General features: G+C 36.6%; 1 protein-coding gene and 1 pseudogene across 1 annotated transcript; one reads left to right on the plus strand and one right to left on the minus strand.

The window, feature by feature from the left end:
• The first annotated feature begins 3,650 nt into the window (after positions 1 to 3,650).
• Positions 3,651 to 85,562, plus strand: LOC143637758 (transcription factor 12-like). The gene is made up of 5 exons (XM_077108286.1): positions 3,651 to 3,718; positions 4,598 to 4,694; positions 5,627 to 5,699; positions 75,073 to 75,146; positions 85,545 to 85,562. Exons 2-5 carry the CDS (start codon positions 4,620 to 4,622, stop codon positions 85,560 to 85,562), a joined length of 240 nt encoding a protein of 79 aa, XP_076964401.1. The 5' UTR covers positions 3,651 to 3,718; positions 4,598 to 4,619.
• On the minus strand, positions 81,276 to 81,425 carry LOC143411135 (U2 spliceosomal RNA; annotated as a pseudogene).
• Positions 85,563 to 144,179: the final 58,617 nt, after the last annotated feature.

Raw genomic sequence — 144,179 nt, forward strand, 5'->3', positions numbered from 1 at the left:
GAGAGTCACTACTCTGAGGGCCCTGTTTTCCCACTGTAGTGTGTGCCAGAATCACAGGAAGAACATATTACAAAACAGATAGCCAGTCCCACTCTCAGAGTTTCTGAGATGGATGAAGTTCCATTAACTGAGTAGTTCTAGGAGAAGTCCAAGAATTTGACTTCCTAAATAGTTGCCAGGTCATTGACATGCTACTGGTCCCACATCTGAGTTTCAGTCCTTTTTTTTGTTCTCTCTGGAAGCTTGAAGATCTTTTCTTTGTCTGCTATGCACTCAGATTTCTGGATCACGTTTTCAAGTTGATCTATTTTTATTTTGTTTTATTGTTCGGTATTGGAGATTGAACTCAGGGGCACTGGACCACTGAGCCACACCCCCAGCCCTATTGTGTATTTTATTAATAGAGAGGGTCTTACTGAGTTGGTTAGAGCCTCACTAAATTGCTGAGGCTGGCTTTGAACTTGCCATCCTCCTGCCTCAACCTCCTGAGCCGTTGGGATTACAGGCCTGTGCCACCATAACCAGCTGATCTATTTTTATACATTGTAGCAGACATTTAATGAACTTGTTCAATTTGATAATTCATGTATTTCAGTTCTGGGAATTTTTTTTAGATTATTTAATTAATGACTTTTTCCTTTTTTTTTCTCTTAATTAATGATTTTTTCCCTTTCTCTTCCTGCCTTACTCCCTCAACCCCCAATTTCTCTGTTATTATGTGGATTTTGAACCTCCTAAATTAGTTCTTTCTTTTTTGCTCTGATTTCTAGGAAATTTCCTTAACTTTCTCTCTTTCAATAGTTCATGCCTCCACCATTTATATGATTCCATTATCAATTCTTAAGGCTTTTTCTTGTATTCTGAATATTCCTTTCTTTCCGCTGAGCCACAATGTGCTCACCTAGCATGAGCAAGCCCTGTGTTCAATCCTCAGCACCACATATAAATAAATAAAATAAAGGTATTGTGTCCAACTATAACTAAAAAATAAATATTAAAAAAATATTTTTCTGCTTACTTGTCTTTCATGGTTGCAACTCTCTCCTAAAGATAATTTTTTTTTCCTTGAGTAGGAGAAAAGTGTTCTTGTCATTTGTTTTGATTTCTGTCTTCATGATAGAGGCTTTTGTTATATACCTAATAATCTTTGGTGTCTGCTCTTTTACACAAATAGGGTAACAAAATGCTGATGGGAAACTGAGGAAAGAGGTAGAGGTTTGTTAAACTGTAAACTTCTCTGCAGAGTTTGGGCTTACAGCTGGAAAACCTTCTGTATCTTCAGGACTTTTCACTTGGGTTGATCAGCTTACATGGAGAAGGATCATCTAATCTCCTGAGAAACAGAAGGCCTGGCTGCTGGATTCTGGGAACCAAATTGGTAGCCAGGAACCTCAATTTTCAACAACATTCAAATGCTGACTCAATATCCCTGTCGCCTAGAGACCTTCTGCTTCACCTTTTGCAGATAATACATTTGTATTACTTTTCTTGGTTAGGAGAGAGGCATTTACTCTACTGTATGAAGTAGGGAAGGAAATGGGTGGGAGGACTGATTGCCTTTGTGTGTGTGTGCTGGGGATTGAACCTGGGCAGTGTGCATATTAAGTACAGGCTGTACCACTGAGCTACACTTCCAGCCTCCTGACTGCTTCTTGAATAAACTTGTAATCAATCAACCTTGTGGTAGTTCTTCCTTTCCTTCTCTTCACTTCAAGAGGCACCTGGAACTGGATAGTTAAATCTTTTATTGACTCTGTGGTATGCATGGGTTTGGTTATTGATTTCCCTCATTTGTTACCTTGGGATTCTGTTTTAAACTGAGTCTCATATAACTCATAAGTGTTTAATCTTCTCAGATTTTGTTGCCATTGTCTTGTCTCTTGTCTTCCATGCTTTTAATGTTTAAAATGTCATTTTATGAGTGGGGCAGGGAAGTGAATGCCTGTATTCCTAGTTGCTTGGGAAGCTAAGACAGAAGGATCTCAAGTTTGAGGCCCACCTGTGCCAGTCAGTCAGTCCCTGCTTACAAACACAACAATAACAACAACACAAAAACAAGGGCTGGGAGTGTATCTCAGAGGTAGAAAGCTCCTGGGTTCAATTCCCAGTATGGGGTAAAAAATCTTATGAAATTATATGATGTATTTGGTTAAATTTTACTTAAGGTAGGGGATGACAATGAAAAGATAAATAAAAAAACATAATTATTAAAAATGGGCAATTAAATACATAGATGTTCTTAATACTATTCTACTTTTTTATATACTTGAAATTTTCCAAGAAAAAAAATTTTTAAAAAATAGCTTTGCTCTTGGTAGGTGGAGGCAGGAGGATAATAAGTTGGAGGCCAAACTCCTCAATGTGTGGAGATCCTGTCTCAAAATAAATAGAATAGGAATATATCTCAGTGGTAGAGCGCACCTGGGTCTAATATGTAGTGCTTAACAACACAGTCCTTTTGTTGATGTCTTAGAGTAGTTTTGAGGGAGTGTTTAACTGCTATGTTTATATAGAAGAGTGGAATCATTCACTTTTTAATAAATCTTTATCAAATATCTATTATGTGTTAGGCCCTATGCCAAAATGTGCATGGGAATATGCACATTTTACCTGATCAAGTATACTGAGTTAAAAAAGCCCAAATCTATGACTCTTTTAAGTATGATGTTTTAGAGTGTTTGACAGTGTTTTCCCTTTTCTGACCTCTGAATGTTTTGATTTAAATACGTTTTTATGAAGTATGAAAGAAGGAATCTTAAGGGGGTAAAAGGAATTGAGTGTAAGATAGACCATAAAGGGGTATCTTCTCAAATCTGAGTATCATATTCATATGAGACATCTAAATAGCTTAAATAGTGGATAAAAATCATACTAGCAAGGAGTAGATAACTATTTTTATTTACTCACATTCAGAGAGAAAAGATAAAATCTCTACCAGAACCCACAAAGGTGGGAGATTCTTGCTGGTAGAAAAGAATGGGGAGTATACTATAAGTGATTGATTAGTAGAATCTGGTTTATGATTAAGTGAAAAATCTTGGTTTTTAGTTTGTCAGTAATGAGAATACCATGAACTGAAGTTATTAAATTAATTGTTACACAAACTTGTTCCTGTTAGTCTCCCCTCCCCTCCCCACCCCTCCCCTCCCCTCCCCTCCCCACCCCTCCCCTCCCCTCCCCACCCCTCCCCTCCCCACCCCTCCCCTCCCCTCCCCACCCCTCCCCTCCCCTCCCCTCCCCTCCCCTCCCCACCCCTCCCCTCCCCTCCCCACCCCTCCCCACCCCTCCCCTCCCGCGGGCTTTGTCCAGCGTCCGCACAGCGGCCCCTCCCCGTTTTCGCCGGCTCCGCCTCCCTGACCCCCCCAGTCAGCTCCACTTCCTCGGTGCAGGAGGCGGCAGCGGGCAGGGGACGAAGGGGTTAACCACAGGCTCTTCCCGGCGCGGAGGGATCCGGAGGGATCCGAAAGCGGTGCTGAGGGAGCCTCAGCGAAAAAAATGTCCGCCTGAGGAGACCCACAAGTTCTATTCAGGGACCGCCAGCCCGCCCCAGGAGGAAGGGGCGGCCAGGCCAGAGAGCCGCCTCCCCCGCCCAGACCCGAGAGCTCGCACGCGCCACAGTGAGCCGTGCCGCCGGGCGGTGCAAGGGGAAGCCTGAGTCCGCTCTCCTGGGCAAAGTGAACTTTAATCCGGGTGGTTGGATGCAGAGACGGGGCGGCAGGTAATTGCGGGTTGGCGAGCTGGAGGGAGACGGCGTGGCGGGGCTGGAAGCCCCTGCCAGAGCTGGGGCGTCGGCCCGCTCCCCAACTCCGCGCCCCATTGTACACAGCCAAACCCGAGGTCCCCTCCAAGTTGAGGAGCAGAGTCGGGTGGAGGCGCGAGTCGGGTGGAGGCGCGAGTCGGGTGGAGGCGCGAGTCGGGTGGAGGCGCGAGTCGGGTGGAGGCGCGAGTCGGGTGGAGGCGCGAGTCGGGTGGAGGCGCGAGTCGGGTGGAGGCGCGGCCCGCTGGGCGGCGAGGCCCGCGCGCCCTGCTCGCTGCTCGGTTGGGGCCGGCACCCGGTTCTGGGGCGCGCGGGAGAGCAGAAGGCTTCGGCCGCTGAGCCAGGCTCATTGTTCGGCAGGTCCGGGGCAGGGCAGCAAAAGTGGGAGGAGGCCAAGCCCTGGGAGAAGGACGCCCAGCAAGACCGAGACTAGTTGTTGGCGTTCCTGCTTTCTTTTTTAAAACGCCCCTTGGGCGCGCGGGGCGTGCTTGCCGACCCCCTGGACCCGCCGGGGACGTCCCTTCGCCGCTGCTTCACTCTCTGGCCGCCGAATTGCCCCCACCCCTCCCCACCAGACCCCCGCCCCGGGCCGCCCCGCGCGCCAAGCCACCACGTCGCTCTCGGGCTGCGTGATTCAGGGACGCGTAAATTCAGGGACCCGGCGCGGGTGCTGAGCTCTCCCGCCCCCTGCTGGCGCCGTGGTGGGAAGGAGTGGGGGAATTGGAAGTCAGCTGGGCGCCCCCCGCCAGTGCTTTTCCTCCTCCCTTAGGCCTCTTTCCATCCCCTCACACACTTTGGACCTTGGTGCTCTCTCGCTCAGCCCGTTTTCCCCTGCCTTAGGACCTGCTAGAAGTGGCCGAAGATGAATTCCCAGCAGCAGCGCATGGCCGCTATAGGGACCAACAAGAAACTGAGCGACCTGCTGGACTTCAGTGCGGTAGGAAAGCGTTCCACGGCATCTTGGGGTTCTACTGAGGTTTACAAGAAAAAAATCAAGCAGAAAAGAGGGGAGAAAGACCTAGACACTAGGTGGGGTGAACTCCATCTGTTTTGAGCAGTAGTTCTCAGGGCTGGAGTCCAGCTCCCCCAAGTTGGACACCTGAACTTTGATGTAATGTCTAGACTTGCAGATTTCAAACTTTAATGCCAGAGGGGTCGTTTGATTTAACCAGTTAAAAGAAGAACAATATAATCATGAGCTTTGGTTGAGTCATTCTTTGACCCTGATGATTATTAGTGATTTTAAACTGTATATAAAGACAAATTATTTTTTCTTCAACTCTCCTCACCATTTTCCTCCCTAAAATATGTTTATGGTACCTGAAAGATGTCAGCTGCAAGAAAGTGAATCCAGGGCTAAAATTTTCAGCTATTTGAGCCAGTACTTTTATTTTAAGGTGCACATATGGTATACATGTACGCACTCTATCTGTAGTCTCAACCGGAAAATATCTTAAAAATATATGGTGAAACCAGAGGGCTGGCTTGAATTTCTTTATCAGCTGCTATTAGAAGACAGGACTAATACCTGCTTTGTAGGACTGTGTTATCCTTACTGTACATAGTAATTTCATTGGACATGATTCTGACTGTAAGTGCATATTAAGTAATGTTAATATAATGTTAATATAATGAGATTCACTTAGGTCCAAAGTGAAGATCATGGGTAGAAACTTACTATTTAAACTTAATTAAACCGGAATCTTTATGTAAATGACTGGGTTTTCAGAAAAGACTGTAGTCAGTTTTTTCCAAATAGTATTAGTAAACAGTATCAGTGTTTCCATTCTGAGTCTGAATGTATCTCCAATTTTATTTCAACTTCCCTATGAATTCAGGATTAATAGAAACATTTGGGATATTTTGCAGATGTTTTCCCCACCTGTTAATAGTGGGAAAACCAGACCAACAACACTGGGAAGCAGTCAGTTCAGTGGATCAGGTAAGATGTCTAAAACTAGAAACTCATATTTTGGTGGTGTGACACATTTTAGTAAAAAAGTATGAAGCATTTTAGTATCTCTTTTCATACCATTTTCTAGTGTGTCGAGTAAAAATTATAAATAAAAACAAAAAAGCATCAAACATGGACAGTTTGCTAAAGATTCATTGATTCAGTTACAAGAATTTTAATACAGATTTAAAGTTGTTCATTTTCCTATGAATTTAAAATTGAAAATCATCTTGAGTTCAAAGGATTGTTTCCAACCTTTATATTTAGAAACATGTCACAAAAAAATAGTCCATGAGTGGTCTTTAAAACAAATTTTTTCATATATATATATATATATATATATATATATATATATATATGTAATTTGCTAAATTTTAACTCACTGTTACTAAACCTGGATTCTAAAAAAATGGTAAAATACTATTATTGATTATGTGTATACAATGATTGAGTCCTGCTATAATTAGTAAGATGTATTTATTTTAAAAGTTGGCTACTGGAAATTTATAAGTAACTAATTTCATGGGCAGTTATTTAAAATATTAATGGATGAAATGTTAGAAATGAATATAAACTTATGTTTTTTTAAATTACGTGTCTTAGATGAATAAGTTCTGTCTGTTCTATATTCACATTACATTAGGGTAATGTTTATTAAATTCCTATTTCTATACCAATGCTGTTATCTTTGAATTTATTTTTGGTGTATTTATAACTATTCTGTTCCATTATTAGACATTCCATTTTTTTTCTAACTTTTTTTAAAACTCATCAGTTTAAAATTAATATTCCAGAAGTAAAGTCGAAGCCGAAATGAAAATCACATAGAAAAGATAATTCAGCATTTCAATACTGTAGCTTTTATTTTCTAGGTCTAAAATGAGGTTATTTTTAGAACTTTAGCAGGTCATTGCTTTTATTGCTCTTTTATAGTACTTGATTTTTGGATTTTATTTTCATGGTATTTGCTGTTAACTTGAGTAATACTTAAGTGTATAGAAAACCAGCTTTATTGGTTTGGGAATGTGGGAAGTATAAGTTGAAAAGAGATTAAAAAGCAGTTTCTTTGGGTTAGAAGTAATTTACATCTGAAAATATATCCTTGAAGTCTGGTTGTAGTTTTTCTGTTATTTGCAAATACATTTGTGATGAAATTTTGATAGTATATCCTATAGAAATGATTTCAGAGCCTCTGTTTTCTTTCTAGAAAAGCTGTAATTGTAAGCATAATTTGGCCATGTTGGTTTTGAGTAGGGTGTTAAATCTTGCAGGTGAAAACAAAAAAGGGTAGGGATTATTCTTAACCAAGATACCATGCTTGTATGATTTTTAATCTTTATTTTTTAAAAAGAGTGCTTTGAGATATTAGAAAAGGAAGAAATCTTTGATCAAATTTGAGTTGTTCTCAGTGTTTTATTTTGGCCTTCATACTTGAGAATATCAGTTTTATAATATGAAAAAGGAGGTTCCCACCCACAACCTTCCCTCACCCTTTCTGCACACAGCTATTTATTTTAAAATGATCCTACTTCTTTATGAACTGTCAAATATGGCCTGATTCTTTATATTATAGCAAATAAAAATTGGTACGGATGTGGCAGGATGTGACCTGTGCCTCAAGGAGGAATCAGACAGAGTTTGGACAGCGTTCATGTATGTATCATAGGGTGCTGCTGACTTGGTTCCCAGGAGAACATGAGATTGCCATGGCAACATAGGCTCTTTGAAGGCAGATATCTTGGCAGAGTGGTTGGGTCTTTTGAAGTGCTGGGTGTGTTGATAGGAAAAGATCCACTCAGCAATAAGCAGACAACTGTAGTCCAGCAGTCAAGGAAAATAAGAATTTAGTTTTAACTTTAACTTGAGGACAGATATCTTTTGAATTTTCCACTCAATCCCAATCTTCCTTTAAAAAAATATTTATATAAGATTTTCTCTTTACATTGTATACTGTTTCAAGGACAAGTTTCTAAGCATGTGCTCTGTAATGTTTTTGCTAAATAAAATTGTCTGAATTTTTAGTGAAATTAATATGGTGTAATGCATTCTGATATTATTGGTAGCTTCTGATATTGAAAGAGTTGGTGAAGGTTATTATAAACTATTCAGTTTAGAATTTGGTAGTGTTTAAAAACTTGTAGCAAAAAAAATATATCCCGACTCCTTGATCTGCCTACTGTTTTCAAGATCCTTTTCTTTAGGTAACAACTTTCTCTCTCACATTTCTTCACTCTGAATGTCAGCCTGCTTTTTCGGTTTTGTTCTGTGGAGGCTCATGTCTGCCTCTGGGCCTTTACTCAAGTTTGCCTCCTGCCTAGTATGGGTTCTCATCTTTATGCCTCTCCAAATACTACTTGGAATTCACCTTTATTAGTAAAACTTTCCCTGACTCCTACAACTCCAAGGACCTTTCTTTCCAAATGCTTGATTAAAAATTGCATATTAAATTGTTTAGAACCTAATAGGATTTTTGTACATATCTTTTATTAAGTGCTGGGTGTTGTATTTAATTCCTGAGTAATAAGCCTTTTATGATCAGGAGTTGTGTCCTTTAGTTTTGTGCCTTATAATAAGGACCAGACACATAGTAAAACTAGTTGATTATTGGTTTTAACTATGTTAATAGTAAAAGTCATATTCAAATAGGGGATTATTTATTTAGTTTTTTTTCAAAGTTATATAGGCAATCTCCTTAGCGTACTAAATTGAAGATCTTACTTTTAATTGTCCCAGAACCAATAATAATTTGCATGGAACTTTAATTCTACATCTAAACCATAATTAATCATCTAAACTGAAGAAACCAGAAAATAATTTATATTTGGGTCTTCTTTTTTTGTTTTTAAGTTGAACTTTTTTTAAAAAAAAATATGTTTGTTTAGTTGTAGTTGGACACAATACATTTATTTTATTTGTTTATTTTTATGTGGTGCTGAGGAGTGAACCCAGGGCTTCACATGTGCTAGGTGAGGGCTCTATTGCTGAGTCACAACTCTAGCCCATATATTTGAGTTTTCTTAATTCTCCCAAGAGTGATACATAACTAATACTATTCTAGATGCTTAGGAGAGAAGACCATTTAGTGTACACCGTGACACCATGACAACTCAGGGCACTCGTGCTTATTAATTCTTGTGGAACCACTATTGAGAACTGGACATATAGTGTAATTTCTTTATTATATTTAGTTTCCTCATATTTCAGTGGCTCATTTGAACCTTTCTGTATGTGAAATTTATTCTGTTCTAATACTTCTTTTTATAAGAAATATTGGTAAAACTTTTAAAGAAAGCCATGTCAGGGACCTAGTAGAAGTTTTGCTATTGTGATTTATTAGAAATGATTGAAATGATTACCTAGTTTTCAACACTACTGTCTGCAGATGCAAAATATAGTTCCCACATTATAAAATCAATTCATTGTAAAGTTGGGAAATTTTTGGTTCTACAAAAACTTTGAGATTTTTCTCCTTCCAATCTTGGAATGAAGAAGATAAAACCAGTTGCTGAATCCAATATTTTAGAATTTTTTATGATGTTTGTAAAGAAATCTGTTAGTTATTTGCATATGTTTTACATCTGAAAGTGTTAAGCTCCCCGCCATACTTTATTTTTAAAAGCAATCACTCCTTAGAGAAATATTTAAAATACATAGTTGTTCAGAATCACTATTACCTCTTTGCTTTTGTTTATTTAGCATAGGGGAAATGCCTAGAGCCAAGGGGAGTACCAGGATCTTGTGGGTCTGATAAAACATTAGGGTTATTCCCATTCACAGGATAGTTATTATTCCCTTAATGCAAGTGTACTAAAAAAGCTCCTGCAATTATCCTAATAGGGGATGGTTTGATGGTTAATGATTTATATGTACTTCTTCACTGGTACTGAAGAAGCAGCAATTTTTATTAGTTTTTGATTAAAATCTTTATACAATACATTATGAATTTTATTGTTTTCTGAAAGTTTACCTCAAATATTTGGCTTCATCAGGCTTATAGTCATGAATATTTGTTGTATTTAGCATCATAAGACAATACAGTGATAGTATATGTTTTTTTTTTAATGAGGCTATGAAGAGGCTTGGAGAGGTGATTCTTAACTCTATTATGAAGAAGAGATCATGGGTTTATTGAAGCTCTTTTTCTAGCTATTTACCCATCTCTGGGTGTAATACATTGATTTTAATTACTTGATTCTGACTACCAGATATATGGCTGTTGGTAATTCTTATTCAGGTGACTTTCATATTAAACATTTTTTTAAACACTTATTTCTTCTGCCTCATGTATGTGCAAAGTTTGAAGATATAGAAATGGTTTATGCATTTAGGTGTGTTTGAACATGAACTTTAATGTCAATAATTAGAGGTATTTCAAATGATAAACAATAGAATATTTTTAGCATTAAGATTGGTTTATATTTAAAATTATTGGTAGTGAATATAATTTTTTAAATTTTTTAATTGTAGTTGGACATAATACCTTTATTTTATTTATTTATTCTTATGTGGTGCTGAGGATCAAACTTGGGGCCTCTCACATGCTAGGTGAGCACACTACCACTGAGCCACAACCCCAGCCCCGAGTATAAATATTTCAATAGGCTGAATTAAATTAAAATATGTTCTGATAATGCATATTTAATTTTACTTGTTCTTTTTAGATGTACATGGTAGTAGAGTATATTTTGATATATTTAACAAACATATAAAGTATATCTTGTTCTAATTAGGATTGCATATTCTTTTGAATACTTTATACCTAGACTGGTGTGAAGTCTTTCTGTAGACATAATGGGGGAAAAAAAGGACAACTTAAAACATCTTTTGGTTACTGCTAGTAGTGACTGGATTGGTCAGTGAAGAAATATGCATCAAGTCCATTGTTTGATACTGGATAGAACATAAGAAGCTTCCTATGATAAGTTCTATATAGCTCCTGAAATTTTGGCTTTTACTTGAGACTTTCTTTAATGAACTGCTTCTCCTTCTTCTATGTTTATAAATCTGTCTAGTTTATTGAGTGGGATGGACAGGTAGAGCTGTGTTTGCCAAGGACCAGATGTGCCGCTCTACTTGCTATGGCACTCTTGGTTTGGATTTCACATATAAAGGATTGGTCCAGACCCAAAGGAGGAGATGTAGGGAGTCAGCTGATTAGAACTTGCTCTGGATTTAAGGAGTAGACAGAAGATGTGTATTGCTGAGAATGGAGCGTAGGGTACTGCCCCAGGTTTTTAAATTTATTCTTCATTAGAGTGAAAATTGGAGATCAAGCCTCAGGGCAGATACTGTATCTGTTAGAACCTCTCTTATCTGAGGGAACTTGAAAATAGCAACCTTAGTGGAATTGCCAGAAAAGTGTAAGTGTTGTTTTATTATAATCTAGTTAAGTGGAGAAATTTCTTTTTTAGCTAGATAAAGATATAAATCACATTAGTAATTCAGTGGTTACTAAATGAGAATATAATTTTGATACCTGTGTTTTGGTTTGGTTTTAATTAGAAATAGTAGGAAAAACTGGCTCCCATTATTTTGTATTTATTCATATTAAATTTTATAGTACTAGTGTAAGAACAATAAGAGTGCTTTTCAGCCAATTTGAAATAAATAGGGGCTATCTGTAAGTACAAGACTATTGTTTGGCTTTCACTGAGTTACATTTTACCAGGATCATGTTGTCTTCTGAGTGGAGAGTAAGGCAGAAAGAATAGATCATTTAGGAGGCTGTAGAAGATATGGCTAAATTTTAGATATATACTGAAGGTAGAACTGATGGATATTGGGTCTGTGTAACAAAATAATGGAGTTACAGTTATTTGAGAATGGGGAAAACCGAAGAAGGAGCATAGTTTTGTTTTTTAGAAATAAGATGGAGAATTCACTTTTAGACACATTAGACATTTAGTTGGAGAGATTAGTAGGTTATTAGCTACTCTTGTCTGTGGCTTTGGGTAGGGATGTGAGCTGAAGATAGTAATTTGGATGTCATCTAAGAATATATGGGATTGGAAAATAATGAGGTTGGAGTGAATGTAGATGAAGAGGAGATCAAAAGACTATGTATATACTTCAACATTTAGATGTTGGAGTGATGAGCAAAAGAGACTTGAAGACATATTCAGAAATACAAGTGACTTAATCGGAGTTGACTGTGACTATGGTTTAAATTTCTTTTTAAGAGTTAAATATAGCTTGGTATTCCTTCCATTCTATATCTATCTCATTTTGCAGATTAGATTTTTTTCAATGTCTTATAAACAGACCAGTGGAATAGAATAGAAAAGTGGAGATATACACCCAAGAGTATACAGAAGTATGTGACAAACCTGACATTTCAGAGCACTGGGATAAAGGTGAATTTTAGTTTTTAATTTTTAAAATATTTTAAGTGGTAGATGGATACCATACCTTTATTATAAAGGTATGGTATCCATACCTTTATTTATACCTTTATTATAAGACTTTTGCATGGCAAGAAATCCACTAAATATAAAGTCAAAAGGCGCATTCAGAACTGGGAGAAACATTTACTGCAAATAAAGGGCTAATATTCCTCATATGTAAAGAACTTTTTAAAATTGAGAGTAAAGAAAGACGAATAGAAAGGGACCCAGACAATTCTCACAAAAAAACTATAAAAATTGCCCTTATACATATGAAACATATTCACTGTCACTAATAGGAAAAATCAAGATCAAAACTGCACTGAGTTATCTGTTTTTTACCTATCAAATTGGCAGCATTTAAAAGTATAATCAAATACATTGTTGTGAGGAGAAAAGTATTTTAACATGTTGTTGATTGAATGGAAACTGGTAGTTTGGTGTAACTGTACCCAGGGTTTGCACAGTACATACTGACAAGTGGCCTTTGAGAACAAGATGGAACTAGAGAAGGGTTCATTTTCTAATGCCCTTTATGGTATATATCTGACCACTTGTTCTTTTTTTCAAAATTCCTGGGACCAGAAAAAGGTGGGGATTTTCCCTCTTGCTACTTATTTTGGTTCTATGTTACTTAATAGTAATGTCTCTCCCTTCAAAACTGGCTTTTGAGATGCTACAGGACAGTATAGGGGAAAACAAACAAATAAATAATCCTTTCTCTAGAGAGTAACTGAACTACAATGTTGAAAATTGTTTTTGATGGTTATGAACATATTTACTAGCTCTATTATCTTAGATTCCTTTAGTAGCAAATCATAATTTCTCTGGAGATAAATGGATTCATTAGGCAGGTGCAAGCAAATGACAAGTGATTCGAAATTCCAAAATTATTTTAATAATTAAAATAATCCACACTATTACTTGCAGAATGGATGCATTACATATGTATAAGTGGAGAGATGTGTTGGGCCTTTATTCTGTGGAATCTATTTAAAAATGTACTGAGAATAAATGGAAACTATCATGTACTATGTAAATGCAAAGCTCCTGCCTTAGCTCACAGCAATTATTATATTTCACACTCTTATATACAGTAACTGATGATTGATATTTAGATTAATGATAGTACAAGGAATCTCAGTAATACCTTGGTTACATATCACCATACTTGAGTTATTTGTTTATACCAGTCATCAGAACTGTAGAAGAAGGTAATGTTAACTAATAGATGTAGAAAGAATGATTTAAAAAATCATCAGTGTGCAACAACTTGATAGTAATTGGTTCAGATAACGATCATTAAAGAATGCTAAAAACTAGTGAAGTGAGCTGAGTGTGGTGGTAGTACACACCTGTTATCCCAGCTACTTGGGAGACAGGTGGGAGGATGGCAAGTTTGAGGCCAGCCTGTGCAACTTAGTAAAACCTTGCCTCAAAATAAAATCAAAAGGGCTGTGGACTTAGCTCAGTAGTAGAGTGCTTGCCTAGCATTTGTGATCCCTGGGTTCAGTTGCCAGGACTGAAAAACAGAACACAGCTAGTGAGTTGAAAGTTTGATGATTAACGAGATACTTATATACATTCCAATTATCCTCCTGCAAGATACTTATTAATTTCAGAGGGAAAATTATAAGTTTACAGTGGAGAAACCTTGCTGACAGTACATTAAACATATGGTTAAAGTTAGATCACCAGTTAAAGGACAAGTTTACAAGTGCCTCCTGACATAAAGCACTGAAAACATACCATCACTTCTGTGTTACACCTGCCAAAAGTATAAAATCTGAATCTAATCATAAGAAGAAAATTCAGACAAACTCACTTAAGGAACATTCTACTAAACAGCAGAGCAGCAGTACTCTTCAAATGTATCAGTATTGTGACAGATGAAAATTAAGGAACTATTCAGATTAAAGGTGCCACAAAGAAGTGCATGTTCTGGAATTTTCTTTTTCTACAAAGAGCATTATTGGAACAATTGGTAAAATCCAAATAAGGCCTGTATATTAGATAGTAGTGTTGTATGAGTGTTAGTTTTCTGATTTTGATAATTGTATTTTGACTTTAAGAGAATATTCTTCCTTTTAGAACAAGTATTTAGAATAATGGAGAGAAGACAGTGTTTGATAGTTACTCCCACATGGTTCAGAAAACCTTTGCAGGTAAACGTATATAGAATAAGAGAAGAAAAGAGGATATAGCAATTGTGTCTTTGAAAAGAATGAGATAAAGTATTTATGAAGTGTTAGCATATCTGGGATTTGGGTGAAGAATGTGGGAATTCTTTTCATGATCCCCCATTTACTCTCCTGTTTTTCCTCCCCTTTTCCCTTCTCCATCCTCTACTTTATTGGACTTCCTTTCGCTCATCTGTTAATTAGTATTTGATTGTTTCTTTATGTAATCTTAACTTTCCCTCTCCCTTTCCTTTATTTTACTCTAGCTTCCTCATAAGTGAGACAGCAGAGTATGTAGCGCAGGTGGTAGAGTGCTTTCCTAGAATGTATAAAGCCCTTGGTTCAAGCCCTAGCACCCTCTGCAACCCCCCAAAAAAAATAATCTAAGAGAATTAGAGAGAAAACATTTGACCTTTGAATTTCTAAGTTTTAAATGGAGCATGATATTCTTCATTTCCATTCCTTTTCTAGCCAATGCCATAATTTCATTCCTTTTTATGACTGAGTAGAACTCCATTTTGTGTGTGTGTGTGTGTGTGTGTATACATACATACATACATATACACCACAGTTTCTTAATCCATTGATTTATTAACAGATCTGGATGGATTCCATAATTTAGCTAATGAGAAGTGTGCTGCTATAAACACTGATTTGATTCTGTTGTAGTATAAGGCCGATTTTAGATCTTTTGAGAAAATTCTCTTATTTTGAAGTATTCAATTAATTGTTGTCAACAACAGTTATCCTGACATGTTATAGCACATTAGAAGTTATTTCTCCTATCTAGTTGCACCTCTGTACTCATTAATCATCCTCTTTCTCCATCCATTCCCACCATTACACCCTTCTCAGGCTCTGGTAACCACTCTTCTATTCTCTCCTTCTTTGAGATCAACTTTTTCTAGCTTACATATGTAAGCATGTCATATTTGTCTTTTTGTACCTGACATTTCACTTAACATAGTACCCTCCATTTTCATCCGAGTTTCTGCAAATGGTAGAATTTCATTCCTTTTATGGCCAAATTATATTTCAATGTGTATATAGGCCACATTTTTTTTATCCAATTATTCATTAATGGGCACATAAGTTGATGACATATCTTGGCTATTGTGAATAGTGCTATAGCAAACATTTTAAACGTATGTACAAATAGAAAACAACATGTTTGTAGCTCTCTTTTATGGTTAATACCTTAAATTCATTTTGATATTTAAAGGACTTATGTACCAGCATCTTGCTTATGGCTATGATCTATAATCAGGATATGGTAACAGGTCATTTAAAACATTAGTACTCTATATGTTTTATCTATAATTGACAAAATGTACTCCACAGTAAGAATTAAAGGGAGTGAATGTGTTTTTAAACCCTGCATTAAAAATATTTAGCAATAAACTTTATATATCATTATATTCCTATACTTTGGGAAAGAAAACCATGTATGAATCATCATTACCTTAGATTGTTAAAAACTAGGTATATTATATTGCATTCTCTTTTGGTGATTTCATATTTTTAGAGTGAGTTGTCTTATGGAAATTGGAGATGCAGATATAGCTCAGTGATTGAATGCTAGCATGAGTGAGATTCTGGATTTTAATTTCTAGTACCCACCTGCCCCTGACACAAGTGTTTAGGGCTGGGTATGTAGCTCAGGGGTAGAGTACTTGCTGAGTATCCACAACGTCCTACGGTTAATCCCTAGAACCACAAAAGAAAAATTAATTTACCTAAAAGTCTGCCTACCTTTACTATTTCTATGAATATGTTAACAAACAAAATATGCTCACAACCAAAAGCTAGTATTTTATTTTTACTATTTAATATGAGGCAGATAACTGACAAATAGCTAATTACAACTTATAATTTTAACACAGCTTTAAAGTTTCTTTGAATATAAGTTGAGGTATTTACATTATTTTTCACTAAAAGTAATCAGAGGTATTTGGAAATGGATTTGTTTTGTATCTCATGCAAGGAACATACAAAATAAGATTGGAACATTTTGTGATACCTGTAATAAGAAAGCTTTAAAGACTACTGGGGTTAGAGAACTTAGGGTGCATTGAAGAATTTACTGCTGAATTAAAAATGGCACAATTTGAGCATTAATAATGATAATATCTACAGTGATTTGAGTTATATATGTTAAATGTATGAGTTCATAGTGACTCTTAAAATTACTGATTAAAAAAGTGGAGGAAGCTAATAAAACAATCATTATTTTAAAAAGTGAAAATGTATGAAAGAATTGCACTTATCCAGTCTTTTCTATTGGAAATGTACTGTTGGGCAACTAAATAGTAGATGAGGGGATGTTTCCTTATATAGAATTGTTCAAGTTAACAAATAAGGTTGTAAAATTAGACTATTATCATTTTGTATTTAAGACCTTATAAATTAACATATGTAGGTATTGAGCATTATACAATTTGTATTACAAGAAGAAAGAGATCCAGACACATTTGCTTCCTGAATAAGACAGTGTCACATTCAAAGTAGTCTTTTCTCCCCAGAAAATAATCTAACTTCAGTATTAGACCATTCCAAGTACTAATTTATGGTGAATACAACATATAAAGAAAATGTTAATTAACAGGAAATAACAGAAAAATCCAGATTGTGGGAAACACTGTAAATTTGGGAAAGCATTTGTAATATATGACAGGGGATTGAGAGCCTTTATACATAAGAAGCCTCTATTGTTGTCGTTGTGTGCCTCCTTCCCTCCCCTCGCAATTCTTATTAGGAAAACTGGAAAAGGACAGTGAACCTTGCCATCTAGAAAAAGTGTTAGAAGAATTACCACAGTTAGAAAATGGTTAATTAAAAAATTAAACATTCTTAGAATAGACATGTAGTTAAGTTTGTAGTGCTTTTTGTTACCAAGAATTGAACCCAGGGGCACTTAACCACTGAGGAAATCCCAGCCCTTTTTATTTTGAGACAGGACCTTGCTAAATTGCTTAGGGCCTTGCTAAGTTTCTGGGACTGGGTTTGAACTTGCAATGTTTCTGCCTCACCCTTGGGAACTACTGGGATTACAGGTGTGCACCATCATGCAATTTTTTTTTTTTTGTTGTTGTTGTATTTTGATCAGTATTGTTTTGAATTCAGTATTTTTAGTAATTTAAACCAAAATTTTTAAAAAAAATCAACAAAGAGAGTAATTGAGTTTACTGGTTAAATGATAGAAATTTCTGTGTCTACATGTGTTTATTAAACTGTTATGTATATTATTAGGGTACTTCTTGAGAAGGTCACAAATTTCAAATTTCAGCACTTGTGAGAATCACCTGTAGTGACTTTTTTTTTAGTACCAGGAATTGCTTTACTACAGAGATATATCCCCAGTCCTTTTTTATTTTTTTATTTTGAGATGAAGTCTCCTTAAGTTACTGAGACTGACCTTGAACTTGTGATCTTCCTGCCTCAACCTCCCCAGTTTCTGAGATTACAAGTTTGTTCTACTGCTTCCAGTTTATTTGGAGGGCTTTTGGAGGAGATACAGACTATTGAACCCCATCACCAGGAGTTTGTATTCATTGGGTTTGGGATGGTGCAGGTACTTAGAATTTGTGCTTCTGACAACTTCCCCTGAGATTTGAAACTGCTTGTTGAAGCACTACACATTGATGATCAGTGTTCAATAATTAAATAAAAATAAAAACAAAGGATACATATGTATGTGTAACCATGAAATATTTGATGCACAAAAAAGCTCTTCCTATTTTGGTTTATGATCAGTTAAATGTATATTTAAAAGGTTGCATTTGCTTTATAGAGAATGATTGGAGCCTTAAGTTTTTAACTTGAACATCTTTGACTCATAAATGATAAATTTATCTAAATAAAACTTGTTTCTTTGTGTTATACTATTAATTATATGGATGAGAATAAACTTCAGAGTGAGACTGAAAAGAGTAAGTAAAGAAAAACTGATTCTAAATATAGAACAATACATTTTTACAGAAACATTTGCTAAAATTATTTTAAAAATCAAGTAAATTCACAACATTGTGATTTACTCTCCAGTGGAGAATTTCTATTATTTGTCTATACCTCTAATAATAATTTCTTTTTTTTAATTCAGTAAGAAAAATTAAAAACTAAAGTAAAATACTGTTTCCTTCCTGGAAAATAATAAATTACAAAGAATAAAGTTCTCCTAGGCCTTTTAGTTGGGCTAACTGAATACATAGGCCAGTATTGTCTGATAGAACTTCTACAGCGGTGAAAATTTTTTATTTATTTTTTTACATCTATGCTGTCAAATAAATGTGACCATTGAGCACATGAAATGTGACTAGTGTGTATTGAGCAACTGAATTTTAATTTTAAGTATCTAAAATTTGTATTTAAATAAACACATGCACCTGGAGGCCATCTCATTGGACAGCACAATTCCAGGCAGTTTGGAATGAGACTAATCTCTTGCTATAAATATATTAATAATTTTAAAGTATTTTTTTACATTGTAGATGAACACAATATCTTTTATTTATTTATTTATTTTTTATATGGTGCTGAGGATTGAACCCAGTGCCTCACATGTTCTAGGCAAGCATTCTGCCACAGCCACAACCCCAGCCCTATATTAATAAATTTTAAAAAGCATATTCAGCGTTTGGTTTGCTGATGTTTTGCTTTGTCACTCATTTTGTTATTGTCTTTTTTCTTCGACTACCACTTCTGCTTCTTTTGTGTAATGGTAGCAGTTTGGCTTACTTTCATGTACTAAATATTCCTAAAATTAAATCTTTAGGATTTGAAGGTTCTGGTTTAGAGTTTGTTGGCAACATAATAATATTTCTTTTATAATATTATTTGTAAATTTTATAGAATCATGTTTTTTTATGAGTTTTAATTGTTTATATTAACTTTATTAAAAATCTCTCCCATTGACTCTTTTGATTCTTAAAACAAAATTCTTTTTATTTTTATTTTGTTTAGCTTAAACCTGGAGTTATTCAATGAATATTATTTGCTTATTTTGAAGCATGCATTATTGAGAGATAGGGAATGGTAGAGGAAATAGACCCTGTCATATGATGTGCTTATAACCAGGAGAGGCAAACATCCTGTTGTGACCATATTTGGAAGTGTTTTTAGGAAGCAAAATGTGTGTGAGGGAAATGCATTGAATAATCATATAAAAACTGGAAGAATTGGAATAGACAAATACATGAATGGCAAGGGGCCAATCAAGAATCTTTTATAGATTTCTACTTTCTATATTCTTTGTTCTGTGACTTGACGGTAATGGAGATTGAGCCTCACAGTTCTTAGCAGTGTTGTGTACCTGCTACCATTTCAATGTTTTGAGGTTTTTCTTTGGTATGGTGTAAGGGATCAAACCCAGGGCCTCTTGCTTGTTGGCAAGCATTACCAGCTGAAATCTTATAAACTTTTTTATTTTTTCAATTTTATTTTTTTAATAACTTTATTTGTTAATTTTTTTATGTAGTGCTGAGGATCATACCCAGTGCCTCACACATGCTAGGCAAGTACTCTACCACTGAACCACAACTTCAGCTCAAATCTTGTAAATTCTTAATGCCTACTTTACAATTTACTTCTACCCTGAAAATATTTATTACTTTTGTTTAGTTGAAGAAGCTTTAGTGAACAGTTTTAACAAACATTCTGTGAAATGTAACTGAAATTTTCCTGTTAATCATAGCAGTGGATTTGTGTCTGTATTATGTTTCCTTAGTGTTCCTCAGTTTGAAGGCTAGGTCATTAATAAAAGTAGAATGCTTGAAACTATTAGATTTCTATAGTCATAATTTGTATACATATCAACTGTTGTTTATGTCAAGACTTTATTTCATCATGAACCCTGTTATATGGTGGACACCAACTTTCCTAAAATCATTTTGCTATGTAAAATACTTTTTGCCATTTATGGAATCTATTATGTTTTCATTTATGTTTCTATTTTACCTACAACTCATATTTTCCTAAAAACTGTTATGACTAGTCAAAATTTCTCTCTCTTAATGATTCTTATATCCTTTCTGCTACCTACATGGTAGTTACTGAGTTTACTAATTTAATATTAATATATGAATTTGTGACGCTATAGCCTTGTTCATCATCCTAGGTTGAGAGCTTATTATATTGTGTTTTCCAAATGTCTCACACCTGCCATTTAGTGCTCAGAAGAGCATTTTTTAGCATGTAGTTTTTAGTTGAGACCTTAAGAGTATCCTGAATGTGTAGAATGAAAATGGTTGAGGGACTTTTTTTTTAATTTTAATATTTATTTTTTACTTTTCGGCAGACACAACATCTTTGTATGTGGTGCTGAGGATCGAACCCGGGCTGCACGCATGCCAGGCGAGTGCACCACTGCTTGAGTCACATCCCCAGCCCTGGTTGCAATCATGAGCTTTTACTAACTATTGTTATAGTAAAAGCTCATGATTGAAAAAAAAAATAGAAACAATTTTAGTGTTGAAATAGAGATATAAGCTCTCAGGGAATTCTACATTAAAAAAAATAACATTTAGGTCTTATAGGAACAGAGTTTATTTTTATTTCCTTCGGGGTCCTATAGTTTCTTGATTCAGGTTCCAAGGTGGGTGTGTTTGCCTTTTACTCTGTTCTTTTTGCAGACTAATTTCTTCACTTATTTATTAGTTTGACAAAATTTATAACATCTCCAGCTTACCCACTATCTCTGTGTTAACTTCCTGATTCTAGTTCTCAAGATAGAGCATTTAGTGATTAATAAGCCACTGAATTAACTAGTCTTGATTTGGCTATGTGTGCATATCTGATCCACTTAGCTTGTGGTAGGATCATCGTTGTTGTTCACTGATATAGACATGGCTGCCCTGATCTCATTCAATAGGGACTGTAAGTGATTTTATGCATATGTGTATTTCAAAAGTAATTAAACAGATTCTCCATGCCATCAGTTCCTTTAATTATTTTTATGCATATTCATTAACAGACTTTTTTTAAGCACATATTATAAAAATATACAGTGTTGGGTGGTGATGTTACAGACATAATTAGAAGCCAGTGTAAACCTTGCCTCCAAGCAGCTCATAGTTTTAGCAGTAGGGGTGACACATAAACACTAATGTCATAGTGATAATAGGTAATTATAATACAAGTGGACTACTCAATAGTCACATTAAATGAGAGCTCAGAGTTGGATTTCTATCCCTAAGAAAAACTGTGTGACCTAGGGGTGGGCACAATGGCACATTCCAGTAATCCCAGTGGCTCCGGAGGTTGAAAGAGGAGGACCGAGAGTTCAAAGCCAGCCTCAGCAATGGCAAGGTGCAAAGTAACTCAGTGAGACCCTGTCTCTAATAAAATATAAACAAGGGCTGGGGATGTGGCTTAGTGTTTTGAGTGCCCCTGAGTTCAATCCCTGGGACTAAAACAAACAAAAAACCGTACATGACCTTGAGTAAGTTTTTAAAAATACCATTATACCAATTTATTATTATTAGTTGTTCAAGACATTACATAGCTCTTGACATATCATATTTTATACATTTGATTCAAGCGGGTTATGAGCTCCCATTTTTTCCCTGTATACAGATTGCAGAATCACATTGGTTACACATCTATGTTTTTACATACTGCCATACTAGTGTCTGTTGTATTCTACTGCCTTTCCTATCCTCTACTATCCATTATACCAATTTTTAAAAGGAGAGTGGTATGTGTTTTTATTGTGGAACTTCAGATAATATACATGAAAGTAAAAGTATGAATGAAGTATGACAAAAATATTAAGAGTTTTAGTCTATTGACTGATTTCATTGCCTTTCAGTTCTAGTGAAGTCTTTTTTTCTTTTTTAAACACAAAGATTGTTTTCCCTTTCTATTATGTGATGATACATTGAGAAGGTGGCTGTATGCAAGCCAGGAAGTTTTCCCTTACCAGAGCGTGACCATGGTGTGCCCTTGATCTTGGACATCTGGCTTCCAGAATTTTGAGAAATAGATATCTATTTAAACCACCTAGTCTGGGCCAGAGCAGTGACTCGGTGACAGAGTGCTTACCTAGCATGCGTGAGGCACTGGGTTCGATCCCTGGCACCACATTAAAAATAAAAACAAAATAAAGATATTGTGTCCATCTATTACTTAAAAAAAATACCTAGTGTGTGGACTTAGTTATGGCAGCCTGAGACTTCTACAGGATGTGAGAAGGAGTTGGACCAATGTTACTGTCTTTGAAAATAAGGAAGAGAACCATGGAAAGTAGTCAGCATCTAGAAACTGGATAGGGAAAAGAAATAGATAGTCACCTAGATCTACATGACAGGAACACAGTTTTGCCAATACCTTAATTTTAGCTTTGTTAGATATTTGTGACCTAGACAACTGTAGGATAATACATTTTTGTTGTTTGAAGCCACCACACGGTGGGGGAGATTGTTTTCCTGTTCTTACCAGGAGAATATATTATCTTCTTAAGACTTGACCTTTGTATTCTTTTCATGTAAGACATAAATTTTGTTTCTTTGGGACTGGGGTTGTGACTCAGTGGCAGTGCACTTGCCTAGCATGTATGAGGCACTGGGTTCCCTCTGCACCACATAATAAATAAATAAACAAATAAATAATTTTGTTTCTTTGACAATATTGTACTTTTTATATTACTTATGTTCTTTTGGTTTGGGTAGGTTCTTTGACATTTTTCTGATTCTTTCCTTCTAGGTTCTTTTGCCTTTTTGTATTTATTTGTACTTTCTCATCGAATTTAATTAAAAACTTGAACTTTGTTTTACATATTTGAAACTGTAATTTTATCCATAAGCATTCTTTTTTAAATTTTTTTCTTAGTTGTTGATAGATCTTTATTTTATTTATTTACACGTGGTACTGAGAATCGAACCCAGTGCCTCACACATGCCAGACAAGTGCGCTATGCAGAGCCACAGTCCCAGCCCACATAAGCATTCTTAAATGTGTATATGTATATTATTTCTAAGTTGCTTTATTTTAAAATCTATTTTCTTGAAAATCTATCTTGCTATTGTTTATATTGATATTATTGTTTTAATGATTTATCTGAAGTAAAATTACCTGCCTCTTCTGTAATCATGAATAAATACATATTTTTTCCCAACTCAACTACAGATTTTATTGTTTAGAAGCTTTAAAGTTACTTTGACCTTTTTTTTTCTTTTTTGTGCTATGAGAAATTGAACCTAGAGTCTTATGTATGCTAGGTAAGCACTTTACTATGTCCTTAGCCCTCCTTTGCTATCTTGAAATTTATTTTGTTGGAAAATCTGAAAATGATAATTATTTTGTTTCAGTCAAGACAAGAACATGCCTTTGACCCTAAGTCACGTATTGTTAAATATTCTGACACATTTGAATGACTTGAATTAATGAGTATGCCACTTAATTTTTCTACTTGGGCTACTTCTCCTGGAGGTCCATGGTATAGTTGTATTTCTCTGATGTGAATTTGGTACTTTACATAGTCTTCTTTCTTTATTCTTTTCTGGTTTGGGACTCAGTAGTAATTGAAGTTTGCTCCTTATGAATTCAGAGACAAACTTAGATGGGAGAAAGAAACATGCATTGGATTATCTGCACTAATTCAGTAATAGTTTTTTGATACTTTGTTTTGCTTTTCAGAATCTAAGCTGAGCTTGCCAATTTTGATCAGATGACCCTTCTTTTCAAATCAGAATTCCCTGCTCTATTGAACATAAGGATTCTATATTTAAGGCCTGGTTTTAATTTCCTTTCCTAAACTTGAATTAAAAACAAACAAACAAAAAAAAAAAAAAAACAACTTTTCATGCTAGGTCATCTCCTTTGTTTCATTTTTTAAAAAAAAACTATGTTTACATTCCTCGTTTTCTCATATGCTCACTTAAGCTTTAGAAAATAATCATTAATGGCCCTTAGTACATTTTTATCTGCAATTCTATAATGCAAGCAACATGAAAATGTTTACCTGTTTTCAGATGTTTCTTTTGCTTCACTGGTCCCTTCTTTTGATTCTCTTCAAGGATCACTCCCACACTGTAAATTTTCATAGTGTTAATTTAAAAAAAAAAGAAGAAGAAGAAGAAAGAAAAAGTCCAAGTTCAAGTTTAAAGGAATATGGGAATAGAAGGCAAAAGCCAGATTATAAGCCCTATGTTTTTACAATAGAGTAATTTTTGTATCTGGTTAGTAAATTATCTGTGATGCCAGTTTCTAAAATATAGTTCCAAAATAGTTTAAAAAGTAGAAGCATAAGTTAAGTATTAAGCTTTTCAAGGAGTCAGTTTTGAAGAACAGAATTGTTTTGGTATAAGTGTTGACATGCTTATTTTAAAAAGAATTAACTTTACTGAAGATCTTGTTGAATAATTTTAAGTTATTGTTGTAACCAAAAATTGGTAGTTGTAACCAAAGATTCTATGGTTTTTTGGCCCCATTAGGAAAATTTTCCAGTTTGACTTTTCAGGATCAAATTGAGTTTTCTGTGCCTTTGATTTTGGTTACCATTTAAGACAACACATGGGACTTACTGAGGTCTTAAAAGTAACAATGTAAAGATATCAGAGGATGACAAGTTTGGTGAAGATAAATGCTGGTTCATGATACGTAGAGGCAGAGGCAGGTATTGTACATCAAGAGTGTCTAAAAGAAAATTGAAACTTGTAGTACTCCTGAGATAACACCTCAAAACAAAAGCTTTTCTTCTTCTGAGATATTAATTATACAATAATACTCTGTCAAGAAGTGAAGAGGGAAAAAAATGATAATTGAATAGATGCAGGTCCGTTTTATTTATCTGAAAGATATACTTTTTATAGATCATGGTACAAATTGATTATAAACTTGTGGGGACACAAACATAGCTTTATCTTTAGAACCTCGTGTTTCTATTATTAGGTAATTACAAAATCCTTCTTCAAAGTATTTTTTTTAACCCAGACAATGGTAGGCCCTCTTTCTTTATAAAGAATTTTCCAAAAGTAAAGGACAAAGCAGACCACACCTCAATGACAGCTAGCTATAGGCAAGGCTGTTATGTTGAAAAAACACTGCTCAGAAAACAAATCTAGATTTCCCCCCCACTTTTTCTTTTAAAGAAGGGCTTGGGTTGGGGTTGGGGCTATAGCTCAGTAGTAGAGGCTTTCCTAGCATGCGTGAGGCACTGGGTTCAATCCTCAGTACCACATAAAGATAAACAATAAACAAATAAAATAAAGGCATGCGGTCCATCTACAACTACAATAAAAGTGTGTGTGTGTGTGGGGGGGGGGGGTTGGGTTGGAGCCTATCAGTGAAATGAAGGGATTAGTATAAAATTCTCTTAACAACACCAAGATTAAAAAAATCTAATCAACAGACAGCTTGTAGTTTCTGTGACAGTAATTTCTGTGTAGTTCATTAAGTGAAATAAACCAGTCACAGAAAGATAAATAACAGTATGACTGATAGAACTTTCTCCGAAGCTCAGAGGTTGTAGTCAAACTCAATTCGGGGTATGATGGCAAGGTGCAAACTAAAAATTTTTAAGAGAATAATTTCTACCTATTTCTTAGTTTTCTTATCAAGTGTGATCAGCTATAAAGAAAAGCTACAAGGCTGTCTACCTCTTTGACATATTTTAAAGTACTCTGTGTTATAAAAAAGTAAGTGCCTTCATCTCAGTAGATAGTAAGTATTCAGTTGACTACTGTATTTCTAGATCTATGTAGGGGAACCCTCAGACACTCTTTAAGGTATGATTTTTGTCCTAAAGGAAATTATGTTTCACTTTGGATACATAAGATTAATAGCTATGAAAAAATTAAAATCCAGGAGTTTAGAGTGACTGATGTGAAGGTCATAAAAGTGCTGAAAATGAAAAGGATTTGAAGCCATCACTGATGTGATTTTAGACGTAAAAGGAAATGATATAAGATTTGTTCTACTTATTAAAGATAACAACAGGTTGTTATTTTTCTAGGACTATTTATAAATTTTATCCTATAATTTTAGATTCCTAAGAGAATAACATTTGATTTAGATTATTTTGTTGAAGGGTGTTGTAAGAAAAGAATGCTTTATGATAATGAGATCCATCTCAAAAATGTTTTAATTTTAATTAAACTGAAATGGTTTACTTTTAAAATACAGGTTTTTATTTCTTTTTTTCCTGGGGATGTATCTTACTGGCAGGGTGCTTCCATAGCATTGTGAAAGCCATGGGTTCAATCCCCAGCATCAGCAAAACCAAAACACTGTGTTTGTGTGTGTATTCTTTACTTTTCTCTCTCTCTCTGTGTGTGTGTGTGTGTGTGTGTGTGTGTGTATTCTTTACTTTTCTACCTTTGTGGTATTGTTTAATGTTTGTCCCCTTCAAAATTCATGTTGAAATTTAATTTCCATTTTAACAAGATTAATATGAGACTTTTAAGAGATAATTAAGCCACAGAAGGGATTAACGTCATTATAAATGGGTAAGTTTGGCCTCCTTTGGCCCATTGCCTTCTGTTTTCTGGTACATGAGGATCCAGACAACAGTCTGTAAAATGCTATCTTGGAAGAATTGAATGGTTTCACTAGTCACCAAACCTGTGTCATCTTGACCTCATACTTCCCAGCCTCCAGAACTATGAGTTAATAAATTAATAGTTTTAGAAGTGACCTAGTGTACAGTATTCTGTTAGAGCAGCACAGGATAGAATGAGACACTTTTTTATGCTGGTATGCTGTTCTTAATATCTTTTTTTGATACCTTGGATTGAGCATTCCCTCAGTTTTCACATATTGCGCTCATTACTGTGGCAGTCAGATAAGTTGCCACCTCATCTGTGAACCACTTTCAGTTATTTTCTGTAAGATTTGTTAACTCTGCCAGTCATGTTTGATTATTTACTCATCTGGCTTTCCTCTTACATTTATGTTTATATTGTTTATATATTTATTTGGAATATCTGGCATAATGCTAAGCACATAGTAGATAGATTGTAGATAAATAAGTTACTTAAATTCCCATACTAAGGAGTAGAGTTTTTTTTTTTCACATTTGTGGAAAATTAGGTCTTTCATTTTCAAAGATTAGATCTTAGGCTATAAATCCTTAACTTTCTGTATTTTCAGTAATAAATTAAGCACCGATGGTGACTTAGAACATGAATTTATAAAAGTTGCTTGTTAAAACAGTTTATTGAAATAATAAGCTTGGAATAAGAGAGACTTAACAGAAAAATTATGTTTCAGTAGTCCATTTTATGCTGCTATAACAGAATACCTGAGTCTTGAAAATTATAAAGAACAGAAATTTATTCTCCCAACTGTTGTTTGCTGGTTCCAAGATGGTGCCTTGCTGAGACAAGGAGGAATGGTTATAACCTCATGTGACATAAGAATAAGAGTGAACCTATCCACTCTAAGCCCTTTTCATAGCAACTTCAATTCATTCATGAAGGTAGGCCTCACCTCCTAACACTGTTGTATTGGGAATTAAGTTTCAAGATGAGTTTTGGAGGGGGGAAAAACATTCAAATCATAGCACTTTATATATTTTTACTGATTCTAAATTTAGATGTGATTTATTAATAAATTCATTTAATAAGTATTTATTGAATATCTGCTAAACTCCAGGGACTGGGGTGGACTTTGGTGGTATATTGGTGAGCAAGATATCTAACAAGGTCTTAAAAAAGGCAACAAATGAATACGCTGAGTTTCAGGTTTATTCAGTTGATATAATTGAATTAATTTTAGACAATCCTATTTTATATCTAATTAATATAGTTTAATAATGTTAAAAACAAGTTTTAGAATCCATGTGCTCTTTTTTTGGGGGGGGGGATACTGGGGATGAACCCAGGGGTGCTTAATCCTTGAGCCACATCCCAGCCTTTTTTTTTTTTTTTTTAAGTTTCGAGACAAGGTCTCACTAAGTTATTTAGGGCCTCACTGAATTGCTAAGTTCAACTTAGACTTAGTATCCTCCTGGGCTGGGGCTGGGGCTCAGTGGTACCGCACTTGCCTGGCATGTGTGAATCACTGGGTTTGATTCTCAGCACCATGTATAAATAAAGGTCTATCAACAACTATAAAAAAAAATTAAAAAAGAAAAAAACTTGCTATCCTCCTGTGTCAACCTTCTGAGCAGATGGAATTACAGGCATCTACCACCGTGCTTAGTTTACTTTTTAAAAGTAATAAATTCAAAATTCTCTTGGTTTTGATGGTATTACATGTAATACTGAAGTTTTTCATAAAATCCAATTAGCCTGGGGCTGGGATTGTGGCTCAGCAGTAGAGCACTCGCCTAGCATGGGCGGGACCCGGTTCCATTCTCAGCACCACATAAAAAAAAAAAATAATAAAGGCATTGTGTTGTGTCCATGTACAAAAAAAAAAAAGATATTCTCTCCCCCCCCTCTCTCTCTCCTTTAAAAAAATCTAATTAGCTTATTGGATTGGAGCTGATTCACCATGCAATGACTTAATAATTATCTGTTTCATTTACCATTGTAAATTCAATAGCTAGGTTATTCAGTTGTCAGACAAATTTGCAAAATTAACTTCAGTAAGTATTAACTATAGTACTGACTTAAAGTTTTAATATATATGGAGAGAGAGAGAGATAGATATTTCATTTCTGTCAAAATCTGTTAGTGATTTTTTCTGTTAGCTTTTTTTGGGTTTTAGGTGGACACAATATCTTTATTTTTATTTTTATGTGGTGCTGAGAATTGAACCCAGTGTGTCACACATAACAGGTGAGTGCGCTACCACTTGAGCCACATCCCCAGCCCCTAAAGTTATATATTTTTTTAAAGAAAAGAGCTATATCTGCAGGTGATTGTATAGAGCATGCTTTATAATGTTTTAAAGAAGATTGTATTCTCTGTAGAAGATAGATTAAATGGAATCTTCTTGACTAGTGATGATTTAAATTGGTTTAATTCAAAACAAATTTTATATCTTCAGTGAAAATAGTTGCTCATCAAATTTAAAAAATAAATGCTAATTGAAAAGTAGATATGTATGTGAATTACTTTTGAGGTAGCTGTTGAAATAGTTGTATGTGGTATGTGTTAGTGTGGGATTAAAAAGTGCAACAATTCTGCAAATGGTAGGGTGTAGAAAAGTGACATGACTATATGGTAGCTTGGAAGAAATAAAACATTGTTATATAAATGTTGTTATTAGAAAATAGTAGTAGTCTTTATAATACAAGGAATTCTTAAGATTAAAGATTCCTGGCTTGAATCTTTTCTGTGAATCTTGCTATGCTTTAGCCATGTCCTGTTGTCTCTCTTATAGTCAAATAAAGAAATAAAGAATATCATCGAGGTTAAGTCTTTCTTGGCAAAAGAGATTAATAAACATTAAAGAGAGGAATTAAGACATATGGATCTTATTCTGACTACTTTGTCTTTGAGATTAGAACTGATAGAAGGTTACAATGAAGGAAAGTTGTAGAGGGAAAGAAATTACATATACATTAAGAAAATGAAAACAATGAAGATATTATTCCATAGTTCCTTGATTCAAAACCTTGATAATGTATTTGTTTTAGAATTCACAATTTTCTTTTAATTTTAAAAACCTGAATTAATATTATGTACTACATATTATGTAACATTCCCTAGATAACACTATAGCAGGATCCTATAACCAAATACATCAATATTTCTGAATTGAAACACCAAAATATACACAGAGCAGAATAAAATAGGAGTATGATCACTCTTACTTCCATTCAAGTGAGGTTTTACCACCAAATAACTTATTTAAAACTTTGTTTTTTAAGAACTTTTTGAATTTTAGTTAAGGAGTTATGGACCTCTTTCTGTTTTACTCTTGAGTGTCTGTACAGGCTACTCTTGTGAAGAAAAGAAGATACACTGCTCTGTTTTGATTTTTATGAAATACATGTTTCTGGTGAAGTAATGTGTATGTATATGAACACAGTTTTACATAATGCATCTATACAGACAGATGTATATATATCTATATACAAATTTAGGAAAACTTTGTGCATGTTTTATTTGTGAGTGGGAGAGAGATAGTGAGATAGTCGGGAGTAAATGGATTGTAGGGAGAGAAGTGGTGAACTGGGTCATTAACACTGTTTCCTCCTTGTGCTAGTAGGTCAGGTTTGGTTACTAATGTGTGAAATAAAACCTTGATTGTAGTTTCACAGCTGTGTTAGCACTTAAGCTGATCACTGACAGATTTTCTTGACAGAAATAAAACCTAGACATTCCAGGACTATGTAAAATCACCAGTAAGCAGAATATTCCATATGCCACACAAAACAATGGTAAAAAAATTGAAACAGTCACAACAGAATGATTTGAAATACTGCTTTATTAATCTTAAGGAATTGGAAGTGTTTAGTGCAGTATGTAGGTACCCAAAAGCTATTTCAATTTGCCTCTTTAATAACTAGTACAAGCCTTGAGCTTTAAGACAAAGAAATAAAGAATAACTGAACCAATTGAATAGATAGTAGGATTTAGGTAAGCAGAATCTAATGATTCAAACTGGAAAAAGGCCTGGGCACAGGGGATTAACACCCCAACCATTATGAAAAGTCACACAGGATCCTCAAGAGGGTTGCACTTTTGTTTATTAAGAACTTTTGTAAGATTGTGCTAAGATACTATGAAGAATACTTGGACTCTAGTATTAACTATTTAAGTGCCAATACATGTCAATAGAAATTACCATTATTTTTACTCAATTATAGCAACTAAAGGTCAGGCCCTGGATCAAATGAAATGAGTTCATGGGTTGGAATGCATGTATGTATTTCTTTTTAAATATTAAATATTTTTACAATTTAATTTAATGTTCCAGATCCATATAAACATTAAAGTAGGATTATGATCACCCTTATTTCAATTCAAGTGAGGTTTTACCACCAAATGCACAAGAAATGTTTTCATTCCCTTCCATTGCTTTTACAATGCTTTTTCTGCAGCCTTCTGTTCTTTGCTGACAACAGCAAGTGTACGTACTTTGTTAGATCAGTTAATGCTGATTCCTGCAAGAAGAAAACTCAGGAAGTGAGCTTAGACATTGTGAAGAGGAAGCACAAAGAATGAGGCAATTGAATGAGGAATATTGGAAGGATTATTTAAAAGTGTGAGTCATGAGCTGTATTAATATTAATTTCCCAGGTTACCAGTCTTCATATATGTATCATGGTTTATTTTACTTGGTTCATTTATCCACATATATAGATGGTAGCAAGTGAGTACAAAATGGTGAATACAAAGAAAATTATCAAATTTTCTTTCAGACCAAAAAGCTTAATAAGTATGCCTGTAACCACAGTTCTTGTCCCATAATCATGTACTAATAAACTTGAGCCATGCAATATAAGATTATAAAACAGAAGACATTTAGTGAAGCTAAAGCAGCTTTTACATAAATCTTTATTTACCACATGATGCATACTTGATGAAATATATTTTTAAAGATTCCCTTTAGGACACTAACACTTATTCTGTTATGTTATAATAACCTGTTTAATTCTGAATAATTGGTTTTTTTCTATTTAAATGAAGAGCTCAATGATGGAAAAAAAACATTTCCTGCAGTTTTTATTCCATGCTAGAATTTGGAAATTATATGTGGTAAAGCCAACAGGAACAGCTGTGAGACTGATGGAATTTCAATTATGAGGTTTTTATTTTATTAATTTAAACTGTGTTTTGGGGAGTGGACAGAAAGGGAAGAGGAAGATTTTTAAATCATGCCCAATAGTTTTTGGTTTTCTGTCTTTTCTTTATTAATGGTATAGATGGCTATAACTTCAAATTTATAATATGGGAGATTTGTGTATTATTAGATAATTCACATCTTGTTGGATTTTCTAAATATCTTCAATCCTTTTTAGAAACAGGTTAAAAAATATATAACATGAAAATAAGATCATATTTATTCTGCAGGATTGTAAAACCAGCAGTCTGTATTCCAAAGATGAAAATATGGTTTTGTTCAGCACTATAAATAAATAGACTTTATATTGCTGCTTACATTTCTGTTTTCTTTTGATAAATTATCAATATTAACTAAAATGAACTGAGTGTGTTGACAGACCAGGAAAAAAATAAAAAAGCTTGTGTTGCTTAAAAAAAAAGCAGCTTTTAAAAATAAAACTTTACTCCTATAGACTGTTATATATGATCTGTGTTTCCACAAGGAAATGTTGATTAAGTAGTTTCCATTTTGGTATTACAGTATGTCCTGTTGTAAGTTGCTGACTGTATGAAAATCTTTTAAGTCAAAAAAGCAGCTTGGCTTAAACCCCTACTATTCATTATGGCAGAAACCAGAAATAGAAATCCACCAGTTTTATAATCTTTTGAGTTCCTGCATATCTTTTAGAGTAAATTAGTTTTTTTATAAAGTTTTAAGAAAGGCTATTAGCTATAGAACTAAGTCACATTATGTGTTCTTATACAAAAGGTCTTTTAAAATGTGATTTACTAAATGCATATCTAGTGGTGGTGGTGGTGTTTTTTTAAAGGAAACCTTAGCCTAGAATTAGTGCCCAAATTGTCTGTTAGTGGAACTGTAAAATATATTGTTAAACTATAAAATAGGATAATTAAGCATAACTGACAAAACTTGTTTATATGTAATACTTGTCAGGGTAGACTTATTTTGGATGTAATAAAAAGTCCAGATATCTTTTCTGTTAAATAAGTAACTCATCCCTGGATATATTGAGGATATTTGACTAAGTTTTTGCCAGTAAGGTCAATACTGAATTGTGAATATGTCTGCTTGCAAAAGTGTAGTAGTAATTCAGTATAAAGTGAGATTAAGTTTTTGTCTTTAAATGTTACAAGTTCTGAGGAGTGTGACTTGTGTTTTCTGAATAAATGATTCAGTTTCTATCAGTACCTGGAAGAGGAAGGGAAGGAAACATCCTTATATCTGCTATTTTATAAAAAATTTAAGACTAGTCAGTGTTAAGTTGCTAAGTTATTACTTTGCAGTAGTTTTGATACATGCCATGATCAGTAATTTTTACTTAAAAATTATTTTTATGTTTAATGAGATTTAATTGTTTACAGGTTAATATTATACTATAAAGGAGACAGAAACTTGAGTGGCACTTGGAAAGAAAAACTGTCATTTGTAGTCTGATGTGGCGTTCAAATTTAAATTTGTGATTTGGGAGAATTAAATTAAGATTTTAATATCATTTAGAAGTAAAACTTTTATGCCATTTCAAGATAAACTAAGGAAATAAACCATAAAGCAAAGACTTTCTTTTTTTTGTTCAGATACAGTAAAGATGGGACTTTAAAAATGCTTTCTAATGTTTATAATACACCTTTCATTTGTCAAGTTAGAGTTCAATTTGTCATATAGTATTTTATATATCATTTATATTAGTATGTTGTCTTATACTTTGAAAGTTAATGTTCTCAAAATAATAGCTAAATTTTATAGTTAAAGATTATTAAATAAGAAAAATTACTATTCATGAGAACAATCAAAATTGTTTAATTGTACTTTAGTTTATTGGAATGCATTTTAAAAAATAAGTTATTATTATTATTTTTAAAGAGAGAGAGAGAGAGAATTTTTTAATATTTATTTTTTAGTTCTCAGCAGACACAACATCTTTGTTTGTATGTGGTACTGAGGATCGAACCCGGGCCGCACGCATGCCAGGTGAGCCTGCTACCACTTGAGCCACTTCCCCAGCCCCAGTTATTATTATTTTTGAGATGTGTCTTGCTATGTTGTCCAGGCTGGCCTCAAACAGTTGAGCTCAAGCGATCTTCCTGCCTTGTCCTCCTGTGTAGCAGGAACTGGACTATAGGCTCAACCCAGTTATGCTGGGCTAAAATAGTAATCTTTTCTATCTGTAAAGATGTTTTTGTTTGAGTTGTTTAGTGACTGTCAACAAGAAATTTTTTGTTCAATATAACTTTAAATGTTAATTGGTATAGTAGTTATAAAGAGTACATGAAATATACATAGAATGTATTTATTATTTTGTTCATAGCGTATTTTGAAAGAAACATTGAAGCTAATGTGAATATAGTAAACAATATTGGAAATGAACTTCAAATTGTATTAAGTATCTTAAGATATGTCTAAACTGTTAATTTCAAGGAGGTAACCCTGAAAAGTTAGATCAACAACTCTGAGTAAAGGTTTTCAAAATAGAGGGCCTTCTCTTTTTTATGAATGGCAAACAATGTACAAAACAGTTTTATTTTGAGGTAATGGTGAATACAAAATGTAACTGAAGCTATGTAAAGTAACCATGGAACTAAATTCAAGACATTGGTATTTTTGATCTATATAAGTACCCTATAGTTTGTTTACTGATTTTAACAGTGGTTGCTCACTTTAAGATTTGGAAAGTACAGAAAAAATAAAAAGTGATAATAGCATTTGCTAAGATAAGTACTTAGGAACATTTTGGTGTTGATTTCCTTCCTTTTTTTTTCTCTGTATATTCTACATATTACACATGCATGTTTATACCAGTGTTTAAATTGGGATCATCCTGTTTCTGTAATAGCATTAGATTTTAACATAAAAAAAATTGATTGTTTATATGATCACATTCAGATGTTACAATTTGTAGGAACATAGTTTTTGCTTTTGAAGAGAATTCAACAAATTGTCTGAAAAGGCCAGACAGTAAAATATTTGAGCCTTTGCAGTCCAAGAGTCAAAAATGAAGATATAATATAGGGTTTTATAACCACTTAAAATGTGAAAAACATTATCAGCTTATGCGCCCCCCCTCCAAAAAAAAAAAAAAAAAGCAGCTGGTTGGGTATGACCCATGGCTTTAGTTTACTAACCTCTGCTTTGGAAGATTATTTGTTTATATCTTATTTGTATTTCACTCTGTGTGTATGTGTGCATGCACATCTGTCTGACTATCCATCTAAATCTTTTAACACTTCTTGATAGGACTCAAAGGCACTAAGCTAGGCTGTGTGTTTTTAAAAACTAGGGAGTTTGGGCTGTGGCTCAGTGATAGAGTGCTTGCCTAGCATGTGCAAAGTGCTGGGTTCAATCCTCATAAAATAAAAATAAATAAAATACAGCTATTGTGTCCAACTACAACTAAAAAGTAAGTGTTTAAAAACAAAAACAAAAACCAAGAAAACCGAAGAGCTTGTTCGCAATCCCAGTCTTATCATTGCCAGAATCAGTTTGCTGGCTCCTGGAGAGAGGGCTGATCGTGACTTAGTGAATTCTGCTGCTTATAGTCTCCCAAGTAGATGTACTTGCTGAACTTAGAAGTGAACTTGATTTAGCCTTTATGGGAAACAGGAAACAGATATACTTGGGTCTAATGCTAGGAAATGAGGATACTGTATAGAAGATATTAGACCTAGCTGAATTTGGCCTTGAAATATCATGGGCTTCTTTCCCAAATCTAGTTTTTCTTGACCTCTTGTTATTTTAGTGTCTTTTTTTTTACTTTAGAGATGATCTTAAACTATTAATAAATAATTTTATATGTTAATGTAAAAGAGTAAAGCCTAAAATGAGAGCAATAAGTTAGCTTTAAAAAAAGTCTCTTTTTCTTGGGATATGAAGTGTGTCCTACAGTGTATTCAATTGGGAACAACTGCTGTAATTTTGATATTGCCGTGGTACTGTTTTTAAATATGTTTTTTTAGTTGCACATGGACATAATACCTTAATTTTATTTATTTATTTTTATGTGGTGCTGTGGATTGAACCCAATGCCTCATATGTGCAAGGCAAGTGCTCTGCCACGGAGCCACAGTCCCAGCCCTGCTACTGTTTATTTTTAAAAATAGTTTTTATTTTCTTTTTTTGGGAGGTCTATATGTAAATACTATAACTCTCATTTTTAACTTATGTGTGCAAAGCTTTTCTAATTAACCTTTAACCCAATGAGTCTCAAGTTTTCAATTCTGCAAGTACTTCAGTAAAATTACCAGGTACATTAAAGTAGGTTGGAAATTTTAATCTGGAGCTTATATATATTACCATAATTAATATTATAATCTATTATTATATATTATATATTGTGTACTATATTTATGTTTTTATAGGTGTTCCACGTCTGGAATGATGGAACAAAATGAATTAAACAAAATGTATTTGGAACAATATTAGTAAATAAAATTACAAGATGTTACTTTAAGCTGTTATCTTAATAATATGTACAAAAATTACATGGTTTAACTCCCTTTTGGGGGACAATTTACAAGCTTACAGATTTGTAGTTATAGCACAAATTTATACTGAATCTTTGTTCCAAAAAAGTTTTATTTTAAGATGGCTTTCCTTCTTGGCATGTTTATTTCATAGGAACATGAAGAGGAACACAGTCGTTTGTATTTTTCTTTGCCCTTCTAGTGAGCAGTTAAAAAAACTAGTAAGCAGTTAAAAAATAGGTGTGAATGGTAAACTAGGATTGCATTTCATAGCTTGGTGTTGCCTTTAGTACCAGAAATACTTATTTAGATAAGGAGTGACAATAAGTTTTTAACTTGAACAGATTTGCTGTTAACACTACTCTGCATGTCTGTTGGCCTGTAGGTTCTTTCCTGCAGAACTTGGAACAGAGGATAATATGTGTTTTAATGGCTAATGTTTTGTTCTTATGGTTTGGTTCTGACATGTTGCTGAACTTTTAAAAACTTCTTAATAATTTTCACCATAACATCTAACTCAAAATTTCCTTTTAATAAAGCTCTTCAGTTTGTTACCTTTTTTTTTTTTTTTTTAGTTTTCGGCGGACACAACATCTTTGTTTGTATGTGGTGTTGAGGATCGAACCCGGGCCACGCTCAAGCCGGGTGAGCGCACTACCGCTTGAGCCACATCCCCAGCCCTTCAGTTCGTTAACTTATTCTCAGATGTTTGCTTTAATTTCACAATTTCCTTATATAGGACTATGTTTTAGATTGAAAGATGATTTTCCTGACTTACTACTTCACTTACTGTGTTGTTTTCCACTGATGGTGAAGGATTTGCACTGTTGTATGTTTACATTCTTTGCTGATTTCATTCGCATTTTTTCCTGTCACCAACCCTCATTTTCCATCCAATGCCAGTGTGCCACATTTAACAAGAAAAAATGGTCAACCAAATCTACAGGCATAGAAGAAAGGTTTGAACTTGTGATGTTTTATTATTATATTATGTTATAATGTCTTAATTGATTTATTCAATTCAGACATTTAACTGGTTAACAAGTATGGACTTATTAAATAAAAATTTGGAGGAAATAAGATCTCATCAGTATTCACTACAGAAAATGCGGGTTGTTTTTTTCATTGTGTGGTTGTACAGATATGCCCACTGCCTGAATGAAGATGGTCTAAAGATTTAAAAGGTTTTTAGAATTAATACTTTTTTATGGCAAAGCATTTAAAATTTTTTGAAGAAATGACAATCAGGGCTTAGGATGTAGCTCAGTAGTTGGCGCTTGCCTAGCATGCATGATTCCCTGGGTTCCATGCCCAGTACAACAACAACAACAACAACAACAAAAGAAATAAAAACCAGTTACTCATTTTTGAGTATTTGTTGCTTTTTTGTTGGAACTACAAGATTAAATCTCCAATAAACAACTACAGTATAGTACTTTTTTTTTTAACTTAGGGAAACATTTGTCTTTGACCAGTTGTACAATGTATTGCAAACTGTCTTTTAGTAATCAGAATGTAGAAAAAGTATTGATTAAAACACATTAGTAATGTTTTTAGTTTGTAGAGACAAATGCTTCTGTATGTTTTCCTAAATTTTCTTAAAAACTGACCCAAAATTTAAAGGTTTGCCCAAAATCAAGTTTTCTTATTCCAAGATTTGTTGCCATACTCTTTCTGCTTTTTTGTTTGTTTGTTTAATCTAAATTTTGAAAACTTATTATTTCCCAGATAGGAGCTAGAGTTTTTTTTTTTTTAGTGAGAGAGGGAGAGAGAGAGAGAATTTTAATATTTATTTTTTAGTTTTCGGTGGACACAACATCTTTGTTTGTATGTGGTGCTGAGGATGGAACCCGGGCCGCACACATGCCAGGTGAATGTGCTACCGCTTGAGCCACATCCCCAGCCCGGGAGCTAGAGTTTGAAAGAGATTAGGGATCACTCTTTGGAAATAAAAGATGTTCTTAATGATTTTAATTTGGGTCCACAACTGAAAATCATTTTAGTATTGTGTTGAATAAGAATTCTTACCTAGTTACCTATAAAAGGATCATCCACATAGATTCCCATTGCTGTGCCATCATTATGTCATTGCAATTTTCATAGAGTCTAAGGAGTGAGGAAGCATAATTTTTTCTGATAGTGCACTATACAATTCTGAGAACCTTGCTGTTGCAACCTGAAATCATAAAAACTCTTTACTTAAAACATGATTGGATTTTTCTGGCAGTGTGATGGCTGTCTTTCCATGACTTAGTTTTTGTGTAAACTAGGACTCTTGGTGAATGGAAGAACTCATTAGACTTTTCTTATTTGAGATTATTAATATCTTTTGATAAGAATTTTGAGTAGTTAGTGAGAGTTGACTGAGAAGTTAGAAGCTAGTTCCATATCTGTGTATAATGTATTAAAAAACACATACACCTAGTCTCTTCCTCTGAAAATGCATCTATAAAACCAGGCTAAAATGGATGGAAGAGCTATTTGACGACTCTGCAGAATAAATAATACCAGGTGGATTGAAAAAGAAGAATAGAATTCAGAGTATCATCAAAATGGCTGTTACTTTACAGTTTTTTTCTTCCAGTGACCCTAGGACCTGAATTCAACAGTCTGAAACCTAGATAGTGGAGAGAGAGAGAGAGAGACAGAAAAAGAGAGAGGGGTAAAGATGGAGATAATCTGCAAAAGAAGCCTGATAGCTGTGACTCAGGATCAAAATCCTTTCCCCTTTTCCCCTTCTCCTTTCTCTCTGTAACTCTGTGATAATGTCATCAGAAGCTGTAGTGGAAGCCTACAGCTGCAACTCTGAGGGATAGGAAAGTTACTGTCCAATTGACAAATCCTATTGCTTCCACCTTCTTTTCTCTGACTTTCTACAGCTTGGTCTCAAAGCAGATACAGTATCAGAAGTGTGTGACTAAGCAGGATGCTGAAAACTCTAGCATTCTGGTAGGAGAAATGAGAAAGGGTGCCCCTTGAGATTGGAAAGTGGTAATTGTGAATGCTCTAGAAATGAAGAGAAAAGTCTTGGCAGACAGAAGATAAAAAGAAGACATGTAAATGTTAGAACTAAAAAATACAGTAGGTGGAAAAAACTCCACTGGATGGCTGACTAGTAGAGTGTGATGACACAGGGAAATATCAATGTATTTGAAGATAAAGTAGAAAAAAAATTTATCTGAATGACAGTTTTAAGATTGAATCGAATCTCAGTGAAGTGTGGAAAAAAAAACATTAGGCATTTTGAGAAAGAATCGGTGCTAAGGAAATACAGAAATAAGTGACTTGAAAACCTCACAGATTTTGTGAAAGCCTAAACACAAATTCAAAAAATCTAACATGGAATAAACCCAAAGAAGCCGATCCACAGAAATGTCATAATCAATCAGGAAAGTAAAAAGAAAGAAAAACGGTCAAAAGCAAGCAGAGAAAAACCATATGTTATTTTTGATAACTGAATTCCTCATCAGAAATTATGTAAATGAGAAGAAAAAGGCAAAATATTTCATAAAATACTGAAAGATAAGCATTGTTTATAAACAGCAAAAATACCCTTTACAAACAAAGGTGACATAAGGGTATTTCCAGGGAAAGGAAAACCTGACAGCATTTGTTTCCAGCAGGCCTGAACTGAAAGAATTCCAAAGGCAGTTCTTAAGACAGAGGGAAATGGTATCAGAATGGAATATGGATATTAGGAATGAAAGATGATAAATGGAAATGCTAGCTATCATAGAAACTTTTCTCTCCATGTCAGTCCTAAAAAAATAAATGGGCTATTGAAAATATAATGTCAATTTATTCAGCAATTTTATAGTTGAAAGCAAAAATTATGACATGAACTGATGTGGTTTTTAATGGAGGTAGTAATATATATAAAATCTACAATCGATTTGAAATAGTAATATGCTGATTTTACGTGGATTCTGAAAAGTTAAACATGTTTTATAATGCCTAGAGCTTGTACTTATAAAATAGATGTTAGAATCACAATGGATAAATTAAGATGGAATGTTAAAAAAGTGCTCCAGTAACCTAAAAAAGGGAAGGAAAGGGGAAACAGAAAACAAGCATAAAACAAGTAATAGAATCATAGATGTAATCCTGACACATCAATAATTACATAAAAATTTTAAATGCTATAAACACAGTAATTAAGACTTTGTCAGAGTACAGTAAAAAATGACCCCACTTTATGTTGTCTCACATCAAATGCAGTAGTGTAAGTAAATTGAAAAGGAAAAGATGAAAATAGATATAACCTGCAAACAGTAATGAAAGGAAAAATATTTGCTATATTAATGACAAAATAAACTTAAAATACCCAGCATTCAGAGTATAAAAGGATTGATAAAAGGATTAGTTTACCAATCATAAGTGTGTGATTACATAACAATAAAATCAAAAGTACATGAAGCAAAACTTTACAGATCCTTAGGGAGAAATAGAGAATGCAGTGTTTATAGTTGAAGATTTTAACATTCTTTCCTTAGGAATAGATAGAACTAGTAGACAGAAATTACCAAGAATATAGAATATTTGGATGACACTGCCAACCAACCAGCTAGATGTAATTGACATTTGTAGGATATTTTATCCAACAAGAACAGAATATTCATTTTTTTACAAGTATACCTGGAATAGTCACCAAAATACACCACATATTACTCTTAATACAAATCTTAACAAATTTAAGACAGTTGAATGCATACAAAATATTTTTCTCAGATTATAATGGAAATCTACAAGAAATAAGGAACAGGAAAATTTTCGAGTATTTAAATAATTGATAGGGGATGTCTAAGTAATGTTTTAGTTGGGTAAAAGAGGAAGGGGTCATGGAAAATTAAAAATCATTTTCAGCTGACAGTAAATGAAAATATAATGTCAATTTATTCAGCCTAAGCAGTTCTTAGAAAAACAAAACCAGTTCTAGAAAAACAAAAAGACCTCAGATCAATAATCCATGGTTCCGTCTCAACACTAGAAGATAAAAATGAAACCAAAATGAGAAATTAACAAATTCAAAAGAAAAGAGTAACAACCAAAGTCAGTGAAATTAAAAGCTGTGTTTCTTTTTCATAGATCAGTAGAAATTGATTATCTTTAACATTATGATAGAAAAGATAAGACAGGAAGAACCAGTGTTATCAGTGAAAGAAGGAATGTAGTTAGTCTACTGGAATCCAGAGGACAATGAGGAAATGTAGAAAGCCTCTCTGGACATAAATTTAACATTTTAGGTGAAACGGACCAGTTCCTTCCAGCAAACTTCCAAACTTTACCTAAGATGAAACAAATAAGCTTAATTAATTCCTTATTAAAGAAGTTGAATTCAGCTGGCCTTGGTGGTGCATACTTGTAATCCCAGCCACCCAGGAGGCTGAGGCAGGAGGATCTCAAGTTTGAGGCCAGCCTCAACAACATAATGGGACCCCAAGAAACTTAGAGAGGTCCTGTCTCAAAATAAAAAGGATTGAAGATGTGGCTCAGAGGTTAAGTACCCCTGGGTTCAATCCCTGATTTAAAGAAAAAATAGTTGAATTAATAGTTAAAACCTTCCAAAAATATTCAAACCCTGAATAGTTAAAATGGTCAAGCCTATGAAATATTTAATGAAAAAATAATATTATTTCACTGATGATGTTTTCCAGAACATGAGAAGTGGAAACACTTCCCAACTTTATATGAAGCAGAATAAACTGATAAAAACCAAAACCAGACAAAGACAGTAAACAACAAAGGAAGAAGGAGGAAAGAAGGAAAAAAACATTGTGGACTAGAATACCTCATAAGTATAGTTGTGTAAATTAAAAAAAGGAAAGTGGATCCTACTATTCAAAAACAGAATAATATACCATTACCCACAAAATCTATAGTTAATGCCATAGTTAACGATGAAAGCATGAAGATTATTTTCCTCCATGAATGAGAATAAGACATGGATTTTATTAAATATTTTTCTAGACATCCTGATCAGTGTTAATATGGTAACAGAAGGACATAAAGGCATACAGATAAGAGGCAATGTAGAGAATCCCTCAAAAAACCTGAAGTTTAACAAGGTTCCAGAATGCATTGCATTTACCCTTCCCTGCAGTTTTTTTTTTAAACTTTTTTTAATATTTATTTTTTGGTTGTAACTGGACACAATATCTTTATTTTATTTATTTATTTTTATGTGGTGCTGAGTATCTAACCCAGGGCCTTCCATGTGCTAGGCGAGCGCTGTACTACTCAGCCACAAACCCAGCGCCCCCTGCAGTTCTATTTCTATGTACTGTTGCCCTTCTGTGTTTGCAGGTTCTGCCTCTACAGGTTTAACCATTTGTGGATGGAAAGTATTTGAAAAAAAAATTCTGTCTGCACTAAACACATAGAGTCTTTTTTCTTGTTCTCTAAACAATATAGTATAACAACTGATTATGTAGCATTTATAGTGTATTAGGTATGATGAGTAATTCAGTGATGATTTAAAGTATATGGGGGCTGGGGATGTGGCTCAAGCGGTAGTGCACTCGCCTGGCATGCGTGCGGCCCGGGTTCGATCCTCAGCATCACATACAAAGCAAAGATGTTGTGCCCGCCGATAACTAAAAAATAAATATTAAAATTCTCTCTCTCTCTCTCCCTCTCTCACTCTCTCTTTATTTTATTTTATTTTTTTAAAGTATATGGGAGGTTGTATATCGGTTATATATAAACACTATGCCATTTTGTATGAGGGACTAGGGCAACTATGGATTTGTTATCTGTGGGTGGTTCTGGAACCAAATTGCTCTGAATTGTGAGATAGCTTACTAGCAATGTACAATTAAAAAAAGTAACAAACCCAGTTCACAGTAGATCCAAGGGAATAATATACTTTATACATATAACATACTAAACAATGATGAAGCAAATTAAGAAAGACCTAAATAAATGTAGAAGCACACTGTGTCTAGGGATTGGAAGATTAAAAAAATTTTAAACTGTCAGTATTTCCCAATTTGATTTACAGATTTTTGAAGAATTCCATTTGCAACTCTAGCAGTATATTTTGTAGACACAGGGAATTAGACATCAGAATTTATGTGGAAAGGTAAAGAAATAAACTATTGAACCTTCAATATAAAACATAGACAACCTTCCTGATCTGGGGTTAGGTAGAGTCCATGACATAAAACAGCATGATTCATTAAAGAAAAAGTTAATAAACCAGAATTCATTAAAACTAAAAATTTTGTAGTATAAAATCCAAAGTTAAGAGAATGAAAAGGTATGTCATGGAGCTAACTATGAAATCAATATAATATTTGGAAATCACCAAAGAACTTGTCTCAAGAATACATAAGTAACTAGGGCTGGGGCTGTAGCTTAGTGGCAGAGCACTTGCCTATCATGTGTGAGGCACTGGGTTCGGTCCTTAGCACCACATAAACGTAAATAAATAATTTGAAAAATATATATGTAACTCAAAAAGCAATAGGGAGAAAAGTAGAAAAGTAATAGCTCAATTGAAAAATAGGCAAGCTTGAACAGATAGTTCACCAAAGAGGATTTAAGGATCTTGAGTAAACATCTGAAGAAAATATTCAACTTCATTAACCTCTGGGAATTTGCAAATTAAAATGATAATGAAACATACACATTGTAACAGCTAAAATTAAAAACAAAGAATTGTACAGTACTGAGCTCATGAGATATGGATCAATGGAACCGTCATATGGTGATGATGGGAATGCAAAATGATAAAACCACTTTGGAAAATAATTTGACAGTTTCTTATAGAGTCAATCAACAATTCACTGCTTGATATTTATGACAGAGAAATTAAAATATATGGTTACACAAAAACCTGGCAACAAGTATTTTAAATGTTGTATTCATAATTGAAAAAAAACTGGAAACAGCTGTTGACAGGTGAATACAATATAATGCATTAACACAATGAAATAACATTAGTAACTTAAAAGACAAAATATTCATGTATGTAGCAAATTAGTTGAATCTTGAATGCATTATACAGAATCAAGGAAGCCACTTTTAAAGATTCAGTGATCAATGTGATTCTGTTTACTTAGCATAAATTAATATGAAAAGATGAAACTGGTTATAGAGAACATACTAGTCTTTGCCAGATGTTAGCTTTGAAGGGAGTATATGATTTTAAAGGCAAAAGGGAGGATTGTTGTTGATGCCGTGTAACTGGTTTGCTTCCTTATTGGTACCGGCTCAAGAATCTATACTTGTGTTATAATTTATAGACTGGAATACCAAAAATAAAAAAAAAACAATTTTATTGTATGATAATTTACCAAGTTTTTATTTTTTAATCTCATGCTAACGTGTCTCATTTCCTTTTGTTTAAAGCAAGCAATGAGTTCTGTAGTAAAATTTGAAAGACAAAATGTATTCCTTATATATAAAATGTCTGGCCAATATTCTTTCTGACATTTTATAAATTATTTTAGTTCTTAAAATTTTTTTTAAAACTTACAAAGTAAGGAATGATAGCATATTTCTAAAAAATAATGGCTTAAAGAGGAAGTTGCAAGAGAAATTAAGATGTTTGGACAAAATAAAAATAAAAGCAGCTCATCATAATTTGTAGAATGCAGTGAAAACAGGGCCGAGGGGAAATTTGTAGCATTAAATGTATTTATAAGAAAAGAAGAAAAATCCAAAATCATTATTCTAAGCTGCTACTTTAGATTAGAAAAAGAAATGCAACTTAAATCTAAAATAAGCAAAAGAGAAAACACAAAGAGCAGAAATGAATGAAATTAAAAATAAGAAATCAATAAGGAAAATCTGTGAAACCAAAAGTGGGATCTTTTGAAAGATAAGAGAAGATGCTTTTCAAGTGTCATTTTCAGAGTCTGGTTTTGTTTTTATTATCTGTGTCTAATAACGAACAAAGTTCTGTATGCCATGCCCTGTTATTCTCCCCTGAGGTATTGTCTAATCATACCTAACATGACTAGGGCTTGGCTTTTATTTCTCCATTATAGTCTTTTACCACTAAATTCTACCTCAGTGCTTTAGTTTGTTATGTCTCTACAGCCATATATTTTCTTTTAGCCACAAATTTTACTTTATTTTTCTACTGCTTTTATTTATATTTTATTGTTCAGAATTAGCATATCTTCTATTGGGTTTTATTGGTTTTATAGTTTAGAGTATCAGTGTGCAATATTTCAGTAAGCATTTCCACCAAAAAGAATTTCCCACTGAAACTCATCTTCCAGTGTCAAGGAAAAGTAACATTATTTGTTTACATTTTTTGAATTGTCCTCCAAATCTTCTATGGATTAAGAAATATCTATTGCATTTTTAGTTTTTTAAAATTTGAAATAGTTACCTTTACAATTGACATTTTAACTAAAGCAGAGCACCTGTCTACTACAACTGTCTCACATTTTGAATTTGAAGTGTCATTTATTTCAGTGTCTCTGATATGCTAAATTATTATTATTTTTTGGTTGGTAAAACTTTGTAATTGATGCTTGTATCTGGAGGGACATGCTATTGAAGGACTGGTTCTTATTTTAACCTTTGGCTCCTGAAGGTTTTTTTTTTTTTTTTTTTTTTTTGGTGAGAGTTCAAGGTAGAGGAACAGTAGAAGAATTGCCCACTGTCCCTAGAAAGACTTAGGAGTAAAAGAGTGAGTCCAGGTTTGGTAGTTTTAACAAACCTAGCAAAACTGTTTGGATTGAAGGAGATACTAAACTTTTTAGGAAGACAAAACCTGTGTCTCCATTTGGGATTATGGGTATTTTGAAGTTGTGCATTTTTCTTTCCTTAGTTCTTCTGTGCAGAGTTTTTATTGTCCATGTTTAGAAGTCATTCCAGGAGCACAGATGATCTGCACTTAATTGCTCTAGAGAGAGATTTGGAGCTGGCTCTGCAGGCAAAGAGCAGTGATCAAAGTTTTCCAAGGCTAACCTGGGCAACAGCCTAGGCTCAAGCATGGGCTACAGGCACAGTTGTTTTTGCTTTATTTATTTATTTCTTTTTTTAAAAAAACAAACTTTTGTTGTTGCTATTGTGCTAGGGATAGAACCCAGGGTCTGCTCTAAAACTGAGCTACATCCCTAGTTCTTTTTGTTCTATTTTCTAAAGAGTGAAAGGAGAAGTATGGTCTGGGGTTGTGGCTCTTCAAAGAAATAACATCATTATCTTTTTTTTCTCCCCTCGATAACCGCCTTTAAATCATATTCAGTTACAGTTGAAGTTTGGATTATTTAACTTGTGATATCCCTTAAGACAGAAGCATGATCCCCTAACATTCTCATTTTCATAAACCAAAAACCCGAGATTTCTTCCTGTGTAGAGACCTCTATACATGTTGATTGATTATAGTTAAATGACTTTTTCATGTATTTTTGGGTAGAGTACTCCATCAGCAGAAGATAATTGCCAGTTAAGCATGACATTTCTAGAGAGTCATACATAGATATACCCAACCCACAAAGAAAACTGATTTTAAAAAAGTTGCTAAAAGTGTTCCTTTTGATTTACAACCTGTTTCCATTATATCTGTGTAAAGCTTGAAGCTTAAATGGGTAAAATAAAGCAGAAATGGTCTGTGGTGCTTCTCATATTATACTACTTTTGTATAATACTGTAGCACTTTGTGAGTAATAATTAGTTCAAGTTAATCCTTTGCCATATTTATACCTAGAAAACCAGCAGATTACATGAATTCTGCATCTAAGAAAAGTTAAAAAAGCAATGAATTCAATTTGTGGGTGAGATGAGAGAGTTCACCATTAGAATTGTGTTTCCAGAGTGCTTTGCTACTTCATTAATAGCAAATGTAGAATAAGTCATTCTTCTACATGAGGAATGTAATTATTTCCTAAAGTCTCTTATCAGAGAACTATTGACTAACCTTTATTCATTTCTGAAAACTTTTTCAGCAAATCCCTGTTTTCTGTGGGTTGAAGGAACCCGTAGGCGATGTTGTGTAGGGCACTGGTTAACTAAAATGGATCTCTTTCTCACTAGTTATGTTCAATACAGTCATCATGAACTTAATTGGCACATACTGAACTACTGCTCTGAAGGGAAATACAAGATTAAATCCCTTCCTGCAGCCATTCAATATACAACCTTGCTTTATGTATATTTATGTATGGTTTTGTTTAAAGATACCTTATTTAATAAATCTTATTGATTCATTAATAATAAGAAGTCCACAGCCAGCAACACAGTATCTGATGCCTGAATAAAGCTTATCTAACATGTTTTGTCTATAATGCATTTTATTTTTTCGAGCTCAGGAACACTAGACAGTGTTTAAGATGGCTTGGGGGCCATTTTTAAACAGCAGAATTACTAAACAAAAACACAAAAAATTAAATAGTGTGGCACTAAATACACTGCAAAAGAGGACACTTGTTTATAATACCAGCACTGAAACAAGAAGGCCTTGTTCCATCTTGGCTGAGAACATGCCTGGTTGGTGACTCAAATTTTTGCTGTATTGCACATGTCGACAAATGACTGAAAGCCCAGTGACTGTGCAAATAAATTTTAGTACATAAAAATTTTTAAAGACAGATTTGCAAGTGTGGAATCCATGAATAATGAGAACCCATTAATTCCTTGAGTACCTGTACAGACTGAGGACAGAATTTATATAGTCCTTTTATTTCTCTTTTGTGCTTTTCACTTCTTCCTCTCTTTTCTGCTTGGTAGGTCCAACAGACATACTTGGAACCAGATGGAGCATTTTGCTGAAGCTCTATTTGGTAAAGATTTATTGGCTCAAGCTTCTCAGGGTAATGCCTCAGTCTCCCTTCATTTTGAAGTATAGATGGATTATTTTGATTTTTCCTAAGTGATGCAATTCATGACTTTTACTTCAAGTAGTAATAAGTTAAACTTCTTACATTTTTCATATGAACAGTTAATATAGCTAGATAATTTTCTCTCTTCCTGTCAGAATATTGGTAATTAAGAATCCAACTAATCTAAATAGAGGACTTAACATTTTTTCTTTCTTTTTACTTCATTTCGTGAGTTTACCCTATGTTCTCTAACTTAGGAAAATTTAGAAATTCATTGTGTTCCTTAAAGTGATATCTGTACTATTAATTTTACAATCAGTAATTTGTACCTAGGAATGAAATCTCAACTAAATCATCTACTGTTGTATGTATTTTCGGGAAGTCTTTCTTTCTTTTTTTTTTTTTTTAAAGAGAGAGTGAGTGAGAGAGAGAGAGTGAGAGAGAATTTTTTTTAATATTTATTTATTTTTTTAGTTTTCCGCGGACACAACGTCTTTGTTTGTATGTGGTGCTGAGTATCGAACCCAGGCTGCACCCATGCCAGGCGAGCACGCTACCGCTTGAGCCACATCCCCAGCCCGAAGTCTTTTTTCTGAGATGTATGATCAGTGCATCATCATTAGAAAAACATTATTGATACTTCACAGTATTTCTAGCTATTTTTGAGTATTAATTAAATAAACAAAGTAGTATAGCAACCATAAAAACTAGTGGTGAAATATTTGGAGAACACCTGATTAAACAAAGTTTAAAGAGGTTTCCTTAGTATAGGACCTTAATGTCATGTACCTTTTTTAATCTTCCAGAGAAATTCTAGTGTCAGATATACTAAATAAGCACTGTTTGTTTCTTGGATTTATATGAATGTGGAATTCTTTGAAGCACTTGAGGAATTACATGCTCTATGGAATAAACCTGGGGAGATGCTGGTTTTTAGTAGCCTCTCTGCAGTTCCTTCCTTTAGATCTCATTTCTACTGTTGAAATAAATGAGTATTTTTCTTCTCTACAGTAGTTCACTGAGTATTTTACTAAATTGGCACTAAGTTTTTCTTCCCAGATAGACTGCCCTTTGTTGGATTACCAAATGTATTTTATTGGACATATATAGGTAGCACCCTTATTAGGCTGTCAGGCCAATTATGGCAAAAGATGTCTTTATATTTTCTGCCTGTAGTGTCTGTCATAGAGCAGTGTAGTACTGTATGCTTAGATAATAATTAGTAAATAAACACAAAACCTTTACTTTTCATTTCAATTCTATTATTTCCTCAAAAAGTACAAGGAACCAGTGATATGTTAGATGTTTGGAATTTTATAATGAAATCATATAAGGTCTTTTTTTTGAAAGAGAGAGAGAGAGAGAGAGAGAGAGAGAGAGGGAGGGAGGGAGAGAATTTTAATATTTATTTTTTAGTTTTCGGCAGACACAACATATTTGTTTGTATGTGGTGCTGAGGATCAAACCCAGACCACACACATGCCAGGCGAGTGCGCTACCGCTTGAGCCACATCCCCAGCCCCATATAAGGTTTTTATTGTCACAGAATGTACTCATTTTGTGCCAGAAATTATGACTTTGTCAATGCTAGAATTGTTTTAAGATTGCTGTTAGTTTAAAATATCTTTCCTTTTAAAAAGAAGAAACAAAAAGAGATATGGAAATTCACAAGTTGGTTAAAGCATATGTGGCATTGTGGTCATTAAAATTTTTTCAGGTAAAAAATTTTAGTAATTAATGCATAGTGGTTGTATTCTTATAAGGTTAATGAAGTGTTTAAAAGATTTTAGTTTTTTTAGCCTCTCTATTTTCTACAAGGTATCAGTAGTTATATAAGTATATAACATCACCATCTGAATTTCTAAAGAAAATTTAGTATCCTAATGTATAATTAATTTTTTTTCTTGCAAAAACAATACAACCTGTAGGTTAATGGGCTATTTTATAATCTGCTCAGAAAGGTAAGCATAGGTTAATATTTTCTTTCTTCACCATTATGTTTAGGAAGCCATTCCTAGCAAACATAATCTGTGTTGTCTCAAGAAAAAGGTGTATGTTTCAATTGATGTGAGTTACTGGTTTCCTGTCATCTTCTGTTCATATGAAGGAAATAATCAGTGTGAAAGATGAAATGAAGGATTTGTTTGGTAGAATTTTCTAAAGTGCATTCAACAGTCTTCACTTTGTTATAAAAGAATGCTTTCTTTATTAAGATCCCTTGCTCTGCCATTAACGATTAATATCAAACACGTCACTTTAACTTTCTGGGCCTAAGTTTTTTCCTTGAAAGATGAGGAAGCAGTATTAGATCATTCCTAAGTTCTTTTCTAGCTTTAAAATAGTTTGGCTGTGTGTGTGTGTGTGTGTGTGTGTGTGTTGCTGGGGATTGAATCCAAGGTTTCATATATGATAGACAAGTGTGGTACCACTGAGATATATCTTCAATACTAAATCTTGTAGTTTAATGTGTAATGCTAATTTCCTAACATAATATATCCAAGCTACTGACAAACTGAGAAATATTTTCTGAAAAATTAGAGAAAATGATATAGTTGAAATATTCTTTTGGATATATTTTATTATGTTTTAATTTTTTTAAATTTTATGGTATATGTGATAACTCTCACATGAACTATTTTTTTCTCAACAATTTTTTCTTCAACCAGTGTTGATTAATAAAAGTTCATTTAAAAAATTTCTGAAGTCCCTTAGAATCCCTTAAATCAGTTTTGTATCAAAATCCTTACTATATAAATATTCATAATCATAAGGCTCCACAGAGAGATTGCACAGGGGAGCAAGAGTTAGGTGAATCTACTCAGTGTTGGATCAAAATCTTTATTGATTGCTCTCTGGAGACAGTATAGTATAAACTGAACGTAAAGTAAAATAGAAAATGCAAAACTTGAGTTATTTCATGATGTTCACGAATGAGTCATGAGAAAACAGTTCTAGTCACAGGCAAAACCATGGATAGGAGAGAGACTGACAGAATAGTTAAATTGCTGAGGCTGGCCTGGAACTTGTGATGTGCCACCATGCCCGGCTTCTTTAACTTAAAGTCCATTTTATTTTTTATTGGTTGTTTTTGGTGTCATATCTCAGATTTCTAAATGGAGCTAAGGAAAGAGAGAAATAGTTTCTATGTTGTTTCCTTTTGTGTAGAAGAATTTTTTGAGGTTTTCCTTATAGTGTGTCATAGGTTTGGGTCAGTTGCACATAACTAGCATTTTGGAATTATGTGGTTAGTTCAAATAAGGGGAGAGATCAGTTTTTCCCTGGACAAAGAAGTTAAAAACAACAACGACGACAACAAACTGATCATTTTCTTAAATTAATGGTTGCAAGGTGATAAAATGTAAAGTAATAAACCCAGAGTAATTTGGAAGATGATTTCCTGTACAGATTTAAAAAGGAGTATACGCTGCCTAACTGTAGCATGATGTGGGAGGTAATGGGAAAATTGAGACCCAGTGCAAATGTGTAGAGGCAGAGATAGATAGGCAAGTCCAGGCTGTCATTTCCTTACGGTCATTTTGGGTCTTGTTAACAATTTTTGGTAGCCTTGGAAAATTGTTCCATTTCTTATGTACATATGCTCCATTTTTATTCTATGATGCTGTAAAAAGTTGCCCTTGTCTTTCAATGGGCAAATTAGTTGAAAGGTAGTATCCATTTTATTACTGAAATTTGTTTTCTTGCTCTATTCTTATGAATATGTAGTTGACATTCTTATGAATATGTAGTTGATCTCTCCCTCTCTCCCACCTCCTTCCCCCCCACCCCATACACACACTTGATTTAGACATAGTAGAAACCAGTATTCTCTTTTTAAAATATTTATTTAATTTAGTTGTAGATGGACACAATGTCTTTATTTTTATGTGGTGCTAAGGATCCAACCAGTGCCTCACATGTGCGAGGGGGTGCTCACCACTGAACTATAGCCCCAACCCGAATAACCAGTATTTTTTATCAAAGAAGAATTTTATCTCTCATGCTAAATGTGTGTATTAAACTAAATCATGTGGTCTATTGAGAGTCATCACTATAATGTGAAATAAATAATGTTTAAAACTGCTTGATGGGTTTCTAGAAGAAAGGAGTTTAAAGTACAAAATGAAATAGTCTTTAAAATAAACATGTATTAAGAATTTAAGGAAAAACTAAAGTGAAAATTGTTCTGTTGTAACTTTATTTAGAAAGGGTTAATAACTACAGACTCACAACATCTGATTAAGAAGCTGGTGCAATGGAAGTCATCATCAATAAAAGAAATAATTTGGGTACTATTTTTTTATTGTCACAGATTGAGTTTTTAGGATCTTCTGCTTCAGATTTTTAGAGATGAATCACCTTAAAGTCTGCTATATTCATCTGAACATTCTTGCCAAAGCATGTCCTACATTTAATTCAGAGAGGACAATGAAATATAACTGGTATACAAAAAAGGAAAAAGATACAAAGAAGCCATAGACTTTACATAAATTATTTTGTTGTTCTTTCAGAAATATTTTAGTTATCTTTACTGGTAAACTTCTACTTTGTGAACAAAGACAAGGAAGGTTAAGGAGATCTGTATTTTTCTTTAGCTCTTTTTTACTGTAAAGAAATAAAGGTAGAGATAAAGGTAAAACAGAGTTGTGTTAAAGTATAGTGGTTTCCTAGGTATTTGCAAGTATGTTCATGTCATGTGTATTATAGTTGGCTAATAACAATTAAGCCTTTCTAGTGTGTTTTTCCTTGAGTGAAAGAGGGAAAGGGAAAAGGTAATTGAGATGCTTTGATTTTTATAGTGGGGTGCCTTGCCTAACTCTTAATTTTCAAATGATCCCCTCTCTAAGTATCCTACATTTCTGACACACAGACCCAGCTTCAGTGTTGGGGCAGTTCTTCCTGACATGCTCTTATCTTCATTCTGTACCATTCGTTCACAAAAGTATACTTAAAAATTTTCTTGTACTTGCATATTTTTTTGTTTTAATTTGTTAAAGGTATATTGAGGACTCTTCTTGTAGAGCATTAGGTTTGAACAAACACATCCATATTCACATCTCTTTGTATAATTGATTATTTAATCATGGCTCATTATTTGCTGATATCTTGTAAACTGAGCTTGGATAACTTTTTTGTTTTATATTTGACCATATTGAAACTCATTTGATACTTTACCCCATCTCCAAGGCCCTGTGAAATATTCCAACAGTATTTTAAGCATTCTGTTAGCCAGTTACTTCATTGTCATTTGTATACCCAGCTACTTAACTTGGTTTTCTGATATTTTCTGATCAGTTGTGGATATGTTTGCATTTCATTTACTTCAGTACATATTTTCCTGTCCTCATCATACCTTTACCCATGACTAAAATGGTCCTTAATTCCATCATAACTTAGCTTTTCTATTTGTTGTTGCTTTGAATAGTCCATATTGTAGAATATTTTTTATGTCTTTAAAAAGAAAATAAATTATGCCTTTGGGTTACTCTTTGACATTATCTTTACATACCCTCTCATGGAATTCTAATGGAGACCAGGTTTTGCTCTCCTTTCATGACTTTCTCTTTCAAATAGACTACATTCTCAGAGGTTATGCTTGCTTACTGAATCAGTGGAACTTTCTCCTTGTTCCAGGCCAGATTTTCGGGTATCATGAGACAAGTGGATCTGTAAGTTTAGGGTTTCCTCTGCACCTTCTCAAGGACAAATAGTTACTGATCTTTTTGCCCTCTGACACAGTAACTACTAATCACTCAGGTGCCAGGGATCTTTGAGATTTTTCAGAAGTCATAGTTGGCTAGCTTTCTGACCTGGTTCTATCAATAATACTTTATTACTTTTTGATCTAATATTTTAAACATATGCTTCAAAAATTTTTTTCAAACCACTCTTGATTAGTTTTTCCAGTAAATGCTGAAGCTCAGAATCCACATTATGTCTTTTATCTTTCTTCTCTCAATGAGAATATTTATTATTATTTAAGTTACTTGGAAAACGATTTCAAATGCCTTTTTCAGGATTCTTATTTCTTCTAAGGAAAACTGTCTTCTGTCTGTGAAAGTGACTGTGGATTCTTATTTATCTTCTATTATAGAATGAATTTCTAATGCAACCTCTTAGAAAGGAATTCTGAACCAGTAATTTTTTATTCAGTCTGGATTACTGATTTTTTGTTTATAATGTAGGCTGTAGATTTGATTGTGCAACCTATTTTGACATTATGCATGATGTCTTTTTATACTTTATTGATGTTTGGTTTAAAAAATAAAAGTAAATTGATTTTATTCCATTTGTCTTCACCAGTGGATTCAGAATCCAGTGAAAGCTCTTTGGCAAGTGCATACCTGACTAAAATGTCAGAGAACAGATGGAAAGGAGTTCCGTAAGAATTGGCTGAACAGGAGTTTGACTTTCCAAAAATAGCTCTACTGCCTTTTCTCTTCCCTGAAAGTGATCTGAGGAAGAGCTTAGCCTTCAAATGAAGAAATAGCTGTTTTTAGGCTGATATTCAATAGAGGCTAAAAGCTCTTTCAAGTAAGATCTTAACCCTATGATTTCTTTCTTTTTGAAGAGCCATGAGTCTCAGAACATTAAGAATATCTCATGATCAGATATCAATATAAAAAATAGTTCTTAGCCAATATGAACAGTTCTTTTGAATTTTCTTGATGATTTGCTGCCTTGATTGGGCTAAAAATGAATTTAGGGTAATTAACTTATAGTATGAATATTAAAGCAGCTGTGTCTATTCCTGATTATAACTTGGAGTTGGGAAGGTTCTTACAGTCAACATCTCTGTTTATGCTATTCATATACATTTTAACATTTCACTATAGAATGCTAAAGATCCAATTTATTATATAAATCTCTTTATCATTATTGATACAACTATATGATCTATTTATGTGAATCTGTAATGAGTCTCTGACATTAACTTTTGTAAATTTATCATTTTCACAATTATATGAAGAACTTGAGCCAGGACAGCGGCGTATCTGAAATCATGTACTACTATATTAGATTAAAACCAAAATAACACTGGAAAACAGATACAGTACATTGGAAGATGAAATAGAAAAGTACAATACAGAATAAAAGAAGGATGGGCACTTTGGCAGCCAAACACATTTAACTTTGCTGAAGTCTCGGTTTTCTACTCAGTTTTTAATGCAATAAAATCAGATATAATCTTCATGATGAATCTTTTGTTTATATAAAAAATCAAATAGTTTTTTCCCCCCTTACTTGTTTTTTATGTCATCTTCAGGTGAAAAAATTAGATGATGGTATTTCTCTTTGTTTTTCCTTTTGGATCCACCTAAGCATATTTATAAGCTGTTGCCATAGTGGAAATTAATTGTGGAAATGAAAGCTAAAAGTGTTGTTTCATGCTAATTTTATAATGTGTATATACTGCAGAAGTTAGACAAAGGAACTAAGTTAAACAAAGATCTAGAGCTATTGCCAAACCTAAAAACAACAATGGCACCAAGAAGAGAACAGAATGCAGGGTCCAAAGCCAGCAAAATCCAAATGTAAATTTGCTAGTTGACAGGCATCACATGTAAATGGGCTTATTTTGGCAACTCTGAGAGTTAAAAATACAAAAGAAATCACTTATACAAAAGCAAAAGTAATTGAAGGTTGTTTTTTTGGGGGGAGTGGGTGGGTGGTGGGTGGTTGGGATGATGATGGTGGTTTTAAAAAGAAAATGGTCTTTGGAAATTTATGGTAGTCATTTAGTTTGTATGAAGAATGCTGCCTTTTACTTTTGTTAAAACCCATTTATTGTTTACTTAATCCCATTACTAGTGTACTGTCTTTCTTCATATTCATAAAAGTTATTTTGGGTGACATAGAAGAAGACATGACCATTATGCCAAAAGCTTACTGAACACATTTTTTCCCCCAACCTTTGGATTGGGGCCCATAGTTAGAATCTTTTCTTGGTATGTTTGCAGCTTATTTTATATTGTGAATATAAATTGCTATTTTCCAGTTCTTGCTTGTGTGGCCATTTACTTGATATAATTAGAAAAATAATCTTTTGCTTTATTTTAAGGGAAATAATAAGATAAAGTAACTCCTTAGGTACTTCTGGGTCTGGCTTATTTGTGGCTCATCAGGTGACTGTAGGTGAAAGGAAACAAAAATAGACATACTCCTTGGAAAAAAGGGAATTAAAACAGCACTAGTGCAAAAAAAAAGATAAAATAGGATTCTTAACTATATATGTGGTATTATATAGCAGAACTCTAAAAGTCTGTCATCTTGTTCCCCATTTTATTCTCCCCCATTTGCCCTGGCAAATGCCATTATATTTTCTGCCTGTGTGAAAAAATAGAGTCATGCAGTATTTGTCCTTCAGTGATTGTCTTATTTCAGTTAGTATTTTGTCTGTCAGGTTCATCCATGTTCTTGTAGATGACAGGATTTCCTTTCTTTTTTCCCCCTAAATAATATTTCATTATATGTATATATCACATTTTCTTTGTCTATTTCCACAAAAATATTGTGAGGATGCTGCAGTGAACAAGGGAGTGCAGACACATCTGTGATATCCTGACTTCAGCTGTTTTGGGCAGATGTCCAGAAGTGAGATTGTGGAATTATATGGTAGTTCTATTTTTAATTGTTCAAGAAACTTTTGTGCTGTTTTCCATAAAGGCTGTACCATTTTTACTTCCTGTTTCTTTACAATTTGCTAACATGTGCTGTTTTCTGGTGTTTTGATACTAGCCTTCCCAACAGGTCAAGATTATACTTCATTGTGGTTTTGATTTTCATTTCACTGTTTATTATTGATGTTTGACATCTTTTCATAAGCTTGTTGGCCATTTGTATGCTTTCTTTGGAGAAATTAGATGTTCTTAGTTCATTTAAAGTAGTAATCTAAATCAGTGAAATAGTAGTGCAGAAAAAGACTGAATTTCTTGAAAATTTTCTGATGCATTTGAATCATACATAAATATTTAGACGATATAGTGTATGAAGTGTTAAGCTAGCATTAATCCTACATTTGTCCAATAATAGCTTTTTTTATAAGTAATTTTTTTTGGTGGTGGGGGGTGGCAGGGTCTCATGTGTTGCCCAGGGTAGTCTCATACTTCTGGGCTTAAGTGTTCTTCCCACCTCAGTCTCCCAAGGTGACTCTAGATGTGTACCATTGTGTCCAGTTGTTGATTTAAAAGGAAGAAAAATCCAGCTTTTAAGAAATTATAGCAAGTAATATAAATTTATTTCAGGAATTATGAAAAAGATAAAGATAGAACTTTGCATTAAAACTAAAACTAGTTTTTGTAGTTCTCATAACTGTTTTGCCTCATACATTTAAAAAAACAGTTTTCATACTAAGCATCCATTTAATATCTTGCTGTTTTATTTAACAATATGATGAAAGGAAAGTTTTTATTTAAAGAAGCTTTATAGATAAAAGAGGAGAAAAGGTAGAATGAGTTTCTATATTCAGATTGAATACTTTTTAATTGGAAACAAAAAGAAAAGCATTTGGAATTTAATTGAAAATGAAAAAAAAACAGGGATGATGGATGCTATGCATATTTGATTTATATGATCTTGGAAACATGGAAATGAATTAGTACAACTTAAATCTATATCACAATATGCACATGATTCTACTATCCACTCTACTGTTGTTCTATTGTTTAAGAATTTACTTGTGGATTATTTAAATGAAATTTAAAATTCCACACTATTGTTTAGTTATTATTAAAATGCAGTTTTTGTTCATTAGAACATCTTCCAGGGCATTAACTGTATTGTTGGATGAGTCATCATGCTCTGAGAGTGTTTCACATTTGTGACTGATTCATCTTAATATTTTTTCTTTGCTAGTAATTATTGCTATTTTTTTCAGCCTTTTATACATTTTTTTCTGATTTAAATTCTTTGCATTTGTCCTTTGAACTGAAACTTCTGACTTCTAGTCAGTGTGATTTTTAGGTTAGTTTATTAGAGGACTATTTTAGGATGACATCATCATCTTGGAAACAATTCAGTATTTTCGAAAAGTTTTTGAAATTAATGTGTTTGGGAACTGGAGTGTTTGATATAATGGATTTTTTTTTAATTGTGGAATATTTGCACAGACTGAACTGGTTGAGCATCCCTCACCTGAATATCTAAAATATGCTCATATTCTTAAAGTGTCAGATTTTGTATGTTCAAATTAGGAATGCTTAACCTGTATATATCTTGAGGTTGGACAAAATATGGAAGTGGGAATATTGGGATAAAACTTGGTTTGTTTTATTGACTTTAACTTGCTTAACCATTTGTGCTGCTGATGAATACTATACAAAAGAGATTTACAAAAGAGAAATTTGGTGGAGGAGTAAATGACAAATTATTTTGTCTCAATAGGTGTTTGCTAGATACTTATTGAATAGAAATTGTTAAATTATAGAAAACAGATTTAATTAGATCATTGTGCAAAACAGTGACATAATATTATTTTCTATCATGTGTTACCTTAATCTTTTAAAATGACTCAGTGAAATAGTGCAGTGAAATAGTTTTGCCAGGATAGATGATCATAAGTATTTAGAAACTACTACTTGCAAGATGCTTTCCAGTCACATTATATGTTGTTATCTGGTTCTCACAGATGAGGAAACTGAGGCACAAAAGATGTGACATTCAAGACACACAACTTGAACTATGGATTGCTACCTCAGTTTTTTTTATTTCTCATGTTATGAATACCATTTCTTTTTCATATTCTAGCTTTTTATTCTCATAAAAGCAGGGGTGGTGGGAAGGTTGGTTTGGGAAAAATATGTGTGTCTTTGTAGATTATGGGTTCCTTTGAAGAACATGGGTCCAGGATTGTGTCAGTGTTAAGCTCTATGGTCAGACATCGAGGTACGTCATTTTATGTAGCATTTGTTACAAATAAATAAACAAGTTATCATTATTGGGGAATTTGAAACACAGAGGGTACCAATCAATGTAAACAGCAGGCTACTAATAAATATAGTTAGAGAAGAACAATAATTTGAAGAGTCAGTACCACAAATCGAAAATCCAACTTACACTTGGCCACTTCATTAAGCAACAGATGGCCACCTCCCACAAATTTCTTCAGTGGCATAATTTTCCGAAAAGTTCTGTAACCATGGGATTGAAAAGGCCTTCCATACAGTTTCAGGTAGTTTACACTTACTGGCATGTACTAAGTGCCTTACAAATTCAATTCTCAACTCACTCTGTAAATTGTGTACTATTATGAAACCCCATTTTGTAGACAAAGAAATACACTTAGGATAGTCATCACATAGCTAGTAAATGTCAACACCAGGCATAAATGGACTGTAAAACTTATTTTCCTGAGCCCTCCTTCCAAATGTTGGTAATTATAGAGTTTATTATATTTTGCTTGCTGTGTTGACAAGGAAGAAATCAGAAACTTTGGTGTGAAAGTCAGATTCTTGGTATGGAAGAAAATCATTCAGATCCATTTTTCTGGTAGTCTTTATTGTACTAAATATATTGAACTTCAGAATGTGTCAAATTTTCTTCAAATTATCAACAGATAAGTATCTTTCTCTAACTACAAGTACACCAAAGGAGATATGGAGAGGATTTTCTGGGACACCAAGAAATCTGAAAGTCTATCTGATGAAAGAGAGGAATGCTATTTTGAAGAAAGTCTGGAAGAAAATGTAGACCAGGGGTTCACATATAGAGGGCAGGTGGAAAGAGATCCAAATGACTAAGGTATTTGTTACTGCCTGCACGTATAGAATTGGATAAACTAATGACTGAAGCCATTCCATATTGATTCTAACAAGGAGTCGGAGGTGGGAAGCAGTACCTCTTTAAATGGAGATGTACACTTAGAATACAAGTGTGTATTCACTTGCTGAGTTGGTGAAAGATGCATACTTTTCTTTTACTATGGTATAAAGGAACATCATCGATTTTCCCTTCTTCCTCTCAAAGGAACTCTGAACAGCTTGTTAACTTTATGTATCACTATCTTTTTCCTAGTCTTAGGATTGACATAAATTTGAGGAAATCTGTAAGCCACATCAAGATCCTTGATCTTAAGCAGAAATGCTTGTAAACCATGTCTTTAATCTATACAAGTTCTTTGGGTTGAAGATTTTATGGAGAGGATCATGGCCAACTCAGCCAAAGGCTATGGAACAAACTTAAAATGAATGGGTTCTACTTGTGATAATATGTTAGCTAAATGTAAATTGCCAGCATTTTGTCATAACCATTTCTTTTTCCAAAGGATTTTTAAAAACTTGAAAATATTCTGTGTGATACTTAGAAAAATTTAAAATGATACTCAGAAATACAAACAGGTCATTTTATCATTGTGATTAGAGAATAAAATTGTGAGATTCTAGCCCTTTTCATGTATTTGAGGGTTAACAAAGAAGTAGGTCTATAAACAGTTCTAGTAAGTAGACTTTCTTCTGTTTTGTCTTGGTTACTATCTTCATTTCAGAGAGAGTACAAGATAATGTTTTTATGTACTTAAATCTACTCATGTAATTTAAGTAATTTAATAAAGATTCTTATATAAGAGACTATAATGCAGGTAAATGAGCAAGAAATTGGTTGACTGAAGATCTCAATCTTGAGCAGTAGTTAAAGGCCAACTTGTAGATATTAGACAGTAGAGTGGTATTGCAATATCTCAAAAATATCAGAAAGTAATTCTTGGATTGTGAGGAAAACAGGTATTTCTGAAGATTTTATTAACAAAATAGTAGCTTCAGCTGAAAAAAAAACCTTTTTTCCCTCTTGAATAGTGAGTGTAAATCACAATGTTTCAACATGAATTTTATACTTTTTACTTGCATTATGGTTTCAAAAATAACATTGCATTTATCTCTTTTTAAATTCAGTTAATCTTCTAGTTATAATTGGATGGACTTAGTAACCTTAAGCTAGTGCTTATGTTTCTCCACTGCAGTTTTTTAACCATAGTGGAAGACCGAGTTGTCTTTTCTATCTTGAAAAAAAAGCATATATTGTCCACTATTTAGTTTTTTTTTTCAAAGTATATCAGTTTACATTGGTAGTAAGAATGACTTGTTGCTATTGGCTTAAATGTGCATTTCTTCTTCTCTGAGAACTTAATGTGGATGAAACAGAATATGAAGTAAAATTTACATACAGTGAGATAGATGAACCTTTAGTGTATAATTCATTAAACTTCATACAGGTATGCACCCATAACCAATACTCCAATCAAGATATAAAGTTGATGGGCTAGGATTGTGGCTCAGTGCTTGCCTATTATGTGTTAGGCACTGGGTTTGATTTTCAGCACCACCTTAAACCAAAAAAAAAAAAAAGATATAAAGCTGTTCACTCATGACATGTGGTGGCTTCAGTGCAATGCTTCTCCAGCCTTGAGCACTTATTTCTCAAGCTGCTGGGAGTGTGGTAGATAACTCTCCCCAGTGTTGTTCTTCAAGAATTATCTTCTGCTGAAGACAGTCATCTCGATCATGGTCTTGTCTACATTCTGGGGGTAACGTATAATCTTTGGGGTATATGTGTGTATTTCTAAGATGAGAGATTCAAAGTTCTTGGTCTGCTTGCTGCAATTTATGGTAATTTCCAAAGGCTCTCAGCCCCAAAACTCCCCTGTTAGGAAGCTGAGGCATTTGTTGATATTGTATCACAATTCAACTTTTCTCTCTATCTCTTTGTACTTCCTTTAGCTCATCAGAGGTATTCAATAACAGCATTTTCCAATGGAATTCTTTCTCATTGGTATCCACCTCAAAATCTACTTCACAGGAGATCCAAATTGCAGCACTCTAGAAAAATCTTTTGGGCTGGGTTTGCAGCTCAGTAGTAGAGCCCTTGCCTAGCATGTATGAGGCCCTCGGTTTGATTCTGAGCATCACATATAAATAAATATAGGTCTATCAACAACTGAAAAATATTAAAAAAGAAAAATCTTTCATGTCCCTTTCCAGCCAGTTCCTACCCATCCCAAGCAACCACTGATTTGATGGTTTTGCTATCTAAATCATATTTAGATTGGTTTTGCCACTTCTACAATGTTATAAAAGTAGAATGATACAGGATATCTTTTGTGTCTGGTTTCTTTTATTGAAAAGACCCACTAAGTTGTGTTTGTTAGTATTTTTTTCTTTTTGTAGCTAAATGGTAGTATTGCATTGTGCTGATAAACCATTTATTTATCCATTTAGGTGTGTCTAGGCATTAAGATTATTTTATGGATTTGACTATTTTGAATAAAGCTCTATAAATAGTTCTGTGTAATTCTGTTTGTGTTCATTTCTTCTGGGTAAATACTGTGAGTAGAATTTCTAGGTCATATTTTAGAAGTATGTTTAACTTCCTGAAAAATCACCAAAGAATTTTCCAAATATATGAGAGTTCTAGTTGCTCTACAGTCTAACATTTTGTACTCATTGGTGTGTTATATTTAGTTCCATCATAGTAATATTTTGGTACCTCTGTTCTTTTTGATTAATCAAATAGTTTTTGTATTCAGTTTTAATCCTTCTAATGGATTTTTAGCTATACTTTCTTTATTTTCAGGGATTTTGATAGGGATTATAATATATACTCTTATCACAGTGTACTCGGTGTTTATATTATGTCATTATTATAAAATTAAGAATCTAAACAGGTATTGTTCCATTAACTCTTTTACGTTCTTTGTCCTAAAAATACCATAAAGGTTTCAAAAGGATTTTATGATTTTCAATTTAAACAATCACATGCATTTTAAAGATGAAAGGAAATAGTCTTTTATCCTTACTCACATATTTGCTGTTTGTATTTTTCTTTTCTTTGTGTGAATCCAAATTTCATCTCATATCATTTTCCTTCAGTCTAAAATCTTCAGTTGGTATATGTTGCAGTTTACATTTATGGTCTGTGATTCTGAGATGACTTTTGTTTTTCCTCCTCTCCCTTTAAGGGTGTCTGTCATTCTATTACCTTCTAGCCTTTGTTATTTCTGATGAGAAGTAGTGTTTCTTGGTATCATTTTCTCCTTAATGTAAATTGTCTTTTTTCTTTCTGATGAAATTTAGGATTTCTTTCTTTACACAAGTAGTTTAGCATTTTGACAATTGTGCAAATTGGTGAGATTTGCTTTATGGTTCCGCTTAGAGATTGCTCAGCAAATTAGATCTGCAAGTTGATGTTTTTCACTGATTTTGGAGAAAGTTTTGCCAGTTTATTCACTCCCATCTACTTCTGATACTCCATGTTTTGGACCTTTTAGCTGATGGTCTATTCATGTTTTACAGTGTTTTCTACTTTCCTACTGAAAACTTTTTATTGATCTGTGTTCAGTTTCACTTATCATACTTTCTGTTCTAGTCCATTGTTAAGCTTATTCAGTGAAATTTTCAAGTATTGTATTTTTTTATTCTAGAATCCCATTTTTAAATAGTTTGCTGTTCAGTGAGTTTCTGTTCATTTATTTTTTAACCATATTTTGCTTATAGTATTTGAATATTTATAACTCTTTTAAAATTCTTTTCTTCTTATGTCAACATTGGTGTCATCTCTGTATGTTTGCTCTGTATGTTTGTATGGCATGCTTTATTCCTAATAGTTATATTTTTATTTCTCCATGTATCTAGTAATTTTTAATTTCATGTTGTAAATGTAGAAAATCTGTTGTAAAGTTTTGCTTTCTGTTAATTTCTGCGGAGTTTACCAAACTATTAATCAAAGCAGAAACTAAATTTATTATTGAGGCTTTATTTACATAGATAATGGCCAAATTTTCCAACTAATTTTAACTTATTCTAAAATAAAATGAATTTTGGGATAGCTTATTGATAAATTATAGACTTCTAAACTGTGAACATTCTTAAAATACTTTACTTTTTTTTAAGGTTTAGACTAAGTTCAAAATTTAGAAATCTGTTCACAGCAGCAATTTTTGCTTACTAGTTACAGTAATACATATGCATGAGTGCTTTAATTTATTCCATAGAACACTGTGCTAATGTCAGGGGTTCAGCTGAATGCCTTTTGGTTTCTTTACTTTTGTTCTGATTCTTGGTCATCAGTTGTTTCCTTTATAAAGGCTGCCTTGCAAAATCATGCTGTTTATCAGGACTGGAATGAATGTAAGTAGGTTAAGTAAAAGTTTAAATCTGCTACTAGGAAACAAGTTTTTATATTGAGTAGCAGTGTCATTGTGTACATCAAAACTTTTTTATTGCTGCTTTTATGCATTCAGTATTATAGGTGATAACAGTTTAAGAGCTGAAAGTGTGGTCTTTATTCTTAATTTGAGGCGACATATTATTTGGTGTTGATTTAAGAAACAATGTAACTTCCATTCTGTATGACACAGATTTATAAATACGATACTAGAATTAAGGTGATGTTAGTAAGGTTAGGGAAGCTGAGCAAGTTGTACAAAAAATATGGAATTGAAGGTGAGCATTGTATTAGTGAGATTTGATTAAATGGACAAAAGGTAGAAACACTAAAGAACCATAAAATATTTATGACTGAAACCATGTAGGAGTATTAATCTGCCTTGTGATTACCAAGAGTGTTTGAATGGTAAGGCACCAGAGTTCACTCCTTGAATGCAAGGTCTGCGATTCTTGTGCATCTCTGACCCTAGTGCCTATAATCCTCCCTAGATGATGACACTAACATGTGCCATTGTAAGAAAATTAATATATTTTTTTAGGGTTAGAAACACTGTTTACAATAAACACTTGTGGAACAGATTAGAATAAACATTCCTTTTCAGATTGAAGAATTTGAGAGTCTGTTGACAGTGAAGTACTGAAAATGCTCATTTACCTCTTAAATCTGGGAGTAATGGGTTTTTGGAGAAGTATTTTAGGAAGATTACATTATAAGCAGGTGATGTATTATGAAAGTGTGTTTTAGGATGATTAAGAGTGACTCTTGCTCAGGAGTTAAATAGATATGTCACAAAAGCCCAATGTAAAAAGTAACTCGGGAGATATAAGAAAAAAAAATAATTATAAGGATGGTGGAGAAAGAAATAATGGGGAATCAAAGATGCTGCTAGTTTACAAATCTGGTTGACTTGGATGATTATAGTACTACTTGTGGTGTTAGAAATATTAATAAGGATTGATATTGTCCATAGGCATAGGAGGAATAAATGAAAGTTATTTGATGAATTTGGCTTTAGATATTGTGGATTTTAAGTGATGGCAAATTACTAAAAATGAATGCTTTCAGTAGAAATTTGGAGGCTCAGGATCCAAAATGCAGAACTGAATTTAAAACTGGGAATGTGCATTTGGAAATTTATTATCCATAGAGGACAAAATCACAAAACTAAACGAGCCATTCAGGGGTTACAACATAAAATCAGAGCACATAATGAAAGGCAGGTGCTTTCAGTTTTTAGGGTTTTTTTGGAAACAGAAGTGAAAGTATATAAAAGAGACCCAAAGTTTAAATCTGAGTGAGGCCAAGTGATTCATAAGGTTTGATGCCTTAGTGCAGGGATGGGGGAAATATAGCCCATGGTTCATTGTCTATTTTCATAAATAAAACTTATTGAACACTGCCACTCCTACTTGTTTACATATTGTCTATGGTTGCTTTTGTGGTATAGTAGTAGAATTGAGGAGTTGATATGGAGAGCAATTGGATTCTGATTGCCTAAAATATTTGCTGTCTGGTCCTTTACAGCAAAAGTTTGCTGACCTCTGCTATAGAAACGTAAGAAATGAAGAACAAGAGTATAGCCATATATATATATATGATGCTTTTGGTAACCGGAAATATTTCAGTTTTATCCTATGGACAAATATCCACTGAGAACCTGCTTTGTGTCTGACACTGGGTTTTGCTGGTATAATCTAGGAAGAGGCTGGGTAGCAGGAAATTAATTAACCAGTATGTAAATGGTCAAAAATGGAAATGGTGAATGTAGAATTTTATTTTATGAATCCAGAAATAAATGATTAGTAATTCAAAGTGTATATAAGGAAGAAATTTTTTAAATACAGGAAAAATATGAAAGGAATATTTTTAAAGAGTTCCTCTGGAGAGGCAGAGTGTGTTGCCATTAGAGGAATTAATGGTCTAAAACTGGAACACAGGGAGTACATGGGCCTCATTACGGGAAATGAATAGAATTGTTTGTGGAATTAAGTTAAGAATAGTAATTGCTCACACAGCTGTTTTTAAATAGCAAATTGTGTTAGGTAATCAGCAAAAATTCACTAAAATGTACTTGATAGTTATACAGAAACTGCTTTATTGGTACTGACTTATGGTCGTAATGGGTATTATAAAAACAACCAAACAAATAAAAACCCTTTGTATGCAGTTTTCACACTGGTATAGCATTGTATCTTTTTTTGTTTAATGTGTAAGTGCAATTGTAATATTTTCACCTTTTTTTCTAACCACCAAACCCAAATATAATTGCCTTGTTCAAGAAGAGCAGCAGCAAGAACTTTATGAGCTCACAGAGCAATGAGGTGTACTCTTACTGAAAGGAGGAATATGTTTGATTGCTTTTCTGTCTTCCTTCTAGATAAAAATGGAATATTTTATTTGTGTGACTGGATTTAGGTCTTTCTAATTTATTTGTTTTTTGTTTGTTTCATGTAAGTGTATTTTGTTTGACTATATTTCCATCCTTTTTCTGACATTTGGATTTTCTTTGGACTCCATTTTAGGTTTTTTACTGACTTTTTAACAATGCCTCTGTCTTTTGTTTTGGTTAGCTTCTCTAGATTTTAAAATACATCATTAACTTTTCACAGACTATTGAGAGTTAATATTGTACAACCTCACATAAAATGCAGAAATCTTTTGACCTACGTGTCTGTTTACTTTATGGGTCCAGTTGCTCATCTCTATGCTGTTATTGCCTTGTGTATTATATTTAAAAGCATTGTGACTCCTATGAGATAATGTTATTTTCCCTTTAAACAGCTGTGTTTTAAAGACATTAAAAGGAGAAAGTCTTTTTACTTATAATATTGATGCTTTTTTTTTTTTTTTCCTTACTCAAGATCCAGGTTTCCCTCCGATAACATTTTCTTCACCCTGAAGAACTTCTTTTAGTGTTTTTTGTACTGAAGTTAGTTGGGAATGAATTCTTAAATATTCTTTTACTTGAAATTGTCATTATTTCACCTTTATTCTTGAAGGATACTTTTGCTCTCCCTGTTCTTCTGTCCATGCCCAACTCGATCTCCAAGCACTTTAAGGATGGTTTTGCAACATCTGTTAGCATCCATAGTTTCTGAAGACAAGTCTACAGTAATTTGAATTGTTCCTCTCTATGAAATATATCCCTTCCTAGTAATTTTTGAGGTTTTCTCTTTAATTTTGGTTGTCAGCAATTTGATTATGATATGCCTGTGTTTGGTTTTCTTTGTATTTGACTTGTATGAGTTGAACTGAGTAGAGTCTTTAATGGTCAAGTTTGTCACATTTGTAAATTTTCTGGGGGGTCATTATGAAAATATTTTTCCTACTCTGTTTTCTCTGTTCTGTAATTATTATCTATGGCTAGCTTTTTATATCCTCCCCTTAGGTCTCTGAAGCCCTGGTTATTTTAATCTTTTCTTCAGTTGAATAATTTCTGTTCATCTGTCATCAAATTTACTTATTCTTTTCCCTGTTGTGTCTCTTCTAGGAAATTTTATTTTAGATATTTAATTTGCTGTTTAAAAAATGTTTTTGTTTTCTTTTAGATTACTGTTCTTTTCATTCATTACCTTCATGTGTCCTTTCCTCATTGAGCACATTTATAGTATCTATTTTTATGTCCTTGTTTAAAAATCTTAACCTATCATTTTAAACTTACCCTCTGTTGACTATCTTTTCCCTTGAGATTGAATCACATTTTTTACCAAGGAATTTTAAATATTATCAATGTTATTTGTGGAAATTTTGGTTTCTTTCAAAGGTTTTTTTCAAGGTTTTTTTTATTTCTTTGTTTTAGTGAGCCTTTAATTTTGTTAAACTCAAATTCTAACTTGGCTGAGGATAGCAGCTGCTCAGATCTCTGTTTGTCTGTCCTCAGCTGCAAACTGGCTTGGGCCTGTCCTTTAATGTGGGCTTAAAGACTGGGGCAAATATATACCAGAAATTTGGCTTTTTTTTGGTGGGGGGTGTCTTTTTCCTTTTGGAATTCTCTCCTGACTTTTTGGTGATTGTGACTGTCCTGGCTGGGTCCTCTTTTTCTTCAGGCCAGGATGATAATGGGTTTTCTGTTGTAATTGTAATAGTTTGAGGTTATGGTTGCTTGCCTGCAGGACAAAGTTTTTGGAATGGGAAACTCACCTGTTCTGGTCTCTAAGACCTATTAAAAAGAGCAACTCATTCATCCTGGTACCCCATATATACTGAGGATTAACTGTGTTCCTCCCTCCCTCCTTCCCTCCCTCTCCCCCCTCCCTGCCCTCCAGGATTTATTGAAGCTATTTGTAGGAGCTTTCTGTACCATATTGAAAGCAGAGTTCTTCTCGTCACTTTTAGGATTTCCCCTACATCTTTGTAGTCTGCCCTTAAAGATAATACTCCTTTTAAAAATAATAATTATTATTCCACTCATTCTTAAAAATTTACTTAGATTGCTTGACATCATTGTTTTATTTTAGATTTTTTGGGGGGGTGGGTAACAGGGATTGAATTTAGGGGCACCACTGAGCCACATCCCCTGACCGATTTTGTATTTTATTTAAAGACAGGGTCTCACTAAGTTGCTTAGCGCCTTTCTGTTGCTGAGGCTGGCTTTGAACTCCCAATCCTTTTGTCTTCGCTGCCCCAGCCTTTGGGATTACAGGTGTGCGCCACTGTGCCTGGCTGATTTCTTTTTTTTAAGCTTCCTTTTTTGTTTCTAAATTTTTATGACAGATTGTCATGTGAATGCACTAATTTTACATTTTCTTTATTATGCAGTAGTCATCTGAATGCAGAGTAGCATATTTCTACTAGGTACCAGAAGAATGTAGAGATGAATAAGTATGTTACATGCTATAAAGTTTTGCTGATGTGATATACATGAAAAGAGTCATTTGTGTTTAAGACAAAATAAATGCAAATTAATTTCTGATTTAGAATTAATTAATATAGAACGCTTTAGGGGAAGGGTATTTAATTTTAGCTTGAATTACAGAAATTCAATAGGTAGGAGAAAGATTAGGGTGGATTTTCTAGGGCAAGGAATTAGTGGAGAATATAAATATATGATCAGTCTTCACATGTTTAGGGAATATTCGGTTAATGTCTTGAGGATGGAGCATTGAGTTTGTGAAGGGGTATAATAAGTACTAAAGCTGAAAAGGTATATTGAGACCATGCTCTGGAGTGTGGATATCATTCCTGGAGTAGCAAAGGATCACAAATGAGGAATGAATGGATTTGACCCAGTGTTCTACTTGCTTCTCAGGTGCAGTGGGAAAGCCCTTTGTTTTTACCAGAAACTCGATTGCTATTTCAAGAAGAGATTCAGAGATAGTTCAGTAATTTTATGTCTCTTTGGATGGAGCAAATCTCTACCAGATCACTAGATGGTTTTCATTAAAAAGTCCCCAAATTGGGGGATGGGGTTGTGACTCAGTGGTAGAGTGCTCCCCAAAGCATGAAGCACTGGGTTTGATCCTCAACACCACATCGATGTAAAAATATATTGTGTCCATTTAAAAACAACTAAAAAATAAATATTAAAAAAATCCTCAAGTTGTCTTGTAGGAACTTGTTAATTTCAATTGTTGTTCATCAGATGGTTTCTATTTTTTCTTAGAGACTCAACATTTTCTTACTGCCCTGCATCTTATCTCTTTTTTTATTATTAATTAAATCACTAGATTTTCATGTTTAGTTAAATCTTTATATGTGGCCTTTATGTCAGAATAATGTGGTTATTAACAATAGCATATCTTTGGAGATTATTTTCAAATTTGGCCATGATGTTGATGAGACATTTGGTATGATATTCCACTGTATATTGTCACTAAAGACTTTACGATGAATCTGTATTTGTAAATCTTTGTTTTCAACAATGCCAAACAAAAAATGTGCTTGAATTTTAAAAGGTGACCTGAAAGGATGATTCCTTCTAATCTTTTTACATACTTAATTTCTCACATGTGTTTTGTTTTTAAATTAGATTGTTTTATTTGACAGGCTATTGCACAGAATCTCTTGTAAATAAAAACAAAAACTTTATAACCCATTTTATACCTTAGATGAGGCAGCATATCTTTAAATTCCTCTATGACATTAGTATTTCCCTAGCCTTCCCCCCCCCTTTTTTTTAATAATTGTAGCATAATAACAAAGAACCTGCTATTCTAATTTATCCTGTGTTGCAGTGAAATTCAGGAAGAACAAATTGATAGATTATTTCAAGTGTATTTAAAATCTGAAAACTACAATGAAAAATGTTGGTGGTAGGTTTTTAAATGCATATTACATAAGTTGATTGCAACCTTTAAATCTTATGTAAAGGAATATCTTACTAAGTGAACAATTGAATAAAGAATCTGTCAAAGACAGACACTTTCATAGCTTTGGTTATCAGATACAGTTATCTCCAATCAGTTTTCTTTCATCAAATCATTTATTGAATCTCCCTATAGCAGATGATAATCCTGCAACGTATATTACTTTTCACTTATTTGTGACAGTGCTGGAGTTTGCAATTTTTCAAATATGTTTTACTTGCTAGAGTAAAAAAACTCAATTTTATTGCTGGAAAAGACAGTGTTTGAGGGGATTGAGTTGTATAGGCACCCCTATGCTCTTCCTTCCAACTCCATGTGTATCTCTTCCACAGGGCTGGAGTCTAATGCATGGTGCCTAAGCATTGTGGCCATATTGGCTTGCTATTCTCACTGCCTTTGCTGTAGGGATGTACCACTTTCCTTTCTTTGTTTTTTTTTTTTATCTCCCTCTTTCTTCCTTTCATTGTTCATCAGCTTGGTAAACTCTCCCAATTCCAGTCTTCCTTCTCTGTTTACCCTAGTGTTTGGTTTTCTAGGGAAAAGTAGTAGAAGAAAATGGGTTGTTGTGTCAACAGCTTTGCACCTTTTTTCAAACCTTTTTACCTCTAGGTGGGTCTTGTCTGAACCTGTTTGCATCTTGAGTGATGTCTCCCTGAAGTGCTTTAAATTCTGTAGTGTTGATAATCTTTGTTTGTAGGGCCTCTGGGGAAAAAGCAGTTGTTTAGGGCATACAAAAATCATTTCCCTTAAAAGGAATCTGTTTCCAGTTTTTGGTGATGGATGTAAACCTAGAAAAGCCTTTAGGAAGGACTCTGCTTTAGCACCATGAGGGGGAAAAATGGTTTTGAAGCTGAGAGATGATTTTATGATTGACTATAGATAGTGTCCTCATTCAAAAACAAATGGTGGTAGTGGTGGTGGTGGCAGTGAAAGAGAAGCAGGTAGACTGTATCTGAGTTTTTTTAATTGAAAAGGGAGTAATTTAATGCTACATAAAGACTATCTGGTCCTCAAAGAATATTACTTTCTGATATCTTTTTAATATTTTTAGTTATAGGTGGGCAAATACCTTTATTTTGTTTATTTATTTATATGTGGTGCTGAAGATTGAATCCAGTGCCTCACACATGATAGGCTAGCACTCTACTGTTGAGCTAGAGTTCTAGCCAACTTTCTGACATCTAGAAAATGCAGTTTCAACTTTTTGTTCCTTCTCCCAACCTCTGAGAGAAATATTGGTATGTTTATAGTTTCTGGATTGCTTTTAATTACTAAAGGAGGCAGATTGCTTTCATTAAATTCACAAATCATTGTTTTAAAAAATGAAGCCTCAAATCCCATGTTTGTTCTTTATGGAAAATACAAAATAAAAGTAAGCATGGTTTTTTAAAAATGAAGCATGTGAAATAAAACATATTAGATTTTGTTTAAATTGGTTTTATTCAGAAAGGCAGGTACTAAGAGATTCTGTATATAAAAGATTTTAAAAGGAAAGGAATATTTAAATTTGTATATTAATTCTTGATTATCCTTTAGAAAAGAAACAGGACAGATTAACTTACCAGAAAGTTCTAACAATACTCTAATTATGTCTATCATTCAGTTATTTCTAAGCCTTAGCCTTCTCTTAAATCTGTTATTTAAGTCTGTAAAGGAGCTAACTTCTCCAAAATTATTTAATTTACATGTCTGTACTAGACATGACAATGAAATAAAATACATGGGAATGATATATTTTCAGATATATCTTAACAGAAATGTTGCCCCTCCTCATCACTCTTTTGTAATTGTGGTGTATTTACTTGTTTATTAGATTTTGACTGATTTGTATAATATCTGTGTTAAGAAGTTCATTTTCTATGTTCAGTTTCTTTCTTCTACTTACCTTGGTCTTAGGCTAAAGCTTTCAATGCTTTATTATTCCTGTCATATTTCTGTGTTTATAAATCTATTGTCTTCAGTAAAAAAGAGTCATTGATACAAAAAGATGACTCGCGTCTTTGTCAGTGCCAGCCACGACCATTTACTTGGAGTCTGAATGTTAACAATAAAAGTACAGAGTTCTGACTTTAAAACCTAGCCACATCTTTGTTATTTTATAGCATCCTTTAAGTCCTTTGCCACATCCAAGAGCAGTGATATGTAGTGTTCTTTAGCTGTTGGCTCAATTACCTAATTAATAACTATTTTATTTAATTAATGTTCATGTTTATCTGTGGAAGGAATTAGCGCCACTTAATAAACATGCTTTCATAAAATATGCTTTCAGAGAATTTCATATCTTTTAAATTTGCCTGAGATTTAAAGTTTTCATTATACAATCAATGAAAGTGTGGTATTTTTCCATATAATTTTTATAAAATTAGTTGCAGTTTCATGTACCATTATAATGTAGGTGAATAGTTTTGTAGGTAAACAGAAGCTTTTGTTTTTTGATTGGGTCTTATAGGAATTCTGTCTGCCACTCTGTAGTGTTGTTTGCACAGAAAATGTTTGGTACATAGTTCATATGTAATCAGTGATACTGGAAAGATGACCACAAAGTGTTTTTTACATGACACTTTCCAAGTTAGTAGATGCTTTCTTAAAATTTGAAACTTTAATAACAAAGTTTCTCCCAGAATGAACAGAACATTCTAAATTTTTATACATAATTTCTGTTTTCAACTATTCTGGTTCTCTTGAAATTGTACCAGGAATATTATCTATACACAAATCACCTTTATCTACAGAGGATACATTATTCCAAGGCCAAATTCTGTACACACTTATTTTCCATATACATAAAACCTGTGAGAGGGTTGAATTTTTAAGTTGCGCACAGTGAGAGATTACAGTAAACAATAATAAAATAGAGCAATTATAATAGATATACTTGTAATAAAAGTTATTAAAAGTTAATTAATTGTTTATTGTAGAATTTTCCATTTACTATTTTGAAATTGTAGTTTGCCAGGGTAAGTGAAACCTTGGACATAGAGAACTACTGTATGCAACACTATGTTTTCTCTTTAACTCTTTAACATGTTTTAACAGTTTTTGGGTTTTTTTTTTAATCACTTGCTACAAGAAGTATAGACATAAAAAAACAGAATTCTAAGAACTGAATTCTTATTAATTAGGATGCTCTTCTTTGGAAACTCTCACCCCCTTTCCCTGTTATTTTTATTTTATTTCATTTTTTAATGTTGTAGTTGGATGCAATATCTTTATTTCTATTCATTCATTTATTCATTTATTTATTTTTATGTGGTACTGAGGATTGAACCCAGTGCCTCACATGTGTTAGGCGCGCGCTCTACCACAGAGCCACAACTTTGTTACCCATCCCTTCATTTGATAATTCTGTCCTATAAAAGAACTTTGGGAACGATGGCAAGTTACCAGAGAGATTGTGGCATTTTATTTACCATACACCACAATTTCACCTAAATTGCAGAGACTTTCCAGGAATGTTCTGAAAGAGAAAGAGGGCCTAAATAAATTTACTAAAGTATTGTCATTGTAACACCTTGATTTTCACATGCACAAATGAAGCAAAGCCAGTGTTTTATGTTTATCTTAGTAAAAAGCTCAATTTGGGATTAGGGAATATACCCTCCTAGAAATCAAAGATATGAAAGACTGGATATGAAAGACTAGAATTATCAAAAAAGAAAAGGCAGAAGTGTCAAGTTAGGAGATCTTCAATTCCTCCAACTTCATCTGGGGACTGATGGGGAGGTAAAATAATGGAACCCAAGCTTCAGAAGGTGCATTTAGAAACAAAGAATTGTTTTTTTAGTGATGGTCACTGATCCTTTCTCACAAAGTGGTTCTGCTTATTTGGAATTAGATTGTGTGTAATTTTAGAGAACATTAAAGTGTTACCAACAAAATTACTAGGGTATGTTGTCATGTTTTGATTAGTTTTGATATAACTAATGTTGATTTGATATGGTTTGATATAGTTTGCCTTAATTTGATATCTCTAGTAAGGAATATCTGATCACTGATCTGATAGAAATCAATTTTATAAAATTGATCTTTGTTTGACTTGCTTCGTTCATATTTTGTGGTTTAGGAGATAAAGTTTCATATTTTCATGTAGGCAGTACTAAGCTAGAAGAAGTTTAGAATCTACTCATAGGAGTATGAGTGGATGGGAACGGAAATGGAGAAGTCTAGAATGTTAAAATATCCAAAGAAATATTTTAGTTCTGAAATTCCATAATTACATAGGGTGTTGCTTAGAGAATACTGGAATAGTGATGAAGGAACTCTGAAGTAGCATCTTCTTCAGATTCCTAGGGCAAGAATTGATATTCAGCTAGTTCCATAAAAATGCAAGTATACTTACTGAATGTGAATTATTCTCTGCTATACCATACAAAAAACATCCACCAAAATATTTTTTTTGGATTTATATATTTTACTTTTTTCTTTCCTTAGGTATGGATGAACGTGGAGGTACAACATCTTGGGGAACAGGTGGTCAACCAGGCCCCTCCTATGACTCATCTAGAGTAAGTTTTCTTATTGACTCTTTTTTGGGGGCATTACTGGGGTTTGAACACCCAGAGGCTTGTAGGTGCTTAGGCAAGCACTAGTTCACTGAACTGTATCCCTAGTTTTTTTGTTTGTTTGTTTGTTTGTTTTTTGTTTTTTAATTTTGAGACGTGGTTTCAGTAAATTGCTGAGGATGACCTTGATCTTGTGGTTCTCCTGCCTCAGCCTCCTTATTAGCTGGGATTACAGGCATGCACTACCAGGCTGGCTCTTATTAATTCTTGAATAGAAGGGTAAAGATAATTTGAATAAGTAATTTCTTTGTTATGTGAACTCTTAGATAAATGAAGATAATTTATTTTCATGAAGATAGACTACTCAGTCACTTCACTATAGACTTAATTCTTATTAAAAACTGTCATACTTTGGGGATTTATTGTATTTTGTGTTATTTCTGTATTTGAACTTGCCTGCAGTACTCCTCATGAAATCTAGAGGAGCTCAGAGTGCCTCATTATATTTATATAGTCATGTTTCTTTGTCCTTATTTGATTTGAGAAATGACATTAACTTTCAGAGCACAGGCTTTCAGCCTCTCCTCTTTTAGTCTTATTCTACTTGCCACCAGCTATTTCTGTGAGGAACTATACAGCCCCATTTCTTAGAAAGATATCAAAACAGAGACAACATTTTTTGGTTGACAATTAAGAGAAAATAAGACCAAGCTAATACTGTCCTACATACAGAAAGTTCAAAGATTAGAACCTTTTTTACAGAAACAAACAGAAATCTCAAAAAAAAGGAAGATGAAAAATTAGATCAAAGAATTGCAATGAAATTATGCACTATGTTCCCAGACTAACTTGTAAACTGGTGAGTTTAAGAGATAATTTCCCAAAAGGCCATATTTAAATGAATAATGAACTATTTCTTATTTCTCTCAGAATTAACCAAGAGAAGATAAACAGGCATAAAATTTATCAGTTCTTAGCCCTTGAAGTGAATTGGTTAAATAGAAGTAAAACTGAATGTGTGATTTTAGTTCATAGTCTCAGAATGGATTATAGCCTTTTGCATTGAAAATTCTCTGTTAAAGTACTTCTTAAAATAATGAGGTTTTGCTGTTGTATTTGGTCATAGTATGTTTATTTAAATACTTTGTGAAGAACTGGATTAGTTATGTGGAATCTTAGAGACTGCAAAACATAGGATTTTAAGTTTTTTCTTTGGGAATCAGTGGCTGAGAAATCTACACTGCAGTGTAAAGAGTCCTGTGCTGCCTATCTGAAGACTTGGATTTTACTGTTGACATCACTATTAACTAACCAAAATTTAATCTTGGACACATTATTATTATTGGGGATTGTTAACCAGATGGATATACACATTTCTTTCCACCTTTAAAAGTTTATGATACTTTGAATAATATTGTGAATAATATTATTATATTTAGATTTTGGAAATAACAGCTTTATTTGGTGGGGAATTGACAATATGCTATTTATTAATATTAGAATAGTTTCTTTTAAAGGCTTGAGTTACTATGTAATAATAGGTTATTTCTTAGAGTGCTTTAAATGGTGCATTTGTATTTGATATTCATTTCCTTCTCAAAGTTTTTTGTTTTCCTACTGAGTACTATATAGGATTTTAAAAGAACATAATAATGTATCTAAACATTTATGTAACTTGTGATCCTGGAATTAAATTTGGCATCAGAGATGGGATCCAGAGAAAACTCTGCCTTTCTTCTTGCTATTTGATTTATAGGTTAGATGTGTAATGCTGTCTTTTATTCCTACTTTATTTTTTTGAGTATAGGTTATTTGCAGTGCAATGTTAGAATTGATTATATAGTGAAGTAGTTTTCTATAAAAAAAAAAAAAAAGATTAGTCTCTAGGTATTCCCAGCCTACTGTACAACCTTATTTGTATTTCACCTTATTTATTTGAGTGATCAAATAGGATGATGATCCAGTGCTATCCTTCTTTATTTTTGTTCCTACTGAAATCCACTTTTCCACCAATTTCCCTCCTTTTATTGTGGTCATAGTCTGACCCTAAAATGATTTAGTGAGCTAATGAAAAAGCCACGTTGTTTGTTTGCCTGTTTTATTTCTCTCAGAATTAACCAAGAGAAGATAAACAGGCATAAAATTTATCAGTTCTTAGCCCTTGAAGTGAATTGGTTTAAATAGAAGTAAAACTGAATGTGTGATTTAGTGAGCTAATGAAAAAGCCATGTTGTTTCTTTGCATGTTTTTGTTTTCTGAATCCAATTTTAAACTTTCTTCCCCCTTTAACTCTTCTCCCTCAGAGAGATACTCACGGTTACTTTTGAAGCTTCCCTCAGGACTAATTTTTATAGGAAGATTATCAACTTTTAGTGTTTCATCATTAGATACTGTTTACTGTCTTCACCATGTTTTTCATAATTTTAAGAATAAATGGTTATAATCGTGTTAATAAAACTCTAATTTGTACAAAGTGATTCATTCTTCTGCCAATTTTATCATGTTGAGGTTTTTAAATTCCTGTTTTATATTTTAGTACATTGGGGTTTTTAAATTCAGAAATAAATATTAGATGTTGGCTAAAAACAAATTTTGATATGCTCCTAGTAAAATAGTTAACTCAATGTAAACTTTAACAAAATTACAAATACTTTTGTAAAAATCATGTGAAAAAATTAATTTATTTATTTTTTTTTAGCTAGAATTTTTCTTTTTTTTTTCTTTTCTTTTATTTTATTTTATTTTTTTATTGGTTGTTCAAAACCCTACAAAGCTCTTGACATATCATATTTCATACATTAGCATACATTAGCTTCAAGTGAGTTATGAACTCCCTTTTTTACCCCAAGTACAGATTGCAGAATCACATGGGTTACACATCCACATTTTTACATAATACCATAATAGTAACTGTTGTATTCTGCTACCTTTCCTATCCTCTACTATCCCCCCTCCCCTCTCCTCCCATCTTCTCTCTCTACCCCTTCTACTGTAATTCATTTCTCACCTTGTTTATTTTCCCATTCCACTTACAACCTCTTATATGTAATTTAGTATAACAATGAGGGTCTCCCTCCGTTTCCATGCAATTCCCCTTTTCTCTCCCTTTCCCTCCCACCTCATGTCTCTGTTTAATGTTAATCTTTTCTTCCTGCTCTTCCTCCCTGCTTTATTCTTAGTTGCTCTCATTATATCAAAGATGACATTTGGTATTTGTTTTTTAGGGATTGGCTAGCTTCACTAAGCATAATCTGCTCTAGTGCCATCCATTTCCCTGCAAATTCCAAGATTTTGTCATTTTTTAGTGCTGCGTAATACTCCATGGTGTATACATGCCACATTTTTTTAATCCATTCATCCATTGAAGGGCATCTGGGTTGGTTCCACAATCTAGCTATTGTAAATTGTGCTGCTATGAACATCGATGTGGCAGTATCCCTGTAATACGCTCTTTTAAGGTCTTCAGGGAATAGTCCAAGAAGGGCAATAGCTGGGTCAAATGGTGGTTCCATTCCCAGCTTTCCCAGGAATCTCCATACTGCTTTCCAAATTGGCCGCACCAATTTGCAGCCCCACCAGAAATGTACAAGAGAACCCTTTTCCCCACATCCTCGCCAGCACTTGTTGTTGTTTGATTTCATAATGGCTGCCAATCTTACTGGAGTGAGATGGTATCTTAGGGTGGTTTTGATTTGCATTTCTCTGACTGCTAGAGATGATGAGCATTTTTTCATGTACTTGTTGATTGATTGTATGTCCTCCTCTGAGAATAGACGCAGAAAAAGCATTCGACAAAATACAGCATCCCTTTATGTTCAAAACATTAGAAAAACTAGGGATAACAGGAAATTACCTTGACATTGTAAAAGCTATCTATGCTAAGCCTCAGGCTAGCATCATTCTGAATGGAGAAAAATTGAAGGCATTCCCTCTAAAATCTGGAACAAGTCAGGGATGCCCTCTATCACCACTTCTATTCAATATAGTTCTCGAAACACTGGCCAGAGCAATTAGACAGACAAAAGAAATTAAAGGCATAAAAATTGGAAAAGAAGAACTTAAATTATCATTATTTGCGGATGACATGATTTTATACCTAGAAGACCCAAAAGGGTCTACAAAAAAACTACTAGAACTAATAAATGAATTCAGCAAAGTAGCAGGATATAAAATCAACACGCATAAATCAAAGGCATTCCTGTATATCAGCAACAAAACTTCTGAAATGGAAATGAGGAAAACCACTCCATTCACAATATCCTCAAAAAAAATAAAATACTTGGGAATCAACCTAACAAAAGAGGTGAAAGATTTATACAATGAAAACTACAGAACCCTAAAGAGAGAAGTAGAAGAAGATCTTAGAAGATGGAAAAATATACCCTGTTCATGGATAGGCAGAACTAACATCATCAAAATGGCGATATTACCAAAAGTTCTATATAGGTTTAATGCAATGCCAATCAAAATCCCAAAGGCATTGCTTGTAGAAATAGATAAAGCAATCATGGAATTCATATGGAAAAATAAAAGACCCAGAATAGCAAAAGCAATTCTAAGCAGGAAGTGCGAATCAGGCGGTATAGCGATACCAGATTTCAAACTATATTACAGAGCAATAGTAACAAAGACAGCATGGTACTGGTACCAAAACAGGCGGGTGGACCAATGGTACAGAATAGAGGACACAGAGACCAATCCACAAAGTTACAACTATCTTATATTTGATAAAGGGGCTAAAAACATGCAATGGAGGAAGGATAGCATCTTCAACAAATGGTGTTGGGAAAACTGGAAATCCATATGCAACAAAATGAAACTGAACCCCCTCCTCTCACCATGCACAAAAGTTAACTCAAAATGGATCAAAGACCTTGATATCAAATCAGAGACTCTGCGTCTGATAGAAGAAAAAGTTGGCGACGATCTACATATAGTGGGGTCGGGCTCCAAATTCCTTAATAGGACACCCATAGCACAAGAGTTAATAGCAAGAATCAACAAATGGGATTTACTCAAACTAAAAAGTTTTTTCACAGCAAGAGAAACAATAAGAGAAGTAAATAGGGAGCCTACATCATGGGAACAAATATTTACTCCTCACACATCAGATAGAGCCCTAATATCCAGAATATACAAAGAACTCAAAAAATTAGACAATAAGATAACAAATAACCCAATCAACAAATGGGCCAAGGACCTGAACAGAAAAAATTAATTTAGATTTCATTATATTGTATTGACTGTACATTCCATTACAGAAAGTTCAAAATTGATTCGATTTTCATTAACATCACTAAATAGAAAATTTTGTTATTTTAGTTTTCATAAAATTTGAAGGGCCTGGTATACAAAAATAATACTGAAAAAACTACAGAGTACTTGGATGGAGTTATGAAACACACGCTTTTGATTTACATGGGTTAAACTATATAAGCTGCTGTTTTCCCCCCTTTTTGGCCCAATTCAATGCTATAAGAGAAAAAGAATGATTTTTTTTTTGCAGTAATGTAAAACTGTATTTGGCACCTGAGCCCTATTAATACTGTATGCCATATACATAGTTGTATAGAAGGGGCTATACAAAATCATGTAGGTTGAATTTAATATTTATTTAACAACTTTTCAAAGGAAATCTTTGTGTGCACCATACATGGGTCCTAAATTTACCATATAGATACTAAATTTAAGTCTGATTCTAAGGTATTTTTCTAGAATAGTAGACTTGTGCACATGAGCTCCAGAAAAGTCAAGTAGTGAAGAGGCACAGATTTTTATCTAGTATATTAGTCTTACATCCCTTCTCTGAGCATGGAAAAGTCACTTAAGCAGCTCTCCAGTTAGCTGTGGCTATCCCTCTTTTTACCAAATGCACCAGAAATAGCCTCACGGTGTAGATGTAGAGGTAGTTAAATTTCTGGCCATTAGAAATATCGACACAGAACCATTTAGTGAAGAGATTTTATGAGGTAGACAAGAAATATAAAGTATTTTTAGAAGAAATAATAGACATATTCAGCTTTCTTGGGGAATATGGATTTGAAATAGGACATGTTTGAGGCAGTCAGAGGAAAAGAGCACTGCATTTTACCCTTAGATCTTTCTACCCTTGAGTCTTGGTTTCTGAATTTTTAAATGCCTGCTTACTTGTGCAGAATAAAAATACACACATAAAAAGAAGAAAAAAGCATCATAATGTGAAAGATACTTTCAATTTTTAGAAATTTTATAAAAGTCATGATCAAGGTACACTTGATCTTAGCCAAAAGGCCGAGAAGCAATCATGATCAAGGTAAAGCATCAGAGAAAATGAAGGATTTAAGTCTAAGGTAGTATAGACAGGGCAAAAAGAAGTTTATTTGATGAATTTGTCCCCTCCCTTTCTTTTCCTTTAGTGCAAAGAAATGCTTTCTATATTTGCTATTGTACCAGGTATAAAAGCCAAATATAGCATAATTTTTCTTTCTTTCTTTCTTTCTTTCTTTCTTTCTTTCTTTCTTTCTTTTTTTTTTTTTTTTTACTACAAAGAAATGATGATTTATTCTAGATTCAGATTTTTCTCCCTCTTGATACCAGGGTGATTCTGACAAGTTATTTAAGTCCACTGTACCTTAGTATATTTATCTGTGAAATGACATAATGATACCTACTTCATAAGGTTGTTTTGAGTATTAAATGAAACAATATACATAAAGTGCTTAGATCAGTGTCTGGTACATAGTGCTATGTGAGTGTTGGTTTTAAAACTGTTTCTCAAAATTTGTTAGATCTATATATAACAATTACATAAATGTAAATGAAATGAGTACATTTGCAGATATACTATATTTTAAGTGTAATGACTGAGAATTATTTGCTCAATTAGTCTTACTTAATATACTTTAATTTCTTTATATCAAAAAAGGACATAAATAAAATCAATTTTTCTTCCCATACAATTGCTCACTTCTTTTTGGGGGGGAAGCAAAAACTTCTTGCTATTCAACTTTGATATAAAAGTTTTTGTATCTGCCTGATATGATGTTTTATACGTAATGTGAGCTGTATATGTGTTTGCTGAATATAATCAAATTGGGGAATAATGATTATATTTTATTTACTAGGGTAATTGGATTTGGAGATTAAGGAAGGAAAACTTTAAAATTGACTTAAGATGATGAAGTTTGATGTAGATGATAGTAATATTGATGGTAGTAAGACATTTGTCCGAGTTTATGCATTGTTGTCCCTATGGTGATTCTACTTAGAAAAGAATTTCATTTAAGATCAAAGGTAATGGATACTTTTATGTGATCTTAGAGAAGTTACTTTACCTCTCTGGGTTTCAATTTTTTATCTCTAAAATTATGATAATTTTACACATATCTTGTACAGTTTTAGTGAAGGTGAAATATAATAATAGCTATTAAATATTTCACTTATTGATACTAAATGGAAGCTGCTTATTATTAATATTACCACTGTTATCAACAAATATTTAATAATTTAATGTACATTTTTATGGCTATATTTCCTGATATGTTTGATCTTTTAAGTCAATGGACATTTCAAGGGACTGTGTTGTCTTAGTTTCTCTGCCCTCTTAGCAATGTTACCATTAATCTAGATCAAGCTCTAAAGAAAGAGGAGTTTTCTGTTGTTATTCTTTTCTAAAATATCAAGTTTTTCATTCCTTCATTTAAAAGGTAACCTTCAGTTTGCTGGTAGTAAAGTACTCAGTGATTATACTTATAGGTGCCATCAGGGATCAGGAATTGGCATTCATTTTCTTTTTGTGATAAGGTTTGCAGATTAAAAGTCATTTATATTTTTGCTCTTTCTTCCCTGTGCATTTTGCAGTATTATAGAGTTTTCAAAGATGAAAGGATGTTAGTTATCTGTTTATACTCAGTCCCTTTATATCATAGATGAGGAAACCAAGACTTGGAGAGTTTGAGATTTGTGCTAGTTCCACAGAATACATGAGATCTGGATAGCTGTATGACTATTTAATGACAGCCTCTGACTTAGAAGTCAGACACTGAATATTATGCTAGTGTATTTTAATCTTTTTACCTTAGTAGCTCCCAAGTCAAAGAACTGGCCTAAATATTCTGCCATATTCTGAAGGAGTGGGAGAGGAGAAAGGTGAAAAAAAGAAGAGGATCTGCTGCTGGTGAAAGAGGATATGGGGAATGATATGATAGAAAAATTTTCCTAACAAGTATAGTGTATTGTGAGGTAAAATAAAATTTAAAGACTAAGCGTTAAAATTGACCCAGCTGATTGATGGAGAATCAATGTCTATTTCTGGTATTCCTAATTCTTCCCTTTTTGGCTCTGACCAAGTTATTTCTGTTTAGCCGAATGCCCCACCCCATGCCTATCCATTGATAGAAATGTCATGGATACTAATTATTTCACTACAATTCTGGACTTATGCCTGTTAGCGAAGAAGGAGAAACTGCCAGTGACATGGTAATGAATTGGCTTTAAAATACTTCATTTAGCTGATGTATATGACTCAGCACAAAAGGATTTTAAATAAGTAGATATATTTTGAGGCCTTTCATTTTAATACTTGCTGTGACTTCTGCTACCTTCAGCAATGAAAGGATGCCAGGGTTCAGCTTATTTAGACAGCACCAGCCACGTTCGCTTCACAGAACATTTATCAGGAACACACATGGACGGCAACCTGATAGACCAGATCAGGTAGAAAATGAAAATGTGAGGTTAGAAAGACTTTGGAGTTGATCCAGTATTCTAAATTTTGTATATAAAGCCATGCATTGGGAACTTGGGATGAAGAAAACTATATTCTTACTTTAGTTTTTATTTTTTGTTTTCAGATTCTGTGGAAACTAAAATTAAGTGTGTAAGGTTATCTGGATGAGATGAATGTTGTTTGTCTTGCAGTTCCTGGACATTTCTGCCACATGTGGCTAAAGGGAACTTTAATTTTGCTTAGTGCTCCTTCCTTTCTTAGCAGTTATTCAATATCTTTTCATCATGTGCAAGAGCTTTGCCAAGAGCCACTCCATAGTTTGTAGATAGAGAGTTAGATATGGGATAATAGAGCCTTGGCTTCCTTCATATGCTATCTATAAAACATACAGAGGTCATTCTGACCTCAGAAGGATTATACTGGCTGGAATTTTGGATTGACCAGTTGAGTAGTTCATTTACATTTGACAGCAGAGGCCATCAGAATTTCTAGGGCAGAAGGAATATGTTTTCATCTCCCATTGGAGCACAGTAGTATGAGAATCTCCCTTACAAATAAGGATATTAATAAGTGTCTGCTTTTAAGAAATTTTTGCTTCCCCAATTTTAAGATTCTGAGATTATTAAATGTATTCAGTTTTTGAAATATTAAAGGTAAAGAAATACATACATATTTTGGAATTCAGGAAATATGCTTAGAAAAAAAGTCATATTTACCTAAGGAGTTACACTTTAAAGCTTAAATTCTTCTAAGACAGCAATGGAAGAGCTATTATATGTAGAGAATAATGAATTACCAAAATAATGTCATTGGTATTTGAGGCGGGGGAGAGAGTACTTTGAGTTGTCAGAAAAGAGTTACTAGATAAGACAGTGGACATTTGGGTGAATAGAGGGGAAAGAAAGACAACTTTCTGAAAAGGTATAATAAGAGGGACTCAAGGACAAAGGCCTCCAGTGACTAACCTCAGTATAGAGTAAGTCAACTCATTCTGTCCATCAATGTTATGAGATTGGTAGCCTTTCTCTAAAAGAAATTGGCCTATCCTTCAGGGAGTAGGTAGCTAATTAAAAATAGATTTTATTCAGGGAATGAATGAATGAAGCATGGATGCAAAATAAAAGAATGACAAATTATAGGACAATGCAGAAAGGTTAATTACATAAATCCATTTGTGTTGAACTAAACTTAGATTAGGATGATAGGAGCCAGATTATAAAGGAATAGAAAGCAGAAAAATTTCACAAAGTAGGAAAATGAAAGTTGCCCCCCCCACACACACATACTAGGTGACTGGGAAAGATATAAAATTATTTAGGTTCACTACTCCCACAGAAAGAGGATACCTGAATTAAACTTCCATTTTTTTTTAAGACTGTGGCAAGTTAGTTATGGTTATTTAAACAAATATCAGATTATTTGATTTTGATAAATAAAATTTATTTACAAGTGGGAAAATCTAATCATATGAATAAAAATTGCTTTTATTGTCCCTTATTTGTCAGTATTCATGGGTAATTAAGCTTAGGATACCTTTAATATAGCATAGGTATTTTCTCCAGATTGTTTATTTGCTAATGTTTTATTTTTGAAGGGGAATAAGGTATAGTTTTTGTAGCTACTAGGAGTTCAAATGGAATAATTAGAAACGACACACAAATTTTGAAATAGTATTTTATGCCTCTTGATCTCAGGTACAAAACACGAGATGAAGCAGTTAAATAGCAAAGCAAGTCAGAAGGGACAGAGACTTAAAGTAAGTGTTTTCTATATATTGCATCTATGTTCCCATTAATCTCTGTTTTGTTACGTAACTGCTCCTTCAGAATGTTCTGAATGTGAAGAAAACTATGGGTAATAAAAGGGTGTATTTTAAAGTTAGGTTTAAATAAACCCATGAGAGTACGTATTTGTTACTCTTGGTGGTATTCAAAACAGCACCAACCTGTAAACTGTAATCTCTGTAATCTGTATGTTAGCATTTCCATCTCCTTGAATATTACCTTATCTATGTGTTGAGAACCTTCAAACTTTTCTCCTCTAGTTATCTTGAGATATGTTAATTGACTATACTTGTCTTATTATTCTACAGACCATTATTTTGGTACCAGTTGCCACAATCTCATGTTTAACACAGTTCTCTTTTGAGGCCAGGGCCTTCTATATGTCATTTTCTTCTCAACCTCTTTCCAACAAAGTATTAAGACTTGTAGTTTCAACTAGTTTAAAATATGAGAGAATTATAAAATTCTGAGGTATCTTTCAGTATGTAGAAACCAAATAAAAAATGTTTTAAAAATTCTTGTCATTGGCAAGTACATGCATAGGGCTTTACCCCTCAAATTAAGCAAATTATACAAGTTTTGGGCAAATTTAATTAATTATACAGATCAATGTGCCAAGCAAAGCGATTAAAGGAAAATGGATAAATGACTGAATACATCTTATTCAAATGACTAAAAATTAAAGATAAAAGGATAGTTTTAAAGACTGCCAGTTGTAAAAAGACATGTTATATACAACAATAAAAATTAGACTATTCGTCAGAAATTATCCAAGCTAGAAACAATAGAATGAAATATTTAAAGTGCTGAAAGAAAAAAAAAACTTTGTCAGACCAGAATTTTATATTTCATGGAACTATATGAAGAAGAAATAAAGGCTTTCAGATGAAATTAAACAAAGATAATTCATTATCTCCAGATCTGACATTTCTTCAAAAAGAAGGAACCAGTGTCAAAAATCTGGATCCACACAAAGAAATGAAACATAAAAGAAAATTTCCCCTTATTTTAATTCTTCTAAAAGATCATTGGTTGTTTAAAAAAAAAATGTTTTGGGTTTACAATACATGTAATGGTGAAATATATAAAAAATAGAACAACAGATTGGAGGAAAGAATTGGGAGGATACAGTTATAAAGTTCTAATATTGCATCTACTGGGAAGGCTAAGGTAGGAGCCTAAAAGTTTAAGGCCTGTGTGGGCAACACAGTGAGATTCTTTCTAAAAAACAAACAAAAAACCCCTTGGCTGTTGTGATACAGGTATGCAATGCATACATAATTTAAAGGAAAGGGGAAAAACTGAAGGAAAAATCATTTAAGTTATTTCAAACTGTCTAAACAGTTAGTGGGAAAACTTTTATTCATCATTAGATGTGAGGCTGGTATATGCATACATCACTCATTAAGATAAGAAAATTTCTCTGTAATTCTGTTGAACTAAAATGGTTTGCTTTCTACTTAAAAATGCTAGTGTCACCACAGGTGGTGGTAAGTGCCTTTAATCCCGGGAACTCTGCAGGCTGAGGCAAGAAGATCAAGTTTGAGGCCAGCGTGGGCAACTTAGCAAGTCACACCTCAAGTTTTTAAAAAATAAAAATAAAAAGGGCTGTTGTTTACTGGTACAGTACCCCTGGATTTTCCCCAGTGCTGTAAAAATAAAACAAAACTAATATTATATAACTTAAAAATACGAGGGTCCAATTGCATCAAATATTTTTTGCTCTCCTTAAGATAATTATACTTTCTTTAATTTGAATATAATGATTTACATTTATATATGCTGAATTTCAAATCAGCCTTGGATATCTGAGATAAATCCTACTTATATTTTAAGAATGTATTCTGAGAAGTCAAAAGTCTAATGTTTTCTCTAATATGCAGAAGTTATGGGAAAACAAGAGAATTTAGAAAAGGGGGGACACCAGAAAATGGAAGGGATATCATTGTAATAGAGAAGAGACATTTAGGGGAAGTGTAGAGAGATGGGAAAGGGGAAGAACAGAAGAATGAGGTTGACCAAATTATGCTGAATGCATGTTTATTTTTCTGCTTAATGAACTCAAGAGCAATTTCATTTGGAATTGAATATATCTAGATATTATTTGATGGTACCTTTTGCTCTTCTGTGAATTCAGAATTGTTGTGTTGAGCTTGGGCCTCTTTTTTTAGATGTCTTGCTAATCTGTAAAAAGAAAACTTTTTTTTTAGAACTGAAAGCAAACTATCTCAACTGCAACAAAGTAAAACAAATTAACTCTCTTAAAAACAATAAAGTGCATAATACTTTGCTATGTTTTTGAAATAATTCCACATTTTCAAGGCAAATCTACATTACCCTGAGATTCAAACTTTTTACAAAAAAAAAGTTTGTACAAAATAGTGATGAAATAAGATACTTTTTATACCATTTCACTGGGACAAATTTCAGAATCTTAGAGCTGCAAAGAATCTCAAAAAGCACATAATTCAACTTTCTTTACTATGCACTAATTTCTTCTATAAACAACCAACAAATAGTTGTCCAGATTCTACTTTAACACTTCCAGTGAGCACCAATAATAGTATCAACCATAGATACATTATCATTCTATCATAATTAACTTCCCAATAAGATTTGCCCAAATCCAAATTACAGCCACGACAATAACTCCATCAAAATATGCTTTTGAAACATTTTTTAATGGAAAATAAAGAAAAGCTGTCTACCAATCAAAAACAGAAAATACTGCTTGCCCAGTTATCATCATATCTAAAAATGGCAGGTAGGCCTTGAGTGAGTTTTCCAGGATGAATTTATGATGCTAGTCCAAGCTCAATGGTGAAGATCCAAAGCTATTTCTGAGACAGCAAAAGGCAAAGACTTACTCTTATGAAGAAAGAGAGGGGAAAAAAAGACCAATTTTAGACACAGTATTTGATTAGACATGTTTCTAAACAAGTTATAAAAATGGTCAATAAACACATGAAAAGATATTTAGTATCATTAGACATCAGGGAAATGCATATCAGAATCATAAAATAATTACTTAGCACCCATGCAGATGGATATAATTTAAAGAGATGAAGAAAATAATAGGCGTAGGGAGAGTACGGAAAAAAACTGGAACCCCCATGCATTGCTAATAGGAATGTAAATTGGTGCCAGCCATTGTGGAAAAGTTTAATATAGTTAAATACAGAGGAACTGTATGCTCCATCAAACTCCTAGATGGATATATCCAAAAGAACTAAAAATAAATGTTCACACAAAGCACATGTACACAAATGTTTACAGCAGCATTATTTGTAATAATCAATAAGTCATAAAACCAAAATGTCCATCAACAAAACGTGGTACATATATTCAGTAGAATATTATTCAGTCATAAAGAGGAATGAAACTCAGATAATATGCTAGCTACAGTTATGAATGAACTTCAAAAGATTATGCTATATAAAAAGAAGTCAGATGTAAATGGTCATGTTATATGATTCTATTTACATGAAATGTCCAGGAAAGGTAAATTCATAGAGAAAGAAAGCAGATGAGTGGTTTCCAGGATATGGAGAAATTTAGAATGACTGATAACAGGTATGAAGTTTCTTCTTGGAGTGGGAGAAATTTTTAGGAATTAAAATAGTGATGGTTATAACACATTGTGAATACATTAAATACCACTTCACTGTACACGTTAAAATAGTGAGTTTTATGGTATGTGCTAAAAAATGCAAAAAAAAAAAAAGCTAGCAAAAGATTTTGAAAATAAGATTGCTATTCTGGTTGAGGTCTGGGAGTAGGAATGACAGCAAGTGCTAGGTAGAAAAGGCAATTAAAGAAGAAGTTCATCACAGTTCCAAAAAAACAAGTACTAGATAAGAGTTCTATTCTATGCAATCATATCCTTAAAGATCAAGTAGTATTCTCAATGGCCTCTATCCTCTTTATGAAAAGTCTGCATCCTTTATCATTAAGCAAGAGATTCTTACAAGAAATCTTAACATTTGCTAAGATAGCTCCACCATGTTACTCAGTAAATTTTCATCCATTTACTTACTTGCTTCCAAAGCTGGAAACCACACAATATATTTTCCTAAAATGTCATTCATTGACTCATAGTCTCACATTTTTATGAATTCTTATGCAGGAGAAGGTACAAATAAATATGGCCCATTGTCCTTTTTCTGTATTTGCTTTCTTTTTTTTAACTCTTGCTGACCTATGTGGACTCTTACAGGAATTCATGGTCTATACACCCTTAGCAATGTCAACTATATATCCCTGAGTTCAGGGAAGTTATAGTGTAATAGTTTCTTTATTTGAATATTTCTACATATAATTTGCTAAGAGTGGCTATCAACCTAAGCAGGATTCTTTTTTTTTCTTTTAATAGTTTTTGTTTTGTTATTTTTTTAGTTGTAGTTGGAACCAATACCTTTTGTTTTATGTATTTATTTTATGTGGTGCTGAGGATGGAACCCAGTGCCTTGCATGTGCTAGGCAGGCACTCTACCAATAAGCCCAAGCTCCAGCCCCAGCCCCTAAGCAGGATTCTTGTCAGGAAAAAAAAAGTATAGCTTTCAACTCCGGTTTAAATACTAATAATCAGGGCTGGAGTTGTGGCTCAGTGGTAGAGTGCTCGCCTAGCATGCACAAGGCACTGGGTTCGATCCTCAGCACCACATAAATGTAAAATAAAGATATTGTGTTCATCTAAAACTTAAGAATAAATATTTTAAAATAAATAAATAAATACTAATAATCAGAATAAAGGAGACTAAATTAAAATAATCCTGTTTTCAAAAATTAGGCAACAGATTGGGAGGAAATATTGTAAAAATAAAGAACTTTTATCTGTAGTACATAAAGAACACCTACAACTCAATAGGTAAGAGATGATTCAATTTAAAAATAGGTAAAAGATTTGAACAGACATTTCACAAACAAGATTTACAGAGGGAAAAATAAGCATATGAAAAGACATTCAACATTATTAGTCATTAGAAAAATGTAAATTAAACCTATAGTTAAGTATAGTGATAATGGCTACAATCAAAAAGACAATAATAAATGCTGCTATACAGAGAAACAGAAAACCCCTTCATACTGCTGGTGGAGATATAAAATGGTACACCCAATTTGGAAAATTTGACAGCTACTGTAAAAAGTTACCTACTTAACATATGACACAGCAATTCTACTTATAGGTATCTATTCAAGAGAAATGAAGAATATGTCCACATAAAATATCACACATGATTGTTCAGTGCAGTTTTATTAATAATAGCCAAAATTCAAATGTCAACCAACTAATGAGTGAATAGGCACATAAAACATGAGACAGCCATACAATGTAATACTGTAAATTCACCAATAAAAAGGAATAAAATCATAATACATGCTATGACATGGAAATATTCTAACTGAAAGAAACTATATGCACAAGATCACTTATTAGATGCTTCAAATCATATGAAATGTCTAGAAAAAACAAATCTATAGAGAGAAAATATAGATAGTGGGAGTGGTTGCAAATGGGCACAAGGAATCTTTTGAATGTGATGAAAATGTTCTAAAATTTGATTGTGGTGATGACTGCATGACTTTTACTTTTAAAAATCAACAAATTATACATGTAAAACTAATGAACTTCATGGTATATAAAGCATACCTGAGTTGTTTAAAGAAAAAAACTTTTTAAAGCCTCAGCAAAACGCTCCCCCAACCTTCAAAATCTAAATCCACAAAAGATTGTATCATTTTAAGACAAAGTGAGACCTGATTTTGTCTACTGTGAGAAAATCTACATGTTCTGGATTTTAGATGAGCAAATATAAGAGTCAACATTCTACTGGTAAAGGTGGGAAATCTATCAAACATTCTTCTCTAGAGACTCCTCTCACAAGTAAAAGAGTATTATTCTCAAGGGGGAGTTTTAAATATACTTTAAATACATAAACCAGTGACTGATGGAAATTTCACATGATTCCAGACACAGAAATTAGAGCTTTTCAACCTACAGCAAAGGATAGTTTTTCCTCTCAATTTGTCCCAAGCTAATATTTTTGTAAAACACAAAAATATGGTCAAGATGTCAAGTTGCTTTAAAGTTCCTAAATGTTTACTCTTTATTTCTTTCTTTATTTTGATGCAGACCAGCAGGTTTGTGGTCCGGCCCCAATGCATGGACCACACTGTAAGCAGCAGAGACAAAGCTTTCTAATGATGATGAAAACCAGGTATTAAATTCTAATTTTAGATGACTAAAACCAGGTATTAAACCAGGTCTTTAAATTCATCTACTCATTTAACAGATATTTATTGAGCATCCATGTGTTAGAAAAATATCTCAGGAGTAATTCTGTGGAACCTCTTATTCTGGACAAGCTTCTATTCCACTACACACAAGTTAAGAGTCATGTATGCCCAGGTAGCTGAAAGAGGTAGCCTGATGAATGGAGATATTGTTTTTAACTGGCCATGTGTATTCTGAATAACAATTTTAATTTGACATTATTTCTTTAAATCTTCTAATAGTATTTTGGCATCAGCTCATTAATGCTACAGTGTACTCCTGAATCCATACATTCAATAGAATGTGATAATTATATAATATATAAATTAAGAATTATGTCTTAGTAGTACTCTGGAACACTAAGTTTACAGAAGAGAACAAAACAGATACTGCCCCCAACCCTCAAAGAATTTATAGTCCCTTGGGTAAACAATAAGCAAAACAAATACATAAAATATATTTTAGATGAAGTTTAGATTGTAATAAGTCCTGTAGGAAAAGATTAAGCAGGAGGGAGGGAGGAATGGTAGGAAAGGGAAGGGTCAGTGGAAAGAAACAGACTAAATCAGAAGAAAGGGGGAAAAAAAAGCAGCAGTGGGGAGAGGTGCCAGAGGGGATGTGCCAGAGGATGGAGTGGGGATGGACAGGAGGCTTTGCACTTTTAGAAAGGGTGGCCAGAAAGGACCTTGCTGAAAGAACAATATTTGAACATAGACCTGAAGAGGAAAAGCCCTAAGGCAGAAGTGTGCTTCAGGAAACAGGAAAAGTATGGGAACATTCACTTTTGTTTTTCACTGACTGAAGTACCTTATTGGTCTAAAATGTTCCTGTAAACTCAGTGCTTTGGGGTCAGATACCAAATTTTATTCATCTTTCTCCTCCCAATCCTCACTGTTCAATGATGAAATTGTTTAAGTTATAGTATTCTCACATTATGGCAGTAAAAACATTCTCTTCCCACCCCTAAATCATGTTGACTATAAAGACATCACTGCCTACTTAATTAGGAGTCACATTTATCCTGGACTTTTCCTCCTTCACTCTAGATATCCAGTGACTAAATCCTGTCAATGATCATTCACATCATCATTGCAGTCCTCATTTGTCTCTTTTGCTGTAGCCTTTCTATCCAAATAGTTCTTTCAAATGCAAAATATAATTTGCCTTTATTTCTGAATATATTCAAAAATTTAAACAAACACATTTTACACGTGGCCTGTATGTCTACAAAACTGAAGTCAATCATGACATATTTCTATTGAAATTTTCAATAGAAAATTTTATAAATGGAAGACTACTCCAAATCCTGGAGTTCAAAGGACAGGGCTGAGATCCAACAATAGCTTTGTATGTGCCTATTACCTTCATTCAGAAGTTTCTAGAAATTCCAACTAAACAGCTTGCATATTCGATTTTCCTTTGTAATTTCAATTAGACATGGTATTCTTCACTTTCCATTGGGAGGTCTGCTGCTCAGTGCCCACAGCTGCTAAGTCCCACAGTATCACAAGTAAGAGGCAGCTTTACATTTCAGGCTATGCAATTTTCATTATCATATAGGATAAGTATACATAGATGCTAACTGGTTAGCATATTGAAGGGTATGTTCACCAATGAAAGAAATCCTGAAATTTGTCCAATTCACTTACAGAATAACTCTATCAATGCTTTATCAAACAAGCACCTTAAGCATTTATATATTAAAGAATACCAGATTTGGAGTGAAAAAAAACTTCCAGACTTCAGTGATATCATTTTGCGATTGTGAGTAATCTGTTAGCTTGAATTTCAGTTTCATTATTTTGTAAAATGAAAAATAATTATATTCACTGGACAGTTGTAAAAGCAAATGAAATAAAGTGGAAGTGAAAAATAAATGCCAAAAGTTGTTAGGCACAACCAGATAGCCCAGAGCATAGTTGTTTCCAGGTACTTTTTGAAACTACAGGCAATTCAAAGTCAGAAAGATGGGGTAGAAAACATATACACATCGAAATTATGTGGTGGTCAGATAAAAACAACTATTGTTCAGGAGAACAGAAGTTTGGATTTTCCAAGTACCAATTTTGTATTCTTTCCAAAAGGTGTGTGTGGGGCGGGTGGTGGTGGTGAATTTTACTCGTGCATGATTTCATATTCCATGAAACCTCAAACAATAATTTGTTTTAAACCAATAAGCAAGTAATGGCAAGTTTGGAAACAATAGCATTTTAGTAGGCAGTTCTTAAGTTCAGTAATATGTTCAAGAAATTAAACAAGGTTTTTATACATACATAAATCTTGTCTTTTCATTTTAAAACCATCTTTATGTCAGGGCGCGCGCTACCGCTTGAGCCACATCCCCAGCCCAAGGTTTTATTTATTAATACCTGGGATTAAATACAAGGACTTTTTATCCATGGGGCCTTTTTTTGTATTTTCTTTAGAGAGAAGACCTCACTGAAATGCTTAGGGCCTTGTTAAGTTCTTGAAGCTGTCTTTCTACTTATAATCCTTCTGCAAGTCACTGTGATTATTAGCTCCACTTAGGTATTCAGAAATGAAATATCACTGAAAGCCAAATACACTGATATTTTAATGTGACTACTGTGAGATGTTTTCAGCAGACAGACCTAAAAATATATCTTTTCATCTTATTTTATTCATATATAACCCTTGAAATCTTTATTATTTTATGCCAGGATTGACCCATTTTGGATCCATGTTAGTGGGCTAAAATCAGTTTTTCATGATTGGTAGCCTCCAAGATGCAAGTCTTTTGCTTTGGAAAACAATAGCTACATATAAAAAAAGTTTTCCTTCAGAGGGGGATTGTTTACATTGTCTGAGAATGGAAGAAGTAATTTTTTTTTTCTTTGAGAACATTCTTTCTAACTCGGGCAATAGAGGTATTTTCAGACTTGAGATGGAACACCAAGATTACCAGTCTACTGAGAGATAAGCAAAAGCTGTCTCTCTCATATAACCTCATTTTGGAAGCCCCAGCTCCGAATCTGAGTTAAAGTGGAGACAGAGGAGTTTCTTCATAGGCCCTAAGAAGAACTTTGAAATCTGACCTTACTCCCTCATAACCAGCAAATAGGTATGCTTTGAATTGTTACATATCTGAATTTTTAAAATATTTATTTTGTTGCAGTTGGACACAATATTTATTTTTGTGTGGTGCTGAGGATTAAACCGAGCTCTTTGCACATGCTAGGCAAGCACTGCCACTTAGCAACAAATTTTATAGAATTACTTTTGAAATTTTATAGAATTACTTTTATCTTATATTATTAGTATAATTTATAATATTAAAATTAGTATTGTAAATGGAAAAAAAATTTCAATATAAATATCCACAAGGAATAAGAATTTATGCACAAGAAAAAAGAATTAAATACTGACAATTCTAGCTTTAAACTACTTTGTAGTACTTAACATATTTTCTCTCTTCTTACAGCAGTTCATAAACTCAGGGACACACATACTAAAAATCCTAGCTAACATATTATCAGCAGTAGTAGTCATCTCAAATAAAATGTGTAGTTTGTGTTTACAAAAATTAATAAAACTTTGTTCATTGAAATGTTTACAGTTTTATTACATGTAATGACTAAATTATGCTTTTCACTACCACATAGATATTATACTAAATTTGAACAATCTCAATGCCTTTTGAAACTATCATTACAAAAGGAGAGGAAAATCAATCAAAACTGAGAAAAAGACCAGAAGAGTAGATGAAATGTATTGAAGGGAAAGGAGAGACAGGAAAAGAGAATAACACTTGAATGAATCTGCCCAAATTTTATATATGTTAATATACCACAATGAATCAAAACATCAAGTGTATTCACCATGCAATAAATTTCAAATAAAATTACTCCATATATATTGGGACAGTGCATGAAATACTGCATACATGGAATATATTAAGAGCATCTGAATGGCAGGCCACTCCCCTCATGCAGGGCGTGTGAGTGGCAGATGTTTTACTCCATAGGCACATCCCTGGGCGTGAGGCCATGTGTTTCAGACACTACAGTTTCTTTATTGTCTACTTCTTAATTAGTCACAGCAAGGACAATTAGCCAGAAATTGTATTGGTGGCTGCCTATAATCTGCTTGGCTACTGCCTGATTACATATACATCATATCTGTGCAGTAAAATCAGACCTACTTCTAGATTGGTCTCTGGAGTACTTGATTATTGACTCTGCAGCCACACTCTGTTCCATGGACCACCTCACTGGAGAAGATAGCCCACGCAGCTGGCACATGAGCAGGGAACTGGTAAGCTTATAAGACAGGGTGTGGTCCCTCAGAGATTGGTGAGGAAGGGGAAATGGGAAACCTACCAAGTTCCACCAAAGACTCACAGCTACAAGTGTTTATACTCTCATAGATACCAGAGGTATGTTCCTGAATAATAGAGAAATCCAAAAGTTCTGGGATTTAATAACCCGTGCATGAATGCTGCTGATATTTTTGATCCTATGTTATAGGACAAAATATTGGTGAATGGAAGCTGTAGTGAGACAGGGGTATACTTTACCAATGTATATTTTTTGTATTGTGACCTTAGAGTTTTAGATAATACTACCTATAGCCATAGACTATTGACAAAAAACAGTAGATTAAAGAAATGGGAAGATGGAGGGAGGAGGAAAGTGCTGGGGAATAATATTTGTCAAATTATATTGTTATACTGTGGGCATATAAGAATATATAACAACAAATTCCACCATTATATACAACTATATGTACCAAACAACAACAGCAAAAATAGAAAAAAAAAAGGACTCTATTGCAATAAAGAGTTATTGTCTGGTTTGATCAGTTTTATAGTTGAGGAATACAAACACAAGAGGGGGGAAGTGGATATCTGGGAACTTATTTACAGTTCAAAATAAATTTTTAAAAACTGCATTTTTACAGGGATATTAACAAAACGTTATATGAGGAAGGCATGGTGGTTCCTGCCTGTAATCTAGCTGTTTGAGAGGTTTGGACAGGAGGATGGTGAGTTCAAAGTCAGTCACAGCAAAAGTGAAGTGCTAAGCAACTCAGTGAGACCCTCTGTCTAAACAAAATACAAAGCAGGGATGCAGATGTGGCTCAGTCGTTGAGTGCTCCTGAGTTCAATCTCCTGTACCAACTTATAGAACCTATAAGTTCTAGGTTCTCCTATGATGAGGCAGTATCTTCAATGTGGACTTGGAACTCATGTTGTGAACCATGCAGCTTATGTGACATGATTTTAGATTTCCTGGATATTTCTCCTATTAAGCAGGGACATACACATCTCTGAGTCCTACTATTGTATGCAGTGATATGTAGTGATTAGCTGGCATATGACAAAGGTATCAACGCATTGTTTACTATCACTTGTTCATTACCATAGTAGAGCAGAGTATAGTAATTAGGACATTTGTACTAGAAATGGATTATCGTGGATCTGATTCTATTTCTGTCATTTAGTACTGTAAAACCTTGAGTGAATTATATTACCTGCCTGGATCTCAAATGTTTTGTTCATAAAATTATGATCATAATTCTACCACTTAATAAGGATAAATGGAGAAAATGAGAATTAAATTAGTTACCAAAAAAATGTCTGGCTTATAAACAGTTAATAAGTATTAGCTGCTATAATAAACATCACTACAAGCAATACAAAAGGAAAAGGAAAAAAGAAGGAAGGCGTATATACAGACAACAAGTAAACACAGGAATAGATGCTTTACATTATATGTCATTGAATGTGAAGCTGCACAGTTCAAACCATGAGGACCAAGGCCACATTGAAGATCCTACTACATCATGGGGAACCTAGGACTCAGATAATGCTTTTTCTTTGTACAGGAGATTGAACTCAGGAGCCCTTCATCACCAGGCCATATCCTCATCTGTGTTTTGTATTTTGTTTAGAGACATGGTCTCACTGAGTTGCTTAGCACCTCACTTTTTCTGGGACTGGCTTTGAACTTGCTATCCTCTTGTCTCACCATCTTGAGCAGCTGGATTACTAGATCTAGAAATTACATCTATAAGCATGGATAAATCCAAAAATCTGACAATATCAACTGCTTTTTGTAAGTGGAGGTTTAACAGAAACTTTCATTCATTGCTAGTAGGATAACAAAATTGTACAGCCACTTTGGAGGAGTTGGACTTTTTCTTACAAAACTAAATCAAGTCTTAACCACAATTGTAGCAAACCACATTTATGTTAACTATCTAATGGAGTTGAGATCTAATGCCTACATGAAAACCTGCATGCACATTTATATAAGGTCTTAAATTGTGGATACACCTAGGTGGTACTGCACTTGCCTGGTGTGCATGAGTTCCTGAGTTCCATTCAATGATTACACAAAAATAAAAGTATTCATACTTTATTTATTCATAGCTTCCCAGAACAGGAAGCAAACAAGATATCCTTCAGTAAGCACCCATCACAACTCTGTCTTTATTTCCCTGTATTTCCATGTGAGGTTTTGGTTATCGTTGTGTGAAAAATAGAAAGTCTACTGATCCATTTTCAAAATACAGTAGTTTAGTTTTAATTGTGAACTCAATGAAGATACACAAATATCACAAAAGAGGAAACAGAACAAAGGGTCACCAGCAGGTAACACCTGAGTGGAAGTGAGTGGAAATGGTCTTGCCTGACCAACACTGATCACCAGTGAAGACTTTCCATCCACAGCACAATAAGGGAGGGAGGACAACTAAGAAGACATTTATTTAAACAATTCAATAGAGACAGTTAAAGTTAGGCAATGTTCAGAAAGACTGTACATCCCACATACTCACTAATGAGGAAAAAGGGGAATGACCTTGTGAACTAGAGAATGAAATTCTGATTGTTTCTGCTCAGGGTGCACCTGTTTACCTACACACTGGATATTACAATATTATCAGTAAAAGCCTCATTTAATGGTATACATTTTGTCTCTTATGAGTACTTGAGCTTGTTTCTCACACTCTCCTACCAAAAACACTGTCAAAAATTTCAATCTCTTTATAGATAATGGAAAACAAAAGACCTTATAGGGGAAACCAGTATCATTCCTACTCAAAAAAAAATTATTCAACTTTAACTCAAACATGAGTGACAAGTTATCTTCCTGTATAATAGCCAGTACTTCCATAAAGACTTGGAACTTTTGTTCCAATGTAATTTTACTACATTCATACTGAACAGAAAATGATCTGAAATTGCTTTTTTAGAAAGTCCATACCAAAGTCAGGCACAGTGAAGCATGTCTGTAATTCTGGTGTCTTGAGAGGCTGAGACTGGAGAATCATGATATTAAAGCCAGTTAGCAAATTAGTCAAACATTCTGTCTATATTAAAACTGGATGACGATGTTACTTAGTGGTTAATACCTCTGGGTCCAATTGCTGAAACCCCCCTAAAATTCCACCATGTAGCTTATAAAATGATAATGCTGGGCTGGGGTTGTAGCGCAGTGGTAGAGTGTCATATCTTATGAATAAACACTCAAAATCACTCCAAAAAAACTGGACTGCATGAAATAACCACACAGAGACAGATAAATACCTTCTTCGGGGGGGGGGGGGGTCCTATGTTGACTCTTCAGACCTAAGGTTATCTGTGGAAATAAAGAAAGGAGCATGTAGTGAACCCTTTTATTGGGGAGAAATCTTTCTAATGAGGAAAGGGTAGGATTACCAAGGAACAGGTGAGTGTAACTCAAACTGTTATGTCTACACATGTAGACCTTACTTGCTATCTGAGCTGGGAGAACTCCCAAGTTACCAAGAGATGTAGTGACTAGTCAGAGCCTTGTGGTTCAGAAATGGAAAGTGTGGTCATTCAGAGCGGCTTCTCACTTACTCCCCCTTTCTTAATATAAATTCAAAAGTCAACTAAGCAATTATATATTTCAGTCACTGGATTCTTGATCCAAGGTCATCATGATCTACTATTGAAACAGAAAATGAATTAGTAGCAAACATATAATTTCAAGACCACAATCAACTTGGAAGATCCAGGTTATTATTATCACTCTGCCAAACATATATCAGAAGATTTTAAATATTTTCCCAATTTTATTGTGAAGGATGGTATTTGACTATAGTAAAAGGGACATTTTTATTTAGCATGCAATTTAATGCTTTCCACAAGCCATGAAGCACAGAGCTCATTCAGATTATTTATCACAGTGGCTTCAAGAGCATTAACTTAATTTCAATGCTTCCATCAGCACTATCTGACTATGAAGAATCTTGGAAGTAATTTGAATCAAATATTAAGAAAATTCGCTTTTTCTAATTTTTAAAACATAGCCACAAAAGCTGTGTTGTAGTGGCAAGGAATAGTACTTATAAATGGTCACTTCAAGGATTATGAGATCATATTCAGAGTTTGCCTACATCTTGTTTATTGGCATGCACCTCTTTCAAAGCCTGAACATTAATTTCAGCACATTATAGCTCTGAAATATTGGCTGGCAATAACTAGTAGTAAAATAAGAAAAGTTGTATTCTTACATGCTACAGGATATCCATTCTCCTTTCTCTTAATTCTCACAGGAATTTATTTGGTCTGTCAGTAATGTAAATGTTCTGATGGTAAAAGTCAAACAATAAAACATCTTTTTGGTGTCTTCTTGCTGAGGGTTAGGGTATTACCAATAAACCTCTGGCATCATGGCATCCTTGTACAGTCATCTTTTTCAATTCTACAAGACCAGTGTAAAATATACTCAGTATTTCTAGATACCTTATGTCAAACTGGCAAGACATTTGCAAAATCTATTCACTTAGGAATGGTGCCAATTTCTATTGTAGAATGATTCACACAACAATACATTGATGGATAATTTATGAAAATAATTGGTCTGTATAAGAAAGTTCTATTTCAATAATCTTTCTATTTGACAATTTTTTTTCAGATTCTTAGTCTTAATTTCTAAGAACCAGCATAATTGGCTATCTCAGATTTCTTATATGTTGTCTTTATCTCAAAAGATACTCCTAGACATCCTGTTTACCATAGGATCAATATATAAAAATAACTGATCATTATAGTCAGTACAATTAATCTAGTTATGTGAGTGAGCTTTTGAGTCAACTCTGCAATGCACATTAAAGGTGAACCTTAGAAATAAGTCCTTAGAACTTGTTCATAATTTTTACATTCCTGACCAGCCCATGAAGCTGCATATCTATAAACTCTGTATTTGGGAGACTCAATTTTCTGTGTCAGGTTTTTCAATAATTTTCATAATTACTGGGTCAAACTGTACCTTTTGAAATCTGATTAATTTACTGATTCATGTTCAGTACAGTAAGACTCTCCATATCACAATTAAGAATTTTTTTTTAATATTTGTAAAGTTTAGTATGTACTTATGGGGTTCTGTTTTCTCCCTTTTGCTCACTTAATAAAATTGAGTAAAGGCCTAGTGTCAGCACAGTATCATTAGTTTAAGTTGTAGATAATAGTACACATATTTGAATAATAAGAAATAAATTACTATCTGTAATTATCCTGGATTTTGACAAAAGTTATTTAAAGGGACCATGACAAATAGATATTTAGGTTTCACTAAATGTATAACTTGATTTTGACTTTAACAGAATTATCAAAAGTAAAGAATACAATAAATTGTATATAAAGTGTGTATTTTGAAATTAGCTCTAGATTAACTTAAATAATTATCTTAAAATGGAATGTTGATTGTAACACAGTTTTTAACTTAGAAGCAGTGGTCTTTATTAGGGGCATGAGGAATTATATAAACATCTATCCAAAATAGGAAGTACATATGTTAAATAATACTAGAGAAGATGTGTGTGTGTGTGTGTGTGTGTGTGTGTATGATATGTACATGTATATAAGATATATATATATATTTACTATTATATATAAATAATATATATTATTATAATAAATTAATACAATAATTTAAAAAATTATTTAGAAAAATGAATAATCTTTTGTCTAATAGTCCATAAAAACTGTCATTATTATTATGAAACATAGTAAATAGGGGGGTGTTAGTATCTAAAATATCAATGGGTAAAAATAAGGCAATAGTATTGTTTTAGACAGTAATTTAATTAGAATTTAATGGCATTAAATATAGCAATTACCTTGAGGGATCCTTGTTAAAGCAATTTTGGTTATAAATAAACAGTTATATAAGCATGTTATATAAGTATACTTAATATAGCAAAATTAGCTTCAATTATTGTGTATAATTTGTGGCCTTATCAATTTTAAAAATATCAAGTATTCAGCATATTATATCATACTATTAAGATTGAGAAAATATTCACCATGTTAGATTTCTTATTGAGATAAGCTATTGGCTGTTAAGCTGGTTTATTATTGTCTGTCTCTTTAATATTTTAGAGTAACCATTTTTAGACTTTTTTTTTCCAGTAAAAAACTTTTGGCAAGGTTTTGAAATAAGGCTCTGTTTTAATGTTCAGAGGTCTCTAAAAAGTTTTTTCTACCTTAGAAGAGGAGTAAAATTTTTAACTAGGAAATCTGTTTTCTTTGCATAAGACTAGCATTTTAATTCTTTTGTCTTTAAGTTTGCCTTGCTTTTTCTTTGTTTAGACTTCATTTAATTATAGTGTAATATTGAAATTTGACTAGAATTGTGTTAACCTGTGTAAATGTCTTGAAGTATCTAGGGCTAACTGGGTGGTAAATTCATTTTTTGAAAATGGGTGGCCACTTGTAAGTTAAAGGTGCTGTATTGTCTCTTTAGTTCTGTGAAAACAGTAATATTTTTCTAAAGGGTTAATAAATTATTTTTCTTAGGCATTTTCTTTTTCTATTTAATACCAATATTTCCCAGGGAACTGTCTGTTCACCAGACCATCTGACTTGTCCCTATTGTGTGTTACTGGAACATAGTTGAGATAAATGTTTTTTTAACTGTTTTTTTTTTAGATAACCATATATTTTAATGTTTAGCTAAGTAATATTTTAATGTTTAGCTAATGTTAGACGTCTGACATAAATTTTGAAAGATCCAATATATGAGTTTGCATTTTTGAAAGTCTCTTTTAATTTCTTTTGGTTTATGTTAAGTTTGAGAGGTTTCCTTCAATTTTAATTTCAAGTAGGCAATTTTCTAAGGCCATCTCTGTTAATAGTAGTTGAGGCTAGTTATGAAAATTAGACATCTTTTATTAATCACTATAATTTTTAGTATATAAAATAGTTAATTTATTTTGATATTATTTGTAATTTGACAATCTTAAACAAACCCTCGATCTCTTTTTGAAAGAAGGTTTCAAAATATCTTTATCTCTTAGAATATTATCCTTTGAAAAGGCGTCTCTTGTCTCCTAGAATATATGATTACGGTTACTCTCCAGTGTAGGAAGTAGTATATACATATTACCATACTTTTATGGATAATAGGTCTTGTTAGAGAACTTATATAATATTAATATATTTCCAACAAAGTTTGTAATTTTTATTGATTAAAACTAACATAGGACTTTAATTTGGAGAGCATCAGTCCTAATAAAATGTTCTCCCATATCTTACAATATCCAACAAACAGAGGTAATTTGCAAGAAACAGCAGTGACTTTGAATTAATCGAATTTATTCTTCAAGGAGAATTGTCAAAGTTGGATTTAAGTCAGTCATTTACTATATTTAGTGTTTAATCAAGAACATGAAATTATTTATTAAAATTAACCCCAGTTTTAGAAAGTAAAAATCATTAGGCAATAAAGACCTTTCTTAAATAAAATAAACTTAACATTTTAATTGGTCTTTGTCATATCAAAATATGGAAAAAATCTTAGCTAATACCATCATAATAAAATCAGGGAAATAACCTGAAATATCCTTGAATTAATCAGTTTATATTTTTATAATCAGTCCAGTTACATGCAAATCTATTTCTCAATTGTTTTAATTTTCCATATAATCTGTAGAAATAATGATATAGATTTTTCTAATTAGGAAAGTAATTTTATTATTAAAATTTAGAATATGAAGATCTTGTTTTAATCAAAGATGATATCTTTCTTCTTCTTAAGACCTCCAATGTTTTTCTCATCTCTGTGGAAGTATCTTATTATTCTTTTAGAATTCTTACTGGTCATACTCTGGAATGATTTCTCAAAATCTTAGAATCTAAACAAATTATAGTACACTGATTAAAACAAATAAAATATAGTTAAATTTTAATTAAAATATAGTTAAAGCCCTTAGACATTTTTGTAGGCATAAATATATTTTTTTCATCTTATAAAGTTTGTACAATAATTTGAGTATTAAAAATCACTTGATTATCTCTTAAAAGTAAGTTTATAGTAAAATATGTTTATCTTAAATATTTCTAGTTATAGAAAGACAACATTATATATATATATATATATAATATCAGATATATACATAGTATATATACATATCTGTATATTTATATATGTCTATATATGCATATATAAATATATTTATATATTTATATGTTCTCTATTGAGAAAAAATGATTAGATACATATATATTAACTGAATAATTAGGCATGTATGCAAATTATTTTGTGGATTAGCAACTATGGGTTTTCCAAATACCTAGAAAAATTTGCATTGAGAATAAGGGCATAATTTATAATTGTATTAACTTTTCTTAACCATGCATTTCTTGAGATATTTGAGTCCATTTTAATTTTACTTGGATTAGTTGTGCACTTTTTATATTTGTGAGGTCACATAATAAGATCTTTGTGTATACATTTACGTATTTCTTGTAATTATATAGTCAGTGATGAGAACAGAATTTTTTGCTCATCACAGGGCCATTGCTGTCTTTGTTTCTTGTGGTGAACAAATGCATTCTTTTAACCTCAAAAATTGAAAGTAAAATACAAAGAAGCATATGTTTGATACCTTTCATCAATATAAAATTATTAAGTAATACAAACATGGAGAGGAAAAATATCCTAAAGGAAGCTTTTGAGGAATAATAAAAAATCAAGTTATTTAGTCTTGAGTGCATGTCAGGCTTAGGGCTGCAATGTAGAAACCTGTGGAATTAGATTTTTGCCTAAAAAATCTTTTGTTCCCACTTACAGGTGGGAATTCATAAAAATGTAGGCTCTATGTAGTTTCAGTAGCAGGTCTGTGTAAATCTGAATGTACAGGTTAGTGACTATAGGCAAGGTCAGATGTCCTCATTGAGTGACAAGGGAAGGACCAATGGGAAGCCCCCAAAAATATGGAAGGAGGGATCAGGAAGATTAATTGGCTAGCCATGCTTCCTGCTGTTGCCCTGGGGATGGAAACAGCTTGGAGCTGGTTGTCTGTTGTCTGGGAAAAAGGCTCCATGTGCTGGTTTCATTCCATTTGATTTGTTTGTATTTATCTGCCAAGTGTGCAGTGGCTTGCTTTGTCTTTACTACCTGTGCTTGAAGTGTGTGTTCTCTTGATCTTTGTATTTTTGCTTGCAGCACATGGGCACTTTAAAAGTGAGTTTTAATGGCAGATGCCAGGGTTACTATCAGATTTAGGGCAGTTTTCATTTGGAATCTACACCAGGTTTTTTAATGGTTAAAAGCACTGCTGGTGTTGGGTCTAGTTACAGACCCCATAAGAAAAGCAGCTAAAGTCTTGTACACAGAGGCTGAGTTATAGCCATTCTTATAGGGTAGGACAAGAATGTGGTAAAAAAGTTTTAATATAAATTGTTAGAGCACGTTTATAAAATAGCAAAAAATAACTAAAAAAACAAAAATTTCCTCTCTAGAAGTAGAAAATATTTCTTATCAAGTCTCACCATAAATAATAATGACAATAATAAAAATATTATATTTTTCTTTTACATTCTCCAAGCATAAATTTCTAGCATATACACCCCACAAAAACTTTACCTATTTTTTAAGTATATATATTCACAAAAACAATCAAAAAAAAATCCGTAAAAGTGATTTTCTAATGGGAGAGGACTGAACTTAAAAACATATCCCATTAATAATCTTAAGAATTCTTTAAATTTATTTAGAGTCTCTAAAATTGCAATTTTTTATCTTTCAAAAGATAAAATATTCCCAGATATTTGAAAAAGTTTAACATTACAGATTTTTCATCTAATTCACTTACTTTCTTACAATTCTGTCCAAAATACTTTGAAATCTTAAGTGCACTTAACTTCTGAAGAGATTCCAAATTCAATAAATTTCTAAAATTTACCCTGAAGACCCAGTATGAGCCAACAATTGTCAGATCTAAGGATTAAACACTCAAGGTGACTCCAAGAGAACTGGGCTGCATGAAATAACCACACAGAGCCAGAGAAATACATTTTTCTTTGTGTCCTGTTTTAGCTCCTCTGACCTATGTGGGTCCAAAGATAGAGAGAGAGGAGTATGTGCTGAATCCTTTTATTGGGAAGAGCCATTCAAATGAGGGAAGGGGTAGGTTACAAAGGAATAGGTGATGCCCTTGGTTATGACTACACCTGAATACCAGTCTTGCTATCAGAGCTAGGAGAATGCCCAAGTCAACAAGAAATGTACTGACAAGTCAGCCTTTTGCTTCAGTAATGAAAGGCGTGGTCATTCAGAGAACTTTCTCACAGTAGAATGCTTGTGTCACCTGTGTGGGAAACTGGGTTTGATCCTCAGCACCACAAAAACATAAATAAACAAAATAAAAGTATTGTGCATTTACAGATAAAAAATATTTACTTTTTTCTTCTAGATACCTGATAAGGCTTGATGGGTATTCAGCAGGATAATTCGTGCAAGTAAGAATGCTGGAACACATTCAGTACAGCTGTGTCTGATAATATAAACAGAGCTTTTGATGAAAAGAATAATTGATATTTGGCATTGGGGCATCCCCACATATTTTTCTCCATTTTTTAAATAACATAACCCTTCCACCTGCGGGTGATCAATTTCTGGACTTTAGTACTAACTGACACTATCAAAAAGAAGCATGGACCAGGGCCAGTGAATCAATTCTGGCCAGCTCAGTTCCTCTGTATTCTCCCTAAGGTGGACACAACCACAACTAGTTATGAGCTTCCCCTACATTAGTTAGCCAAAGTTAACATAAAGATGTTTCCTTTAACAGAGACTAAAGTGAGAAGGAGAGAGCACTCTTGGACTGAAATCCAAGGTTCTCACATTACCTGCTCTTGGCTAAGCTACAATCTATAGAAGCTACAGAACAGAAATTACCTCCAAGAAAATCAATGACATATGTAGATTTTGTGATGGATTTGTGTACAATAAAGAGGACAAATCTGAGAATTCAAGCCTTACTTGAATGACAGAAGTGAAGAAATGGACTAAAATGGGAGAGTAACTGAGGACACACAGTTATTGACGAAGGTTACAATCACCTCAATGCAGAGAAACCTGGCTCCCTCACACGCAGGAAGACTTTACCCTGTCTTCATGCCCAAGTATCAAAATCCCATTGGTCATAAATTTCTTCCTTTCTTCTTAGTTTTTTTTTTTCTCTGTCTTGTCTCCTATCTATTAACTCCCTTCATTTCATTCTAGAAGTAGTTGTCCCAATTCAGTCTCCATGTTTGTTTGTTTGTTTGTTTTGCCAACCAAAACATTTGGAATTTAAACCTCACTGTGAGGTATATAATGGGTGTCTTACACTAAGTTGTTTTCAGGAGATACATGAGATGTCATCAATTAGTTTGTTATAATTAGTACCCACATAAAAACCTGGGGTCACTTACCTTGGAAAAAGAGAAGTACAATCAAAATTTTTATCCAGATGGTGCTTGTTTATAATTGAGAATGAAAAAAAGGAGTTTTCTTTTTTCCATTGGGGACTCCCTCTCTGTCTACAGTAAGACAGGTACTCTTAAACTTCAACTGTAACACCAAGATTACCAGTTTACAGAAATGAGCTAAAGCTATTGGTCCCATATAACCTCATCCTGGAAGCCTCAGCTCCAAATCTGGGCAGAGAGGAAGCAGAGAAGGCTCCTGGGTAGGTGTTGGAGGAAGGCATTTTCAAGTTTATTGCTACATCATATCCAGGACACAGGTATTTATTCCCAACATGCAACAAAATGTATTTGAATTAAAACTTATTCAAAGTTTTATAATATTACTTTTGCTATTATATGATTTATAATATGAACATATTATCTTACACAATTAAATTATTTTACAGAATTGTTTCATCCTAACGACTCACAAGCGATAGTAATTCAAATGGTCAGTATATCTAGACTTACATAATTGTCTAGAACTTGAGAAGTTCAGGGCTGTGGTTGTAGCTCAGTGGCAGAGTGCTTGCCTAGCAACTGTGAGCCACAGGGTTTTATCCTCAGCACCACATTAAAAAATAAACAAAATAAAGGTATGCTGTCCATCAAAAAATGTTCAAAGTACTTATTCATATTGAAATAATAAATTCAATAAGAAAACGTATAAGGGCAAATTTAGAAAATGTTTTTATTTTAAAAACTGAATTGTACAGAAATTCTTTGTAGAAAAATAGTGTGGTCCATATGAAGTGTGTTGTGTATAGAAAAGAAAATTACATACATCCACTAAAGATTCAGGGAACTAGCAGCACATTGTACCATCAAATCAAGACAAAATCCAGTATGTACTATGTTTTAGCAAATAAAATACTTCTGTTATTTTGTTTTGAAGTGCTGATATTTGACCTCAGGCTTTATATATGCTGGGCAAGTATTCTACCAATAGGTTACACTCCTTTCCCCTGAAAAATATAGTTTTATTGGAATACCATCATAAATTAAGTTAGTATATATTGCAGATTTTAGGCTGTGACCACAGCAAAATTCTGGTCCACAAAGCTGAAAGTCTTCATGATGTGGTCCTCTGAAGAAATACTTTGGAAAATCCATTGATATACTTTTAATACCACCAAGTACATTGACAGGTTTTTGGAACATGGATTCCTATGTGCAATCTCCCAGCAGTATTCTGGTTAATTTGAGGATCAAATGTTTGAGCATTTATCTATTGGTAATAAAAATAAAAATCTAATTATGAGTAAAATTGAGGTAACCAGGTAGAATGTGAGTGTGGCAGGCAGCTTCTTTCATTAGAACAAAATAAACTTAAGATGTGTTATCACACTAAGTGTTTTAAATATGCTTTATATTTGAAATAGTACATACTCTATAAATTTCTCTTCATTTAAAAATTGATTGCATACTACATTATTTTACAGATATAAAAACAGAATTCTTAAAGAGTATTTGGACTATTTTTAATTCACAAGAAAATTCTATAATATGTATATGTAAAATATCAGTATAAATATGTATATGTAATATATCAGTATAAATAATTTTATATATGAATATATACATGCAAAATATGATGTATACAAAAGATTCTTCGTGCATGTTTTCTATATAAAATATGCACATTTGGGACTGGGGTCGTGGCTCAGTGGAAGAGTACTTACCTAGCATGTGTGAAGCACTGGGTTTGAATCTCAGTACTATACATCAATAAAGAAAACAAAGGGCCATTGGCAACTAAAAAAGTATTAAAAAGAAAAAAAATATACACATTTTTGTTATATATATGATAATTTTTCTTACGATATAAACCTCAAATGCAATAATGACAACCATCACAAATACTGGACAGACATTTCTCCTGTAACAGAGAACAGAGCTTCTAGGATACATGGCTAATTAAAGGTCTGGAACAAGAAAGTAAATGATGTGCTTGAAACATCTTGTTTTGTGAGAAAGTGAAAAGTATTCCAGGATGAATCAGAACATATCAAAAAGATGTGTAATTGGCTTTAAATGGCAGCTGCTGTTTACATTGGGGCATGTGAGTAATAAAATGATAAACTTCATCTTTTTGCCCACTTATGGTTGGTTTTGCTATATTTGTTTTTGTAGAATCAATAAAAAAGTCATTTCGCCAGAACAGTAATAATTTGACACAAGGAGAAATCATCTATAATATATTAATTCCAGTGAGTGAAAATTTAAGGACCAACTAGATATTTATAAAGTCACAAAGTATCACCACCCCAAATATTTATGAAATCCAAAGGGTAAATAAGGACAAGGATTATCATGGACCAAGCTGGCAGACACTTCTTAACCAAATAATTATCCAACACTAACCTATGATGGAACAAAGTGACACTACATACTGTCAGTTTCTTGTGCTTGTGTTATTCAAGCTCCAGATATTTGCTTACTCATAAGTAGAGGCTAAATCTAGATTCTAGAAATTGTCCACCATCACCAGAGGATGACCATAGTGTGTGACCATGTTTGTCAGTGCTGCCAGAATATGCTCTAGTGTAAGAACTAGGCATCATATGCATGATGGTCTTTCTCTAATGGCATAACCTAAATCCACTCATGAGAACACATCATGTGATTCTAAACTGAAAGAAAATTTACAAAACCATTACTGATATACACCATTCAAAATCATAGATATCATAAATAGCCCAGAAAAACTCAGGAATTGTCCCAGATTAAAAGGGAGACAAAAAAAAAAAAAAACAAGACCACTGGACACAGTGAATAATTGATATTAAAATTTCCCAAAATTGGATTTATTTTGATTCAAAAACAATTGTTGAAATAACGGGCAAATTTTGAATAAGGTTTGTAGAGTAGATATTCATAATTTAATTTTTTTATTATGTGACTTTTTTTTGAAATGGAGAAAAAGAGATAAAACAAGTTAACAAAATAATAACATTTGAGAAATATATCCTAAGGATTCTTTGCACTACTATTGAAAAATCTTCTATAAATCTGAAACTGTCAAAAGAGAATATTTCTGAAAGAAAAATATTTCTTAAAAATATTAACAAGTAACAGCATACTCAATTAAATAAACCATGGATCTGTATAGGTATAATTAAATAAAAAATTCAGAGGTGGATGACTACAAAGATATTTACAGTCTCAAACTTTCTCCCTACAAAAAAATTAATTGCAAAGTAAAATACTGTGAATACCACCTTAATAGTCAATATTAACATCAGCAGTAATGAGGATATTATAAGTCACATAATGTGACTCAAAGAGAAAATCAGGGAATTGATTCTGTGATACTCTTGCCAAAAAACATGTAATCTAGTTCCAATCATAAAGAAACCAGAAAATCCATCTTAAGCACATTCTACCTGCTTTCTCCCTGAAAAGATTCAAGGTCATGAAGGTAAAGAAGAGACTGAGGAATATTTGAATCTGAAAGCATCAATAAAATACAATGCTTTATTTAATTTCATGGATCTGAATGAAATATTTTCCTATAAAGAAAAATATGAGGCTACTAGCAAAAAATGAGAATAATTTGAGCATTAAGTGGTTGAAGGCACTATGATACAATGTATTAGTATTGATTTGAGATAAAGCAATTGCTTAAAGTTTTTCTTGCCTTTTCTCTTCATACAATCTTGAAAAATAATAGTAAAGTTTCAGGTTCTAATATAAAGTACTTTTGTATACTGAAGCATTTTAAAGTGAATTGCTGACATATGCCATCATTCATGATACATTTAGTTTTTACTATAAGTCAGAACATATATAAGAATATAGCCTTTAAAATAAAACTGATATGATTAACAAATATTCTGTTACTTTTTCAAATATTTTGATATTTGAAAAACTCATTCATGATGAATGAAGGTTGTATTTTAGTTATGTAGCCTGTTCTGACCTGTAGAAAATACTAAAACTATCATGAATGACAGTGTATGTCAGCAATTCACTTTAAAATTTTTCAGTGAAATAAAGTACCTTATATTAGAACTTGAAACTTCACTTTTATTTTCCAAGCTTGTATAAACAAAGAGAAAAGGCAAAAATAAAACCCAAAAAACAAAACAAAAAAACAAAAAAACAACCTATTAAGCAAATTCTGTTTTCTATTAGAAAGAAGTCTTAAGGCAATGCTTCAAATTAAAATTATAAAAATTTAAATGTTGTATGTTTGATGGAAGTATAAAAATTAAAATACATTAACCCATTAGTCAATATAATAACTTGCATACCAAAAAATGTTGCCTAAATCTCTGGGTCCATATTCAGGGATACATTTTTATAATACAAATAATTCATCATTAATGTGATATTTAGATTCACCAAATTAGTGTTGACCATTTGCTTGTTGAATGAAGTTTAAATGTTAGCATTATATGGTTTAAAAACATCTCAATAAGAACTGGTTTGCACTTGCACTTCAAATTTTCTTAAAGATGTAAATGAATCTTTATATTTTGAGATTTTCATCATATATATGATACACACTTCCATTTCAATAAAGTTTTTATATCATACATTTCAGCAAACAATACAAATATTATAACAATAGTCTGAAAAAAACACAATATTATTTTTCATATGATTTTTCTTAATATCTCTGTATATCTTTAAGGTTTTTTCAAAAGTCGACCTTGTCTTGGCTTATTAGTAATTGTTCAGGCAGAAGCTCACATAGTCATGATTCAAATTCTGTAGCAAGTGGAGAGAAAAAAATATAGTTTGTTTCAAAGATTTTGTAAGCATGAATGAGTAAAAAAGTTGAGAACTTTTCATTGCTCATAAGAATGCAAAATAGATATAAATGTCTACAATTCAAAATTACTATAAAATGCAATGTGCCTATATTTTCATACACAGTTATCATTATGACTGTTTCAGAGCTTTTGATATTCCACCCCTTATGCTTAAATTTGACAACCATGAACTAGGGTATTCTGGCAAGCACTGGAATGACAACATGAAGATGATAATGGACACCCATCAACAGCCATATTTCAGAGCTTGAAAAGCAGGCAAACAGACAATTTCAATACAGATTCATTGGCATTATGACAGGGATAAAAGAGGATACTACTGGAAAACTTCTAAGGCACATCTTTCACAAATTTCTTTCAGTGTTTGAGGTCCTCCGTGAAGAAGATATGTAGAAATTGTGATGGAGAAAGAAGAGGTGCATGAAGACAGTGAGATAAGAAAAACACTTGTGGAATCACCTTGGGTTCAATGTCACTAGAATCTAGAGCAAAGTGAAAGTGAAGCAAGTGAGGGGAGAGAAAGGTGAATAACCTTAAAACAACCCAGCTGATTTGGTGTTTCAACTTTTTCCTAAAAAAAATTATACTTTTCTTGAGGGCAAAATGTAAACTAATGACAGAGTCATTTAAATGCTTGACTGTTACTAGGTCAGTCTAGGCTTTTGGCCATAAACCACAGAAAATGGGTGATGCTGTTTTTTTTTTTTTTTCCACAGAAGTCTTCCAGCATACAGGCTGAGAGTTTTATAGTGGGGCAGAAGCCATAAAAGAGGCAGTTTCAAACTTAAGATTTTTTATAAGTAGACTTGGAAGAAATTTACAGCTCTTTAATTGTAATTGATTTCTTCTCAGTAGTTATGACGAAAATTTTTGAAGCATTGGGCTCATTATTGTTGTGAACTTGATGAGAAATGTGTGAAAATACAACTAACTTTTTGTACATGGTCATCCAATTTCACGACTCTCAACACTTCAAATCTGATTCTCTCATTTTTTTCTGAAAGATATTTATGTAAGCTAAGAACCTGAAATACATATATGTATGTATGTTATTAAATTACATTGTAATTTATGTATTAAAACCTATTTCTTTGTGTCAAAATTATTTAACTGCACCATTGTTTTTAAATCTTAGATTTGTTCCCCTGTGATATTTTTAGGTCAAAATTCCAAATAAAAGATTAAGTTTGAGGCAAATTTAAATTAAACATGCACAGCTTTACTGTTTTTTAAGAAGATCATTAAAAGTTCATGGAAGCAGGGCGTGCTGTTGCACACCTGAAATCCTAGTGGCACAAGAGGCTGATACAGGAGGATCTGGAGTTCAAGCCAGCATTAGGAGCTGTGAGGCTCTAAGTAACTCAGAGAGACTCTGTCTCTAAATAAAATACAAAATAAGTCTGGGCATGTGGCTTAGAGGTTGAGTGTCCCGTAATTCCTGGTTAAAAAAAAAAAAACAAACATGGAAACTGTAAACCAAATGCCATAAAATGGGTATTCTAACAATAATAACACACAATGAAAGCAAGAGGCTATATATTATTGTTTTCATTTTCAAACAGATATTTCATTGTTGTAATATTTGTCCTGATTAAAAAAATGATTAGATAATATAGAAGTATCTTCAAATAGGTTCAACATAATTGAATGTTGTTTTTCTTGTCATATCTTAAAAAATATAGCCTATCATTGTTGGAATAAGATTTGAAATTCCCAAATGAAGTCGTAATATGGAGTAAATCACATAGATATACTGAAACTGCAACCCTAACCCTAACCCTAACCTTTACCCCAAACCAACCCAGGGAGTTAGGGAAAGCACTCAATGTGGAATAGTGAAACGAATCTGATCAAATTTTTATCTGTATGCATATAAACGTACAACACTGAATTTCATCTTCATGTATACTCATAATCCACTAAAAAATACAAATAACTATAAGATCAGAAGAAGAAAGAGATAGATAAAGAAGAAGAAAGATAAAACAAAGAGAAAGCAGGGGAGATAATGTGGAAGAACTGGTAACTAAATTAGAACACTTTTTATTTCATTCTTTTTCAATTATGTTGAAATTAACCTCAACATTATGTATATCTAAGTGCACTATATTTTTTATCAAATAAAAAAATAATTTACAAGTTGCCATAATAGTTAGTGGAGGGATTGTGGTGAAGTGGTAGGGTACTTGCCTACACATGTGAGGAACTGGATTCAATTCTAGCACCACATAAAATAAGTGATGATTCTAGGATCTGGTGGTGATTCTAGGATCTGGTAAGATAAATTTAAAAATAAGCCTTAACATATGAAGGAGGAAGAGAATGAAGCATAGAAGGAGACTCACCCAAGGTGTCCCACATGTGGGACATAAGAACTAAAGTAAAAGATCCTGAAAGAGTGAAAGCTGAGCAATAAAAAAAAAACCTTTACAGTAAATTATAAGTGTAAGCAATAAATGAATATCTATTTACTGATAAAACATAAATTACTTCATTGATAAAAAGTGATGGGAACAGACAAATCTTTCATATAGAAGAGTTCAAAACAATGAAGGAGAATAGCATCCCCTCCTGCATGTGGAGGTTAGTATCCTTGTCATTTTATGGGTGGGCAGATTCAGTGACTTGATTGCAATAAATAGTGAATGAATAAGGCAAAAGTATTACATTACCAAAGGATGAACCTGATACAAACTACCTTGAAAATAAATGGACTGTAGTACTTTAAATATTTCAGTGACCATCAGATAACCTCATCATGCTCTGACAACAAGGCATTTGAGATACATACTATTCCTTCCAAAATTATTTAATCAGTTCTTTTTATAGGTGACTAACAATGACCATTTTCACAAACAGGAAACAAACCATAAGGATACTCTTTCCCTCAGTGTTGAGTGAATACCTTTCAGTGATCAAATAGAATATTAGTTTCAATTTGTTTTTAATTAACACAGTGATCATATCTAATCATCTGTCTTCTATCTTCATCCCTTGCCCTGCCCCAGCACCCTTCCTACTCTCCATAAATTACTATTATGCTCCTTTATTACTTCTAAAAAATCAACTCTAGTGTGTACATGGCAAATATAGTAATAGAAAAGAAGATTTCTGCAGCCACAGAAAAACATTTGCAGAAATGAACTCTCCCCACATCTCAGAGATCATAAATGTTAACACCTGGCTGTCTCCCTTTATCTCATTGTATACAATCATAAAAACAATCTCCAGCTATTGCCTTCACTATGCTGACCTTAATTTTTCCATAAATCTTCCATTTGGCTTCTGTTCCCACCACCTGAGGACAGGGGTTCCACTGAGATCATCAGAAAGCACTATGGCACCAAATATCAAGGTCTCTCCTTTGCCACCCTGTAGTTGACTTTTTGTGGTGTTTAGAACAGGAAGTTCTGCCTTTTTAAAAAAAATCATCTCTTCCAGAAATCATGTCATTATATTTCCTTGGTTTTCTGTCTCCTTAACTGGGTGCCCTCATTCTCTGTCTCCTTCATATAATTTCCTTCTCCATTGCTAAATATAGGTGTGTCTCCATCTCAGAAAAATGCTCCCTGCACTTCTATATCTTCAACCACACCCAGTATCATTCTGTGTCTCATTGCAATATTTTCCACATTACCTGCCTTTCAAATATTAATTATCTTCCCAGTTCTCTCCACTCACCTTCAGACATGTTCATGTGGATATCAAGGAGAAATCACAAACATCAACACAGAAGTGTTCTTCAAGACTAGCAGCCTTTTCCCTGCCTCATGTGTTTTTTCTGCTCCATACAGGATTGGGTATCAACAACTATCCTAGTGTTCTCAAGTGAAAAATTCAGCAATTTTCCTTGATCTTTTCACCATTACACTTACACCAATCCATTCCCAAACCTGCTTATCCTAAAGACAATATTATAAACATATATGTGTGAAAGAGAGACACAGAGAGATACACGTATTCAAAATAATTGTTTTATAAGTATATAATTATATGTACATTAAATGTCTATAAAATATATGATTTTAAATAAATAAATCAGGTTAAAGCACTTTTATTTCTGTTACCAAGTCATGCCATCATGTTATATAATACATATTCTATTGATAATCATATCATGGGGACAAGTTCTGCTAAATAGCCACAAATCTTCCTCATATTGAGGGACTTAAAAGATGCTTTTGCCAAAAAAGCACTGAATTTTTACTTAGGCCTACAGATGCCCCATGGACAACTACAAGTGAGATAACACTTGGCATCTCTGAGATATATTTATTCTATTTAATGGCTTATAATTATTGCAGCATAGAAAAGAGAAAGAAATACCTGCAATATTCGTAAGGACTCCTGAAGCATCCCAGGAACAACAGATGTAGAAAGAGGCCATGACTGAATTGAAACCCTTATCTCACTTCTGAATAAATTTAGAAAAAAAAATATATATATATATGTTTATACACACACACACACACACACACACACACACACATACACTGGATAGTTAGTGTAATACACCCTTTCATAGATGTAGCATTAATTTCATACATACAATTAATGAATATTTCTATGGAAAAAAAATTTAAAAGCTGCTTGTAAAACAAATACTGAAGGGCTTTCTAAAATGTTTCTTAACCATGCCAGCCAATACGTAGGCAGATATTCTGGTGGACGCTAGAAAAAAGTCAAAAGTACAGTTCTGGCGCCATCTAGTGTCTAATTAGGAGTTAGCACTTCTAACAATGGGAAAGTACCCACATTAAGCTGAGCAGTAAGTACAAGTAGGGATGAGACAAGAATTCTTGAAACCTCAGAGAGAGGTGGGGAGATGCAACTGGAGAAGCCAGAAAAGGAGGGATTCTTAAAAAAGGCCTTTATCTCACAGGTAGCAAAGGATTAGGGCAGCTAAGTGACATGGTGAGGGGTGTGTTTTAGAATAATTGAGAAGCTAAAACATTGCCATGGATGGTAACATTAGATAAGATGCCTAAAGGGGTTCAGTACTCCATGTACCTTTAGTGCCTGAATTCTTGCTCCAGACCAGGGGAATGGTAGCCCCCACGAGAATGAGAGCAGAGATTCCTTGGTGTTTTGTACATGTCTCTGTCCTCTTTGCCTAGAACAGAGCCTGGTACTATAGTTTTATTATAAAATTCAAGGGGTTATGTTTCCATATATAAAACTAAATGAAGGCTGTGGTTTTTCATAGATGTAGAGTGTTGCCCTATTACCCATGAGACATTGGGTTCAAGACTCACCATCACATAAAAATAAAATAAATGTATTGTGTCCACCTACAACTAAAAATAAATGTTTAAAAGAAAAAAAACCTAAATGATAATACTGTCAAAATAGATCCCCTGCCCCATGCATGCCAAACTGCCTTTCAGGGAATCATGAAGCTGGATCATCCTTAGAGACAGGCATCACATTATGTTCTACTTAACAGATTTAGAAAGTTTCCCAAAGTCGCCCCTGAAAAGGGGTAAGGACTCCTCCCCATCTATGTCTTTTTCACTGCCTAGGTGCTAGAAAACACTTCCTAGCATGAGTGAGTGAGTGAAGTGGGCCGTGCTATCCAAACTAGACTGCAGTAAATTATGGCTGCATCACAGGGTTACCCTCTCTGGACCTCCAAGTCTCAGTATGTACACAGCAGGCACCAAGAGAAGTCTCTCTGAACATGCCAGAAAAATTTTGTTCCCTAAAAACAAAGTGTCTCACGAGATATCCCCAGGACCTCTTCCAGAAACCCCATGGAACCCAATTAACCTGAAAATATGGAAAGAGCACAGCATCCCATGGGAGGGAGAAACAAGAATGGCTGTGCTGTGACATCTTCAGCCTCCTTCCATTGCCTCAGTGTGTAAGAGGGGAAAGTGAGATCCCCAGTGGAGCAGACCCTGAGGTCACATTTCTATCTCAGAGCCCAAAGATCCTATTTCCCCACTGGGTCCACAGTGTCTCCTGACAGAATTTTCAGATGCCTCACTTGACTCCATTTGCCTCCTGTTGACACGCCCATCATGCCCTCTACTCCTGCACCACTCCGCCTCCTGGTTCCTAGGCTGTGCTTACCTAAGGATTCCTGGATGGGGTGCTTCCTCCCACATGCTTCCCCTGTCTCCTCCCCACCCACTGATCTTATGTCTTGGGCTCCACTCACTCAGCCTGACTCTGCCTCACCAGCTCTGCCCAACATTCAAGCCCCATTAGGTCCTCTCCACTTTCATTCAATGGGTTCCATCCAATATCTTCCCTTTTACCTTCTCTCTTATGCAGAGCCATGTCCACTCCATCCACTTGATCCTCTGCATTCTGTCCACATGGCTCATCCTCCACTGACATATTTAACACTCGGGGATTGCAGGTCTTTCCCTCTAGCTCTGGAACATTTGCAGTCTGGCTTGGCCCAATTCCACCAACATCCACTAACATACCAAATGGCTCTGCTCTTCTTCATTAGCCATGCTTTCCCATCAAGTTCACTCCTACGCCAGTCTCCCTGTGTCACCTAGCTGCTCCACTGCTCCTTGAAAACTTTACCTGAAAAGAAAAAAAGGCATCTCTCAGAGATGCCCATGGTTGTTACATCACTGAGTCAAAGGGACAATTACCTTTGGGCTCTGGTCACGGTTGCACCCCACATCTTTAATGTTAGACCTTGAACAACTCTGCTAACTTAAGTCAGAGTATCTCCATTTACAAAATTTTCTGATGATAATACTTTATTTGCATAAAGGTGAGCATGTTCTCAGCACTATGTGTGTATTATGGATGCAGAAGAGGTACTGGCAAGCAACTATCAAGGTCCATGCCCTATATGTAAAAGAGCCCAGCCAGAATTTAAAAAGCATGTTTGCAAAGAACATGGCCTTCTGCTTTTTTTTTAATCTATGTGGCCTTCAGCACCTTTTTTTACCCTTTCAGCAAAGGATGGGCACAGCTACTTGGCAAAAAAGAGTCATTGTGATCTCTTCTCCAGCCAGCCTGGGGCATCGCAGAATGAGGGAGCATATGTGCCTGATCATGGCCATCTTTCTCAAGGTTCAGTCTCAGAAGAAAAGCCTCTTTATAATGACTTATGTATAACTATAGTTTATTCTGACAGCCTGACTCAATGCTGTAGAGATACAGCAGCAGTTGGGGACTTGGGTTTCAAGCTGCAGAAACTGAACTGGGTGCTTTTGAAAAAATGCTCTAGATGACACTGGAGAGGTCAAGGGAACCTGATGGCAAAATTCAATAAAACCAGTGCCGCAGTCTGGCTGGGCACAAAATAACCGAGCCACCACAAAAACCTTGTAGATTCAAACAAATATTCCCGAACTCTCACTGACACTCTACACACACTACCTGGGAAATACTGCCTCTACCCGGCTCTGCACACCAATTCTCTCATAACCCCATGAGAACTCAATGGGAACTCCAAAGGAGTGGGCCCCTGAGGCAAGAGAATACACCCTAATCCCAGCAGGATCCGCCCTAATCTTGGAGCCGCCCTATTCCCAGCAGGATCCACCCTAAGCCTGGAGCCGCCCTATTCCCAGCAGGATCCACCCTAAACCCGAAGTCACCCTAATCCCTGAGCAGGGTCACCTTTCAACCCAAAATGCCATGTGTCATTCCTACTTGGCTATGGCTCTCAGCATCTCCCCCCTTCTGATTAATTAAACAACAAGCAATGTGGCTTAGGGACTGTGCCTGTTAGGATGTCCAATTCAACATATGGTTCTTACCCATCATCGGATGAGCTGACCTCTAGGCGTCAGCCTCCTGTCTTAGGTTGGTACCACTGCAATTGTAGTTAATGCTATAGTATCTCTTGAAGATGCTGGTAGAATTTCCCCCTTCTTCTACTGTTTTTTCTTTGTTTTCCACTATACAAAGTCTAATCTGGGACAGAAAAGATCCATTCTTTATAGGACATATTAGGGCACATACAGGATTGCCTGGAGCCCTTAGTTTGGGCAATGATTTAGCAGATAAAACTACACATGACATACATATTTTCTCTACACTAGAAGAAGCTATGAATTTTCATAAAAGATTCCATGTTAATGCTAATACTTTACAAAAGCATTTAAAAATAACTAAGGAACAAGCCAGACATATCATAAAACAATGTCAAAATTGTGTGACCTTTTTACCACAAGTTAATCTTGGAGTCAATCCTAGAGGACTGATACCTAACCATATTTGGCAGATGGACATCACACACTTGCCAGAATTTGGAAAATTAAAATATTTACATGTTACAGTTGATACCTCTTCCAGATTTTGATGGGCTCCCTTCATGCCGGAGAAAAAACTAAAGATGTTATAGCTCATTGCTTACAAAATTTTGCCACTGTGGGCGTTCCTAAACAGTTAAAACCCGACAATGGTCCTGGTTATACTTCTACCTCTTATAAACAATTTTGCTCATCATTTGGTATTACTCATATAACAGGAATCCCATACAATCCACAGAGACAAGGCATAGTTGAAAGAGCTCATCAAACTATGAAAACGTACTTATTAAAGCAAAAAGAGGGAATTGGAAGGGGGTATATATCCCCAAAAAATAAACTTTAAAAAATGCTTTTTACTCTAAACTTATTAAATTTGGATTCATCAGGACTTAGTGCTGCGGAAAGGCATATGTATCCAAAAAATGTTCATAAGCCTAAAGTTCTTTGGAAAGATATTCTAACAGGACAATGGAAAGGTCCTGACCCAGTGATTGTCTGGAGTAGGGGCTTCGTTTGTGTGTTTCCACAGGGAGAACAGCAGCTGATTTGGATTCCAGAAAGACTAACTAAAACGATTTCTACAGATCGAAAAGAAGATGATTTGACTCAAATCCATAACAGCTGATATCCAGAACTCCAGCTTGGCCATTCTTACATCTGCGACAGTGATTAACCAGGATGCTTTTTTTCAATATCTATTTTATTATTGCATTTTTCCACATCATAAGGTTCTATTTTTATTTTTGAGCTCATACAAACCTAGGTTAATGTTTTTCTGATCAGTTTTATTTTTTGAGTGTGGAGTTTTTAAACATTGCAATGGAGATTTCACCTAGGTAAAGCTACAAGGCCTTTATTATTGTCTTATGTGTTGTACTCTTGTGTTTTGTGTTGTATGTCTGTGTGTGCGTATGTCCATATTTCATATATGAGGAGCGCTCATGAAAAAATGGATCCGAATTATTTAATTTTTATTCACGTGATTTAAATGGCTTAATTTAAATTAGGTAAACAGCTGTTAAGGATTGTTTTTAAAGGTGGTTAACAGATCTGTTTGTTTACTAATTTAAATCAGGTAAACAGCTGTTAAGGATTGTTTTTAAAGGAAGTTAACAGATCTGTTTGTTTACTTTCACCTTTCCTTTTCATTATATTTAATAATTCTTTTCAGGATAATGACTTTTTAACAACATTGCCAGAATTTCTGTCTTTATCCCAGTGCCAGTGAAGACAAAGATAAAACCAAACTACAGCTTCTATGATAGCTATCACAGTAAACTGTATAAACTGATGCATCAATGAATATAACTCAACAAGTAATGCTCAATCAAGGAGTCAACTTACTTTGGGAGGAAACGGACTTTGGGAGGAGACGGACATATTGATAGATTCCTCCACTTTGAACTGCTTGCAGAACTTGCCTGGGCTATGTAACTATCGTTTGGTGCAGCGAATTGTGGTAACGCTGGCATATCTTTGCTGATGGTGTCACCAGTGATGCAATTTTTATTTCCTTGCCAGCACACCCCATGTTAATTGTGGTATTGCTGGCATATCTTTGCTGATGGTTTCACCAGTGATGCAATTTTTCCAAAGGAGCCGTCAATTGGCTTGGTGTCATGGCATTTCTGTATCCTCCTCCCTTCTGCTAGTAATGGTCTAAAATTTGGGGGCCAATGGCTATATGGTGGACTGGTAGTCAGTGACGGGTATGATCCAATTGCAGTTGTATCAACCTAAGACAGGAGGCCGATGCCTAAAGTTCAGTTTTCCAATGACGGGTAAGAACCGTATGTTGAATTGGACAACCTACCAGGCATGGTCCTTAAGCCACATTAACCTCACTCCCCCACTGGCACCAAGGCCAAATTTGGGGGCCAACAGAGGTGAGGCAAAGAACCTCACCTCCCTACTGGTGCATAGACCTATCCACAAGTATGGCTGTATGCTGGACTGGTAGTCAGTGACAGGTATGATCCAGTTGCAGTGGTATCAACCTAAGACAGGAGGCTGACGCCTAAAGGTCAGTTTTCCGATGACGGGTAAGAACTATATGTTGAACTGGACAACCTACCAGGCATGGTCCTTAAGCCACATTACTTGTTGTTTAATTAATCAGAAGGGGGGAGATGCTGGGAGCCATTAGCCAAGTAGGTATGACAATTTCCTTGCCAGTGTACACCATGTTGCTTAGTGGAAGGACTCCTGTAAGGTGACCTTGCTCAAGGACCAGGGCGGATCCGTGTTTAGGGCGTTCCCGGTTTAGGACAACCTGGGTTTAGGGCATTCCCGGTTTAGGAAGGTTATTCCTGCTGGGAATAGGGTGTATCCTGCTGCCTGAGTTCCCCTTGAGTTCTCACGGGATTCAGACAGTATTTTTGGGAGACAGTGGAGGTGTGGATTTGGGCAGAGAACGTGGATTTCCCCAGAATGTGTTTGTAGATGGCTGGTGTGATATCGGGAATAAAGAATTGCTGTTTGAATCTACAAAGCTGTGAGTGGCTCGTGATTTGTGCCCACCCAGACTGCGGCAAACCAGGAGCTGGGTTTTGCCAAGTGATCCCAGTGCCCAAAACCCCTTTATAGTCTTTCCTGGCTGGAAGCCTTTCTGCTCTTGCTTTGTTGCTGTTCAGAGAAAGGGTCTGGTTGGCTGGGTATAGGTATTGGCTGTGAGTACTAATTCGTCACATTAAACTAGGTATTGAAGGATGAATTGAAGTATGCTAAAGGACATAGGGAAGAACATTACAGGTAAGAAAACCATTTGTGACCTAACAATGAAATTTGTGTCTTCTCAGAATCACACAACCACACTATGCCAGGTGCTTTTCTAATCATGTCATTCAATGTCCACAAAACTTTCAAAAATAGTGGCATATTTTGGGCAACTGTTTGCATTATTCTACAAAAATGCTAAAGGCTCCTATAAAGAATTCAAAATAAGAATTCAAACTATAGTATACCACAGAATACTGCAAAATGGGTGAAAGGGTGGGAATCTTGCCAAAACCCAGTGCCCCAAACACCAGAATTAACATTAGGTAGTATCATTTCTCAGGCCTTTTTAGTCACATAGATTGGAGGGTGAATAAAAAAGCAAGGGTGGGTAGAAAAAATGAAAAAAAAATTGATTAAAATGGGGTTAAATGTGGGCTGGGTTTGTGGCTCACTGGGAGAGTGCTTGCCCAGTGCACACGAGGTGCTGGGTTATATCATCAACACCACATAAAAATAAATCATAAAATAATGGCGAAAGTTATAAAAAAGTTATTAAATATAAAAATAAACCATTTTCACTTGAATTTAAGGGAAAAAAAGAAAATCAGTAAAAGAGAAGTAATTGATACCATGACATATTTACTTTGTGACCAAAGTGCTTGTTAGATATAAGAATACGCTAATATTGTGATTAACAATGTGTCTCAAAAGTTAAAAAATAACATTAAATAAATCTCAGAAGGAGGCTCAGTGCTATGTGCCCCTAGGTTCAAATCCTTGTACAAAAACAAAGAAAGAAAAAGAAAAAATGTGGTTCCTTTTTCTTATGTTACATATTGGAATTTTAGCATTCATTTTTACCTATTGTGGAGGCTGTGAAAAGTCAGTCTCTCACACATATGTTCATGCCCACACCTGACATTTTGCTGTCAGGCTATTGTTTTATGTCAAGGTCTATACTTTACCTGCCACCTCACTTTAATTGGAATTTTTTTTTAAATCCTAGGTTTCTCTGGAGGCAGTGTTCATCTTCAGTCCTTGGACCCTGGCTTCTTCCTTCTATGTTCATTTAGATTCAAGGCTTTTTTGGAGAAGACCCACTTCAAAATGGAGAACAATAAGGCGTGCTTAAAATCACTTTCCCAATGGTCCATCAGTGCAGGAACTGATATTGGGACCAGTGTTACCCTGTTGTGGAACAGTTTTCAGGAGAGTCATGGGAGCCCTAAGATTTTGGACTTGAGTGTTAGCATCAAAAGAAAAGATACTAACTCTCTGAGAACATTCTGTCCCAAGTGAAAGATCCTGGAGATGACTCAGGCCTAACTCTGCCCCAAGGGCTCAGATTTGGTAAAGTCGAGGTTTTGTGTTGTACTTTCTTTCCATCCCAGAGACCTGAATAATAATTGGTGACAAAGATGGCTGGTTCTCTTGTCTTACATTATTCCTGTACCTGAGGACAATGAACAGAAAGTAAAATAAGGGAGAAAAATCAATGCATCTGTCTGTTGACTACTAGAAAAATATACCCATCAAATACTGAAAAAGATTTCCTTTTACTTGAAAATCAAAAAAGCCCAGTGGTTGGTATTTTGGGTTGCTATGGTTATCCAGCTATGCCATCATGCCCCAGAACACTTTCTGGTTTTCATTCTGCCATCCATTTAATACAGCAATCAGGGGAAAGGGAAGAAGAAAAAACAAAGATCTAAGAGGCCCAGTGGCTTCCACTGATATCTCACTGGCCATGGCCAGCACAGAATCATAGAGACCGCTACCTGCAAAGAATATTGGGGGATACGTTTGTTTTTCACTTTTAGTTTGGGTTTGGTTCTGTTTTTGTTTGTGGGGACTGAATCTAAGATTCCTTAAACACTCAACAACCATCCCCAACCCTTTTTGTAGTTTAGAGAGAGTGTCTCTAAGATTTTTAGGGCCTCACTACATTGCTGAAGCTGTCCTTAGACTTTTGAGCCTCCTGCCTCAGCCTCTATAGTCACTGGGATTATAGGCATGTGCCACCAGGCCTGCCTGGCTTTTTTTTTTTTACATGCTGAAGTTGAATCCTGTGGGAGGCCATCCTTACATGTGATTTGAGTTACCTCCCTGGCTGGGTGAAAGGCACTTAAAAACAGCCTGTGTTCAAAAGCCTTCCCTATGCTTTCCCAGGTCCGAGGGCTTGTCCCTGTAGAGGTATGCCTGGCCACTGACCTGAGGACCCAATTCCCGGCCATGACCTTGGGATGCCACCCACCCTTATCCTTTATTGGATGAAATTTTCCCTTGAATTTTTTGTTCCCCAATAAAAGCTCACTCCCTGGCATGCTTTCCCTCTCTTGCTAGTCTCTTTTATAAACCTCGCCACCGCATTAGGTGGCTGAAGGTGAGAGTAGAAGAAGCTATCTTGGAGCTGTGTTAAAGTAATGAGAGCCTGTTTCTTTAATTTAAAACTCACTATCAATTTCTTATGCACCAAATCTTCTTTCATGACGCTTGCGCTGGTCGCGTGGCAGAGGAACCCAGAGCCAGGCACATGTGAAACACTCGTTTTACTACTGAACTGTACTTTCAGCACTAAACCTGTCATTTTGAATTATTAGAAATCCATTTTATAAAATAAAAGGTCCCAGTAGAATGAATTAGAGATACCTGCACCTGGACCTTAACAGCCAGTTGTGCTTGGGTGACTTAGTGAAGGCCCAGTGCATAGTCACACGGTGGCATGAAAGGACTGGCATCAAGTGAGGAATGGGTCCTCATGGGCTGTTAAAGGAGAAGTGCTGGATAGTTGGCCAGGCTGAGATATTGTTTTTTCATATGTGTTAGGATGGGTATCCCAGGTGCAGAAGGTACACAGGGTGAGTGCATTTGGGTGGTTACCCACTGAGATACATCACCCGTTTTTTTTACATATTTTTTTCTTTGTTGATAGACCTTTATTTTGTTTATTTATATGTGGTTTTGAGAATCAAACACAGTGCCTCACACATGCCATACAATTCAATTGTACTACCACTGAACCACAGGCCCAGCCTCATCCACAGCTCCTCTTATTTATTTATTTATTTATTTATTTGATTTGGCCCTTCTGGGATTGAATTCTTGGATATTCCACCACTGAGCAACAGCACCAGCCTCATTTTGTATTTTATTTAGAGTCTCACTAATTTTATTAGTTCATCACCATTGTTGAGGCTGAGTATGAAATCATGATCCTTCTGCCTCAGTCTCCTGAGCCACTAGGATTACAGGTGTGTGCCACTGTGTCTGGATCCCTTTTTCTTTCTTGTTTTTTTTTTTTTTGTTGTTGTTATTTTGATAAAGGGTTAAATTGTTTCTCAGGACCTCAACAAGTTAATGAGGCTGGCTTTGAACTCTTAATAATCCTGAGAATGATAGGACTGTACCACTGAGCCAACTCTAATACAATTTTTAAAGTTATTTATTCCATGGTAATAAGGATCTATTTAAACTTACAATACAAAAACATACATAAAATATATTCACTTCTTATAAATAAATTTAGAAGAATTAGCATATGCCATTTTTATAAAAATAGATGTCACAAAACTTACTCCCATTGACCAATTGTGACCCATAAAATCTTGAAAACATATAGATATTTGATTTATATATTTTTATTCTTTTTCCAGGTTTATTATTGTAGACAAGTTCAAAACACTGAATGAGTGAATGCAGAGAATTATGCCAATTTCCCAAATTATTAATTGAGGATAATATTTTATTTTTCCTAGTAATGACATTTATTTTCCCACAAATATTGCATGTGGCATCTATGTGTTGAAGCTAAAAAGTTGATGATACAGAAACTGAAAACAGAAATGCTTCCCAGATTTATGATAAGAATGAGAAAGAGACTGATTGTGTGTAAGGAGTGCCAAAAACAGTTAAGACCAGAAAGCAACTCTTAGGTTTTAAAACACAATAAGGTGATTGCATTCTATAATATGTTCTTAAATCAAAATAGCCAGAGATATGCAGGTTTCAAAGAATAATAATTTTAATGAGATGAAAATTACCCTGATCTCATAATTACACACTATATACACATGTTCATTTACAATAATGGCTCTCATATCCAAGTACAAATAATAGATTCCAGTTAAAAATTAAAATAAACAGAAATCAACTCTTTGATATTTTAACCAATATCTACATCACCTCAGATTTTAAAATGGTATCCTATGTTCATAAATGTTTCACTATTTTGGGTTCTCTTACTGTCATGTCTTTTATATCTAAAAGGTCTAAAGAGTCATGGAACGATTTAGCCTCATCCACATGGTTTTCTGATAACTGCTATTTTTTTCAAACCTTGTTTACACTTTCTTATATTATTTTATTTTTTATGTGGTGTTGAGGATTGAACACAGTTTCTCACATGTGCTAGGCAAGCACTCTACCACTGAGCCACAATCTTAGCCCTGATGACTGGTATTTTTTAATATGTGGCTTGAAACAATTTAAAATACATACCTACTATATCAGACACTTGACTTAAAACACAACATGCCTTGTATAGAAAATATTTCATCAGATTAACATCAAATTTTCTGTATCAATTTTATGTGTGAGGGGCTGGGGATGTGGCTCAAGCGGTAGCACCCTCCCCTGGCATGCGTGCGGCCCAGGTTCAATCCTCAGCACCACATACAAACAAAGGTGTTATGTCCACCGAAAACTAAAAACTAAATATTAAAAAAACTCTCTCTCTCTCCTCTCTCTCTCTTAAAAAAAAGAAAGAAAGAAAGAAAAGAAAAGAAAACAGGGAGACCCTGGCTTAAGGGAGCCCTAGAAGTGCCCTGTTGACTGGCTGCCCCTCTTTCTCTCCTGCGCCCCAGGGTCACTGGTTGCAGCCTGATAGGAGCCTGGCAGTGTGGAGGTGTAAGGCAATGCCCCTGGCCCTGCTGCAGCCTCCTCCCAGACTTCCCCAGGCCCCTCCCTGCAGAGGGAGGTGGCCAGGCTCTCTAGTCCTGCCCAGGAAGGGGAGGGAGCTGGTCTCACCTAGGCCCGAGGATTCTACTGCCCAGAATCCCCCAGCCTGGTCAGCAGTGGTCATGGGGGCAGGGGAAGCGGAGGGGACAGTGGTCCTGGGGTGGTCGGAGGCTACAGCAGGACCCCCACCTTGGGAGGTGGGATTATCAAGAAGGGGCCTTGCTGGCATCCCACACTGTGGCGGTTGAGGCCCTCTGAAGCCTCAGGAACCTGACTGAGGTCAGAGACTCAAGAAGGGTCCAGGTAGCTGGGTGTGGACGCCTGTGATCCCAGCAGCTGGGGAGGCTGAGGCAGGAGGATGGTGAGTTCAAAGCCAGCCTCAGCAAAAAAGAGATGCTAAGCAGCTCTGTGAGACCCTGTCTCTAAATAAAATACAAAATAGGGCTGGGGGTGTGGCTCAGTGGCTGAGTGTCCCTGAATGCAATCCCTGGTACCAAATAAAAGGGGGGGGGGCGCGTCCAGGAAGCTGGGTGCCCCTCCTGGACCTCCAGGAACCTGTGGAGGAAGCCCCACCTGGCATAGCTTTTCCCCTCCTGAATGGCTGTGTCCCATGCAGCCGTGATGTGCCCACCTGGAGGGAGGTGGGGGCAGGGCAGGGGCTGCTGTGCTCTATGCTAGGCCGCCCACAGAGCAAGGGCTGGGGCCCAGACACACTGTTCAACAGGGACTGGGGAGTCTTCCCAGAAGACAAAGGCTTGTCTGTGATGGGAGGAGAGAGGGCTGGGTCCGTATGAGAGTGCAGTGGGGCAGAGTCCAGGACAGCCGTGGCTGTAGGAGTGACCAGGGTGTACATGAGGCTCAGAGGACCAGCAGGGAGGGCAACTCCTCCAGCAGTTGTGGGCTGCTGGCGGCTCAAGGTCCATGCTGTGGTCAGTGCCTGCCACAGACCTGGTTCCACCCTGTCCTCCCAGGCCTCACTGGTCAGCAGACCCCTCCCCACACGTTGTCACACTAGGGCCAGTGCTTCTCTGGGGCTCCACCCTTGCTACCAACCCCACCCACCTCTGACTCCTTTCCTGGAGCCTGTCCTGCCAGTGTAGACCTGGATGCCTGAGTGGACACCTGGCATGCCCTGTGTGTAGGAACCACATGTGGATGCCCCATCTACTATCTCTGTGTGGTCTAGTGCTGGGCACTGAGGTGGACCCTAGAGTCCTGCAGGCCTCACAGGCTGTGACCACAAGGGCTTGGTCTCCACCAGGGCCCAGCCCAGAGTTCTGTGTCCTAAGCCATACTGTGCCCGAAGTCTGCAGGGACCCTCTAGGCCACGGTGCCTGCTAGGGCCACTCTGTGATGTCCTGCATAGCAGCCCCTCCTGGTGGGTAGGAGTCAGACAGCGGGGATGGTTTCAAGGAGTGACCCAGGAGGCCCCCTGCTGTGCTGACCACAGCAGATGGGGCCTGGGACAGGGACAGGACAGGGAGGACAGATGCTCACTGGGAACGTTCTCAGGGCCGTTTTCTGGGAGAAGACCCAACTTCCTGACACCAGCTTCATGCGGCCAGTCAGCACAAGTTCATCAAAACTTTTTTTTCTCTTCCTGAATCAAAACAGACACTCCCTCCTCGGATGCTCCCCCACCACAGGCAAACCCCAGCACTGCCCCCTCCAGGCTGCCTGGGAACTCCCATGCCACCCTTTCCCTGAACCGTGTTGGGGGGTTGCCCAGAGTTTCCGGCATTGACTGGCAGCTGCGTGCTCCCTCCCTGGGAGGCGTGAGGCCAACTTGTGCAGCTCAAGGCCATCAGCGAACCGCCAGGGAGCAAGTGAGCACTGAGACGCAAGGAGAGTGGGTCTGGCTGTCTTCCCGCTCCCCAGGAGGGTTGGCGCTGGGCAGAGCCGGTGCCTCCACCGAGGCCAGGGCGGGTCACCTGGCAGGCTCACAGGGGGGCCCAGACACCTGTCCACGTGGTGTCCAGCTCCACCCAGAGACCCAGGAACTCAGAATGTGTGTTTGGAGACAGCCTTTGAAGAGGCGATCAAGGTAAATGAGGCCCTGAGAAAGGCCCTGTCCCTCTGGTCTCCTCGTGAAGAGGAGACCCACAGAGATGCCAGGGACGGGCATGAAGGAAAGGCCACTGAGGATGAGGCAGGAGCCATCTCACCAGGAGAGGCCTGGAGAGGCAGCCCTGCCCACACCTTGAGGAAGTGGACTGCTATTGTGCGTCCGTCCGCAGGGTGTGGTGTTTTGCTGTTGTGGTTTGAGCTGAGACACACCCCAGACTTGCCCTGCCAGCCTGTGGGAGCTCACTCCGCCTCCCACCAGGCACCGCACCCAACACCCAAGCCGGACCCCAGCAGCAGGGCCACTCTCAGTGTTCACCACTGAGAGGGGGACAGAGAAAATAGAAGGGAGGAGGTCCTTTAGAATATGATTCAGGAAGATTCCTAGGGATGGATGGAAAGAAGTTCCAGATGGAAGGATCCACTGGGCACCTAGCAGAGGGGATGAAAACCCCAATCCACGGGAAGGTTCAATGTGCATGAAATGCCAGAAGAGCAGACATAAGAGGCCCAAAGACTCCAGAGAAGAAACCAGTACCAGGTCTCACACCAAGAACCAGGAGTGGGAGCAGCGAGGCCACTGCAGCCCAGAGGACTGGGCTGGACCCAAGGCCCAGCCCCATCTGAGCCCAAGCCCCAAAGCCATGCGTGTCCCTGAGTCCTTTTTGGAGGGCTACCAACAGATGGGCTCCAGCTACCCAGGAAGGAAGAGTGGGGAGCAGGGACCTCCAGCCCCACTGAAGGAGGCCTGGGGTGTCCCCAGGATGTAGACAAAGACACCTCCCCAATACCTGCCCTGCCCTGGACCTTCCCAGGCGGAGCTGGCCAGAGCAGCCTCCCAGAATGCCCAGGACCTTGGAACTGGGGCGCCCGGCATGCATCAGGAATGAGTTTGGAGAAAACCAAGCAGGAGGGAGGCAGGCAGTTGACTCTGTGAAAAGGACTCACGGTCATCTGCCACACCTCACATGCAGCTCTGGCCACACAGAACCTGCTGAGTTGGGGTGACAGTGGGGAGAGGAGAGTGTGGGAGGAACAAGCTGAGCCCGGTGGATACTCTGGGAAGCTATTCTGGTCCTACCACCTGCTTTTGGAAGCCGAGGCCTTGCCTGGCCTATGGGTGGCTGGAAGGCTGTTGTCAGTCCTTATGGAAATGTGTGTCTCTTACATGACTCAGAGGAAATGAACTCAGGGTGATGTGCGCTCTCCGAGGCCCAGGAGTGGCCTGCTGTTAAGGGCATGGTGGACCTTGGCCAAGAACCCCTGCTCTGTCCTGTCGGTGCATCTTCACCAGCCTTCCCTGGTTTACCGTCCCCCTACCACCTGCTGCGGAGGTTGGTATCTATCCGCGTGGAGGGCAGGCCACTCACCATGGCACCCGGGCTGCTGTAGAACCCTCAGGACTGAGTTTTGGCTTTGGTAAAGCAAGCTGGGAGTCCAGACCCCACCCTTGCAGGGTAACTCCCAGAACACACACTGCCACTCAATGGAATAGGGTGGTTTCCTCCTGGGCACAATGGGGCCACGCACTGACATCATAAATAGACCCTATAGACAGTATAGGGCCTTTATGGCCATCTCTTCCCACCAGGAAGGTTAAAACACCCATAAAACATCACAGAAGTCAGAGAACCCCACCTTCTAGGGGATATGTGGGACACCCATGGCCTTCTGTGGCTTTCCTGCCGGCCACAGCCCTCAGTCACCAAGGCACAGCCCTGGCCCAGCTCTCCTGGATATTTTCAAATGACCCCAGTTCACAGAACAACCCTCACCCCGCCCCCAACACTCAGGAGAAACTGCAGGTTCCTGCAAGACCCCCGCAAGCTGCTCCCTCCTGCAGGCTCCAGCCTCCCACATGGCTAAGCCCATGTTCACTGGCTGGACACCCCAGGCCCCTGCCCCAGGCCCCTGCCCCGCTGGGAAACAGACCTTCCCCAGGACATCACAGGGTAAGGAAGAGAAACTTTCAAGCATGGAGATTTCAGGCTGCTCAGAAGCAGAGACCCTGCTCCTGGGCACTCCCCTCCAGCTCCAGAGGAGCCCCAGTCCTACCTGGTTCCCAAAGGCCGTGGTTGGCCTGGCGGTGTGGGTCCAGCAGGGCTGTCTTATCATGGGCCTGGCTGGCGGAATGTGGTGGAAACCTTTGCCTGGTACAACTGGCCACTGTTCCACAGCCCAGGAATTTTGCATTGAATAATTTTTAACTTCTGCTCTGAGAAAAAACCAGGTTTGTGTATAGTGTCCATCTACACAGGAATGCCGGGTGGTTTTCATTTAAAAGTAAAGACCTGGTATCCAGAATAAGCCTGCCCTGGAAAAGAAAAAAATAACAAAAAAGAACAGAAAAGAGACTAAGGTTGTGGCTCAGTGGTAGAGCACTTGCTTAGCATATGTGAGGCACTGGGTTTGGTTCTCAGCACCACATATAAATGAATAAATAAAATAAAGGTTCATTGACAGCTAAAACACACACACACACACACAGAAGGAAAGCAGTCCAGGGCTTGCGGACCCTGGTGATTTCCAGCCCTGGCTGGCCCACGACATGTCCTCTCAAGGACAACACCTGTCCCTGTGGAAAAGCCGTGGACGAGCAGGACAACTCCCAGCCCAGAGCAGGTTTGAGTTTCTGGTCGGGTGGAGACATTTTTCCCTACAGGTCTCTGGACACAGTGGCCCCCAACCCAGTGCCAGTCCTGTGACATCTCTAGAGCTCTGTATTTTAGGAATTGCTGAGCCAGGATCCAATTGCAACCTGCAATCAGCTTCCAGGGTCAGCAACTGGCATGGGGGGCCCTGAGGGGATCAGCTCCACTCTCCCCCAAGGCTGTGGCCCCCGCTGCAGGCTCATCCCTTCCACCAGGCTCCGCCCCAGTAGAAGGCAGCACTGGAGCTGACCTCAGGACCTGGGGCTAAACAAAGCAGACACTGTGCTGGGCTCCCAAGGGCCTGCAGCCTCCTGGATAGGGGCAACCGCCCAGCCAGCCTGGCCCCGAGTGACTGTCACCCAGGAAAACCAGACTTTCCCTTCACAGAGACCATGTGCCTCACCAGCTGGGGCTGACATGCTGACAGCCACTGCAGTCCCCTGGTCGGGGGTGCCTGGCCCACGGGATCACCAGAGCCCCTGATACCAAAAAAGAGAGTGGGGGCCAGTTCAGTGCCATTGGTCCCACTGCACTGGGACTTGGGCCCAGGTGGCCAGGGATCAGGAGGCTGCTGCTCAGCTGCTTCGTCCAGCCATGTGGGCCACAGGCTCAGCCTCCCTGGAGCTGCTGCAGGCAGTGGCACTCCTGTGCTGGGGACAGGGGTGGAAGTGGCAGAGCCCGGGGTCTGCAGTGTGGACCTTTCTCAGCACCAGGATCTCCTAGGCCCTACGCACCCCTGGGTTTTGCTCACTGGGTGAGGACTGTGCCAGGCCCATACCAGACCAGTCCATGTGCACCTCATGGGAGCTGGTGGTCAGTGGGCTGGTCTGCCCTGCGCGGTGGACCCAGAAAGCTGAAGATGGGGTCCTTGCCCTTCTCACCTGGGGAGAGGGTGCTCGCTATCTGTGTGCCTGTGGCCCCCACTCGGCATGGATAGGGGTGCTGTGGGCCCCCCACATGCTCTGGACCCCTCCCCTCTCCCCCGATCACCAGCACCATGGCTGGGTGCTGTCCTGCACACCGCTCTGCAGGAGTCCCATCACACTGCCCATTCGCACCCCGCACAGGCCCCACACAAGCAGGGGCTTGGCCACTGAGGGAAGCCCCACCTGCTCTGAGATTGCTGAGCTGCCCCGTTGCATGTGGGGCTGCAGGACCCACTGGACCACACACCAGTCCGGCTCACACTGAGCGTTGCCGGCATCCTCTCACATTGTCCCTCACTGGAGAAAAGCCTTGGTTCTGACATGATCTGTGATCTGTGCATATGGAGCTCTGGGTTTGGCACCCCTCTTGCTCTGTCTTGAAGCATGCAGTCACCACCCCTGGGCCTCCCCATGGGCAGCTCGCCTCGGGCCTGGTGGCACAGGGAGATGCAGCTCCATTTTGTCCACACATTGAGTCTGTTTCCCAACATCATCCGGCAAACCCACGTCCTGCTGTCCCGTGAGGCTGTCACTGTGCATCGTGGTCACAAGGGTCTCTGCCCAGGCTCGATTCTGCCCCTTGGGCTGAATGCCTGCTTGTCTTTGCTGGGCCCCCAGCATCTGGAAGGGCTAGTTCCCCCTTCTGTCTGTTTTGACATTCACTTAGCTACACATGCCTTTTTCATCCATAAATTTTAGGGTGATCTGGTCTAGCTCCTAAAGAGTCTCCAGGTGTGGCTTTGAACAGGGTGTTGGGGGCTGCAGGTGAGGGACTGGTTTCTGGCTGGCATACGACCCCCCTCCCAAGAGCTGGTGCCTCTGTCTAGCAGGGGCCTCTTGGGTTTCGAAGCTTTTGGTAGACAACTTTCTAAAGTACCTTAATCCATAGCTTTTTTTGCTCTTAGGAATTCTGTTGTCTGCTAATTGGTTATTACTGGTGTTAAGCAACACTGTTTAAGTATTTTATCATTTAAAAAAATCGAGGTGAAATTTATCTAATCTAGAATTAACCAATCTGAAGTACATTTCAGGCATTTACTACTGTCATAGCCTGAGCAGCGCTGCCTCGTCTGCTTCCATAACAGTTTGTCACCCTAGGGAGACCCCTACCACCCAGCCCCTGGCAGCCCCTGGCAGTGTCTCTGCAGATCCAAGTCTTCAGGACATCTACAAACAAAATCACACTTCAGTGACTTGTTGAACCTTACTTTTTTAAATACTACTGATATTTTTATTGTGGGAAAATAAATGTAACAACATTTCCCAGCTTGACTTTTGGGGGGGGGTGTGCTGGGGATTGAACACTGAGCTACACCGTCAGCCCTTTATAAAAAGTTTTATTTTGAGACAGGGTCTCTAGGTAGCCAAGGCTGGCCTCCAGCTTGTGATCCTGCTGTCTTAGCCCCCTGAGTGGCTGGGATGATGGGTGTGTCCTCTGCCCCCACACATGGCTCCTCTCGCCCACTTAGAGGTTGACTGCTTACTGTAGCAAGCTGGTCACCTTGTCCAGCTACCTGTCTGCAGACTTGATCCTCCTCCCAAGCCAAGACCATGGCCATCAAGCACTGGCTCCCTCCCTACCTGGCACCCTTCCAGCCTGTGGCCCCGCTGGCCAGGCCTCAGCCTGCTGGAGGGTGCAGCTGACAGGTCCCTGGGGTTGCCACTGGCTTTTCTGGGCTGGTCTTCTGCTCTGCGCTCCTGCTGACCTCTCTCCCTAATGCTTCCCCCGCGAGTCTTTAGTGTTTCTACACAGAGCCACTGTTTTCTGCACACAGTTTGACTCTCTGCTCTGCAGTGCCTGGCCTCTCCTGCGTTCCTCTCCTGGTTGTGGGCCGCCACCTCCAGGCCTGTGCTGAGCAGCAGCCATGGCTGGGTGCCCCAGAGCTGGGCTGGTCCTCAAGAGAAATACGCAGTGTCTCATTCCGTGAGGTTTGCTGTAGCGTTTAGGGTTATAAACCTAATGATCGGAGTGAACTTCCCTTCCACCCCTGGTTTTCCAGCAAGTCTTTTTTTTTTTTTTTTGGTACTGGGGATTGAACTCAGGGACACTCGACCACTGGGCCCCATCCCCAGTCCTAGTTTGTCTTTTATTTAAAGACAGGGTCTCACTGAGTTGCACAGCACCTCACTTTTGCTGAGTCTGGCTTTGAACCTGTGATCCTCCTGTCTCCATCTCCTCAGCTGCTGGGATGATGGGCGTGTACCATCGTGCCCAGCTAAGAAGTCTTTTTTTTTTTTAAAGTCATAAGTAGTTTTTGAAATTTATCAGCTTTTTCTGCATCAATTGCAGTAACCAGATCATTTGCTTTTACTCATCGATCCTTCCTTGCCTTCCTAGGACAGCCATGGGGACAGTCAGTGGTTTTTGATGTGCATTTGATAGGTTGCAGAGGGGAGCTGTAGCCAGACCATGTGCCCTTTCCTGCAGGTGGCTGCAGCAGGAGGGCACGGCAGGTGGGGTGGTCCCTCCCTGACATCAGGACATCATGAAGCCCTGGGAACTTGAGGGGCTGCTGAGGGGGCAGTCTTCAAAGTGACTGCTTTAGTCACTGTTTTGTGGTATGTGAGTTCTCACGACACCTAGAAACGTCTGTGTCCTTCTCAGAAAGAGACCAGAGAGCAGAGAGGCCTATTGCAGGAAGCCATGACATGCAGTGGGGAACATATCTTGTCCTTACAGTGGGAAACATGGCAGGTATTTAAAGACCCATAGCACTAGGCTTTCTGGCACTCACCAGCCTTCCTGGGGAGTCACTCCTGGAAATACCCAGTGCCAAGAGAAGCAAGCATCAAGCCTGTGCAGTGAACCTTATTCCAGGGCTGAACCTGCGAGGTGCTGGGGAGCCTCTGCTACAGACCTGAGAGAAGAGAACCTGGAAGTAGTGCCGCAGCTCCCGGGGCCAGCCACAGCCCTCCGTAGGCCCGCTGAAGCTGCAGAGGGGCTGAGAAGGACCTGCAGCAGGCCAGGTGGTACCTGAGCTTTAACCTGGTTGGTTAGAAACAGTCACCTGGCTGGCACAGCAAGGGATGAGAGCCAGGCCTGGAGAGGTGGTGCCAGTAGGGTGACCTGTGTACTGAACAGGAAAAGGAGGGTGGTGGTCTCAAGCAGGGCAACAGCAGGGACCACAGCCCCAGGAAGGAAGAGGACATGTGGGCCAGTGAGGGAAGGGCTGGGGCAGGCAGCACAGGGGGAGCCACAGCATGCCCAAGAGCCTCAGCTGCCCCACCCTGGGAGAAGTGAGCATTGGGGCCAGGAACCAGGGCCAGGAGAAGCCTTGGTGTCCAGGACAGGTCTGAGGTAGCAGGGCCAGTAGGCCAGGTCCGAGAAGGCTGGAGGGGGCCACGTGTGGAATTAGGGCCCCATCCCCAAGCAGGGGATCCCGCTGCTGGGGGCAGAGGTGGAGGCTGCTCTCTAGACAGGCCTGACAGCTCTTTGGCATCCAGCTTTCCATCCTGCCACCTGCACGGCTTCTCTGCTTGCAGTGACTTTCAACGCCCAGGAGATGGAAGGGCTGCTTCAACTGGAGACCCTTCAGCTGCAGAGAAGGTCCAGCACCCAGGAGGAACTTGCCCATGTTCACAGGGTGCGTGACAGCAGGGCATATGGGTGTGTATGTGTGCACAGTGTGTCCCACATGCCCCATCAAACTGCCCACCAACCTGTCCACCTACCTGCCCACCAACTTTCCCAAGTGGCAGCGACAAGGGCCAGGCCATAACCAGTAGAGCCCAAAGGTCCAAGACAACCAGGTGGGGTGACCCTGCCCAAGGCATCCTCTGCCTGCAAGTGCAGAAGCGCACATTGTGAGGGGGACCCAGATGCAGGGCAGCAGCTGTCCAGGGATAGAGGCCATCCATCCAGGCATCCGCATCCCTACAGCCTCAGAAGATGTGCCACCCACAGGCAGGCTGCGAGCCACCATCCCTGACACGGAGGGACACACTGAGGTGTCAGTCTCCCTGCGGCCTCATTCTGTGCATTGATAGAAGCGCGTCCAGTGTCAGAGGCCCCGTGTTCTGCATGCAGGTAGTGCTGGGAGCATCCTCCCACAGTGCCACACCTTGTTCACTGTGGCTTAATGGCCAGGGGGCATGATGTGATGTGGCCACCACAGGGGAGCAGGGCCAGTGATCGCCTCTGTCTGACAAGTGGCCTTGGTGCTGGGCCCACGTCAGGCCAGGAGCAGCCCCTGGAGGCTGGGGGTTGCGCTCTTAGGACATGTACAACTATGAGCTGACCAGCACTCCAGGGCAGCCAGCAGACTCTGCTGCCAGCTGGAGCTGTGAGGGCCCCAGCCCCTGGCCCCAGGGGTCCCTCGACTTCCCGCCTGCCTTCGGTCTTCCCACGAGCCCCAGACTGACTTCAGGTGACTTGGGGAGCGGCTACAGGCTGCCATAAGTGCTGGCTTATTGGGAGCCAGCACTTCCTGCTGCTCTGGAGAGCCTCACAACTTCCACACAGTGGCGGCCTCCACTGGAAACAGGCCCGGGCCTGGAGCTGCTTCTGCATAGCCTTGGGAAGGACAGGGTCCCGTCCGTCTCCATGGTGCCGACCCCCCACCTCCAACTCAGTTAACTCCAGGCCCACCTCAGAGCCTGTGCTTGCCATGGGCTCCCAGGCTGGAGGAGAGAGGCTGGACTAAGAATACACCTCCACAGCCCGGGCAGACCCCTGCCCTGGGGACAGAGAGAGTTCGGACGTGCCTGGGAAGTCTCTTTCCAGCCTTGGGTTCTGTGGTCAGGGCCTCTTCGGGAAGCACCTTGACCACTTCTGATCTTCGCATCAGCAAGGCCTGAGAGAAGGGCTTCCAGGAGGCCCCAGGGACAGACATCCGACCCACAGCCCTGAGGGGCAGACATGCCTGGTGGGCCCACGGCATTCAGGGCTGTGAGTTCCCAGTGCTGCGCCATGGGATGGCCAAAGGGCAGGAGCTGCAGGCCACTGGAGCTTCTGCCTGGCTGGCCAGGAGGCTGCCCCATCTCAGGCCTCATGGAGTACTGCCCTTGGCTTCCTGGGCGTCTTTTCCGACCAGGGCTGCTGGTGCTCGAGTGCTCCAGGGTCGCCCCTTAGAACAGAAACCAGGCTATCAGGGGGCACCAACATCAGGCTCTGTGGGGGCTGGTTGGGGCCAGGCCAGCGGCCAGTGTTCCAGTGTCCTCTCCAGGGGCCTGAAGCCCCCAGCTCCCTTCCTGGGGCTGGCTGGCCCCGGCCGCGCTGCATCCTTGCCTTGTTCTCCCTCCTTCCCACACTCACCAACCCCCGGGGGCCGTGGATGCTGCAGGTTGCTCTGAGCTACAGGGGCTGCGAGCAGCCGCCCACGGCCTTCGTCCCGGCAAGCCCTTATTTGCAAATAAATATTTATCCAGGGTGGGGCTTGGTGCTCAGGGTTAGGTACTAAACAGGTCTAAAGTCAGAGGATCCTATGACAGTGCCACAGAGACCTGGGTAGCTGAGCCATGGTTGAGGGGGGCAGGGGAGAAAGGCACCCCCTGGTCTCCCTCAGCAGCTTCTCCAACTCACTGAGGCTGGTGCCCCCAATGCTCAGGCACAAAGACTCCAGAGGCTGAGTGGACCCTCTGAGTAATGGCCAGCATGTGCAGAGCTGAATTCCCCACGGGAAGGACGGGCTTAGGGAAGCCCCACCAGCAGGTGGAGGATGCAGGAAGAGGGTCCTGGAGCAGCAGCCACGTCAGCGCCCCCCCCCCTCGACCCAGTTCACCTGGCGTCCTGTGCTGCTACCCGTGGCTGTGTGGCGAGTGGCCTTATTGATGGAGGCTGCAGCCATGAGGATGTGGTTGCCATGACCAACTGTCTCAGGGAGAGGGTCCTGGAGCAGCAGCCACGTCAGCGCACCCCCCCCCGTCCCCCGACCCAGTTCACCTGGCGTCCTGTGCTGCTACCTGTGGCTGCATGGCGAGTGGCCTTATTGAGAGAGGCTGCAGCCATGAGGATGTGATTGCCATGACCGACTGTCTCAGGCGGAGGCTGCCTCCCCACTCTTCCAGGGGCCTTTGCTGGCTGCCCTGGGGCTGGCCCCCGGTGAACCTCAGAGAGAGAGGCCCCTGTCTTGAACGCTTACTGCCCATCCCTTTCCTGCTTGTCCTATGGGCCCCTGGTGGGCGTCGGGAGGGGACCAGTGGCCACCTTGGTCAAGTCCTGGCCCCTTGTTCTGTTTGCTCTGACCAGTCCTGGAAAACATTTGTTCTATGTATGGATCCGTCCATTTTTGCTGATGGTCTGGTGATTGGTTGGGTAATAGTGTACAGCCAGATCAGCATTTTGTTTCCACTTAAATCATAGAAACGCACAGTGCACAGTGCCCCACCGCGGGCTGGAGGGAAGTCTCCAAGGAGGGGCCCCCTCGCAGCCCGTGTCCCTGCCCAGGGCTCCTGGGCAGCAGCCTTGACATCCTCAACGGTTCTTCTCAGCATTCAACTTGATTTCCAAACATCAACTCCAGTTTGCACTCACTTGGTTCCTGGCTTATTGCACTCACAGAACACCCGGCGTGAACTCCTGCACCCCACGCTCACCTGGGGCAGATGAGGGCGACTCTGTGTGAGGGCCCCATCAGTTCACAGAGGACTCGGGAGGGGGACAGCCAGTGCCATCTGGGAAGAGCCCCCTCTACAATATCACTAACAGAACGGGGTCAGCACTGGAGCAGTGGGCTGGAGGGCATCATGGGGGCCCACACCCTGGGGCACCAGTGAGGTTGCAGGACCTCAGGAAACTGTGGTCTGGGGGGGAGGGCTAGCGGTGTGGGCCCTTCCTGGGTGGGGCTTCTGGGAAGGGAGCTGGTAGTGGGTTCAAGGTGGAATCCCGTCCTCATGCCACCACCCAGTGTAGTCCAGGGAAGAGGCTGCCTCAGGCTGTACCCTAGGGCACCCACTGGAAGGGGCCCAGGCTGCTGTCTGCCCGACATCCTTTTTTGGCCTATTCACCACCTGGGGCAGCGACCCACTTGGAGTAAGCGGCCTGGTCCTGCTACAGGCCTGCTGGAGAGGGGTGCCACCTACAGGCCAGTTCAGGACCATCACTCCTGGAGACCCACATCTGCCCAGTGGCCCCAAAAGCTGACCCATGATCCTAAATCCCTGAAAGTCTCTAGCTTGGGTTCAAAGCCCAATGAGGCCCAAGAGGAGGGCTGGGCCGGCTGAGGCCCCATAACCCCCGCCAGATAAGGATGGAGGTGACAGGCAAGGCTCCTACCCCCACAGCGAGGGCAGCTGTGAGGTGGTCTTCACCCTACATGCGCCCCCCCCATAAAGAAGGCTCCTGGCCAGGTCACCCTGCACCCAAGGCTTTGGGACTCTGGGGCTCCCCGGTTCCACTGCAGAGCAGATGTCATTTGGAGATGACCTGACCCTATTCTAGGCCTGCTGGCCCCACCAGAGGTGGACACAGTCCCCTGCAGCCTGCAGCCCAGGGACAATGCCTGACCGGGAGGAGCAGGCAGTAAACACAGCAATTAAGGCTGCCTTCTAATGACAGGATCAAGGTGTGCAGTACTTGAACCGCCCCTCACAGCCTGTTTGGGAAGAGCTGAGCACTTCCACCTGCCCCTCCCTGGCAACTCAGGTTGTAGAGAGGGCAAGTGTCCCTGTGCCCTGGGGGGCACTGAGCCCTTCCAGAGCTTCTGCCCAGCTGGGTGGGCCCTGAGGCCCCAGGAGGTAGGAACCATGTCCTGGAGCCAAGGAGCAGGGGTTGCTGGGAGGAACAACCCTCTGGGAGCGAAGTTCAGATAATTGTGCCCCTGTCTGTGCGGAAGCTGGCAGGCCTGAGCACGCCCACCCCTGGGGCCACCCACACAGGTGAGCGGTGGAGCTCTGCAGCCCCCTCCCAGGAGCCCTGGAGCCAGGCAGTGGTGGCCCCTGGTGATGGGATGGCCCTGGAGCTCTCAGGAGCTCTCTCTCTAGGGCAGGGTCTCATAAACTGTCCAGACTGCCTCATGGCAGGAAAAGGACAGAAGTCAAAGCCCAAGGAGGTCAAGCCCAGTCCCAGTAACAGCCTCAGGGACCTCAAGAGGTGTCCGGGAGTTTGGGCCTCAGCTGCCCCGGGGTGGCGTCCTGCCACAGGACACCGCTGAGGCTCCTATGGGCTTATACCCCCTCATCACCTGTGTGCCTCAGGTCCCCACCCCACAACTATCCGTGCTCAGGAGGGTCTCCCTCTGCTGCCCCACCGTGACCCTGAAGTGGCACCCCCTTTCTCCACAGAAAAGCCCTCTTCACCATGGCTGATTTAGGACTGTCAGCAAAAGAGTCCACTGTAGATAAACTTCCTATTATCGTGTCTCCCTGCTTACTGGGCCACTGGCCGAGAAGACACCAGCACTCCAGGTGCTGGACACCCCTCACTAGGTTTTCACAAACGTATCCAGTATAGTACTTTGTAGAAATGTGCAAACCAGGCCTCTGGCCTTGAGCTGGGCTTCACAGGGATGTCTACATTTTTAAGATAAGTGACAAATGGGCTCCATGGTGACAGCTGGTGGGGGAGGGGAGAGGGGAGAGAAGCAGCTCCCGCCTTCTCAGGTGTGGTCCTTGAAGGGTTAACGTGCCCAGAACAGTGAGAGAAAAATCTGCTTTTATGTGAACTTTTGTAGACTGTGAACTTCTGAGCCCCTCCCCTTACCTGCTGGGTCTAAAACTCTGAAGCTCCCTGAACTCGGGGTTCAGGGGATTGATTGATCACAACAAAGGCTGTACCCTCTGAACCTGGCTGCAGCCAAATAAAACTGCTTCCTGCTATCTTCGGTGCCCTGCCTCGTTTGTCCCTATAATCACCCCACAGCTGTCTTCGCCACCTCTCCCCCACTTCAAGGCTGCTCATCAGTGACTGGTCCCTTCACGGCTATGCTATTCCCATGGCAGCTGCACCGGCCAGAGTGCTGTGATGGCTTCCAGCTTGGGCTGCCACAGAGCTGCTGTGAGCAGTCTGTGGGCTTGGTGTGAAGAAAGCCTTCGTTCCTCAGGAATAAGTGCCAGGGAGTTTGGCCACTGGTTCTGTGGTCAGCGTGTGTTCGGAGAAGCAGCTGCACCAGTTCACACCCAGAGAGGTACGAGCGACCTGCTTCTCTGGTCCAGCTTGGTGGGCCCCTGGGTCTGGGTCTGGCTGCCCTGACTGCAGCTGGCCAGGTCTCATGCCTCCCAGTGTGCCCAGCACTTGCACCTCTGCTGAGATGCCGTGGCCAATGGTTCCAGTGGTGACAAGGGCAGTGGTGGGCACACTGCCTCAGATAAAATACCCTGGCATGGCCATGGTCTGCACCTGTCCCCATGCCCTGGCAGGGCCCACTTGGCTTTACTGGCACAACTCACGAATAACAACCACAGACATTGCACTGTTAACTTCCTGCCTGGTTCTAGAAAGGTAGAGCGATGTGCACAGAAAACACGGAAGGCAGAATAGAACTCAAAAGTTGGGCATGAGTTTGCTATGGCCTGGCTGCCCAAAGAGACCTCAGGGCACCCCCAGACCTGTGCCTGCCAGCAGGGGCCCTGCCCTCCTCCCTGACAAGCCACTTGGCCCTGGCCTCCAGGCTACTGCTCTGCACTGTGACAGTGACGCTGTCTGAGCACTAACTGAGGACACGTGGACAGGAAGTGGGCACACGGCCAGCTCTCCTGCCCAGGCAGGGGCTCTCCTGAACTAACCGCAGCAGTGTCACACAGGACTTGTAATAAAGAGAAGGCTGAAGGAAGGACACAGGATGCAGACACGGGGACATTACGAGTCATTCAAGAGGCCCAGCATCTGAGCCACAGCAAGGTGACCTCAGAAAGTGACAGACACAGTCCCAGAATGGTAGATAGAACAGGCACCCGGCCAAGCAGATGACCACAGAGAAGCTTCTGAGTGGGGTGGCGTGTGAAGGGCTTCAGCAGGGAGATGAAGGCCATGCACAGGGCCTGGGTACCCAGAAGGGTCTTCCCAGCCTGATTCTATAGCCCTCCCCACCTGGAGAGGAGGCACAGAGGCTTCAGGTAGTATCTCTGGTGGGCTGGCACCCCATTCTCTAGAGACTGCTGGGGGTCACCAAGCTGCTCAGTCTGGTCATGCACCCTCCAGAGTGGGGGGAGGCCACAGAACTGGCCAGGGGACACACAGCTGTACTGGAGGACAACTAAAGCCCCCAGCCTGGAGGGGCATTAAGCAGAGGACACCCAGAGGGCGCGAAGGGTGCATGTGCGCCCAAGACCAAGTGCAG

The sequence above is a fragment of the Callospermophilus lateralis genome, unplaced genomic scaffold, assembly GCF_048772815.1.
Source record: "Callospermophilus lateralis isolate mCalLat2 unplaced genomic scaffold, mCalLat2.hap1 Scaffold_378, whole genome shotgun sequence".
NCBI classification, from domain to species: Eukaryota; Metazoa; Chordata; class Mammalia; order Rodentia; family Sciuridae; genus Callospermophilus; species Callospermophilus lateralis.

Bases quoted from the DNA above. Each gene is read 5' to 3' on its own strand.
- LOC143637758 (XM_077108286.1), top strand. From the start codon at position 4,620: ATGAATTCCCAGCAGCAGCGCATGGCCGCTATAGGGACCAACAAGAAA. The intron at 4,695-5,626 runs GTAGGAAAGCGT...GATATTTTGCAG, and splicing joins ACCTGCTGGACTTCAGTGCG to ATGTTTTCCCCACCTGTTAA. The intron at 5,700-75,072 runs GTAAGATGTCTA...TTCTTTCCTTAG, and splicing joins CAGTCAGTTCAGTGGATCAG to GTATGGATGAACGTGGAGGT.